This window comes from Neolamprologus multifasciatus, chromosome 15 (genome assembly GCF_963576455.1).
Source record: "Neolamprologus multifasciatus chromosome 15, fNeoMul1.2, whole genome shotgun sequence".
In the NCBI taxonomy this organism is placed as follows: domain Eukaryota; kingdom Metazoa; phylum Chordata; class Actinopteri; order Cichliformes; family Cichlidae; genus Neolamprologus; species Neolamprologus multifasciatus.
The window spans coordinates 11677753-11795526 of NC_140453.1; the positions used below are offsets into that span (position 1 = coordinate 11677753).

General features: G+C 40.5%; 1 protein-coding gene across 3 annotated transcripts; it reads right to left on the minus strand.

The window, feature by feature from the left end:
- Nucleotides 1-1252: 1252 nt before the first annotated feature.
- Nucleotides 1253-108683, minus strand: stxbp5a (syntaxin binding protein 5a (tomosyn)). 3 transcript variants are annotated; one of them, XM_085132187.1, is made up of 28 exons: nt 108371-108683; nt 108105-108249; nt 105841-105938; nt 68501-68582; nt 65918-66018; nt 50080-50214; nt 41533-41596; nt 40036-40119; nt 31083-31206; nt 28536-28614; nt 27745-27899; nt 25558-25630; nt 25144-25291; nt 22737-22804; nt 20350-20390; nt 19856-20076; nt 16642-16814; nt 16240-16365; nt 15715-15866; nt 14576-14638; nt 12550-12603; nt 10192-10242; nt 8831-9112; nt 7413-7782; nt 5585-5750; nt 4213-4324; nt 3895-4115; nt 1253-3368 (listed from the first exon to the last, which is right to left on the minus strand). In XM_085132187.1, exons 2-28 carry the CDS (start codon nt 108240-108242, stop codon nt 3327-3329), a joined length of 3423 nt encoding a protein of 1140 aa, XP_084988313.1. In that variant the 5' UTR covers nt 108243-108249; nt 108371-108683; the 3' UTR covers nt 1253-3326. The 3 variants fall into 3 exon arrangements, with proteins under 3 accessions (XP_084988313.1, XP_084988314.1, XP_084988315.1); XM_085132188.1 differs by lacking the exon at nt 12550-12603 and having other exon boundaries at nt 108105-108683; XM_085132189.1 differs by lacking the exons at nt 10192-10242; nt 12550-12603 and having other exon boundaries at nt 8831-9070; nt 108105-108683.
- Nucleotides 108684-117774: the final 9091 nt, after the last annotated feature.

Sequence of the window (117774 nt, forward strand, 5' to 3'; positions counted from 1 at the left end):
ATTTACAGTAAATATTAGTGGACGTCTCCCTGTGTGAGATAAAACATTTAACAGAAGTCAGAGTTGGGGTGACTTCCTGTACATTACCCCAAGATGAATATATAAATAAATAAAGAAACCCTCCTTGTCTGCATCACAAGTGAGCACATGTGGGAATCTGCTGTGTTCAGTACAGGACAATGATGTTTGAGGAAATAGAGCCTTGGAGTATAAATAAAAAACTAATAAACAAGGAAAACTACTATATAACTTCATTACTACTATGTAGCTTTGGTAGTTTTCTGCTTCACTGATAAATATATTATTTTGTTTTAGTAAAAAATAATTTTTTATTTGCATGCTGTCAAACATTAAACCTGCTAATAATAACTAGTAGGATCGCCCTTTCACTGTTTGCATTTTTCCTATTTAGTCAATATTGCTTGTTGAGGCAACCATGTGTATTTACTGCCATCTAATGTTGGGATAAAACTGTGATGAAACCAGTTTCCCATGATCTAACTGTATTTCACTGAATATGCAGTGTGCCTGCATGTCGTTGAGATACTCCAACATTTTATTCCTCTTTCTGCTAAACAGAAACCGTTTAATAACCGAAGACAAAAATCCATTGTCGACTTTTATTTTCCATTGCACAGTAATCTCTATCTACAGAATTTCTAAATTTTTGTGGCAGCAGATAAAGTCATAAACATCCATGTGAAAGTTGCATAAAACTGTACAAGAAAATTGGCTACAATGAGAAAAATACTGCAACCCACTGATAACTGTTGAATCGAGGACAGAAGATGGCATATGGCAGATAGACAGGACTCCCTCTTATTGAGTGTGGATCATATCAGGTAGGAATACTGCATACTGTAGTACATGGGCTGAAAAATCAAATTCAGTCAAAGATGGGAAAACAAGTATAACATTCAAAGAAATAACAGCTGGATTAAAGGGAAAGACATCAAACGGATATTGGTGGGGGGGCTGACTTGTAGCTAAAACAGCTATTTTTCCTGAAGTACTTCGTTTTGTCTCTCTTTTTAAGCTTAGGGGCGAAAGATAGACCAACCAGCCAACATTCACACCACAATGCTTACTGGAAACACAGGAGGCCACATCTGTAGCAGCGCAACCAACGGAGAGAATACAGAGAACAAGTGAAGGACTTTTAAATTAAACCAAAATTTAGAGGTCATCCTCACATATTATCTCACATTATCTTATCCTTGTCCTCTTTTTTTCTTTTTTACTTTATTGGTGGTTTGAGTTTGTCCACACTTACCTGAACTAGGACATCACCAGCAATGAGTAAACAACCGGAACAAAATATAATAAATCATATCACTTCATTTACATGAACATAACCTTACATACAGACAGAGAAGAACAAATACACCCATTCACACAGATGAATACCATAAACATCATTTGAGGTGTGGTGGAATGATAGTGATTTTTATGATCCATCGTGTTATAAATGGCCGAGTTCCTTTGCGACCTTCCATTTCCTGAACCCTGAAAAGTGACAAGGGTGATGTATCTAAACTGGATAACACATATTCACATGTACCGTGCGGTTTCCAGACTCGCGGCCAAATGCTATGGGACAACGCAATGGGAAAGGTAAAGCAATTCTTTGGCGTCAGAAAAAAATATGGCCTGTCTCCTCTTTTGTTGCCTGAGCAACTTCGGCATTTACTTTCCACTTAGATTGTCAAACTATTTACTTATATACAAATAAAGGTTAAAAGCCCGGCAGACAGATACATCACATTTGAGTTCGACTGCAACCATGGAAAATAGAAACAGGATAATAATGAAGGTAACACCAAACACAGCTGTCTCCTCCACCTCAGTAAGTAAATATTAAAAGGAATCACACGTACAGACAAGTGTGAGCAAAACACAGAAAATAACAAAAAATAAATAAAAATACACGAAAAAAGTTTCAAATATGTCCCTTTGAAAGATTACTCAGCCATTTTCTTGTTTTTATCCCACCTGTATGATTACTGTTAGGATTTATGCTTGCAATGTATGTAATCCAATACTGATACTTGGCTATTTGTGTATTTAACGCTGATTTCATCAAACCACCGAGCTCGTGACATCGGAGACAGAGCGAGCAAGTGGGAGGCAGCTCACATTGCATCTGCTAAGTGATTAAATGACATTTTCAGTAAAGGAATAAATGTGTGTGGCTCATACATGCTCTCTTTTAGAATAAAAAAAAAAAAGCTGATGTCACCATGTTACTGAGTCCCAAATATGCCTTTTATATCCTTGCCCTCCTTATAGATTCCAGCCCTTTTCATAAGGAGAAATTAATTTCAGTTGTTAGACAACAGTCACAAAATGTATTTTCTTTTTCAACAAATTAAATATCATCCACTTTCACAACAATAGAAAAATAAGAGATTTTCCAATAATATTACTACTAATAATAATGAGCATAATACAGACGGAGCAAATAACCCAACAAATAACAAATAGAGGAATGGTGAGAAAAGAAATTCACGCACGCACATACGTTCTCACGCACGCACCCACACACATGGTAACGATTTGAAAGTTTGTCAAATACAGAGGTGAGTCTAGAGATTGAGCAAGATGATGAAATATCCAGTGTACTTCCGAATGAGTTATCCCTGCGACCCTCTGCATAGAGGAGACATCGCTATCGCAGCACTTCTTATACCTCTCCAATGGTGCCTCCTTCGGCCCTCGCGCCCCGCTTCCATCTCCCCGATGAGTTATCCCTTTGTTTTGTACTTGTCACTTGGAAGTGGATACAGCATTGCACATTTATTAGATCTATGTATATATAATGATGTATTTACTTTTTTTTTTGTACATTTTAATGACTTTTTGAAGTCTTTGCTTCTTCATTACACATTTGTCTTTTTTTTTTAAAGCCAGTTTGAATATTGGCCACGAGGGTACAGAGTAGAGACAACAGTAAAGAACATTTTGGCAAATGAGAGTGAAGAATCTTCAGGTGCATGGGCCAGTCAGCTACCTCAGAGGAGAGGCTGAACAGAGATAAACAATGAGACAAGAACATAAAAAGAAGACACCATTTATTAAGTTATTCCTTCTGAGGTCGTCTTCCTCTCCTGTCTACCCCTCAGTTCCACCCCAAGACTGAGGTAAGTACAGTGTTTCATCATTGTGCTAGGGAAGAAAATCCCCAAGTGTCTCAGTGAAGAAGGCTTGGAGGGACGGATGAAGGGACAGACAGATGGGTAGGGGTCACGGTGAGTCCAGATGAGCCAGATGAGGGAGGTCAATCAGACAATGGTGTCCACAGAGCTCTACTCCACCCCTTCCACCAATCAGAACTGGTACCACTTTTTGTCTTTGCACTTCAGCATCATCTGGAAACAAAGAACACGTAGTCATGGGAACATGGTCCAAATGATCGGGCAGTACCACAAAACCATCACGTCTCTCTCTAAAACCACTTCCATTTGCTGTTGATAAAGTTAATTTTATGTAAGAATGTATATGAATTTGCTTTGATTTTGAATTTTGTTTACTTGGTCAGTGAAACACTGTAAAGAACAGGGGCCCTCACATAATTTTAGAAACCGTTTCCATTCTGAAAACAATCTACAATTTGAGTAAGTGTCTAAGTTACAGTACAGTGAATGTTTCATGGTTACATACTGCCCTCTACTGGTTAAATAGTGTCAGGTATTATGTGCAATATTTCACAGTAACTGCTTTGCTGTGTAAAATATTTTATGGCGGATCAAGACTGATCACAAGCATTTAATTTCATTGTTTATTGTTTGTCAGTAGCACTAACGTACAGCGAGCATTCGTGATTTCACATCGTCGTTCTGTTAATTGTGGGTATGAGTTTTCAAGCTCGACGTCCTTCTTGACACTTTTGCTCACCTCGTGGGCGTGTTTGGAAAAAGAGTCTGCACTGGCCATCATGGCGGCCGTCCTCTCCTCCAGTTCACCCAGTTTCTGGCCTCTTTCATCTAGTGCTATCCGGGCACGTGCCAGATCACCAACCACACCAGAGGCAGCTCCCTTCATCCCCTCAATGCCACCTGGGCCAGGCATGTGCTGGGCCAGACTTCGCGATGCCCTTCCAGCTGTTACTTCACCAACTGATCGAAGGAAGAAAAGACAGATAAGCATGAAGTGATGGTACATATAGGACAGAAATATAGTGCATGTATATCATCAGATACATATTCGGCATACATAGTTCCTCTCTGTCCAGCGACTGTGCACCGCCACCAAACAGGCCTTTGAAGAACCCTCTGTTGGGGGCCTCCGGTGTCTCCACTGGTGTGAAAAGTTCACCCAGCATCTCCTGAAATATTAACACATTTTATAAATACATATATAAAATGTATAAATATAGATAAAGATATATATACCAGACATATCCCCCAACAATACAAGTCCCTAGCTTGTGAGACACACTGCAGTAAAATCTGGACACGGTTATAAATAGAATAGTTCTCACCATGGATGACTCAGTTCCCCATAGTTATTTCAGGCCAAGCAACTTATGTGAGACAAGTTTCAAACTACTTAGGCTTACTTTGGATTAACTCCATTCCTTGCATTCATTGCAATGTTTTGTGTTCATTAGCTATGACACAGGCAGTAAGTGAGTGTATGACAATATAAAGGTTTCTCCTGGTCCAGGCTTAGGCGTCAGAGCTTTGTGTGCCCGCTGGATATTCAGAGCAGGGTCTGGTGGGAGAAAGAGCTCAGCTCTCAACAAGTGTTCCACAAACTGCAGCACAGAGTTTCCTTCAGAACCTTCTATTAGGCCTATTGATCCATTGATAATATACATTATTCTAGAGCAGCCAGTTTTGTTATAGTGACTGAATTAATGCATCTTTTGTGGCCATGTTCCAACTTTCCATCTCTTCCAAGTGTTTTGCAGCTTCTTTGAGTCTTGTCTTATAGCTAGCTACCTCACCTATTGTTTCTGTCATTTTTATATTAATGTCTGGAATTCTTCCTTCATTTCTTGTTTAATGTCTTTGTTCAGTGGGGCAAAATCAGTTCTGAACTTTGCTTTAAGTGAGTGAATTTCTTTAATGATGTCCTGGAAGCCTGAGTGGAGGTGGCTAGCCCCTTCTCCTTCCACATGCTCACCTTGCATGCTGTTTTCCGGCTGTCTCCTCTAGCCGGCTGTCTTCTTGACCTTCTCCCACCGTTCATGACATTTATTCCACAGTTTAATGATTAAAAACACTTCAGGGCTTTTATTTGTGAGTTTTTACCAGGAGCTGCAAACTTATGCTGCCATCCTCTCAGCATCCCCCTAGTGAATTTTAATTAGATAGAGGGAGTTTGGCGAGAGTTTTTCAAAATCTAATTCTGGCATGACTATAGAAATATAGGGTTATGGTATTTCAAAATTCTTCCTGTCTGTTACCCATAGAGACAAGATTAATTTGAATACGTGAATATTTCTTATAGGTATAAAAAACCCAAAACAAAATAGCCTAGGTACTTAGTTGGCTAATGTGTGTCTCCAAGCCATGCAGAGATTTTAAACTGTTTTGCAATAGTAACACATAGTAGTGCTGTATATAGAAGGCTAATTCACCTGTAGGTTTTCACAAGTGTCCTGACTGTAAGTGATCCTCTGGATCTCAGTGGGGGAGCAGAGGTACATGGCCTGACCCAGGTTAGTAAAGCAGAAAGTCCTGGCTATCCGCATGTCTGTCAAAGGTAGGTAGTTCACATCCATGAGCGGTCTCAGTCCCGGCACACTGTATGGGAGGCACAGAAACAATATCAATAAAGTTTTTGACCTACTCTGAACTCTAATTATTTACACTCAACATCCATTTTGTTAGGTATACTATTTTGTTAAGGCAAATAACTCATCAGCCAAGATGTGCAGCAAATCCATAGACAGTCAACATGACCTGCTGAAGTACAATCTGAGCATCAGAAATGGAAAAAAGGTGTCAGATTGGCTGGTCTGAATATTTCAGAAACTGCAGATCTAGTGAGATTTTGCCACACAACCATATCTAGGCTTTACAGACAAAACTAGACAATAACCCAAGATCAGCAGTCGTCTGAGTTGACAGGAAGGAAAGAGTAACTTGCAAAAACAAAAAAACGCAAACTCTGGTTATAAACAAGTTATGCAGAGAAAGATCTCTGAATTTACAACACGCTGAACTTGAAGCAGATGAGTTACAGTAGCAGAAGACCACACTGGATGTCAATCCTGTCAGCTAAGAACAAGAAACCAAGGCTATATTTTATAGCCCAAAACTGAACAATAAAAGACTGGAAATTGTTGCCTGGTCTGACGAGTCATGATTTCTGCTGCGACATTCGGATGGTAGGATCAGGTGTTGGCATAAACAACATGAATGCACGGATCCATCGTGCTTTATATCAATGTTTCAGACTGATGGTGGTGGCGTAATAGTGTGGGGATATTACGCCACCACCACACTTTTGACCCCTAAGTACCAACTGAGCATTACTGAAATGCTACAGCCTGCCTGACTATTGCTGCTGACCATGTTCATCTCTTTATGAACACAGTGTAACCATCTTCTGTTGTTTCCTTCCAGCAGAATTACACACCCTGTCACAAAGCTCAAGTCATCAGACTAGTTTCTTGAACATGACAATGAGCGGTGTAATGAGAGATTCACGTCATAAATGTGTAGCCGACAAATCTGGTCAAACTGTGCGATGCTATTTCCAATATGGACCAAAACCAAAACCTCTTAAGATGGAATGTTTCCAGCATCTTGCTGAATCTAGGACATGAATAATTAAGGAAGTTCTGAAGGCAAACGCTTTTCCAAACCAGCAAAATTAAAGTGTACCTAATAAAGTGTCCAGCATTGCCTGGTGTTTGGCACTTTTTCCTTGCTTTTAACAAAGTCCAGAAAGAGCCTGTATTATGACACAAAGTCTGAATTCTAAAAATTAAGTCCAAAGTGTGAAAAAAAGTGAGAATGCTGAGATTAAAGTTCGAATTCTGAAAATTCAGTCTGGAAAAAAATGTTATTTCTAAAATCGAAGTCCAGATTCTAAGTAAAAAATCTAAACTTTAAAATTAAAGTCTGTATACTATAAAAAAACCCCTCTGGATTTCGATGAACAGGTGCAAATTATGACCAAATTAAATTATGACCCCAATTTTTGTGTGTACCTGTCCTCTTTCTTACCATATGGCAGCTTTCGCTGTACACAGTTTACGGATTTTGTGTGGAGTGTCTTTGCAACAAGGACAAATATGAGCAAAATGATTTGCTCTCCTGCTTCTTTTGTTAAGTCAATTCCAGTTCATGTATATAAATATATAGACATGCCATGCATGATAGAGGGGAGAGCAAACATTCTTAATTCTAACTGCATGTATTGGTTGAAACATTGCCTGACCTCAGATGTAGCCTTACCTGAGGGTCATGATGTGGCCGTTGGCACAGAAACAAGCCACGCACATGCCTTGGTTCATCTGCACCACATCTGCCCGTAAGATGAAGGAGGTCTCTGTGATACTGTGTTTATAGATGCAGGTCTGAGAAGGAAGGGCAATGACTTTGGCCTGTTTCTCTGAACACACTACAGCATACTGGCTCTCATTGAGGTCCTGGGAGGTGGAAGGGGACACTGAGACGGGCCGGCGCTTACGGACTTTTTCTCTTTCTTCGCCGTCTGCTGTGACGTTGGGTTCATACCAAGGCTCATATGCAGATGGCAGCTGAGAACCCGTGGAGTCTATAAAGGCCATCCGCAAGATGCTTCCCTTCAGCCGTACCAACATACCTGGTGAACAGGAGGAAAAAAATCTGTTGGAACATTATATTTCCAGAGTACTGCTGCATTTTGGAAATGCTTAGTGTGTTCTGGTGAAAAATGACTCCAAAGTTCAGTGATGGACGCCGAGATAATGCCATTCAAAATAAGTATCAGGTTAGACACTGTCTGCCTGAGATTTTTAAATACAAAAACGAAAGTTTTGACTGAATATATCGATAGGAAATTACAAGTTATCAAGGCCTTCATGTTCTTTATATCTTTAAGACACTCCTGCAGTTTAGTAGAGGACAAGTAGAGGACAAAAGAAGAAGAAGAGGCAGGCCTAAAAACTTACACACAGAAGTAGAACAATATATGAAATTCGTTTCTTTGAGAAACAGGAAAAATCTAAACTATACACATGATAAAAAGTATAATCCAATGATCTGCATATGATCACACAGTATATTTAAAACAACTATTTTAAGAACTTTTGGAATTAGTCATAAGGTCAGTAATTAGTAAATAAATGACTACTACTTTAAAGTAATGGTTTGATTAAAGCCACCTCAAAAGCCTCTGGTATGTAGCCTATTAGCAGAGATAAATTGGTCATATTGTATTTATATGTACCATTTTTGGTCCATTTTCACTTAAACATGAGGGTATTTAAAAATCATTGTCTACTGTTTCTCCTTAAAATTTACAGAGTGGGTTGCCAAATGATAGTTTGGTCTTTCTTAACTTTTTATTTTGTACTTTTTCCAATTTTATAGTACATGCAAACAAAAACACGAAAAAAAGAACACAAAAAAAATAAATAAATAAAAATAAAATAAAAAAATAAAGGACACCCAATCTGTGGAAGAGGGGAAAAGGGAGAAAAAAAAAACAAAAAACAAAAAACAAAAAACAACAACAACGAGGAGAGGTCCCTGCCCTATGGGGCTGAGTGAGTCTTATAAGCTATCCATTTTGTTGATAGTTTGGTCTTTATTGCCGTTAAAACAAACAAACAAAACCTCTCACACTCTAATTTCCATCCCTCGCTCCCATCTGAGATTGCTTTACCCACCGGCAGGTGAAAGGATAACTGGCTGCAGTTGCCGTTGCTCTCCAGCAGGTGGCAATGTGAGAGCCAGAACCAGGACAGTTCCGAGGGAGGTGCCCACATACAGGCAGGGTGTCAAAGTGCTGTCCCCCTTCCGAGCGAAAGTCTCACAGAAGTGGAATGAGCTGATGGCCTCTCGTGCTTCCTTATCGATGCTGGTGACACTGGACGAGCGTGAGCGGCTGAAAGAGTTGTCCCGGTGGTCTAATGGGTTGGCACCCCGCGGCGGGCATACAGACAGGAGGACAGTAAGGAGAAAAAACAGAGAGGTAAAGCACCTGCAAAAAAGTATTATTGCAAGACAGACAATGGAGAAGTTGGCACAAAATCTGCTAAAAAAAAATAAATAATGAAAAAAATAGAAACATAACAATCACTAGCTTCTTAATGCCTTAAAAGAAAGAGTTTGGACGTTAAATGCAATTGTATTTACACTTTTCAAAGCAAATTCAAGGCATACCAGTAATAGCATTTTTATTTGTTTATAAATGATTGATTTTAGTACTGATAATGTAGATACTGGAAACTGAGAGAAAGAAAGTCGACTCGCACTTTTAACAGCTAGTGACAAAATAAAAGTAAACAGTTGGTGGTCTTGTCTTTCTAGGAAAAACAGATCTCATAAGTTTAATTGCCTTTTTTAACAGAGCAGCATCATTTAAGACCTATTTGTTGATGATTTAACATCACTGCAGTTCCCTTACATTATACAAGAGCCATCAATTTAACACAATTTTATTACTATAAAATAACCCAGCTGTTTGGCACATTACGGAAAGTTAAATGTGCATAACACTGAGATCATTAAACAAGAATACAGGTGAATATCTTATTTTAAACCCATGAAACCTAACAATATTCCATGTTTGGGAAGAAGGTTGTACAGAAAAAAAGTTGTATTGATATTATTATTTTTATTTTTATTTTTTGAAGGACCAATCAGACAGAGAAAAGAAAGACATGAAAAACACACAAGAGAAAAGAAAAGCTGCAAAAGTTACACAAAGCTTTAGAGTGAGATGGGGTGTAAAAAGTTTAGCTTAGCACCACTGACCTCTGCTTTAACCCCCACCATGGTCAAAAGAAGTGTGAGCAAGGGTTCATTTCCAACAATTTGATTGAGTTCAATCATTTTAATTCAGTTCAGATCAGTGCTACTTTTGATGCATGCAAACTAAAGAGAACAGTTGCACAGCTTGCCAATTTTGAGACTAATAACCAGAAAAAAAAAACTGGACTAATGTAAAGTGATGGAGTCCAGTCAGAGTGAGAAAAGTATATTGCATTTCATACAAATTGTTTGGAGACACGAAGTCAAGGCTTACCCAAGTCTGGCTTTAGCTCAGTAGGCAAGCTTAATTTCCGTGACATCTTTGCTGGAAAAAAGAGAACATCCCTCTTTACAAACACATGTCTAAGCTAACACACGATGCCATGCAAAGCTAGTTAATCTAGCATTGGACTAGGACTGTGCACACACCTGAAATACACCAAAATGACAGAAGACTGTTGAACAAGTGCCAAGGGATTGTTTTATAGAATAGGAGAGCCAAAATGCTTTAGACAGGAGGAGACACTGCATAAGGATTAAGAGACGACCCTCTGTATCACAGAGGCATGCTGTTACAGACTAAACAAAAGAGGTGACGTCTGTTTGCACAATGCCCTGAAAGACAGGACAGGTAAGACACACGTCAAAACTGCACGGCCATTCAGGACCTTCATGCCAAAGGAGCATGCAGCAAGAAGAAGGAAGTAACAAGAAACAAAAAATGAACCAGAGATGGAAGAAAACATAGTGAAAAGGATGGTTCAACCTGCTGCTGGTTATATACTTTCAATACTAGTTTGTAAAGCATTCCATCTTTCAGAAAAGTGAATATAAATAGCAGTGAATGAAAGTCCTAAATATTATTTTCTCTGTCTGTAGGAAAAAGAAGGAGAAGGACGATAAAATGAGACATTCAGGTAATAGAGTTATGACTGTCTTGCAATTTAAACTGCCAGAAACCATACATAAAGAAATCCATACAAGTTCCTTTAAAAAAAACTGCAACATTCGTAATACCTTCAAGCTCAAACTGGGTTGTGTTGAATTTGATTATTTTGGCTTTTTTTTCATTAATGTACATGCTTCTGTTTTATTTTTTAAGGTAAGTGGAGAACATATAAAATCTTGCTGTTGCCCGTCTATGGTACTTATGAAGGTGTAGACAAACTTTTAGAGCCCTAAATTAGCATATGCTATCCATACATGCATGATTTATCCAGATGATTTGATTTCTGTTTAGTACAGTATGCTGGAAATTGGGGGAATTTTATTGACTTTATCAAGATTTTTTTAAGCTAAACTAAAATACTGAACTCACATATGTGGGTTTTGGGGATATTGTAAAAATATTGCACTTTGAATAATCAGGTGTTAAAAGGACTCAGGAGGACAACATCAGTTTCCGGACCAGGCTAAGCGAAGACAAAAAATCCAGCACAAACAAAGCAGCCACAACATTAAAACCATTTTACGAGAGAAGTTGTTAACAACAATTATCTTGTACTCTGAAAAGCTGGCTCTCAACAGTCACGTGAACGTTACTTTGGCATGGTTCACCCACCTTCACATTGCTAGAGACCAAGTATATTGGACATGACGACCGCAATCCCCAAACTTTGCCTCCTGATGTTCACGTGGACGTTACTTTGGCATGTTTCACCCACCCTACACTTTGCTGGAAATCAAGCGTATTGGACATGGCAACAGTGATCCTGAAAGGCAGAGGCCTCCCCAGAAGTGCAAAACGTGATCAGGAATAGCTCAAGCAACATGTCAATGAGCCCAAGATGTTGAACTCCCAATACCCATGGGATGTGCCTGAGTAAGCCTGATCAACAGAGGGCTCCACTGTCAAAATGTGAGACACTAAAGAGTCAGGGCTGCTATGTCATCACAATGACCAAAAGAAATTTGTGCAGGTGGTTTTAATGCTGTCGCTGATCAGTGTGGATATTGTACTTACTCACTGTCACTTGTATGAGATACTGAATCCTTCCGTTGCTAATCCTCTTTTTTGACTTGCTCACTTAGTTTAAATGTACTTTTACAAAGTTTTATCAACACACACTGAAGTTGGACAAAGACAAAAATCAGACAGACGAGTTGCTCTCTGTTCAATGGTATCATCAAACTTCGTACAATCAGTTGGGACAAGTATCAGATGCAGGCACATGTACAATATGACACTCGTGCTACATACATGTAGCATGCAATATGTACAGTATATTTGACAAGTAAGGTGTCTCAAGAAAACTGCAGTCCCACCGTCCTTCCAGGTAAGCTTTTGCTTCACAAGCTCTGAATCCTTAGAATATAGTTTTCTTATATTACTCTTCTGTGCTCAAATATCAAATATGAGCATCTTGTCATTTCAAACGAAGAATACTCATTTATGTTAAAATACAAAGTGGCTTCAAAGATAGTTGAATAGAAGCTAACCCAGGAGTATAGAGGAACGTCAGCTCTCTGTTCTCTACTTTAGTTCCTCCCACTGTGGTGAGTATGGACAAAGGAAGACAGAGACACTTTCTCCACAAAAAGAAAAAAAGGGAAACAAAACAGGGGCACCAAATCTAGACCACGTTTCTTCCTGCCTAAACAGCCTCTGATAGACATTTTTGCCCAATCTTACCTCCTCTACCACCTCCATTGTAGAATTGGTGTAGATTGCTGTTTGACATCAAGACTTTTGAGGGTGTTGGGGAGGAGGGAGGAGTAAAATAGAGTAAATGCGCAGTTAGAAAAACACCCATTTTTACCCCATTACCCCAGTGCGTGTGTGTATTAGCACAAAAACTGAGTAAATATTTATTTGGTCAACTATTTCTTTGTTGTAACAATGCTTCTTGGCAATAAATCTTGGAGAGGCAGTTTTTTTTTTACCTTTAATTGATGCCACATTTGTAAGGAAAATGCATTTGGAAATCCCCTAATATGGATGTTGGCCTTCAATTTGGAGATTGTACTAAGGCTCACCCAAAATGGTTTTATGGAACACCAACTTAAAGTTGCCCTGTGGCTCTATCCAGATCAGTCAAATGTGGCACCACCCATACTCTGCTGCTCAACCCACAAATGCATTTTCCTTACAAATGTGGCACCAATTAAGGGGAAATAAACAGGCTTTCCGAGATTTACTGCCAAGCATAGTTAAAACAAAGAAATAATCAACCAAACACAGATGTGCTTACTTGTTCTGAGCAGAAAATGGCTTGTAATGTCAATGGCACCTTTCTTTTTGAAGGAACACTGATTTCACTAAGACATCCTGTCTTCTGATGTAAATTATTCACGTCCAATGTAAAGAACTGGGAAATAAATCAAGCCAGGCCTTCCACATTTATACTGTATTTAAGTCTAAAACAAGCCATACTACAAACGTTACATTATTCCTCTGCAGAATTCATACCAAAAATACTCAGAGAGACAGAGAGAGAAAATAAACAAAAATCTAAAACAAACTCGCTCACACTTAAAACCTAGATTACAAAGAGAGTTTTGTAGGAAAGCGCTCCTTATCTCTCCCTGTCCCATGAGTATAGCAAAGCAGACAGATGTATCACATCACAGTCTGGTGGCACCAGACACAGAGACTGGGACAGCCATCATACCTGGAAACAGCAGCAAGCAGACTCTGTGATTTGTTTTCTGTCTGACCTTTTTAAAAAAGCTCCTTATTTTCATCGTGGTAATGCCAAGTTACCCATAATGAGATAAACCTAGGCTGTTCTCTCTTCAAGCACCTTCAGATGAAATACTAATGACGCAGATTAAGATGGAAGCAAGTAAAAGAGCAGCAGGGAATCTTGTTCCTGCATATCACAAAGCAGTAGATCATCAAAAGGCTGAATATTTAAAATCAGAGGTGGGATAGTGCAGCATAAAGTGGATTATGTTTTCCTTCTAGTACATTCTATTGGGTTTGCTGTCTAAATGTCATATACACACAAAAACTGCTTAATTTGGCAATACATTTAGACGAATCTGCTTCGATACACTGCATCCAGACACAGGGAAATGTTGAAAGAAGCACCCTAATCAAAATCCAAGTTAAAAATAATCAGAATCTTGGCATGCAATATATTTGTGAGTATCAAAAAGCATGGAATTTCAGTGCTACGGAATATGTGAAGCCCCTTTTTCCTACTAATATTCATGTAAATGAATGGGTTTCTCTACCAGAATGCAGAGTTTGGTTTTCCCATAATTTCGAGCAGCGTCAGTGAATTACCATCAGTCCCCGGATCCATTTACAGTCTATGTAACCCAGTTTTTCAGAATACAGAGTGAGATTATAAATGACGTATTCCCCTTTTTTCAACTCTGCAAAGTGGTAAAAAAAAAAAAGCATGGACATATGTTATAAATCCATAAATGTGCAATATTTAACTGAAACAGTGCATTTTTAAAGAAAGAGGTTGAATGAAGCCAGACACGTGAGTGACTCAAAAAAGAAGAAACTTCTGGAGTTCAAGTTTGATGAGCAACAACTTCATTACAACAGTAATAACCGTAAAGGCTATTTTGAAACATTAATCTTCCTCCCAGCACACATAAGTAGTTTTCTAGGTATATTTCTGACTGGTTTACTGTTTGGCCGTTATTTCTGCTATATTCGCCACTCCTCTCTTTCAATGACAAGCTGAAAGATATGTTACCTGAAGTAGGCGACTTGCAGCGGTCCTCCGATGTAGCCGAGCCTTCATTAATGTCACAAAGACCTGTATGAGAGATCACATAATTAAAACAAAAATCAGGTGGATTTTCAAAGAAAATATTGGCTGTTCGCTCTGCGTATGCATAAAAAATATGTTTCTTTAACTTTATATTTTAGTGTCGCCTTGGCTAGGATCTATGTGCAGTCTCATCCGCCATCTGTCAGAGACTATCAAGGAGGTCTCTAGTTTTCTTTATCCAGTTTTAAATGCTACTTCCTCCCTTTCCCGCATGCATGTTTGAGTATAAGTGTGTTTATTTGTGTGTGACATTGTTCTGTGAGGCAGAAAGCCAAGCAGACAGAAGTCCCTATTGGCAGAGCAACACAGCTGGATGCCTGATTACTGCTCACACTTGCCAAGCACTGACAAGTGCCAGCCCACTGCTCACCAGTTAGTGACACCAGATGCTCGGCGAGTATTTAATGTGAGCCTTTTTGTGAACATTCGGGTGTTTACACATACAGTACTTTGAGTCTGTACTTGCATGTGTAGTTGCTTTGCATACATAAAACACATAAAAAATCTCTCAACCCACATGGACACACTTTGCTAAATTCATTAATCAAACTTTTGCTCAAGTACGGACAGGAAAGTGTCGTGACGTTGCGGCAGTATCAAAACATGCACTGCTGTTTTCTGACACGTGGTGGCAGTGTGTCCTTACTGGAAAGGATACCGTTCGCTGTCCGTGGTAGACAATAGTAAAAAGGAAGGGATGCGTGGAAAAGGGATGGGCTGCGAGAGAGTGGGTATGTGAATGAGAGGCAAAGAGAAAGAGAGAGGCGGATAAACGAAGAGAGAAAGTCAATCGAAGCACAAGGAGAGAGCGAGTATTTGGTCGTCATCGCTCAATCATGCGTCAGCATTGTAGACTAAGGAAGAAAGAGAGCATCATTGTGGATTCAAAGCGTGTCGTCACTTTATTCATTCTCATATTTGCATCAGTTTACAGTTTAGAACGGGAACTAAAGAACTGTGTGATGAGCTGTTCTGGCAAAAAAGAAAAAAAAAGCTGTCATGCTCAGAAAAATGAATAAAATGTTTTTCTTTCTAGCTTCCATCTTCTCTCTTTTCATTACCTCCAGAAGGCTGCCGCGTCTTTCTCGGCGACCGGGGCTGTCTCTGGTAGGGGTCATTAGAGCCATAAAGCTCAACCGTCCCCAAGTTGAGGACTACTGTCTTCTGGATGTAGTCCACCACTGCCAGACCGTTACTGTTGCCAAATACCACTCTGGGGATTGGTGACAAAGTAAAGAAGAAGTGGGAAGAAAAGGAGAGGTGAAAGTTTTTAAAACAAGAATAACGGAAAGTTACAGTTAGGAGATTTGATTTCGTTTTGGAATACGTAAACATTGTAGTTGAAGCCCAAAATCAGGTGGAATCTCTTAAATTCCCGTAGCTGCTGAACTGTGTCGACAGGACTTGAGCAGTAACTTCTTGAACAGCACCGGTATCTGTGACGATTTTGCCTGCAATTTGATTTGCGCTAACTTTGCTAATGTTGCTTTTTACCTTCAGATTAAGCGTCTTAACATAAATAGCATAAATCCCAGCAAAGTCCCAGAAAATACTTCTAGTTTCAGCTAAGGCTTGCGTGTACTTACAGGCCGTAGGAGGAATTGACGGCCAGACTTGTGATCTGCTGAGGAGGCTCTCCACTCACCCACACTAACTGGACCACCAAATCTACCTGGTAACCCGGAGACTGCTTCAATGGAGTACTGCGCACTCTGTGGATGAAAGGAGGCGATAGACAAAAAAAAAAGGTTTCATAAAAAGAATGACGAGGGGTGCAGCTGTGGTCGTGAAGCTGTTGTGTATTGAGTGGCTGCAGGGGAATGTTGGGGAGGCTGTGGCTGAGAATGCTTCGAGTGTGCTTGAAGCAAAAGCCAAGACTCTTGTGTGCATGAGTATGTGTGCAAGTGATCCTGCAGCTTATGAGAGTTTATGCGAGTGCTTCTCTCTCCCTCTCCAAATAGTTATATATGTGTGTATGTGTTTCATACTTGAGGCAGGGTATGTTGCCTCCATCAGAGTTGTTGCTGCTGGTGGAAGGGTGTGAAGGTGGGCCGCTTGTCTGAGGAGAGGCACCGGGCGTCGGGAGCGCTGATGTCTGTTCACCCCCGCCATCTGGAGACTCTATGTCATTCAGCTCGTACTGCATTCGCACCTCTAGTAACTGGATGAGAGGACATACACACATATTAACATACACATTATAAACGAGGAACATCACGAAACTTCCTCTTCTACATTCTTGTAAACAATAATTCCTCAAGAGATGATGACTGTGTCGCTAAATGGCTTTCATATGCGATCGCAGAGTCACTTTGATGATAAGGAGGTGTTTGATGTTTGTGTGGGAAGATTGAGAGTCTTAGAGGTCCTCCAATACAGCGATGTTTCATTCCTTCTGAGTCCTCCTTCAGGCTACCCCTTTGCAACCCGCGCCTTCGCAGAGACACGCATGTACACAATCCTAGATTCACACAACACCGATACACACGCAAACTCATCAGCTCCTCTCTTTTGCATTCTGTCAGTCTCATTAGCCCCACTGACATGTGGGAGTGAAGAGTGATCGGTGCCCTTGTTCAGAGACTACCTTCATTTCTGCGAGGTTATTTAGAGGTGTTTGACCTTGTTCGAACACGGGCTGTTTCGCCTAATTACAGCTCGCCATTGCTGCATGTAGCGTTCTGATCCACATTACAGCATGTGGCGTTTAGGACAAAGAGCTCTAACGTTTCTCTTCTGCGTGCATCAATGCTTACTGTCATTCACCCACAGAAAACTGCAAAGCTTTTAAACATGAACGTAGCTGATTTTTAATCTCTTCCAACAGCAACGAGGCTCTTAAGCAAGGCACTTGAAGTCTATAAATTCATAATTGCTTCTCGCTGTTTGTTTGAAAGAACAAAACATTTGGGCATTTAGGACAAACAGTGCTGAACACAAAAAGGGCATCAGCTAAACGCGCCACAGTGCCGCCCACATGCTTTGATTGACAAGTGAACACTGCGAAGTCTGCTGCAACAACACCTCAGCAATGACTGTTCACAAGAAATATGTTGCCAGGACTAGAAAGATAATCTCATGCTAGACACTATTTTATTGCTTTGCTACCACAACCAACAGCAAAGCGTATATGCACAGTTTCATGCTAATACAGAAGCTGCGAGCATACGCGGAGATAATAACGGCATTTCTCTTTATTTCATTAAGCGCCCGCTCACATCACACCACCATTAGCGTTTACATCGCTATCAAAGCAGGTCATAATGATGGTCTAGCTTTGCTTGTTCACTGCTCTGTCTGTTGGCATGGTAACCATACTGCCTTTGACTAGGCAGATCTTTGAGTTCATGTGGTTGTGCATATGCCTCAACATCTGATGCTTAATTTATAATACCGCAGTTGTGTCCGTTTGCTTACGGAGAGGGGTTTTGGAGCGACGCAACCAGCCACTGCCAGACGAATGTGGATGACACTGCGCATCGGTCAAATGCAGATTGGTTGACGAGTGGGCTGATGTCATGCCAGAAAGTGATTGCCTTCATTTGTAGTGTTGTAAATGACTTTTGGCCGATAATTTGTCAGACATATTATGAACGATGAAATCATTTTGAGCCAGAAAGAACATTTCTGTCAAGCTGTAAAGACACACTTATATATCCTTTATTTATCCAGGTAAGAATAATCATAGATGTCAAAGGAGCTTGCAAAGAAAAGCGTCTGGACTTCTTTAAGTTACTTGAAGACGTTTCACCTCTCATCCGAGAAGCTTCTTCAGTTCTAAGGTCAAATGGTGGAGAGTCCCAGATATAAACCTAGTGGGAGTGTCCCCCCACAGAGGGACAAAAGGACCCCCTGATGATCCTCTAATCGCCTGAGCCAAGGTGTGGAACTGGGTGTGGGTCCCAATCAGCCAGAGTTTCGGGTGAGTTCATTGTGAAACCTGGCCCCACCTTATCGTGCGAATTCCTGAGGTCAGATGGCCCAGGGTGTGAGTGGGCATTAAGGCGTCTGGGAAGGGATCTCAAAACTGGATTATAGATGGCAGAGAGGTGGTGTCGTAAACCACCGCCTCTGTTCAAAGATGGTCGCTCACAGTGGACATAGATGGCTTCTTTCACTCCTCTTTCAAACCATCTGTCCTGTCTGTCCAAAATGTGAACTTGACATCCTCGAAAGAGTGTCCTTTATCCTTAAGATGCAGATGGACAGCTGAGTCTTGTCCTTGTTGAGCGACCATCTTTGAACAGAGGCGGTGGTTTACGACACCACCTCTCTGGCATCTATAATCCAGTTTTGAGATCCCTTCCCAGACGCCTTAACGCCCACTCACACCCTGGGCCATCTGACCTCAGGAATTCGCACGATAAGGTGGGGCCAGGTTTCACAATGAACTCACCCGAAACGTCTTCAAGTAACTTAAAGAAGTCCAGATGCTTTTCTTTGCAAGCTCCTTTGACTACGATGACCTGGATGACTGAGAACCTTCACAGACAATAATCATAGATATTGAAAATGTCCTTTTTAACCAAAATCTGGAGAAAAAGGCAGCAGAAACTACAACAAATATGTCGTGAAAGTTCTATAAAGATACACTAAGTGGTCAAAAAGGACAAGATTGATTATAATATTACATTATAATGTAAAAAACTGAGTAGGTACAATAACGCAGAGTTATAAAAATCCTTGCAAAACAGGTAATTTCTTATTTTTATCTCCAGTGCTTTGTAAATCCTGTTGACTACGGCCTATTTACCAATTTTAAGAAATAATATGAAACATAAAAAACATCTGCAATCACTTTTTTGCAGATAATCTTGTTTTTGACATAAGAACAGGGAAGGGAGTGTGAAAAGCACAAACAGTGGCTGCGGTGGACACTTCATTGTTTTTAACACTCGGTTTCACTTCAGCTCTTTGTATCTCATGACTTAGTTCTCCTCCGAGGCAAACTGATGGACCAAAAACAAAACAAATAGTAGCCCACAGCTCTACAACATATTTCTGACAATGCACCCAGTGAACAACAGGCATTTATTGCAGGCAGTCGGGCAGTCCATCTCTGCTTTTCACCCTTAAAATGAGTGGTTAGGGCATTTCATGTAAATCCCTTTTTTTGTGTATTAGGAAGCGACGTATTACAAAAGACGATTAGGAAAAACATGAAATTCCTGAAAGTTCATACTGACTGAGACTGATACCCACCTGAACCACCTCAGTAGTTACTTCCAGCTTACTGAAGCGGTAGATGATAACATTGGCTGACACACCGGCCACACACAGCATCCGGCTCTCAGGGCACCAGGCCATGATCTGAATGGCAAAGGGGTCTTCATCTGACACCTCAGTGCTGCCCTTGTCCTCCTTAGACCTGTTCCTGTCAAATATCTTGGCTGTTTTGAGTTTATAGAGCACCTGGAGCATTACTAGAAAGAAAGGAGGAAAGAAATAACATCAGGAGGAGCAGCTATATTGAAGCCTATGCTAAAGGAGACGCTCTTACAGGCTTAAATGAATGAGTAAAAAACAAAGTGTCATTTAAATTTTCAAAGTCATTCTGTTTTCTTTCTTTCTTGACTTCCCTCCTTTTGCTTCCAAGTTAAATTGAAACTCAAAGTGTCCTTTGTCTTTTTCTGTTTAAAAGCTAATGAAATAGTCAATAAAATAAACTATATTTGTAATTTATGAGCTTAACCTACTTGCAGAGGCATCCCAGAACTTCACAGTTCCATCAGCGTGCCTGGAAATGCATGGGAGTGAAACGAGACACAAATGAAGGACCGTGTCAGTTATAACTTTTGACTTTTTATGTGAGCAAACAACACTAGCCAATTTGTAACATTTGCAGGGAAAGAAAACAATATCAGCCCTGGTAACAAAAATGTGTCAGAATTTGCCATAGTAAAGCTTTTACAATCAAATCTCATGAGAAGTGAGAAAATCAAAATACACTTAGAGGGTAAAATGACTGAAAGGGAAGTTATTTATCCCTTAAAAACCCTTTACATCAGCCACGCGTCTCTTCTTTGAAACCAACAAGCTGATTCCCAAAGAGCTATTACCCGAAAACTTGGTGTGCGGTGCGTTCTTGAAAAATCTGAGGAAACTGGACAAGTGGAGGGCAAATGAAGAAGTGACAAGCCTAAACAAAAACTGGTGAAGGCTATGTCGTGGTTTGATCCACCATGCAATACAGTGCCACCTCCAAAGCATCAATAGATTGATCTGAAGGTCAAAGTGATTATTTAAAACCATGTTTTAACCAACCATATTTTGTATTGATAACATCAAGGTATTCTTTGGGCCTCTGACATCTTCTTAAAGATCAAATAAGTCAAAACTTTTATAAAATGTCTTTTATCTTTAAAACTGTGCCTAAATTTCTTTTGCCTTTTTTTGTATTGGCAGCATTTAGGAAATAGTAGTGGGGATTCTAAACATCACATTAAAGATTGCATCCAAATATCATGTCACATTTGACCTTTGACTACAAGGTCAACTGTTTGATCTGAAAGTCAAAGTGATTATAATGCTATATAGAGATATTTAAAACTGTGTTTCTCACTGTCAGCGATTATATTCACAACATATAGACATATATGGAATATATGGGGATTCTAAATATGACGTTTCTTTGTACTTGTGACCTTTTCTTCAAAGTCAAATAAGGTTAAACTTTAATAAAATGTCTTCTACTGTTAAAAGGATGCTTACATTTCTTCTTCTTCTGTTTGTATAGTGAACATTTATATGTATAGTGAATGATACTGGTATCTGGGTATTCTTTCAAGTTGTTCCCAAAACGCATTATATTTTTAAAGAAGGTATAGTCAACATAAAGAGAATGAGCTATTTCTAATTAGTTAGAAATATACTGTAATAAGCTCTCGTTACTAAAGTAGTAACATTTAGAATCCCCATATGTCATTTCATATATGCCTACATGCTGTCAATACAAACAATGACTTAAGAAACTGTTTTAAATAGTTCTATATTGCATTTTTATCACTCTGACCTTCAGACCCATCTTTTGACCTTCAAGGAGAGGCGAAACGTAGCATAGCTTCATACAGTAGTTTCTATTTGTTAATAATACACACTTGTAAGAAAAATAGTTTCAAAGTTTTAAGGCTTTTTTGTCAATTTTTGACAAATAAATCACTAAGTTAACCTTAAAGACCTCGGTGGATATGGAGCAAATCTTAACAGATTGTTCACATGACCCCACTCTACACCCCTACAAAGTTATTCAAAACTTCTCAAGCTGTCATATTTAGAGACAGAACGATACACATGCATGTAAACACTAGCAAAAACATAACCTCGTTGGCAGAGGTAATTAGAGACAACTCAAGCCTTTTGCGCGGCGCTGTCATTTGTGATTTTTTTTTTATAACTATAACAATAAGAAATAAATATATAGCCAGAAGTATTCGGGCATCTGAACAGCTCCAAAGCAATATCAACATAATTCAGATAACAAGACGTCCTAATGATATAACGAGGAGATATATTCTAGACATACACGGGTTCCCAACTCACTAACAAACATTAGAAGAAGAAAACATTCAATAATCCATTAATATCCAAGCGCTTCTAGACAAAAATAAAGGCGTAACATCAATATGTGTTATAAAAGAATGCTTTCGTATTGATAACTGACAGATTTTCTATTTGGTGTCACAAAAAAATGCATGTCATTTGGCTGTTTTTCTTCTTTGTTTTGTTGGCAATTCAGCTAAGTGGAGAGGGAGAGAAATACTGTGCAGGCTGTGGCAGGAAAAAAAACCTGGGCAGAATAATAATGTGGCACATGGGGGAGAAGAGACAAGGAGGAAGGAGAGGAGCAAGAGCCTCCTACTGCCTAACCCATACCTCAATGTCACTCCTTTCCTGCGTGTGTTCTGTTAAAAACACCCACCCCAAGTCCCCCTTGTTGACAGCTTTGAGAGGGATAATAAGCATCAAATGGGAGCAAAGTGCACATGATGGGAATATATAAAAACTTGGTGACCTGACAGTGCAGGAGAGGGGAAAGCAATTGTGCAGGATAATAAAGATAACACTAATGAAATTAGTGTCTTACCCAGTGATGATGATCTCTGGGTAGCTCTGTATGCCTTGACCCCAGTTTCCACCACTAATGGGCCATTCCTGCATAGACAGCAGACAACACACGCGTTACCTTAGTAAATGAGATCGTACAGGAATCACTATCTCAGTAAACAAGGTGTCAATGAACACACTGATTGTGCAAATAGATGACATGATAAACCAGCGCAAGTGTGAGTGCACGCAGGAAAACAAGCGCGAGTCCTTGGTGTACGTCTCTCAGCGTGTCTTGCGATTATGGTGTGCGTCTCCATGTGTGTTAGCAGGGGTTTGGCTATGAACACGTTGACACATACAAAGGTCAACGGGATGACTCACGGTGATCTTTATGTGAGAGTACCCTCCCGCAGCTCAGTAGGGCTTGTGCTTAACAGGAAAAAAAAAAAGGAAGAAGCTAGGCTGCCAGTTTGGGTCAGTGCATGCTGACATTTCAGACAGAAAGCCAGAACAAGGCAACAGAGAAAAGAACATAAGCATACATAATGGCTGAAAAAGCAGGGGGTCTGTCTTAAATGATACAGAGATGTGAGAAGAGAATGAGAGGAGAGAGGAGGTGTACTGAGGACAGGAGTATCATTAAGTAATACGGCACTATTATATAGTCCATTTGGCTTCTTGGAAACATTAAAAAATATGTTTCCAAGGACTAAGACAAATTCACCTATTATGCAGAGCGAGGTATTAATGTACCCTTCATCCTGTGACCTTCTTGTTCTTTATGTATGTAGGCGCATTGTGGGAATTTCTGTTTCTTCGTTCATCACATCAAAAATCTGTGATGGCAACTGAATTATTTCATGAGTTACTGCAATTAATTTGATATCAAAATATTTCAAAACGTGCCTCATTCAATAATGTGGAGCAGCAGTTAGTTGTTTGTAGTCTCAGACTTCTAATTACAGTTCAGTAACTTCCTAATAATTTGTGTTTTCTGTGACGTTTCCCCAAAATACTCATTTGACACCAGTAACAGCTGTGATAGCAGCTCTCTGAGACACAGTCATGCTTCGATTTCATTTCTAACAACAGCATGCTATGCTGACAAAGCGGCAATATAAATATAGGGATGTTTAGCATGTGGTGTCTACCCGAGGCCTGTACTCAGAAGCTGGATTTCAAACGTAACCTGCTCTGGACCTTGCTGCGAAAATATTGAGGTGTCTAGTTGATCACTGAAAGCTTTTTGTGTTTCCCAAATGACCACTGATAATATAGATTTTTAGACGCAACTTTATTCCTTGTTTTTCTGCTACGAGCAATTTAAAACCCGTTATTGTTATATAGTTTTAATACAGCAACATAAAAAAAGGGCATGTGAGTCTTGTGCTTTCCGAGCTTATATGCAACTAAGCGTAGTTACTGGTTTGATATTGTTTTTTATATATATTTTTCTTTTATTGCTCTCAAACCTTTTTTACTGCCTGGTTTGCCGCTGAGGGACCTGCTAAAATTGTCTTACACACTATAGGTATGCCTTTATTTATTCATTATTGTGCAATGAGAGCAACATGTCTATGAATTTACAGTGTTTTTTCCCCCTATCATTGCTTTCTTGCTTTAAAAACATTTTAAGTAGCACCTTTTTCATCTTACTTACCGCTCACACACATGCAGCACTTTTTATTACAACACTTACTTTACAGCAGTTTCCTTCTCACGCAGACTCACATACCACCTTGACTAAAGCAGCTGTATTTCATTTCATTTTAAGTATATGCTTCTTTCTTTTTATTTGTTTTATTACATCGAAAATATCGCAAAAAGCAACAAGTAATGCCACGATCTAAATAACCTCAAGAACAGATCAAAAAACAGAGTCACTGACGTCAATCAGTCTGGAAAAGGTTACAAAGATATTTCTAAAGCTTTGGGACTCCTGTAAAAAAACAAGCTAGGAGTGGCCAACTCATCCAGGAGGTCACAAAAAAACCCAGAACAACATCTAAAGAACTGCAGGCCTCAGGTAAGGTCAGAGTTCATGATTCAGCAATAAGAAAAAGACTTGTGGTATAAAAATGGTATCCATGAGAGAGACCCAAGGAGAAAATCTGTGCTGACCAAAAAGAACACAAAAGCTTGTCTCACATCTTGATAATCTCCAAGATTTTAGGGGGAAATATGTGTAACATAAGTGTAATATAAGTGTAACAAAACACAAACATATATGGTGGATGCACTACTTTTAGTCTTCTCAGAATAAATGAATATTTTCAACCATGCAAAACTGCAAATCTGAAAAAAAAAAGAGGCTTTGCCCTTTGAGTCTATGTCTTAATCCAAAGTCTCTTCTTCACCCACGATATGTTATACAAGTGATTTTCTATTAAGATGTCAGAGGAAGAAGGACACATAATGGCATCTAATGATAAAACGTGCACTACCTTTTTGCTGTAGCCCTGTCGTTTCTGCCGTGAGCCAACAGAGTAAAGTGCAGGTATGAGGTCCACAGAGCAGTCGGCAAAGTACTCGCAGCAGGTCACAGGAGACTCATGGATAGTCAGAGGATAGGGGTTCTCAAATATTGGATAACTGTTAAAGACAGCCCGCACATACTCAAGTGATAAGTCAGTCTAAATAAAAATAATATGATGTTTGCCGGTGTCAGTCGCACTGGTCAAACACAGTGTTGCATACCTGCAATCTGCAATTCAACAAATGTCAGACATTGACTAAAAATGTTTAGTAAAGAAAGTTATAATAAACAACAGTGACAAGCTGTACTACTGGGCCAAGTAGCAGTTTACCCCATGGTTAAGAAACAAAAGTCAAGATAATGAACCATTTTTTGAACCTACCCATTTTGTGCAAGGTCGATCACCACTAAATCCTTTTCTAGAAGGACGACCACAGCGTAGGGTTCCTGAAAATCTGCAAACCGCACAAAGATTCAGAACATCACACTTTTATCAGTCTTGTAATTCCATGAGAAAAGAGCTCCCCTAAAATATTCAAACCACATGGGAAGAATTTCCCACTCTTTATACAGCAAATTATATCTATGCCCTCAAGATGTGAGGGCAGGAATGCTCAACGCTAGAATTTTATTATACTATGTAATTTATAACTGTAGGGGATATTGCTCAAGTTGAATATTTGTATCAGTCTGATTTGAGAGTAAAATGTCATATTCCATTTTAAGATTAGTGCTTCATAATAGATTTTAACTGTGGTAATGAATAAATTCATTTTATTTTACTTGCCACTGCATAATCTGCAGAGGCTCGGTATATATTGTAACCTGCAGTGCAAAAATTACTTCAGTTTCATACATTTGCAATAATCAACGTGCCAAGTGGAGCGTTTCCCAAATCTGGTTGTTATTAACAGCCCATTGACAAAAGCAGACTGGAGTTATAAAGCCCCACTTAATTTATGGGAGAGGGCAAACATGCAAAACCCACTCTGGAGCTTGCTGCCCTAAAGGTTTGTCCAGATCCAGCTGTCACACAACACAAGGGTTGTTTCCGATCATATCGTCCATGATAATGTAAAGTAAAAATTCTAACGTGCCATAAAATGTCATATGGTGATATAAAATGTTTATGTTTCCTAGTGCGTCCCACCATGAGACAAGCCCAGGCATGTCTGAGAACAAGAACTGTGGCTTAACCCTCGATGACAAGCATCAATAAAACACAGTTTCTCTTATATCGTCAGAAATATCATCATTGCAGATTTTCTTGACATATTGTTAAATTACTTTAAGTCCAAAGACATGTAGTTAGTGGGGATAGGTTATTTGGAAACTCTAAATTGCCCATAGGTTTGAATGTGAGTGTGAATGGTTGTCTGCGCCTATGTGTTAGCCCTGCGACAGACTGCCGACGTGTCCAGGGTGTACCCTGCCTCTCGCCCTAAGACAGCTGAGATAGGCTCCAGCCCCCCCACCATGGCAACCCTGAAAAGGATAAGCGGCAGAGAATGGATTCATGGACGGCATTTTAAAGCTATATCACACACCTTACTTTGTGTTATGTTTGGACAGTAACAACATGTCCCAATTCCTTTAGGATCTTTGATTTGAAAATAAAAATCACAGCTTGTAGCTCCAACTACTACATCTTAAGCTAGTAAGATTCCTTGGCATTGATATTTTGTAATCTTTCTCCCGGAGAGTTACAGTGATGGATATGGACCTTCCTATCAACGCATCTGTTGACCACTTACTCCCTATAAATGGGGACATGGCAAACCAAAACAACATCATTTCCCCTCACTGAAGTATAAAGCATTTAGGCATTTTCTTTCATTTGTCTCCTATATGTCTGTACACCTTAAAAAATTCTTCGATTTCCAACACTACCGTTTGTCAGTGTTTGGATTTCTATCATTTCGTTGTCTGTCTTAAGAAATCCTAGTTTGTCTGTTTAGTTTATCATTCATCCAAAATATTCAACTTTGTATCAACAAATATAGTTTATACATGATATTTAGGGATACCGTCTCATCCGCTATGTGGACAAACATTCATTGTGGAATCCAAAGACCCAGTAATGTCCATTACCAGATGATTTCAGTGAGCAGTGACATCAGATTGTCAGTGACATAATGAAGTCGCCATTCTAACATAATTCGCTAATCCGTCCTGTAGCTGTATACGTGCCAGATAAAACAGCAGCAGAGATTACATCCTGGATCACATACATACAGGCCATACTGGTAAGCTCCAGCTGTTGGCTCCTCAATACCATAAATAAAATAATAATTAAATTTAGATTGAAGGGCATTGTGCACAGCGGGATGAAATGAAAATGTAATAGCCTATGTGTCAGTTAATAAAACTGAAAAGTAGCATCCTTTCCCTTGGGAAATTTCTGATTTATTACAGAAACACACTCGCACACACAGACAGGCTGTCCAACATAATTAAAAACCAGAAAGTTGTGTGCATATTTCCGCAGGTGTTAGTGCAAAAGAAGAGTAAATTAACAATGTCCATAATTCTCAGACGTTCTCATTCAGACCAAAATACGCACACTTACCATTAGGATATGGTGTCTCACATAGCGTGAGGAAGTCTACTATAGGATAGTCCATCTCCAGCACAGCAGTACTCTTCCCATGCATCACTGTTAGACAAGGCCTCCGGCCCACCGTGTCGTAGGACAGACCACCAGAAAAGATTATGAATGGGTCTCTGGAATGAGTTGCATTCGTGCAATTATTTACTTAAATGGGTTTTTAAAATATTAGGCATTTTATATGGTGGGGCTTTATTTAATAATGTGCGTTCACACTCTTAATATTTTATTTAGCCAGCAGGAAATCATTGTGGCATTATGAGCCTTGGTACAACTTAAAGCATGAGTCAATCTGACTACAAATGAAAAAATCAGTACAGTGAGCTTAATTTTTCAGGAACTGTTGCATGTATATTAATGTATGTATACCATGGTATACTGTAAGTAACATGTCATCATGCATACAAAATAACATCAGGGTTGGAGTTAAAACAAAAGACTTTGATTTAAAGAGGACTGGGCTGTCTTGTCTTTAGTATCCACAACTCTGAGTTTATGCTTTATATAACAAAATAGCTGATTAAGAAAAGCTGATACTACAAAATATACAGTTTTAAATGATTGGCTTAAGTTACAAGCATGAGGAGTATCCGTATGTAAGTAAAATGCAACTTGAGCTGCTTTGTGGGGGCTTTTGTCAAGGCTCTGCATGCATTAAACACATGCATGTCTATAAATATGCTCAAGTGAATGTGCATGGGCACAAGTGTATAACAGTATATGTGTACGCGTGTGAGACTGAGGGACCATACCCAATTCTAGTTGTTTTGTACTCCACTTTAAGAATGGGCTTACAAGACTCTGGCTTCTTCCCGTCCTTGGGCTGTTTTCCTAAAATAGAACAAACAGAAGTTACTTTGGTTTGCAGTTCACTCCTTCTTCACCCAGTCTCTTCTGTCATCTTGAGTTTTTTTTCCCCCAGAAGCAGCGTTGTAAAATGCAGAAACCTATTCATCAGAGAGAAGAAAGACAAATTCAAGGACGGGGACATGCAAAGAAAGATGTAAAGATCCGGGATGATTTACAGAATCCATCTTTTCAAACCTCAAGGGGTGTCAGTGTGGAATAAAATTACACATCCATCACATGCATGCCTATGTGTGCGCATTTCTGTATCACAAAGTACAGTGAGTAGTTGAATTTATATGAAAAGTCTTACTGAAGAGCGAAAGTGACCCCAAATGCAGGTTATGCAAGGCAGGTCTGTATAATGAAGAACACTTTTTAATAACTACCATTTAATAATGGATATCTAAAAAGACAATTAAAAGAGGACTTATAAGCCTTACTTAAACATGTCAAAGGAATTTGCATAATTGCCCATTAAATACCAAACTAATTATGCACGCAGCAGTGGGAGAAACAACTAATTAAAAAGCCCATGCGGTGAAATCTTTTCTGCAACCCCCGACACATAAAATCAGCTTGAAAAACCGATTCAAAGTTGTTGTAATTTTTTTAAAACTTTGATTTAATTTCTTTTCTTGTTCCCTTTTCTGACTCTCTTGCTTTCTCTGCCCAGTTGCCGTTGCCTATTTTTCTTCCAGGTGCTTCATCTGTGTGAACTAAGTGGGGTGAGTCAGTGTGTTGGGGGACAGAAGAGTATGGATTAAATGCATCTTCAAAAGAGCAGACTTGCTTTCCGCACGAAGTAAACAGAGGACGCACATGCACACACAAAGTAAGGAAAACAGAGGCAGGAAATAATTGAACCGACAATAATCCTCTGCCTGAAATGAGGAAACAATGATTGAGCCATGTGTAGGCAGACACTTGAGAGATGGCTACAGCGAGAGTGGCTACAGAGGGAACAACATAATCAACACTACAAGACCGTGAAGTCATCAGACCATAGGCAATCAGTGTTTTTATGTAACAATTAAAAAATAAAGTTACAATCACACTCTATATGGATGTTTGTTCCAAAGCTATATTCAGACAGGTGGCGCCCAACTTTTTTGTTTAGATCCTCTAAAGCAAAGTCTACTTGCAACCCATTAATTCTCCAGCCTAATAAACATCTCACACCCTTTAGATTTATCTCAACACTCTCCATGGAGGTCTTGATCCCTTCACCGGAAGTTTCTTCACTGTCCTCAGTCAACTAGATTTTGAGACAATATAAATTAACTCCCTATGCACTGCATGTCAAATTTCAATAATGGTGATTGTTATACAGAAACGATGTGCGCTAAAGATTATAGAAATGTTGAATCTTGAGAGGAAAAATCAGTGAGAGTTCAACTATAGTTGATTAATGACTTATGAAGTGTAAGGGCTATTAACTTCTTATTAGTGATCGTGATTGACAACAACTGGCAGTTTCTCTTTGGATGTATAAAAATAATTGTTTTGATCTCAGAACAATGAGAAAGTCCTAAATGGTGGTCGTTATGAGCTATTTCTAAGTAACTTAAGACACCAAGATCACTTCAAACAGTTGTCTAGTTTACATCAATTTGATGTGTCATTTGCCACGGTCTGGAAGTAGACCCAAACTGTCATCTTCAAATCAGAGAAAACTTACTAGGACAACACAGGAACCACCAAGGCTCAAGCCTGCCATGAACTACAAACAGGTGGAACTTCAATATAACTGCCCATAGTGAAATGAATTTTACATCACCATGGACTGAGAGGGTGCCAACCAAAAAAGAAGCCCCTACTCCACTGACACCTTTAAGCTTGACTGAAGGTTTCGGCTGCCCACAGAGGTAACCCAAATGCCTTGTGAGGTAAAGTTTTATGGTCATATGTGACAAAGATTGAGCTATTTGGTCATAATGACAAAGGTGTGTTTAGAAGAGTAAAGGTAAAGCTTATAAAGCTAACATTGTACCAACTGTACCAACTGACAAGGTGGTAGCATTGAGCTCTGCAGCTGTTTCGCTACCAGTGGTACTGGTATATTGCACAAAGTGGATGAAATAATGAAGAAAAACTCCAAATTCCCCAGGAAACCAACCAATTTAAATGAATTGTATCAATGAGAGGTGAATTATCCAGCAAGAATTATGCCAAAAGCTTTTTAATACCTACCAAAGGCATAGAAACTAGCTAAGGGACATTTAACCTATCAGTGAGTGTATGGTGTATGTAAATATTTAAGGTAGCACGTATACCTTTGACCCTGTCTGGATTAAAGGAAAGACAAAATAAAGTCAAACTTCTTCACCCAGTTCTAGTCATTAAAAATGTAGGAACCCTGGAAAAAGAACAGTTCAAGGAAATCATTACAAGCCAAAAAAATTACTGTGACACTGTATGTATAAAGTGTGTGTGTGTTTTTACTTCCTTACCGTGTGGTGTGATTGTCTGTATGGGCTTGCCCTGGCCTCTGATGTTCCATATGGTCAGAGTTCCATCTGAGTGACTGCAGATGAACTGCTTGCCCTCGTGATGCCAGGCAACTGAGTGGATAGCCTAAGAAATGACAGGCAGGAAGGCAGGGGTTGGGGGCAGTGGTTTAGTTGAATGAAACCTTATGTGCCAGCATGCAACTTGCACACTACAAGTTTGTTGCATTACCACGGCCATATGGTACATGATTTTCATACGTGGCTTAAATGGCCGTGGCTTTGCACACTTGCACAGATGGTTGAAGTGAGATAAAAGAGCTCCCTGGCTTTAGAAAATTTCCTGTGGCACAAATGCATATATTAAAAGCTTTCATAGGAACCATTTGTTGAATGTGAAATAAAGCAAAAAGAAACCCCAACTAGATGGTTCCATTAGCAATATTATTAACTTAGGAGTCATATTTCATAAAGATACAGCATTACTCTGACAAATGTGTCCATAATATTCAATATAATTGGAAAACCGCTAATACTTCAATCAAGACCATATGGTTTAGCATGAATTGCTGTGAAATTAAGAAAAAAAGTATTTCGCATTGATTCTAGTCCATCATCATTGAGAGCTAGAGAAACAATACAAGCTTCAGATATAAACGTTTTTAAAAGGTTAAAAACTACTTGCATATTTAGAAAAGGAAATACAGTTAATCACAAGCTTAATATCAACTACAACAGTTACAGAAAAGGCTGCAAAAGGGGAAGTTTAAGAGGTGACCTTTAGTTAGGGCTTCAAAACCGAGAAGAGGGCACAAGTGAAGAAAATAAGGACCAAATGGAGATACAGATCTCTGATTCACAGACAAGCTAACAGATAAAGAGAATAATGGGGAAAGACAGACAAGATTTAGAGAGCTGGTGCCCTCTCTGTCCTCTCATCTGAACAGTCCTGCTGCTGTTGTAAGCCTGGCTTGGGATGATTTATGTACTAGCAACAAAACACAAACACATCAAAACCAAAGTATATCTGCAAAGGCCAAGCTTGCCCTTTTGTTGTCGTATTCAATGCTGATAATTAAAACCAGCAAACATTTTGACATTTGACATCAAACCATATGTTGGCTGCACGATGTGTGAAGCCGACAACAGCCACCCACGTCAACCCTTTAATATTTAGGGCCTTTTGTCTGAAAATCCCCTCGTTTAAGTGCAAACTTGTCACTGGTCCCACTCGCTTTGTGTCCTCGGCGCTGCTGCTTGTCTCACATCGCTCATCTGGAATGAATGACTGCCTCTCTGTCAGAGCTGATGCGAGTGCACGGTCAGGTTAAGTCAATCTCTTCCAATTGCAGCTGCCATTTATTTAGGTGTATATCAATTTTGCCTTGAGTGTGTAATTAATCATAAGCAGTGCTATATGTCAGGCTCACCAAATCTGCTGAGTTTTAAGAAAAAAGCTGCATGAAAGGGAATAGCATCAGTCAGCGCTCTTATGGCACGCTCTGAGCGGTGTACCTGTTTTGTGTGCTCCAAAGTGAACAGTATCATACTTTTGCTGCACAGTCTCTCCTGGCACGTTTCATGAAATCATAAAGACTGAATCACCTTTATGATCACACTGCTTGGTTTTAACAAATTAAAGACCAATCAGAGACTGAGATCAGTCTGCTATAGAGCGTAAAATACTCCCCCCCCCCCCTCCCCCCCCCCCCTCCATGTGCTCTTGGTTCTGAGGTTTTCTCATGGAGATTTCGTCTTCCTGAGGATTGTTAGAAATAAATAGACATGATGACTAACGGCTTCTGTGTCTCTTTAAACTGGGGCGGCGGTGTGGAGAACATGGTGGGGATGGTTGGATGCAGCAGCCCAGAAGGAGAGACAGTTTGACAGCACCAGAAGTGATTCAGTGGCAGGTGGTGTGGATGTAGTTATTGCAGGTGTCTCGAATACAATGTAAACACATCTCTAATTTTGTCAAATGTTTAGCATCCCACACTGTGGAAATGAAATCAATGTTCCAAGTTTTACTTTCAGTTATAAGTGCAGACTATTCTCCTGGGGATCTAAATTCTGCTGTCAGCACTAAAAGTATACTTTTATTTATATTTTTATTTATGGATAGATGATATCTAATAATGGATACTGGTCTAAACTGTCTATGATTTTCCCTCGATGCAGTCCAGTCCACTTTTGAATTTTCCTCCCTGGAAAATTCGCCCATTCTGTGTTACCCTGACACTAACAGACTTCTAGAAATCTATCAGTGCATTGTTCATCACGCCAGTCCCAAGAGGCAACAGTGCCCTGTGCTTAATTGGAAATGAGCAGGATAATTGAAACACATGGCACTCATCAAATCAAACAATACCAATTAAAAAGGCTAATTTCATGATTTATCACATTAGGTCAGTTTTTCACAGATTGGTCTTTGGGGGCTGAGAGGATCCTGTCTACATTCATCACAGTTACACAAGACCTCGTCACACAGACACACAAATACACACTCGCGACAAAGACGCTAACAAGCATAGAAAACAGAGGAAAACAAACACAGAAGTTTTGTGTCACGGTATGACCCGAAACAGCCCTGAAATAGAATTGGCTAACCCTAAATGACACTTTACCTTACAGCAAGACTTTACACAGAGTACTCAACATACTGCTGTACCTGTTTGTGTGCACGTAAAAACACGTACACACACAAAGCAGTCACATACACACAGCAAAAGTAATGCGAGTCAAGCAACACAACCAGCTTAATCTGAACAAACAAGGCATTTGGGGGCAAAACGTCAGCAGTGATTTGCAATGAGCAATCCATTTTTGTTCGGTTATTTTAAATCCACATTTTCTGCTTTTGTGTTGCAAGATGCTCGTTACATAAGTCTTGAAAGAAACAAGCCCCAGTGAGCCTCTTATTTACACATTTAGATTTTTCTCTGTATTGTGAAGATGATTCACCATCACTGTTTCTGACTGAATAAACAACTTTGGAAGTACAATTTACTGTCAATCTCTACATAACCAGCATAATCAGACACTCCAAGTATGATGGCAAGGTGGCAGTGTGTAAATACCCATCTGAACAAAAAGCTTTTTTTCTGTTCAGAGGATCAACAGGTCGAATTTCTTATTCTGCAAAACTCAAACTGGATCTTCTTGAGATCTTTTATAAGTTTTTAAAGAATTCTAAAAGGAGTAAACAGTCAGTGTCCAACATGAAAGCGTGGATCCATCCTGCTTTGTATCAAAGGGTCAGGCTGCTGGTTGGGGTGTAATTGCTTAACTGCCACAGCCTGCCTGAATTTTGTTGCTGGCATGTCCTTTTCTTTATGACAACAGTGCACAAACAGTTAAGGCAGTTCTGAAGGCGAAAGGGGGACCAACCCAATATTTCCAAGGTGTACCTAAGGTGAGTGGTGGCCAGTTGAAAATCGGTGTCAGATAACATGCTAATGGTAAAAATAAACTCCAAGTGGAGTCTCACAGAGCTGTTGGCATGGCTGTGCGGTTTACTTGTAAACAGGGTGTTGTGGTTTTTTGTTTTAAATGAGTAAAAATTACCAAATCAGTGAGATATGTTACATGTTCTTACGTGCTTTTCTGATAGTCTGAGCAGTTGATGACTATTCTACAGAGAGTAAGACTCATCCAAATGGTTGGGATACCACCCTGAAACCTCACAGCTGGGATGATTATGTGACTGTGTAATAAACAGCGGCTCGTAAACATCTCTAAAACAACTTCAGGGTGGGAATAAGCATTAGAAAACCAAATTCACCAGCAAACCAAATGCATGGGAAGTCTTGTTACGACATTACACTTATGCATTAGCATCCACTTTATCCTGATGGATGGACTCCCTAAGAGACTGACCATCGTGTAAAGAGTGATACTCTCACCACTAATGGGTATTATGCAAGCCTTGCCAAATCACCCATGAGCTCTGTACAGTTAAGTTGTCTGTCTGAAATCTCAACAGGTCTTAGGGGGAAAGAAAACACTTCCTAATGAAGCCACACTTGTGTCAGATAGTTTGCAGATCATTTTGTAGCATTTGTTTTTAATCTTAAGGGATAAGCAGATGGGAGGGATTCACTGCGAGAGGACACATTAAATTAAGATAGCGGAGCTGCCCATCACAGAGAATGCCACAGGAAATGTGTGGAAGTCTTATCTGCCTGGTGGATTTTTTTTCTTGTCGAGAATCTCACCCATCCGGTTAGAACAGTGCCGGTCTGATTCAACAGTATTAAAAATACTGGCAGGCTGTTTACAAAATGAATGCTGGAATAAAATATGTTAATAATGCAAATTTGTCCACAACCGGAGCAGGTTATTGTTATGTTTTATTTAAATTCAAATAATTAATGCTTCGTGGTTGAGGGGAATATGTTTTCCAATTTTATTGTTGTTGTTGCCCTTTATTAGTAGCTGCGAGAATTATGACCTGCTCCTGCACAAATCCCTGCAAACATTTTGTCCCCAAAGTTTTTCTGGTGTGTTTGTGGACTTTTCTTCAGATCGTGGCGTAGGTGCTAAGTTTGGGCGCGCTTTGTGTTTGCGCATCCTGGTTATCGTAGTCGCAGTCAAAGTAACCAATTTCTTATTTGTCCATTTGTGAAAAGAAATAGAAAGGAAAAGAGGAATGGGGAGAACAAAAGGAAGGGAAAATAGGGAAAATAGAGTGCCTTATCTGTGCAGCTTTGGCTGGACATCTGTGACAAAAGCCTGAACAGGTCGTGCCTTTGCAGCTATAGAGACTGACTGCCAGATGCACTCCGAAGTTGAAATCAATAAAAATAAACTGCAAGCTGCAAAAGTAATGTTTTTTTCCCAGGGATACTAAAGATGTTTACTTGAATTCTACGCTAAATTCTTGTGAATAATGGCAGGTGCTGTGCTCATTACTATATAACACTGTATGGCATCTATACACCAAAATACTACTAATTTTCTTTACTGTAAATGCACATGTATGCGTGCAGAAAGGAATGTTCATCTTTCTTAAAAACTCCTTTCCTTCATTCCTTTCTGCACACAGTGTAAGAAGGCTGTTGAATAAATTAGTGCAACTAAACAATGGGCTTATTGAAGGGAAAAAAAGGATTACAAATTACATCCATGCATTCAGTGTGCGCCACCAGGACACAAACACAGAGGGCGGAGGGAAGAACTAACTCAGATTTGGCTGCAATATTAACCATTCATCAGGTGTTGAGTCAGATGGAGAAGAGCGAGGCAGGGTCACAGTGACAGATGCTCTCTGGCTAGCACTCACTGGAAACCCATACTGCTGATCCACAGCTAATAATAGACAATCCACTGAAAGACACAGAGCTGAAGTCGTGCTCTCTCAGCTATTTAGGAGCTTGTAAAAACAAGTTTATTGCCTTTGTTTGCCTGAACTCTGCTGGAAAGTGTCAAAGTTTTTTCTTTGCGATACAGGATAAGTTTGCTAATTTGCTAACTGTTCTTCAGTTTGTCAGCATCTGTAATTTTCAAATGCTGCCTTCATATATTTTTTTCCATTTCCTCTACTTGCACAAATTATACAAAAACGTTAGCAAGAATTGTTAAAAAATGTGGCAGGAAAACAGGAAGTGGCATTGCTCATTATCTCTATCTTTTGAAATCAAAGACCACAGACTGCCTTTCAGCTGTTTAAACATTCGCAAATTTCCATCAAGAGTAAAATACGCTTTAAGATGTCTGTGCATTTTCTAAAGTCTGAATCCATCACCGCGCGGTCTGCTGGCTTACTCTGCTGTTGAAAAGGAGAAGACGAAAAGCTTCCTTGTTCATTTCAGTCGACAACTTTGATACTTGGCAGGAAGCTTCTAGGCAAATAGGGTTTGAATGAAAGCACGCTGGAGAAAAAAAGCACGCGCGGCAGGAAGACTATAGCTTGGAGAGGATGTGAGAGCTGGAAAAGAGTTACTTCACAGTATTGTTTGAAGAAGCTATGTGGAGTTTGCATAGAGTCATGATGCCAGTAAATCACAGCCAGCAAATATAACATCGCCTGCAAATCCATGCATTATCAGTGGCTTACAATTAATGTTAATAGTTTAGTTTATATTGAGGTTAACAAATGGATGCTAATTCTATTTATGCTTATTATTAAGGTTACAATGGGTGGCAGGAATGCTCTGGACTTTAAAATATAGACAGAAAATATAAAGAAATTAACTGCAGTGAAGTCCACTTTAAAGATACCTGACCCCGGAAAACATTTAGATTTAGTAGCCAGAGGAGTAACTTCACCACATATCAAATGAGATGAAAGAACAGTTGCATGTTGCGGGCCCTTTTTTTAAGTCAGCCCCGCCCACCCTCTAGCTCAATACCCTGTCCCTCAGTTCCCACCCAATCTAACCTCCCCTGGGGAGGTGTATCTGCGAGGGTTTGGAGAGAGGAGATGAGCTCCTCTGGGAGATTCAATACTAGGATCTGTAATGCCCAGGAGCAGTGGGAGGATATTAGCTTATCTGAGAAAAGGATGTAGGGAGAGCAAAGGCAGAGAGGCAGACAGAGTAAGAAGGAGAGCTTCATACATACTGAACATACAAAATCTCCACCTCTTTTTTTTTGTATTTGTATCTTACAGCAGTGCCAACAAGGTGAGCATCTACGTGAGTGATACGATAATCTCATTATTTTAAACAGACTAGCCCTTTGTAAGGCCGCAGACACAGCTGCATGGCCGTGTACATGCTGAGTCAGCATGTGTGTCTATGTGTGTTCTTACAGCCATTCAGCTGACTTAAGCCTCAGTAACAAAATTATGAATGAGAGGTCCTATTCATAGAGATGTTTCGCTCCTACTAGGAAGTCTAAATCATGGACTGTAGGAGTTCAGACTATAATCAGATTGAAGAGGAACAGCTACGTTGATGTAAAAAGGCAGATATTTCTTTTACCGACTAATAGCATTAAATTAGTCAAATTTAACTCATACATTAGTAGAATTTATGTTATTTTTTAATTGCAAATCAATAAATTAGTAGAGTTTAGAAAGCAGAGTAAGCGATACAGTGCATGGCTAATATCAGCGTTATTAGCCATGTACTGCTTATAAGATGAAAGCAGTGAACATGAGTCTAAATCTTAGTTTAAAACAAGATTTCATCACAATGCTGTTTAACTTGCAAGACCCAATCTCAGTCAGATAAATGCTAGGTCCAGAGAGAGTCGAAGCAGCTCTGACACCATCTCTATTTAATTGTCATGTTTTCTGTTATTTACAGAAATACACTGTTACCTTATAAAGCCAAATAATCCATTATTTTAAAAAAAAATGTATCTGTTTTTATACAAAAAAACCACTGTGCTGCTTTACAATTGGACATGAGCACATGGCACTCTACTGTGTGAATCATAACCGTGGTAAAATATGTATTTAACAAAGTCTTCTTCTTTGTAAATGACACAACACATCTTCTGCAGTGCTACCCAGAGATGCTTTTAAAGCTTTTAGAAACTACTAAAGTTTTACATACTTAAAATTCCTAAATATCGGCCCGTGCCAGCACTTCATTTGTAATTTTACACCCTCTCATACTGTTTGGGTGAAATTTGGCCCGTTTTGATATTTGACAGCAGCAAAAAATACCCTAAATTGACCCAGAATACAAATGAAAAGTGAAAATATGTTAACATTTTGTACTATTTCCTTGTACATTTAGGCTGTTCTGGGTCAAACTGAACCTGTATCTATTTTAAATGGATTTTAGAGCCACCAGTGTGAGTAATACCAAGGGAAATGGTGGTTTTAGGAAATCTTGAAATTGTATTTTCTTACGGGACAGTGGTGACAGAATCTAAGGGGGATTTTGACACTGTAACAAGAACTGTCTGTGTTAGCCTGAGCTCCTGCCGAGACGGGCACCTGCTGGTCTTTGAAGGATAATGGGCGAACCTTGAAACAGCGAAATAGTAAAACAGCACAGAATACGGTGCACATAAGGGGTCAGACAGAGGTTAGAGAATTTCTTGAGAGATGGTTCCTGCGATGCAGTGGTTATCACTCTCACCTCACAGCAAGAAGGTTCAGCTTGATGTATATCGACTAAAGTGCTGCATGGATGCATATCTCAGGTGGCTAGTAAAACTATAAAAGCTCTACGTGAATGTGAGTACATTACATTTGCACCTAGGAGTTCCCACAACGTAACAAAATAATCTGAGATTAAAAAAGAATTCAAAAGAGGGACTGGGTGTTTTGTTTATGATACAGCAGTGAGAACAGAGTTTAACATTTATAGAGGTTATACATGTTTTCCATGATTTATGTAAAACAGGACATAGTACTGCATAAGAGTAGATATTTTCTCAAAGAACAGTAGTAATTAAGGTTTAATTATCCATTAATTGTCCATTTTTAAGTCTAAATTTCCAAATAAACCTGTAGATCAAAACTTATAATGAGAGAATTCTTGGCCTGTGTCAAAATGGACCCAGACCATGCTGTGAAGACATAAAATATGAACAGTGTGTGAGGGATAAAGAGGAAATACTTTATGTCTTTAGCTTGACAACACAAATCTAGTTAGTGATGGCTCATTTAAAAGTTATCCTCTTATTAAGCAAAGTCTGGCTTCATCCTACTATGAAGTCAAACCTGACAGCCCCCCTTTCTTATTGAGGTGAAGCAGAGACTAGAAAGTTTTATCTTTCTTATTTTATCACCCTGCCAGCACTCTTTTTTCCCTCCATTGTGTGGTTTAAAACACAGACAAGAGAAAGGAAACACAGCTGTAGTAAAGTATTTCAAACTCAGGTAGACACACACACACACACACAGACCAATACATACATTCACACAAATATATGCAATTCAATTCAGAATATGTGATTTCACTTCCAGTCCTCGTATTACATTTTCTTAAAATGCAAGTCAAATGAATGCTGGAAATCTATTAGAGAAGAAAAGAAATCTGGGATATTTGCCTACCTCATCATATGTGTAGCGATAGTCTGCCTTCTTTGATTTGAGATCCCACAGGACCACGATCCCAGACTCAAATCCAATTATAAGCTGGAGAGGAAGAGCGACAGGCAGTCAGTGAGATAGGTAGGAGAGATGACAGACAGGGGGATAGAAAAGACCCCATGATGGGCAGAAAAAGAAGTAATACGTTTGACATTCAAGCACAGCGTGAAAGGAAGTCAGGTGTAAGAAGACTACAGCGGCTCAGGAAAAAAAAAACTGCCCACCCTACTTCACAAAAAATGATAGCAGATAATACAAAAAGAGCTGTAGAAAAAGAACATGATGCTTTAAAAAAAAATCTGAGCTTGTTCACAGAAAAATACTTCCCGCACTCCATCTCAAAAATCATCAAAAATCATCTGCATTTGTGTCAAATTCCTCTCATCAATTAAAATAACCAATACAAATATATACAGTAGTTGTCCTCCAGCACCTCCTGGGTGCTGTCTTGTCAACTTATATCCTTATATACTTATCACATGCTGTTTAAAAGGCATGCTGATACATATCTGAAGAGTGGTCAAAGTGGTCAGCACAACCTGCATTCAAATTAAACTATACTCTATATGGGGCTACACTAAAAAACAAAGTAATGCTTTCTCTTGACTCACCCATTGTTTCGTCATATTTTGCATCCTAGGTGCCAGACTTCCTGTAAATTATTTTTAAAAGTGGGCTTCAGCTGTAATTTTCCTGGCTTTCTGAAGCTCTTTCAAAGTTTTTCATTGTGCACTGACTGCTTTTTCACTCATTGGCTTTCAACGAGGCATTCTTAAGGATAGGAAACAGGAAGAAAAGGCCGAGATGTGCCAGTTTACACAAGAACTGACCTGAAAATTAGAGGCAATAGGTCTTATGGTGTGATCAATACCAATTTAAAAACTCTGGTGCAAATTATCATCAGTACGCTGAAAAGTACCCTCAGATGTTGATCCACCATGCAATATCATCTGGAAAGTGTCTGATTGGCAAATTTCAACATGGCAATGATCCCAAATGCACTGCCAATGTAGTTAAAACATACCTGGACAGATTAAATCCAACCACAGAACATTATCAGTCATGGCCTCAACAAAGTCTGGACCTGGACACTGTTAAAGTACTGTGGGATCATGTTAACAGAGTCCTTTAGGAAGCCTGGAGAACTATTCCTAAAAGTTACTAAAAGAAATTACAAGAAGTGTTGCCTAATAGAGTTAAGGTAGTTTTAAAGAATAAAGGTAGTCACATCAAATATTGACTTTCTAGCTTGTTAAAATTTTATAAACTCCTCTGTTTGCTTTATATACTGTGCAATCCCTGTATGTTTCCATGTTTTAATAACTTGCTGCACATTTATCCAATTTCTTAGAAAAACATAAAGAATTGTGGGGTAATTCAAGACTTTTGCACAGACTTTTGACCAATGTAAGCTTTGCAAGATATTGCGATTGGGTGCAGAAAGCCGCTGATTCTTACCTTTCCTTCATCCATGGGGTTATCACTTATGTGAACAACTGGTCCAGGATGAGCCTTAGAGGACCTTGTAAGAAAGATCAAAAAGACAGACAGTTTTTTTCCCTTTAAGCCAGGATGGAGTAGACAGGCATCATGTAAGATTTACTAATATGACATGGTCAAAGGCCTCATCTTAACCCATAGTGAGGGTTAAGATGAAGACCGAGTGTCTTTGGACTTGTCGAAGAGGTCTGCTGGGAGGACAGAGCTGTCAATCATTCCAAGGCTCTAAAAGGCTGTACAAAGAAATAAGCTTTCTGAAGGTTGTGATGGATGACTCTGTCAGGCCAGGAAGTCCCCAGTGGCTATGTGTATGTGCATCCACGTGCTGATATGTGTGTCCATTTGCATGTCAGTGGAGAAGATAGAGCAAAAAATGCTCGACTGCCTCTCCTCTCCCCCTGCTGTCTGTGCTTTACCCTCCAGACAGTCTTATGTCAAAACTCCTCTTTCTGTGAGCCACATGGGAGCCAAATGTACCTAACCTGCCCTGCCTTAAAGAGATGATGTGGACAGAGGATTGCCAGGCAAGGTCACTGCTGAAAAAAGTAGTGACTGTTGGAGCCTGAAACATATCCCCAGCACTGTGAAGCAAGGGCAGGGATGCCTGACAAAGAAGGAGAGGAAGGAGCTGCAGCCAAATGTAAGTAATGCAAAAATGAGGCAAGGCAAAGTCGTTGTTTTGACCTATGCCTTAGCATATTTTTGACAGCGGAGGACACGCTGATGACAATATCAAAAATGTAAAAAGATGTACATATTTCACTGGGAACATATTTTGGATGGAAATCAATTAGCAAGGGATGAATGTTAACTCTGCTCATTCGATTTAGCTTAGCAGATTTCCATGAATCTATGAATATAACCAAAGGGCAATAGAAGGGAAGAAGAATAGACAACAATGTGTTTGTGTGTGTGCTTGTGTGTGTGTGTGTGTGTGTGTGTGTTAGAAGGTAGCAGTTAGTGGGCAGGCAAGCAGTCATTCAGTCATCTCTATATTTAGCCCGTTAGTGCTGGAGCCTTATTACCTAAGCTCTGCTGCAGCCAGAGTTGTTGATTTATCTAATCCCCCCTTCACTGCCTGTGTCTCAGCGAACAGGAGTCAACACCCGCGCACACATTTGTGTGTCAGTGCAATTAAGACACATCTTAACATCTACCCCATCTGTAAACAATCCCCCTCAATGCCACAGCAAAATAGTACTCTGTTGCCAAATTACAAACTGCAAGTTCCCCTCCGTCCCACGTGGTTTACTTGGGGTTTTAGGGTTTTATATATAATGTTCTCCGCACTTCCCTTGAGACCTCACAGCAAATCTATTTTGTTAAAACCTGTTGTCGTACAGTAAATAAACCAGAAGTGAACATATTTACAAAGTTCACAAAAAAAAACCCCAACACATTCAGGTTTGGAGATAAAGGAATCACCATAGCAACAGAGGCAGGATGGGCAGAGCGCGAGCAGGCTCCCAAAAATCATCCACAGGCAAACACGCACATGCACACACACACACACACACAGATGGTGAGATGCTATACTGTGCATGTATGCCACTGTATTTGTCTCAATATATGCTTGTGTGCACAGAGTATGCTTGTATTCTCGTAGTATGTTTGCATTTATCACATTCTTGTCTTTCAAAAACTAACTGAAGGTTTTATATGTCACACAGACAGACATGCACACACACACACACACACACACACATGCAGAACCAACAGCAAGAGTAAAACTAAATACCTCGTGGCAAATATGATGCTTGTTCAGAACGTCATAAAATCTTGCAACCCCCCACCCCGATACCTTCAGCCAGTCATCTGTTATAAAGCCTTACTGCACCAAATCCTTCTCTGTATATCAAACATTCTCCCTACCCAGCAATGCCTTTAGCGCATTAAAGAAAATGGGCTATTACAATACATATGTTGCATGCATGCGCACGTGCACCGTAAAGCAATTGTCTTTGCGTGTATAATGCGGGGGTGAGCGGGTATTTAAGCACTTGTAAAGGTAACACCTCATTGAATTTAAAAGCATCTCCTCGGCGCTGACACACCCACATTTCCTCATTCACACACGCAGAGAATATAGCAGTAAGTGATCTCTCACAGGACGGTATAATTTCAGATATTATGCATTTAGAAATGAAAGCACAAAAAAATCATCGAGCATACCTATTCAACAGCTTAACTCCAACACTGACACATGCCCACACAGTGAAGTCCTGAACATCTGGTGTCATCATGGGTGACAATCTCTCAGGCAGCAGAGGCGCAGTCAGCATGGCAGTGCCTCTGCGGCAACATGGCTTGAATAGCCTATTCGCGGCCTGCTGATTTCTTATGTGGCCTAATGTGACCTCAACAGACCACGCGTGTTGTATGTGTGTATGTGTGTGTCTACTATAGCGTCATTTTGTGTGATTCTTTATGTAAGCATTCATGACAGCTACATATTTTTCCAGCATAGGATCATGTTCCAGACATCAGTCCTGGCTTAGCTATACTAATTCTGCGTAGAGAGCTGCTTCCTCATTAAGACTGTAGCCTCCTGAAAGAGACCAAAATCAGAAGAGGCAGCCATGAAATGGTAATTGTTGTATTATTGGAACAGATTTACTTTTTTTGGAGACGTGCTGTCATTCATCTTTTTGCTACAGTTTGGAAAATAGGTGACACATCTCGCATCCGTTTCTTAAAAATGAAGCTACCACTAGACATCGATTGGCTTAGCTGAGCACAGCTACACAATATCTGCCAGAACTTGCTCATAATCCCAACATCCGATGGCATAAAGCCCTATAAAAAGGTAACATGTTGTTTTTAGAGAAAGAAAAAATGAAATTTTAATTAGTGACATTTAGCGTTACTGCTAGGCTTGGTTTAAGACAGGGTAGCTGTTTTCTGCTGCTTTCTGTCTCTATGTTAAGCAAGTCTTTTTAGTCATATTTAACATACAGAAATAGAGTCTTCACCTTCTTCATCTTTCCTAATGTCTTCACCCTCTAGCAGGCCACAAGGCCACGAGTTCCCTCCATTTAAGTTGTCCCCTGAGCTTGCCCTCAGGTGTGGTCCATCTCCTGTAGGTCTGACACAACAGTTCTCTTCCAGATGATTCAGGGTCTGCTTGGTTTGTTTTGGGTTTTTTTTCCCCAGGTGAAGTCCAATTAATGACCCAACCATTTAAAACGTTCCAGTTTTACTTTACTGCAACGAGAGTCTTCCACTCTAACTTTCAAAAACACCAAATACAGGTATTATAAAAAAATCTTGATGTTTTACGACCAAAAATCTATTTCTTTGGTATTGAAAAAAGATTAGAACAAGAACCAGACTATAAATATGTGTACGAACCAAACAAAATGAACCTGTGAAGTGACTTATTTCTACCCTTAATTAAACAGAATATCAAAAGGATATGTACAACAACAAAAGATCACTGTACCGGGTCTACAACCGGCAGCACAGCATTCCTGGAGCCCCAGTACATGGCTTGGGGGATACTCCCAGCCATAAATCTTCTCTAATCTATTTTAGTACCAGCTGAGGATTTCACACATGCATATAAACAAAGTGTGCAGGAAGCATTCATGTAAGAAAATCTTTTAAAAAATTCAACCAAGTATTTATACTAGCTGCAGGGTTCGAGTGGGGGAACGGGAGGAAATGAAAGTGGACAGAACAGGAGATGCCTCAGGTCAACATGTTCACGTGAACTATGTGTCATAGTAGGCTGTTAACATTTGCTCCAGTCCCACTTCTCCTTGTCTCTCTGCAGCCAGTGACTGTTTAGCTGATTTAACACACACCAGCACACACATAGTCACTGCTAGATACATACATAACAGCTTCAAACTGTATATTCAAGTTAGATGAAAGGATACGTTGAACACTTAAACATTCAATAACTGCATACCCTCCTACACAACTAGACAAGAAAAAGGAGCTGTGTTAATGTCAGAACAGTTAACAGCCACTGAAAAGGATATAATAACTCAATCTGAAATCATGGAGAGATGTATTACAAGTACGGGGTACTTAAAGAATATGCCTTTTTTCAGAAATTGTTAACTTGGTTATTTATTTATTTTTCCTGTCTTTTTAATAATTCACTATTTTGGGATGGGAATGTAATGCCACTGGGAACGTAGCAGTGGAGTGATGAGAATGTAGGGGATCCTAATGGAGTTAAGTCTTTGATAGGGATGCTTAGTAGAGTACAATGGTACACATTTTGCATGTATAAAGTTTGTGTATGCTTATTTATGATTAATATACTGCAGTCAAGTATGTCATATATGAAGGATTAGCCTAATTCTATTTAACCTCCTAATATCCTGACTTTTTAATAGCATGCATTTTTAATTTCTCTTTGCTATTTGGGGTGATTAGGACCTGATGAATGCAAAAACAAAGAATTACGTGACTTTTTTTTTTTTTTAAGAGGTCAAACGGCGATTTTTGTTTCTGAGAAAAAATTAGATCCGCATATGAAGACATTTGCTTCAAATTTCGATAGAACAGTGGCAGTATAATGTCCTCATAAGTGGATAGCAGGCCGTTGTAGAGCAAAATTTAGGATTTTGGTCTAGACAACCCAAAAATGTGATGTTGACATATGTGGACGCCGGGTCCTAGGAGGTTAATTTGCTTTCTAGTAATGTTGTAAGAAGAGCTTTAACCAATACAGAATTATTTAAGACCAATACTAATACTGATATTCCAATACACTGGCTATTTTCTTTCCTTTCAGACACACCCAAAAAAAGATTTCCCTGATATTTATTATATTTGCTTGTTTAAGCTCTTTTCAGATCAGCTGGATGTTATGTTTGGGGCATTCAAAAACACGTGTGTGGCTAACAAGGAAGTTGGAGAGAGCTACGTCCACACGTACACGGGTATTTTTGAAAATGGAGATTTTCCGTTTTCGTTTTTAAAAAAAAAAATCCCGTCCACACGTAAAAGCCAAAACAAAGGAAAACGCTGCAAGGAACATACCAAAGCAGCAGGTGGCAATATATTCCTAACCGTGTAGAAATGTTGGCCAATCAGAAGTCTAGAAGCCTGGGTGGGAAAGAGTAAACAAAGATGGTGCGTAAAAGCGGAACTGAGTCCCATGTGTGGAGGGACAGTAACTGTGTGTGTATATGTAAGCATTTAAACACTGCAGAGAGTAAAATTAACAGTAACGGCATTTTGTCTAAGTCCGCCATTGTAGAAATTCATTTCACTGAGACAATAACTTGGCGCACAGTGTGTGACGTCAAAAAAGGCGCACACCGTTGACGCTGCGTTTTCTCAGTTTTCCTCATCCACACATAAACGCAAAAACTGAGTTTTCGAAAATCTCCACCCTGGCAGGAGTTTTTAAAAATCTCCATTTTCAGTGACCAAAAACGCCATTTACGTGTGGACGAAAGCTGCAAACGCACAGAAAAATCTGCGTTTCCAAAAATACCCGGGTACGTGTGGACGTAACCCTAAGTCTGTAACATCAACACTCATAACATGATTAAAGGGTTTTCTTGCAGTTTTTTTTTATTTTTTTTATTAGTTTTCATTTAAAAGGCTCTTATAAATGCTAATACCAAGAAAAATGGCTAACATCGGCTGACAATATCGGCCCGCCCATAAATCGGTCAAGTTCTAACAGTAAGTTTGTTGTGTTGTTATTTAAAGTATATAATATATCAATTCATTTGGAATCAGAATCCTTTTGTTGTCATTAAACATCAGATGTTCAACGATATTAAAGACAGTTTCCTGGTAGCAGCATTTAGACTAAATAAAAAAAGTAATAAAAAGCTAGCAATAAAACAAACCTAATAATGTCAACTGTACGAACTAATGTGCAAGTTTGCTCTGAAGTATTGCACTTTTCTTGTGGTGTGGTGATGTGTATGAGATATCATGTCTATTGAGATATCAAAATTATTTCTATGATTGTTTTAAAAAAGAAAAAACGTGCATGTCAACAAACTCAGATTCATATGTTGACGTAGCAGCCTTCATGCCTGTAGCGCTCAGTCAACAACAGCGCTGTGCAGACGGCGTAGGATGTTAGTTGGTCTAATAGTCCAGTACAATTTCTAACACAGTAGCTTGGGAACAGAGGTGTGAGTCATCCAAATACTCGGAGCACTCGGCCTGGGGCTACTGGCACAGCAACTGCACAATTTGTCTCCAAATAGCAGGGCCCAAAGGATGATGACCCCTGTACACACTGCATCTTATCCTCATTAGAGCAGTCACAGCTGCACTAAGGTGTACTAGGCAGGGCTCGAAATACAATGTTTAGATTATATTTTCCATAATACAGCATGCAGATAACAGCAAGAACATTTTGGATATTCATGTCTAATGGAGATTTGTTTCATCAGAAAGCTGCCCAAGGTGACACCTTCCTTTTTTCCCCTCTTAAAAAAAGGCAAATTTTCGAATTTCATACTTGAAACCAGCAGGTGTTGTTTGATAAACGAGACAAACAATTAATCACTTTGCTGATTGGATATCTATCGCACAACCAGTCACTGCAGATGTAAGTGGAGTGACTGTGATTTTGACAGAGCACTATCTTGGTCTGATGAGAACAACAGAAGAGGCTCAGACGCTTTTGTATCTGGAAAGTGACGCTACTAACGCCACAGCTGGCTGAGGCTCAAGAGACAACAAGAGAATCACCTCACACCTCTCTGATGTTCATGAAAGCAAACAACCGCCACACACTCATACATTTAAACAGATATGCAAACTGAATGCATCCGCATCAAGTCGGAGAACCGATTCCTGACGATGCTGACATCTTATGCCGTCGATCGAGGCTTGAACCGGAGATATGTCCTGAGACTCACACCGCAGGTTGGGACAAAAACAGCAATATGTGAAATAATATTTTGTAACTTTATTTTCTACAAACCTGAATGACTTAATGTCGTGTGAGATGATGCCTGATAGGGAACAAGATTCATCTTCGGCTCGAGGTAATGAAATGAAAGGTGAAAGCAGATATACTGTAGGGATTTAGATGTGAATGTGGAAATCTGAGGAAGGTATGGAAGCCACACAGGTCAATACACATCAAGAATGTTTAAAGAGATCTAGCATGAGCAAAATGAGCAAAGACAAGTACGGCACGCTATTCTAATAATATTTGGTTTTAATACTAGAAATAGAAGGACTTTTTATTATTTCCAACATGGACGTTTTTGCGACATCAAAATGGGAAATTGAGTAATTTTTGAGATTACTACTTTGAATTTGGGAGTAAAAGAGAAAGCGCTATTTCCATGAAGTCAATTTTAACATATACACATGCAGTATTAACTCAACTGGCTGTACATGCAGCTGATGCCCAATAAACTGCTATTTAAATATTCTTCCAGAGATGAATACATTTATCATAGTGCAAAAGTCTTTACTCTTTCATTTCCCACCGGACAAATATTGAAATAGAAGTCACTGAAACAATTTTTGGCTGGCAGAGAATGCCAAGGGAAGGTGAAAAGACATTATGAAGGTGAAGGGGAACAGCGTGGAAGTTATTGTTTGTCCTTTAGTCAAAAGGCACCCCGGTATCTACCTCACCATCATCCATATCTACTCTCCATCACACATTATTACCTCTTGCTTTCCCCCTTTGCCCTTTTTTCTTTAATTGGAAAACTTTTTCATCTGCCACTCTGACTTATCCGTGCAACTTCATTCTTCTGGGCGATCATTCCCTGCCCTCTCTTACCTGCATTTATCCTTCTGTCCTACTCCATTCCTATATCACTCTTCATCTCTACATGTCCTTTCCCTCAGGCAAAAGCCCTGTGTCATCCTTTCCACTCTTCTCCCCTCCTCTTCTTTCTCTCCCTCTCTCTCTCTCCCAACACTCGCTCTCGCCTTTTTCCTCCCTGCAGCCCTGTCGACGAGACGAGACGTCTGTGTGTACCATACACTGATCTCGGCAGACACCTGTTCCACCCCCTCTCTCCCTCCTACTCTTTTCACTCCGTCTCCACACACACACAGTAGGAGATGAGGGGAAAGCATGAAGCAAAATGCTCCAGTGAATAATTTAAGTCTATACAGCAGGGAACCAAAATGGAGCCTGTCAAGCTGACAGATCCATTCAAACAGCAAAGAGACAGGTCCCTTACTAGCTTGAATCTGATACTGGGAGTGGAAATGATACAGTGACTAATGATTCTTTCTTATCTCCTTACATTTGGAATACAATAACCTTTTGACCGGTAAAACGTCAAACGGCGTTCTTCTGCTTTCAAGGTGAGTTCCAAGACCCCAAGGTCGTCATTGGAGTGTCGCTGATATGAGTTCAACTCTAACAAAATCTATATATTGATCCACTTATCGGTGATTCTCTTTGGATAAGACACCCCGCCATGTGAGACAAAACCTATGAAGGTTTTTAAGTATAAGACAAAAGCAAAGCTTTCAGGACACAATCTGGAAGAGAGCATCAGAGGGTAAAAAATAAAAAAAATCACGGGGGCCACTCACAGTTCAATGGCTTTGTTCCACATGATGACGTAGCCTGAGAGCATGAAGGACTCCACGTTGACAATGTGGATGTTCCCTCGTTCTGTGCCGATGTACAACCATTTACTCTGGAAGGGCAGGTGGCAGAAAGTTATTCTGTGGACAGAAGGAGAGGAGTGTTAGAAACAGAGGAAAGGGAGGAAAAGAAAATGTGGACAAAACCTCAGAGGAAGACAGAAAGCCAAAAGTAAGAAGCTTCTTGAAAATCACTCAGTCTTATTCTAATTATGCAAAACTATGAGAGGATTATTTACCACTCCACCAGGTCGAAGCAGTCAAGATGAGAGTGGCAAACCAAAGAGATTTCTGAGTCATTCAATCAGACCCTTTTCCTCTACACCCACAGGATACATGAGGGCAAAGAGGCAGCCATCATTTTCTTCATTTTTTTTTCATTATCACCCACATCTCCTCCTTTTATCCATCAATCAGACTCAAGTTTAATGAGAGGTTATAAACCCTTCCCTCCTTATCCATTCATCTTCTCATCCCTTTTTCATCCTTTTGTTCTTTCACCCATTCTCCAATTCAACTTTCAATCCATCTGAGGAATAGTAATGTACAACCTTGCTAATCCGGCTTGCTAATACTTCAAGGTTATTCGGCTCCTCCAGCGATCCTTTTGATTCTGCACGGTGGTTTGAGCCACACCTGTGGTGCTGAGAAGCTTGTATCTATAGGACAAAGCCCATAAGTTTCATCAGCTGAGAAAGCCATCCCATGCAGGAGGAGAAATAAAGCTGCACTTCTTGTTCAGTATTTCTAACAATGGTACAGCGACGTACTTCCTCCTCAGCGCTGACGGGTTTGCTCAAGTTTAACAGCAAAGTCACTTGGCACAATTGCTGTCAATTTGCTGCTATCAAAGACAGATTAAGTGGAGGCAGTGTGTCAACAAAATGCTTTGAGATAAAACAGAATATGGTTTACATTTATCTTGGTACCTTGGCAGGGTTGAATTAATAAAAAACTGAACTTAAAATCAGGCTCTGTACTATATCATGAAGGATTAAATTAACCATACGCAACTAGGGCTGCCACGATTAGTCGACTAGTCACGATTATGTCGACTATCAAAATCGTCGACGGCAAATTTAATAGTCGACGCGTCGTTTAAAGTCTTGTAAAATCCTGAAAGACGCAGGAATAAGTAGTAGGATTTAAGAGTGTAATAACGGACTGAAACAGAAGATGGCAGCACTGCATGTACAAGGATGCCAGCTGCCGTTAAACCCCGAAGAAGAAGAAGCAACTCCTATATCGTAGCTGTGTCCAAATTCAGGGGCCGCATCCTTCAGAGGCCGCATTTGAAGGCCGATTACGTTACAGCGACGTGACGAAGGCTTTCCGAATTCGAAGCCTTCTGCAAATGCAGCCGACAACCTATCCCAGAATTCATAGCTCAGCCAATTCGAGTTTCAAACAATGGTGAATGTAGCTGTGTAAACTTCAAATATCTGCTCGGTTTATCAAGACATCACATATTTGCAAAAGTGCTCTGATGTTTTCGGAGACGTCTGTTACCCACCAGCTCGATAGTTAGCCGGGGGCAAGGCTCACTAGAGCCGGTGAGAACCGCGGTCTTTCGCTACTCAGGTTAAACATGATATATAAGTCACTTAGATAACTTAAAACTGTTACTGTTTGGCTTTTTTTCAGTGTTTTATTTGTTCCTGAGTAAATCGGTTTGGCTGATATGAAAGTTACAGTTTTCACACAGCTGGATAAATGTCAAGCAGAAAACTGATTATCAGAAGCGTGAGATGGTCGAGAATTTACTCCAGTGTCCTGTCATATTTTAGATAGCAAGGAGCAGACGGTTGAGTTTATTAAACTCCACTGAAACAATCTGCAAATTTTATTAAAAGTTTAATAAACTATGATCTTGTCTTTATTTTTAGTTAGCACATACCTTAAACACTTCAAGCTATAAGCTAATGATAGTTATATAAGCGCAGATGCATGCTGATGCAATAAGCTGTAAGTTTTACGTCTAATGGATACATAATCTGATTAGTCGACTAATCGCAAAAATAATCGGTGACTAGTCGACTATCAAAATAATCGTTTGTGGCAGCCCTATACGCAATATTAAAACAATTCCTTATAATTATAAAAATATGCAATCCCATTTTCTGCACGATTCAATGATGATTCAATTGAGCATAACTAATGTGCAAAAACATTTTAGAGATACAACTAAATAATAGAAACTATGTAAAGACTGTGATCTTGGTTATACATATGCAGACAAAAAATACCCTGTTGAAGCATGACGGGTAACTCGATCTCTAGTTATCAGGATTTGTGTCTCCATGTGCAGCATATGGATGTTGCCAGTGAACATTAGTAATTGCATCTCCTCCAAAACTTACTTAGCAAAGCCGTTCGGTAGCTTAAAGCATTTTAAACTTTTCATTCACTCTGGGAGTCGATCTCACACTGTTGCTCCGGGGCTGTACTGAGATCAGCAGCAGCTCTTACTATAACACACGCTCTTCCCCTCTCTGCCTCCATGCTCTGCTTTAACAAATAAATATATTCATACTTTTGGAGAGGCAGCAGGCTGCATCACATACCAAGCCTCCAAAATAACACATGCAAAGAGACACATAAAACAACATTTAACTCATATTTTGTATGACCACCTTTATTCTTCAACAGAGGCTGAACCTTCTTGAGCGATTTTTCTTGTGATTTCTTTAAGTAGTCTTCAGGAATAGTTCTAGGCTTCTTGAAGGACATTTAAAACTCTTTTTGGATGTTGACTGCTTTTTGTTTTGCTCTTAATGTTCCCAGTGTGTTTGGGATCACTGTCACGCTGACAAATGAAACTGTTGCCAATCCAGTGATTTCCACATGGTAAATCTGAAAAATCTGATGGTACTTTTTGATGTTCTTTATTTCATCATATTTTGAGAAGATCCCCACCACCACTGGCTGAAATTCACCCTAAACCATGACAGAGCCTCCACCATGTTATACAGATGGCTGTGGATATTCATTGTTGTACCTCTCTCCTTATACAGTTGATGATTTGAACCACAACTTTCATAGATTTATCAGTCCATAAGACCTGTTGCCACTGATTTTCAGTCCAGAACTTGTGTAATTTGGCATTTTGCCTCCCTTTCCCATTTAATACCGCGGAAGCACTAGCTGGTAGTCGGGCCGTACGCGTGTCTTAGTGCAGTTGAACATAATCCACAAAGTCCGCTTGTAGTCGAAAAACAAACAGGCAAACATTTATTTCCACAGTGATCCACAAATACAGTGATCCGTTTGAATGTTCATGTACTTGCTTTGAACTTTTACACTCGTTCATCTGCCTTGCCACTTCTTCCAAAGAAATGTTTGCAAATTCTTTAGAGACACATGCATCATGCCTAGATACACCAGGTTTCCAGCTAATAGCTCTTTGGGAATCACTTTTTTTGGTGCAAAAATGATATTTTATGCCTGTCAAAATGTGTTATGTTTAGCATTTTTTGTAAATTCAGCTAAAGAAATGGAACAACTTTGAGTTTTTGCAACAAAATGCTAGTAACATTGTGTCTACAATTAAAAATTGGTTATCTGTTATGTGTAAACATAACAGTGGTTCATCCCTTGGGCTAGATGGCTCTTTTGCGCTTGAATGGTTCATAACTCAAAGGTTCACAAAGCCAAGGACATTTTAAAAACTAAAGAATGAATGGTTCCCCAGAAGCAAAGTATAGAGGAGTGAGGTGTGACTCAAGGCCTTTGGACAGTCTTGTACTATTATAAAGTGGAAGAGCTTTGCTTTCATCCTACTAGGTTCATGACAAAATCAAAGTTTTAGCATATTGTGGAAAGTACTTTGCAGTGACTGACCTTTTGAAATCTTCAAAACATTAATGTATGCCAGATTTTTCACATCCATGTGTAAGATGCATCTACGCAAAGCAGGGACATGATAAGGCTTAAAGGTTGCTGATTTGATTTCGTGTGTTTACCAATCTCAACCGTTTCCATATATGTCTTTCTTCAGCAATAGTGTTATATACACTTCAAAATCTCTTAGGAAAAAAACGAACCATATACCGGATACCATAGTTGAAACCACTAAAAACTTGATTTTTAGTGGCTTACTCGCATGTGGACAGATTATCAGAGAGATGCATATGTTTGTACAGATGCACTTAACCAGAGGAAATGTAACAGCAACACGGATATTCATGATAACTTGTGGGATCCTTTTATCTAGCAGACGGTCCACTGCACAAGCAGATGTGCCTCATCTATGCATGTGAGGGCTTGCATGTGAGCATGCGTCGATTTCATGAGCGATGGTTTTGTAAAATGCAAACATATTGTAGTTGTTACTGCATTTATGCTTACTGTCTGTCTGTCTGTATATGTGAGTGCAAATGGGTGTGTGTGTGTGTGTGTGGTTATTACGTGCTCCCCAGCTGTTAATATGAATTAATGTAATTGCACATGTATTGTGTGCAAATGTATGTTGTGTATAAATAGGTTTGATCCATGAGCATATACAAGTCAACTGCCAGAATATAAGGGCCAACTGTGAAGCATAATTATACAAATTATCCTTGCAGTTTGTTAGTGTGTTACTGTGTGTGCGTGTGTCCATTTCTCTGTGCGTGTGTGCAAACACGCACTCAGTTGTTTGTGCAGTTGTCATTACGTGTGTGTCACTGTGTTCACACTTGTTGTGCATGCACGCGTCTCCTGGTGAAACCTCCAGCTTCAAGTGGTCACGACACAGCTGCTGGTTGCAGGCTCGGAGCCAAGCACACTGCCTCAGACATGAAAGACACCTGCTGCACAACACAACTCTGACACTAACTGCAATGCGAGCTAGACGTATGACAGTACGGTTCGCTGTGAATTAATTGTGGAGAGGGGACACTCCAGAAAGTCATCTTTTATAAAGCCTGGTTTTATGTGGCGTTCCTATCAGTGAGGATCATCCCGTAATCTGCTCGCGCCCGTAATTAGAAATCACCAGTTACAATACTTTGATCTACGCTGCCTTGATCTTGTGACACTTTTCTTTTTTCTGAACAACATTTTACCATGCTATCTTTCAGCACAGACCACAGGGTGCAGAATGGCTAAATAGACGGTAATATGAAACAAATTTGTTTCCAGTGAAGCTGTCCTGTGTGGTTTTATATTAATTCACATTCCTGTTTGCAAATACACTCACTGGCCACTTCATTGGTTACACTTTTTCAACTGCTCCTTAATGCAAATACCTTATCAGCCAATCACATGGCAGCGATTCAAAACATTTAGAAATGCAGACAAGTCAGCCTGCTGAATTTTTCCCTGCATAAACATCTATAAGATTTACAGAGAATGATAAAAGGAAGAAAAAGAAAATATGCAGTGAGCAGCAGTTTTGTGGGTGAAAATTCTTTGTTGACACCAGAGGTCCAAAGACACTGTTTCAGGCTGATAGGAGGCCAACAGTAATTCAAATAACCACTTGTTACAGCCAGTTTATACAGAAGGGCACATAATACATAAAATCGAAACTGCAGCAGATGGGCTACAACAGCAGAAGACCACACTAGGTGCTGGATTAGTCCACAATTCACCTGCACTAATCAAACTCTGATAACAGAAGACTAGAAAAATGTTGCCTGGTCTGACGGGTGTCAAATTCTGTCGCAACATTCAAATGGGAGGGTTAGAATTTGGTGTAATCAACAGGAAAGCATGAATCCATCCTGCTTTATATCAACGAGTCAGGCTGCTATTGGTGGTGTTATGGTGTGTGGGGGAAATTTTAGTACCTTCATGCCAACTGAGCATCATTTAAACACCACAGCCTACTTGAGTATTATCCATCTTCTGATGGATGCTTCCAGCAGGATAGTGCACCATGTCACAAAGCTCAAATCATCTCAAAGTGGTTTCTTGAACATAACAATTAGTTGACTATATTCAAATGGCATCCACAGTCGGATCTCGATCCAAAAGAGCACTTTAGGGATTTGATGGAACAGGAGATTTGCATCATGGATGCGAAGCTTTGCAGCAACTGTGTAATGCTATCATTTCAATATAGAGCAAAATCTCTGAGGAATGTTTCTAGCGCATTGTTGAATCAATGCCATGAAGAATTAAGGCCATTCTGAAGGCAAAAGAAGGTCCAACACGAGCAAGCTGCAACTAATGAAGGGGTGAGTGTATTAACAGGGGTGATCATGAACATAAATGTATATTGTTTATAAATATGTTTGATCTGTAAACAATGGGAGGAGAGGATGAAGACAAAGTTAATCATTGTTTCATTTTAATCACTGCGTTTCTTGCCAATATTCTCTTTCAAAAGCTATTCAAAGTCTGAAATTTTACAATAGTTTGGATTTCTTTGGTATTATTTGGATTAAATTGGATTATTTGGATTAGAGTGATTCAGACACAGACAGCGAACAAAAAAGAAATCTCCATAAAAATGACATCACCATTGTCAAGCAGTTACAGCAGCCAAAAAAAGTCGCGTAAGAGTTGAACAGTCTTTAAACATAGCAAATTATCCATGAGAATGAAAGCTTCTAATGCCCCAAAGCGGTTAGGGGATTTTAATCTAAGGTGCCAATGCTCAAAGACATGCACATACTTTTTCACCTTTGCATGTTTCAATGCATGTGTGCAAGGTTAGAAGCTGGGGAGTGTTAGAAAGTTGTGGAGTGAATCAAATCGAAATCATCAGCCCTGCAGCAGCTTTAATCAGCCAAATATCTCTGAGCAAAGTCTGCTGAACTGAATAATTCATTTTTCGAGCATTTTTAAGACATTTGATTGACACACTCCCAATGTCAGCAAACTCCTAAATACAAAAACAATCTGTGATAGCAGGCTGTGACTTTAGGCTTATTATTAAGTCACCTTGATTGACTGTCAGACAGCTTCACTGAAGTATAAGAGGAATACAATGAGGTAGTATTTATAAAACAGACTTTCCTTAATCTTACCACGGAGAACATAAAATATTAGGTGTCACTTTTTTTGCAAGCACACACTCCCACCATTATCTCGTATCATATCGCCCTATTTTGACGATAACATCCACATCTGCAATGCATTCCTGTGAGGCCAGGAGGTGACGAGAGCATCCTACGCCAGAATGACTCGGCAGGATTTCTTTTTCCCCCCACGCTCCTTCCCACAGACTGACTCACTGCTCTCTGGCTGAGGCCCAGTCTGTCTCAGCTCATCCTCTCTTCCTTTCTCTCATCTCCTCCAGTCCCTGTTGCCTAATGTGTATGGATACTGATGCTCGAGGGGCTTTCTGCAACACTGCTCTCAATCATCAACTCAAATTCTGATCAGGGCTCAATTAGGGAGGAATGAAAGATCTGTTTAGAGCACTTGCACGGGCCTAAAGATGATAGGAAGTGGGCTGCGGTGGCTCAACAGTCATATTTCTATCATTGCAGAGCCCACACTCTGACCCCAGCTATCAAACAACTTGGCATACACGGAGAAACAAAATTTCCCAGCATGCCTACTAACCAAACTACATTTTTCGCCATTAATCACCAAATATAGTTCGCTTTCTTTAGCTTCTCCACATTTTACAGCCTTATCAATAGTAAAAGTGAAGTTACCGTTTTAAAGATAGCAGTCATAAAGACTGATCTGCTGGCGAGAAAGCTGTCGAAAGCGAGTGCCGTCCAAAACCAAAACATCCATTAAAGGAATAGTGCAACATTTTGGGCGACACGTTTGCAGTAATTGCTTTCTTACTGAGAGATACTGCAGCTGGCTAAATCAATAGCACCCTCATGTCTGTGCATTAAATACAGAGCCTGAGCCAAGAGGCATTTAGCTTAGCAGGAAGAAACAGCAAGCCCAGCTCTCTCCAAAGTTAAATAATCTGTCTACTGGCACCTCTATCCCTCTCATTAATTAACGCGCTTTATCGTGTTTCGATAATCACGGAAAGAAAGAAACAATTTGTGGCTTTGTGGTAAACCCTGGAACTTTCCAGACGTGTCACAGATTTGTCATCAACAAGAGATTAAGCAATAACCACTGACTGCAGCGAAGCGCAGAGCCAAAGGAATTTTGTTCATTACGCCAAGTTAAGTCCATCTACAACCACAAGCTGTCATAATATTTGTTTTGAATGTTGTCTTAACTTTACTATGACTTAACATTATTTTTATTATTTTTATTACTATGGTGGAGTATTTTTCACCCTGTTAAGAAGCTGCTGTCACAGTTCTGGATGGGTGAGTCGGTGCTTTTCTTGATGGAGTTCGCAGCTGCTCTGTCCTCTGGCAAGTTCAAGTCAAGCTTTGAACAAAGTGTCAGAGAGGGCAAGAAGGAAAAAAAAGATGGGATTGGATTGCAGTGGGTGACCGAGATCTTGGCCTTACAAATAATTGAAAGTTTTCTGGCTTTACTAGAACACTCACTCTTAACTTCAGATGACACTTCAAGGTGTGATATCTATTGGGAAACATGACCTCATGGTATTTCTTTCTTTTGACAGCTACAGAAAGCATGATCGGGGTGCACACTTAAAAAAACGCACACACACAAACATAAACAAAGAAAGAATTACAGATATCTGTAGCTTCTTTTTAACGGTGTGACAGAAAAGCTGAAGGTGCAAGAGGTCCAACAAAATCTAAGTAATTCCAAAGATCAGTTGTTTTAATAAAAATACCTACGGGAGGTATCAACATATAATAGTAAGCTGATTTCTAATACTGTTAAAGTTTAAACCCATTAGCTTCCACACACCTATTATTGTATGTTTAGTCCAAAGAAGTCATCCAAAAAGCCTTATCAACTTCACCTTATCTGGTATATTATATGTAAGCCCAAATCAACTGATGTACATTTCTATAGGCCTGTAATGTACACAGCTACACTAAGGTTTCTATAGTATTACCACTTGTCTATAGTGAAGCACCAATTTTTATCTACAGTATAAGTTGGATGAGTATAGCCCAGCTAAAGACAGCTGATTCAATTTGTTTCAGTTTTATTTATATAGCGCCAAATCACAATAACAGTGAAGTAACGTCAAGACCCCACAATAGTATGAGAAAACCCCGACATTCAGATAAACCCGATGAGCAAGGTGACAGTGGGAAGCGAAAATTTACTTTTAACAGGAAGAAACCTCCAGCAGAACCAGGGTCAATCCCTCACTGCAAAATAGTTGGGGGTGAGGATACTGTCTGCTGTGTCAGATGACACAGTGGACTTTAACACCTACAACCAACCATTTTCTTCTGTTCATTTAATTCAGAATCAAGGTGCATTTTAAGCCTATCCTAGCGGTCAAAGGTTGAGATGCGATGTATATCCTGAGCAGGTCATTTTGAATTTTCTCCAACTTGTTACATGTTGTGTATTGATTTCAACTGAATGGGGCTGAGAACATGAATGAATTAAATGGATGCTCCATTCTCCTGCTCCTACCTTATAACCTTCTTTGGTAATCTCTAGCTTTCTTTTCTTGTTCTATTTCCGTCTCAAATTCGTTAACTGTTCTAAGCTTCTTCCTAAGATTTTTTTCAGTTGCTCCCGTTGCATTAGTTTAACGGTCTTCTCTAATTTTTCCATTTCAAACGTGTCAAGTGACTTTGCAGCTTCTTTTTCCCGTCTTGACGTCTCTTAAGATGCGGTAACTCTGCTCTTCTCTGATGCTGTGTCTTGAGGTCATTCGGCTGGGCGGCAATGTTTACTAAATGTCAGAGGCAGTCAAGCGCCTCCACAAGAACACAATCCGCCCTAAAAGCTGCTGCTGGCCACCTGTCCATCACATCATCGCCATCTCAGATCATTTGTTCTGAGGTTTAACCCTTTCACCGCTTTCCACAGTGACAGATCGCGGGCCAGTGATATGATTGGCTCTGATGGGTGTACACTAACTTCCTGGAGGTGAGGTGATTCTGTACTTGTGTCTCAGAACTTAAACTGCATTAAAAAAAATGCAGTATTCAGACAGTATGACTTAGAATTTTGCCAGTATGTGCACCATTCCCTCTGTCCTTTAGATGCAACCCTGAGAAGATGTCTATCCTGGCACCTTTATTATCATAACAATACACAATACAATTACAGGCAAAAAACAGTGTTGATTCTTCAGAGATTTACATCACAATCTAATGTTAGGAAGTGGTTTACTGGCGAGCAATAATATAATAATAATGTACCGTATTTTTCAGACCATAACGCGCACCGGATTATAAGGCACACTATCAAGGAACGGGTCTGTTTTCACACCAGATTATAAGGCGCTTTAATTGAAACAAAACAGTTAGATAAGTCAAACTTTACTCAACTCATTCTTCTTGCTTTCTCCACTTCCGTACCATTGATTCATTAAGGTTGAATTCTCTTGCAGCTGCTCTATTCCCATGTTGTTGCAGTATATTAATGATTAACCTCATATTGTGGATTAATTATCTCAGTTGTTCTCCTGACTGAAGTTTGGTCCGTTTACAGCATCCTTGTAGTTGTCCCTAACCATCGGGAACCCTCACGTTAACTTTTACCGAGTGGAAAAAGTTCATCCTCCAGCTTCACTGTGTTTGTTATGCTAACATAGCGGTGTCGCTAGCGATCACGTAGCATGTCATTATATACCAGCTAGCCCAACTTCAGTCACCCTACAAAAGTCACTGCTGTTTAGTTTTCTATCTTCATTTATGTTGGAAGTGATAGCAGAGCTGTACGTTTTTAATTTTTTCAGAAATCTATTAGTCAGAACATGCTATATCATGTTTAGGTGGAAACTAGCGAGCTAACTTCCTGCTAACTTCTAACACCATTAAATTGAATAAATCCTGTTTTCATGGATGCCTGGATGTTAAACTTAATTGTTGCACCTGGTAAAGCAGCAACGCTGATCATTTTATTAAAGATGAAAGAATTTAGACAGGTTTTAACTGCTCGTTTAACTTTGGGACCTGAAGCAGACTGAGTTTTGGACCCAGATTACTCGTTGACAGTGTTGCCAACTCCTCAGTAAGGAAAATCGCTATTGGCTGTCCTAAAAGTCGCTAGAAGTCGCTAAATGACGTCATCACCTAATTTGCATAATTGGTCATGCTAATGTAATTGTAATCTATGTTGTTGGAGAGAGAAATAACATCGTGGAAGAGACATAAAGTGAGTAAAAAACGTCCTAAATGCATTTAGAATTTATTTAGAACTACAAATTAAATTTATTTTAGCAATTATTGTTTTTTTAATGTCACAATTCCAACCCTGCTCCTTTACCCGGCCTTGGACCGGCAAAAGTGACCCGAAATAGGCACTCTGGTGGAGTTACTTTGTGTGTGTGTGTTTATAAGTAGTTTTAAACCTTGTGATCCACAAAATAGCATAAGAGTAAAAGAGTAAAAGAAAGTCTATGATTCTTAAATCTAGAGGAAGATGGTATGAACATGGAGAAAAAGCATCTAAAATTTTAGCACATCAGCTTCGTAAATCAGAAGCAACTCGTATAATCCCTGAAATTAGGACTAAATCTGGACATGTCACCACTACTCCACAAAAAATAAATGAGAGTTTCAGAATATTCTATTCCAGTCTCTATGATTCTGAATCTTTAAACACGCCTGAATTGTTTGAGGCTTTTTTTCATGGAATGACAGTTCCGACTTTGACCTCGGCATTCAGAGACCAATTGGAAGAGCAAATTACAGTGGAAGAAATTAAATTGGCGATTAGCTCAATGCAGAATGGCAAATCCCCGGGTCCGGATGAGTATCCGGTTGAATTTTTCAAGACCTTTAAAGACAGTTTATCACCTCTATTACGGGACATGTTCATTGAGTCACTGGTTTCAAAATGTCTTCCCCTAACGCTTCGACAAGCAACCATCTCACTCCTATTGAAGCCAAATAAGGATCCATCAGAGTGTTCATCATATCGTCCTATATCACTCTTAAATGTAGATTTAAAAATACTGTCAAAAACACTTGCTCTCAGGCTAGAGCAATATCTACCATTGTTAGTTTCTCCAGATCAGACAGGTTTTGTGAAGGGTAGGCATGGTTTTTTCAACCTGCGCAGGTTTTTAAACATATTACACACCAAGTCAACTACGACCCCTGAAATTGCCTTATTACTCGATGCTGAGAAGGCATTTGACCGGGTGGAGTGGGATTATCTGTTTTATACTCTACATAAATTTGGATTTGGCCCTAATTTCATTTCATGGATTCGGTTACTTTACTCCTCACCTATGGCACGTGTTAGAACAAATTCGTTATTCTCTTCTTATTTCCCACTTCTCCGTGGTACGAGACAAGGTTGTCCCTTATCCCCTCTTCTTTTTGCATTATCAATTGAACCATTGGCGATTAAACTGCGGGCTGACAGTTGCATTAAGGGCATCTTCAGAGGTGACCAGGAGCACAAAATATCCTTATATGCTGACGACCTCCTGCTGTATATGTCAGAGCCTTTATGCTCTCTTCCCCGTGCTCTTGCCATTCTTGAATGTTTTGGTAATATTTCGGGTTACAAGTTGAACCTACATAAAAGTGAACTTCTCCGTGTCAACTCTATAGCCAGGAAGATTTCATTTTCAGATTTTCAATTTAACGTTAAATCAGGGTATGTGACCTATCTGGGGGTTAAGGTTACCCACTCATACAAAGGTCTTTATGAAAGAAACTTTGTCCCGCTGCTTAAGAATACTGAGACAGATCTTCAGAGATGGAACAATTTACCACTGTCATTAATTGGCCGCATCAATTCTATCAAAATGAACATACTACCCAAGTTCCTTTATTTATTTCAATGTATCCCATGCTACTTACCCAATAAGTATTTTATAACACTGAATAAGCATATCTCTGCATTTATTTGGAATGGCAAAAGTCCACGAATTCGCAAAGATTTCATGCAGAGGACTAGACCAATGGGTGGATTAGCCTTGCCAAACTTTCAGTCTTATTATTGGGCAGCAAATATTCGAAATATGCTGTACTGGATGAGTAATTTTACTACAGAGACTCCAGCTTGGCTCCAAATTGAGTCATCCAATTGTGGCAAAATTTGTCTATCAGCGTTGTTGAGTTCAGCTCTCCCATTAGAACTATACACCCATAAACGTAACCCTTTGTTGTATGACTCACTCAGAATCTGGGTGCAATGTAGGAAAAGGTTGGGGTTACACTTAATGTCAATTAAAGCACCTATCTGCTCAAATCATATGTTCCCACCCTCCATGATGGATTCTGCCTTTAAAATATGGGAAAGTAATGGCCTTAGAAATATCAAAGACCTTTTTGTAGATGGGATTTTTGCCTCATTCACGCAGCTCCTGAAGCAGTTTAATGTTCCTCGGCAACATTTTTTCCACTATCTACAAATTCGCCACTTTGTAAAGAGTCGATTTCCTTCGTTTCCGGAACTACCTGAGGAAACTTCTTTGGATAAAATTATTAATATAAACGTTCATAAGAGAGGGGCGATTAAAGAAATCTATGCTATATTATTAGATCTTCAATCTCCTTCTCTCTCCATCCTTAAAGCACAGTGGGAGAAAGACCTTGGGATGACTATAACAGATGAACTCTGGCAATCTTTTCTCCGGAGGGTACACTCTTCTTCGATATGTGCCAGGCATGGGCTCCTTCAATTCAAGGTCCTACACCGATTACATATCTCCAAGGAAAAGTTAGCCAAGTTCTATCCAGGAGCTGACCCTCTGTGTAACAGATGTAAAGCAGAAACAGGTTCGCTCCTTCATACCTTTTGGACATGCCCCAATCTTCATAACTATTGGGTGTCTATATTTAACACTCTGTCAGAGATGTATAACGTTAAATATGATCCCTCTGTTCTAACGGCTATCTTTGGGGTGATACCTCAAGACATCACTTTGCCAAAATACTATTCGAATTCTATTGCCTTTGCTTCACTTATCGCAAGGCGCCTTATACTTTTAAGATGGAAGCAGGAAGCTCCTCCCACACATGAACAGTGGCTTGCAGAGCTCATGAGGTTTTTACATTTAGAAAAGATGAGATATACACTGGCAGGTTCAACCACCAAATTTCTTAAGGCATGGCAGCCATTCCTGATGTACATGGAAACGTTTAAAATGACCACCTTATCATGACCAGATGCCATATCTCTATATCACTATCATAGTTAACTGTACACTGAATGTCCCTTATATATTTTATTTTTATATTTGTTTGTTGTTGTTTGTTTGTTGTTTTGTAGGGGTTTCTTTGGTTTGTTTGTTTGTTTTCCTTTTCTATTTCTGTTATCTTTTGGGGTATTGTAAATACTGAACAGCAAACTACTTTATGTTCAATGTTTTGTTATTAACATGCTGCTGTGACTGAAAATAAAATTTATAAAAAAAAAAAAAAAAGAGTAAAAGAAGAACTGACTGCGTTACAGCACCCGCTGCTTGGTGAGAGTAAAAGCCATATGCGCTTTCACGTCTTTTTTTAGCGACTTTTTTAGAAAAAAAGTCGCTAGGGGGTCTGAAAACTCGCTAAATATAGCGACAAAGTCGCTAAGTTGGCAACACTGCTCGTTGAGGCTCCTGACCACGGTAGCTGTAATGCTCAAACAGTCCATTAAGCGGTGCAGCTTCGTAGCTTACCAAAGTCGTACTAAAGCATTTTTTGCCAGATTTTTGAGCGCCGTGTAGCACATATAATCAGTTCAAGGTCAGTAAGCATAACCAGAACTCATACATAAGGCGCCCTGGATTATAAGGGGAACTGTCATTTTTGAGAAAATTAGTATTTTAAGTATTTTCACGGTGGCACGGTGGTTAGCACTGTTGCCGCACAGCAAGAAGGTCCTGAGTTCAATTCCACCATCAGGCCGGGGTCTTTCTGTGTGGAGTTTGCATGTTCTCCCCGTGTTTATGTGGTTTCCCTCCGGGTACTCTGGCTTCCTCCCACCGTCCAAAGACATGCAGCTTGTGGGGATAGGTTAATTGAATAATCCAAATTGCCACTAGGTGTGAATGTGAGTGCGAATGGTTGTCTCTCCCTGTGTGTTGGCCCTGCGACAGACTGGTGACCTGTCCAGGGTGTACCCCGCCTCTCGCCCTATGACAGCTGGGATAGGCTCCAGTGCCCCCTGCGACCCTGAAAAAGGATAAGCGGAAGCGAATGGATGGATGGATAGTATTTTAAGTGTGCCTTATAGTGTGGAAAATACGGTAATAATTTCGATTGAAACATGCAAAGTGGCCGAACAAATATGTATAGACTGCTTTTCTTCTTCAGGGTAACAATAGGGTAGATTTGTCCAGTGGAGAAAAGGTTTACATCACCATACCTGATCAACTACTTAAAAAAAAATCACTCACATTACTTCTGTTTTATATTCATGACATGTTTGTGTCTCTGCGTGGTGTAAACTGGTATAAACCTTCAGGTGTTTGGGTAGGTTTCACACCTGTGCCCCAGTGATGGGAAAAACCTCAAAGGCAAAGCAAGTGACCCAAATACCAAGTGTTTAGTTGGAGACCAACAGAGAGAGAAAACGAGAGTATCAGACTCTCTGTCACTTCCAGTGCTCTGTGCACATTTTTGCAAGCGCACAGACAAATGTGCCAAATGAAATACCATCTGTTTGCATATTGTATGACTGCAAAAACAGCTGAAACAGGCAGCAAACTGACACTAACCCTACTCAGAAAATCACGGTTCATGTTGCACCAGACCAGGTGTGGGGTCTAACTGAGCATGCAGAGAAACAACTGAGAGAAAAACTGGAAAGCAAGTGGACTCAATTTAGTATGCGGTGATTCTGACCAGCTGCAGCTTTTAATGCGTGACCCGCTTACCTCTCTCTGTTGAACTTGAGGGAGTGGAGGATGGCTGGTCTCTTCTGTCTCAGGTTCCATAGGTGGACGCTGTCATCTGCCAAAGCGCTCACCAGCGCCCCCTGTCATAACAGAGGCATTGAGTTTCCTTTTTTGAAGGTGACAAAGGAAAAGCATTCACACAAACACGGGTAGCGTCATTAACTACATACTACTGAAGCTTCCATGAACACGTCTGCACATTTTGTCTGCGAGCATGACATGTATTAGTCAGACTGCATTCCCTAGAAACTCAGGGAACTGAGTTTAAATCAGGCAGCTTTCTCCCAGGTAACGATGATGATTCATAAGATGTATATGAGTGTATGTCTGTGTGTGTGTGTGTGTGGGAGGCACAAAAAAATCATCTCGATCTCCCTAAGGGTTCGTTTGAGCTGCTGAGTCACAGCCACACAGAAGCTAACACACACAAGCACACATACCGGAAACACTAAGTATAAAATACTGCACTGGTCATAAGTGATAAAAATCTGAAAAGGTATTAAAAAATGTTTTTGTCTGGCCTGTACAGTACTGTGCAAAAGTCTTGAGTCTTGAAATAAATAGCAAGGCTCGCAAAATTTCAAAATCTCTGGTAGCCCTTTGGGCAGGCATTCTTCAGTTTTTGGTAGCCCAAAATAAATTTAAGTAGCCCGAATAAAAAAATAAAGCAATTTTTTTTATGTTTTGTTTCCATTACAATATTATACATTAAAGTATAATATTGTAATGGAAACAAAAATTAATCAAAAAAAATTGTTACAATAAAAATTACAACAACTGTATAAAAATTACAATCATCAACTCAAATACTTGGTTCAAATTGAACAGAAATTTCTATGAACTTGTAAGAACTGTGTAGAACATGAATCAGTCTGTGTCAGATCCTGAATCTGAAATTTCCACTGAAGTCACGGGTAAGAGGCAAGTGGAACCAAGATCTAGGCCATTTGCTTTTTGAAGTTTGCAAAGACTGCTAAATTTTGCCAATTGTAGTTCACTCTTTGCAACATAGCACGCTGTTCTAAACAGATTTTTCAGGAGTTCTTGTTGTGCTTGGTTTATTTTTAGTATGTTTTTTGCAATTGCTGTTTGTTCTGGGAAAGATACTGCAGACTGGGCAATAATGCATTTCTTGCATTTCTCATGGGTTCTGACGGGGTCTTTCTTAAAATTACTGGTCCCAGTAACAAAGGCGCTTGTCGACTCAGAAATCAAATGAAACTCACAACACACCTGGCAGAACATCATGTTATTTAGCTCGTCATATTCCAGCCACAGAAATTATTTTGTCCATGAAACCAAAAAAGCTGCGCTTTCTTTTTGCCTCATAGTCTGATTTGTCATAACTTTTCCGTTTTGTGGTAAGCTTTTCTTTGGCTGCCCCTTCTTCACCCTGACCTGTCTTATTTGGCTCAGCAGAACTAAAATACCAGCGTAAATCCTGCTGCTTTTACACACGTACTTACATAATGGTCAGCGATTCTTTGCGCACTCAACCTCTCACATGTTTAAGCTTGCTGCAAGAGATTTCACTTGTCATGTTTGAATAGTAAGCTAATGAGTGATAAGACAAAGTCAGAGGAATTGGTGCGCAATTAATCGTCACTTACCAATCAGTGCTGCTGCTCTCTACACACCGTTCGCGCGATGGCAAAATGAAAGTGAAAGCAAAAAAAACAAGCGCAAATTCAAACGCGATTTCAATATGTCACATATTGACAGTGGTTCATCGATGCCAATAACATAATTACTCAGCTACATTGGCGAAAGAATGCAAAAGCATAGACATATATTTTCCTTCCTATGATAGCCCGACGGGCAGGGCTGAGTTAGATTTTGGTAGCCCGACTGGAAAAATCGCTAGCCCCGGGACGTCGGGCTAGCGATTTTGCGAGCCCTGAATAGTATTTTTTAATCAAAGAACCGTTGACATATCTCAGCATGCTGTGCAGTGATTTGAGAAAACTGGACAACAACAAGAAAAGTGTCGTAAAATTTTGAACCATCGTGCAATACCATATGATCTCAAACACACTGTCAATGCAGTAAAAGTGTACCTTTATAGAAAAGACATCAGAGTCCAGACATCAACATTGTTGAAGCACTGTACAATGATTTTAACCGAGCTACTTTTGCACAGTATTGTAGCTTAAAATTATATAAGAGGTTTTCTGGTGCAGAATAATGTTTGGGTAAGTTGTGCTGTGACTGTGTTGTGTTATTAAAAGGAACAAGCCAAAAAACAGTTAAACTGCCACAGGATGTAAAACAACTTCATGTTATATTGTTTTTTAAATCAATACAGCACAATAAACTTTCAACGCATCAGTATAGTTCAAACACAAGCAGCCATATTGTTCTAAACTGGAAAAAGCTCAATTTTACCTGATAAGATCAACGACGAAACAAACAAGGTTGGAGAAAATCGTGGCATGGCTGTTGATTGCTAAACTTCAAGACTAAACAGCAAAATCAGCCTAGTAGCTGCAATCAGTTATCAAGCGGGTACTAGAAGTAACCACAAGTAAAAATGGGAGTAATTTCTCTGTTTTCGTAACCTACCTCATTGATGAGAAACTGTAGCTGGATGACAGCCGCTCCACTCTCATGCTGACAGTAACACTCCACACCAGGACGCCCGAACCTGAAAGGCTCTCAGTCAAGGAACGTACAGTTCCAGCAAAGAGATCATCAAAGCAATAGCGCATGTTTCTGTTTGTGCAGAGAAAGCCGGTGTGTTCTGTGTCTGCATGAGAGAAGGAAAAAAAAATGGCAAAAAAGAACAAGTGCCTCAGCATTTGAAAGCTCGAGGGTCACGACACCTGATTTAAATGTCATGACATGTGTTCCTGGGTAATTGTTAGGAAGGAAATCGAAACATCCACAGTGACGTAAATTTTATGGTCTGGTAACAGAGATTCAGCCCATTCCTTACCTCCAACAAAACTCTTTACAGTGCAAGACTTCCTCCTTACACACATTTCATTTAAAATATTAGCTCATTATGTACCTTACAGATAAAAATCACAGGGATCAGTTTCACTAAGGAGCATTTCATTTTAACCGTACGCTCTCAGTATGTATGCACTGCAAACATAACTCAGGAAACAGTAAGCCAATTACAGTAGACGACTGCAGTTCTGTAGAAATAGCAATAAATATACAGAATCAACACAAAACAGACCTACAGTAAGGAACAGACACAGACAGATTGACAGCGAGAAAATGGAAATGTGGGGTCATGAATTCAAGTATAGAGAATATGAATCAGCAGAGAGGAGGTGGATATTATGTGACCAGCTGAGCAAATAAGAGCAGGAAGTAAAAAAAAAAGAAAAAGAAGAAGAGAAAGGGCACATTTGGATATACTGTACACTGACAATTCTAACAACAGACGCAGAGAGAGAAAATAGACACAACGATGGAAGTTTTTTCCTTTCTTTAAAAAAATAAATAAATAAAGGGGGGGAAAGAAAGGAAAGAGCACGAGTCTAGCAAAGAATAGCAAGTTTCCTTTCTCGAGGAGAGTGAGTGGGTGAGCTTACTGATTATTTTTATTCTTCCCATGAGTATCAGCACTAAGGCAGGGGGTGTCAATTTTCATATGGGGGCACATGAAGACACCGCACTCTGGGGATGACACTATCGCTCATCATTGATATGCGAGGGGAGGGAGTTGTGTGTTTTGGCATGTGGCCAGCTACAGTAAATTTCCTGAAGAGCTCAATATTTCTCTTGAATCTACATAGACACAAGAAGCAGGATGATTCAAAGGCAGAGAGCGAAATGTTGGTTCAACAGTGGTAGCGGCAGCAACAACAAACAAGAAGAAGCTTATCTCACCTGAACACAAACACCAATAATCAAGTCCCACTCAACACAGTGCGCCATGTGCCATAAGCCCTAAACATAGGTATATTTTATCAAAGTATTTTACAGGTGATCATAACACCTATGAAGCCTTCAACGCAGCTAGCATTCACCCAGCTATGTGAGGCTTTTCGTTTCCTCCACATTTATTCTTCTTTTGGCCTCAATACACAGGAAGGTATATATAAATACACGCACTACAGTATAAATATTAGGGGTGCAACGATACACAAAATTCACGGTTCGGTTCGATACTTTGGTGTCACGGTTCAATATTTTTTCGATACAAAAAAAATGTTCATGCCTTTTTAATTTGTCATTTATTAAAATTATAAATATATATTCTAACTCAAAAGTACAGTTTTTAAATTTAATATTGCTGAAACAACAATGTAATAAAAAAATAAATCTATCTGATCGAGAAATCACTCATCTTTGGAAAAGAGAGTTTATTACAGAGAAATGTGTTGAGTATTGCAGCATCGACAGCGATCAACTCGAAGGAAAATGACGACGGAGGCAAAAATGTCCTTAACATTTTGGGAACTTTATTCCACATCAACACGCGGCAAAACTTTCCACATGGGTGCCATTTTCGTTATGGTATACTTTTCTTTTTTTTCTTAGGGGCGTGATGACGCAGCATCCGTGCTCTTACAATGAAACAGTGCCTCCTTGTGGTGACAACTAAAATACTGTCTCTGTTAAACCACAGTAACCATAATGCAGTTAAACACTGTACAACATGAGTACACACAATGAATATCTTAACACCCCCTCTTGTACTCAGGTTGCTGGAATCTAAAGAAAAGTTGTACAATAAACAGTTGTACAATCTCTACCACAGTTCCTTTTTTTTCCTTTCTTTTTCTCTCTCTTTTTTCTTCTTTTAAGCACCAAACATAACGTAAGCAAACTTAGCAAGTTTTAGCTTAGAAACAGGTTTGGTCATAACATCTGCAACCATTTCTTCAGTGGTGCAATATAACAGACACATTTTCTCTTCATTTACAATGGACCTTACAAAATGATATTTAATGTCCACATGTTTGCACCTCTGTCGACTCACAGGGTTTTTAGCCAGGGCAATTGTTCCCTGGTTGTCCTCGTACACTATTGTTTGTGTGTATCTGTAGTCATCTATACCTTTCAAAAGCTGTTCTAAATATATACACTCTTGCATTGTGGAAGCCAGAGCCATATACTCTGCTTCACAGGTAGAGAGCGCCACCGTGGGCTGTTTCTTGGTCTTCCATGAAACTAAAGAACTGTTGTTACATAGATGTACACAGTAACCACTAGTGCTGCGTCTGTCGGCGGTGTCCCCTGCCCAGTCAGCATCACTGTAGGCCACTAGACCCAAATTTTCATCCGTGTTTCTCCTAAAACACAACTTCTTATCTTTGGACCCTTTGAGATATCTCAACACATGTTTCACAGTTCCCCATTGTTCTTCTGTAGGCTCATGGAAATGTTGTGATAACTTGCTTACCACAAAACTCAGGTCAGGACGGGTACCTGATGCGAGGTATATAAGACTGCCCACCGCCTCTCTATACATCCTCACACCTCTCATCTTAGTAGCATCTTCTGTGTAACACAACTTCTGATCACAGGGAGTTTCTCTGGGTTTACAGTTCTGCATGTTAAACCTCATCAGTATCTTGTTGACATATGTTTCTTGTGACATTGTTACACATCCATCAGACTGAGTGAAATCAATACCCAGAAAATGCTTAAGTCTGCCCAAGTCTTTCATCTTAAATTTGACTGAAAGCATTTCTTTCGCATCCTTCATTACCTTTTCATTGCCAGCAGCAATTATCAGGTCGTCCACCCAGATTATCATAATCACCATGCCATTTTTTGTCTCTTTGGTATAAACACAGTGGTCTGCTGGGTTTTGCCTGAAACTGTTCGCTGTTAGGTATTCATGCAAGATCCTATTCCAGTTACGACCAGATTGTTTTAACCCATACAAGGATTTTTGTAATCTACAGACTAGCCCTTCTCCCTCTTCATAACCTTCTGGCTGATCAATGTAGATTTCATAATCAATGGGAGCGTGTAAATACGCTGTCTTCACATCCATTTGATGGAGTAACAGGTTCTCCTGCGCTGCTTTCTGTAACAAAACTCTTATGCTGGTTAAGTTGGCTGTTGGTGAGAATGTCTCTCCATAATCTATCCCCAACTGTTGGCTGTAACCCTTGGCTACGAACCTTGCCTTGTATCTGTCGTTTCCCTCAATGTCACTCTTAACGGAATAAACCCACTTCCCCCCCACAGTTTTCTTTCCCTTTGGCAAAGTGGTTAGGGTGAAAGTGTCATTTTCCCGTAACGAGTGAATTTCTTCATCCATGGCTTTGATCCAGTTCTTTGAGTTAGCTGATTCTATGGCTTCCTTAAATGTGTTTGGGACACCACACACTGCTCTGTAGCAGTAGTCTATGGTAGTGTGGATCCCATCGCTGCCACTGTTGGCAGCTACAAAGTCATTTAAATGTCCCGGTTTTCTTCTCTCCCTAATAGGATACCTTTTGTTGTCAGATCCATCACTTGCCACACTTGACTCTTTTTGTTCACGCTCATCAGGTATACCACTTTGTGGACTTTTGTCTGTCACAATAGGTTCTGGAACCTCCTCATTGTCCTTGTCACCTTTCTCTGAAGGTCTGTTAGCCATAGGCTGTCTTACTCTGCTACAGTCACCATTTAGTTCCCCCTCATCTGTCTGTGTTTGTCTTTCTACATTTACTTTGCTCACAAACTTAACAAGTCTATGTTTCTGAACTTTCTCAGTTTCTGGGTGGTAAACTAAGTAGGCGGGACTGTTCTTATCATAACCTACAAAGAAACCTTGGTCACATTTTGAATCAAGTTTCCCCTTGTCCTGTTTGTATGCATAGCACACAGACCCAAATTTCTGCATCTTTGACAAGTCTGGCTTTTTACCAGTCAGCATTTGGTAGGGTGTTTTCCCTGTTCGCTTATTAAAGCATCTGTTCCGTGTTACAGCAGCAGTTTGAATGGCATAGTTCCATAGGCATTTTGGTAGCTGACTCTCAATTAGCATGCACTTGCCCATCTCGAAAAGAGTACGCCACCCCCTCTCGGCTGTACCGTTCTGATGGGGTGAGTACGGGGCTGATGTCTCATGCTTGATGCCATTTTTTCTTAACAGGGTTTGGAAATCTCTACATGTGAACTCTGTCCCATTGTCTGATCTGATGCATTTTACTTTGCCATATGGTGCAACATCCGCTAGAAATTTCTCTGTTGCCTGCACTGTATCAGTTTTCGTCTTCAGGAAATATACAAACACTGAGTTTGAATAATCATCAGTGAATGACTGCACATATTTGTACCCATCAATAGATTCAGTGGCTATCGGACCTGCTAAATCTGTGTGTACCATTTGTAAAGGAGCCTTTGCTCTTGTATCAGGATCTCTGTTTCGGGTTTGTGCAAACTTTCCCTGGATACACACTTCACATTCCTGGTCAGGTCTGTCGGTTCTCCCCTTAATCGGCATACCGTTAACCACACCTTGCAATCTTACTACATCTTCATAGTTGCAATGACCTAATATCTCATGCCATGCCTGTATGTCATGACAGGTGTTACACTTATCATTACCCTCAACTTCAGTCTGCAAATAGTACAACTTGCCATACACATGAATGTTAAAGTTAGTACCGTCTTTGTGGGTCAACATGTCTTGCCCTTGTTTAAAGGTGACTGTTGCTCCTAATGCGGTGGCTGACTTTACAGAGAATATGTTCTGGGGGTATGATGGAATAAACAGTGCATCTTTCAGCGTTGCTTTGCGTCGCTGGCCTGTATTGTCAATCAGGAACACCTCTGCGTCCCCCCTCTGTTGGGCGATGCCTCTGCACTGGGTACCGTCTGCCAGTTCCACGCTGTGTGACTCCGGTCTGAACGCGTTGTCGAAGCTCTTGAACTTGGCGATGTTGTTAATGATGTGTGAGGTAGCCCCAGTGTCTACCAACAGGCCTTTCTCCTCAATGCTGTATGCTGACTGCTGGACTTTGATGTCTACACCCTCAATCCTGAAGGCATAATCCGGCGTTTCTGCTTTGGATCCGTTGCCGCTCTCATCTGCGACCTTCCGCGCGCCATCTTGTTTGTATTTATGTCTACATGTGGTATCACTGTGTGTGCTGCTTTTGCAATGACTGCACCACGTCCTCCGTCTGCACACTTTTGCTCGGTGGCCTTTTAGTCCACACTTGAAACACACAATGTCCACATCGCTCTTGTATCTGCATTGTGCGCTGGATCTCGTGTGCTCATGCCCGGTTCTTCCTCCTGTTTTCATTACGTTGTCGCTACACTCCGATGCGCTTGACTTTTCAGTGTCTTCGAAACTCCATAGCTTTGTTTTAAACTCAGCAAATGTCATATCGTCTTTATCGTGAGTAACGTGTATTGCAAATGGCTTAAAACTTTCAGGTAGTCCTTTTAAAACCATAGCAATCAATAATCCATCACCTAAAGTCTCACCCGCATTGCGCAGTGCTGTAATGGCGGCCTCTGCTCTGATGACATAGTCTGTGACAGTCTCTTCCCTCTTTTTCTGAAGCGATGTCAGCGTGGTGTACAGGTTGATAATTCGGGGCTTCCCCTTTCCAGCGTAGTAGTCCCTCAATATTTTTAATGCTCTTCTCCCATTATCAGGGGCATCTCTCATAATCAGTGAGAGGCTTTTATCGTCCAAAAATTGGATTAACTCGGCGTAAGCATCAGCGTTCTTCTTACCGTCTGCTGCTACTTCAGCCTCACTGTTCGGTTCCTTCAGAACAGTGTCTTTTAATCCCAACAATTGCAAATATCCTAGCACCTTAGTTTCCCAAAGTTCATATCTGGTCTCATCTCCGTCAAACATGAGTCGAGGCAGCCTGCTTGCTCCTCGTTGATCCATGTTGCTATTTAGCCGTTAGCCTGCTATCCGTTGTGGCTCCGGATCTTCATGAGAAAAAACTCTTCTTCGAGTCTGCCCTGGGCCCATAACCTGTTGAGTATTGCAGCATCGACAGCGATCAACTCGAAGGAAAATGACGTCGGAGGCAAAAATGTCCTTAACATTTTGGGAACTTTATTCCACATCAACACGCGGCAAAACTTTCCACATGGGTGCCATTTTCGTTATGGTATACTTTTTTTTTTTTTTCTTAGGGGCGTGATGACGCAGCATCCGTGCTCTTACAATGAAACAGTGCCTCCTTGTGGTGACAACTAAAATACTGTCTCTGTTAAACCACAGTAACCATAATGCAGTTAAACACTGTACAACATGAGTACACACAATGAATATCTTAACAAAATGTCTCTTTCCAAAATAAAAGCTATACTATAAGCTTCTTCTGGGCTATATTCTCAGCAGCATATTAAACATATTAGGTCCCCATAAGGAGAATCATGTGCTAACGGCTGTCTAAATGACTCGGGTAAAGTTTGTAGCATGAGTGCTTGTTGTTTTTATCTGCTTCCACTTATCTTTGCACTAGGATGATGTCGGTGTAAATGTGCAGTCATATTCGTTGTGTTCCCACTAGTACTGTCAGCGTTAATCTCGTTGAAATGACGTTAACGCCACAACACGGCAAATCTCCGTTAACGAGCTACCGCGGACCGCCCCGTATGAGGGGCTGGAAGGCCAACACGTTAACGAGCAAACTGCGCTAACGCACTAGTTCCCACCAATGTAATTGAGCATTGCTGGCACATCCAACATACTGTTTTACTTTAGTCCATGACGCCCTTACCTTCAGGGTCATATGTCACATGAAAACCAAAATAGTTCCAAACGCCAGATCTGAATGAGGGTGGGGGAGGTTCAATTTGCCATGTTGCAATGAGAGCTTAACTTCTGTCTCACTAGCTTGCCCTGCGCTCAGTGAATCTGCATTCGACTACTCCGCCTAGGCTGCACTGTCGAGCGCAGATCCACTGAGTGCTCAACACAGACAGCACCGTCAGAAGAAAAGTTGATAAAATAAATTAAACATTTTGTATTGTTCGATACATATGCCTACCGAACCGAAAGCACTGTATCAAACGGTTCAATATCGATACGAGTATTGTTGCACCCCTACTATATATATATATTTATCTGAACTCTATTCGTATTTTTGGTCATTTAGTTCTTTGTATTTAGTCATCGGTAGCTATGTTGACAACAAGGTGTTGTCTGATAGCATGGACAAGGCTATGCCTAAACCAGCTCGAGTCAGTATGTTTTATATTAATCTTATTATTATGTGTAAATCACAAGGTTCGCTCATAGCAAAGAATCCACAGAGAACTGCTGCATCATTAACCATGGAGCTCTCATTAGGCAGCAGCAGGTAGCCAGTTTTAGCTTTTAGCAACTCAATAACTGGATATTTTCATCAAGAGCTGGTTGAATCTGTATGGGACGGTGAAGAATTTCCACTCATTTGAATCCCTGTTTTACCCTGAACAGGATTATGTCTAAGGTAATAAAACTCCTAGGGCCCTTTGACAGTTTTTCTAAATATTCTATCAGGAAATTTAGGGTGACTTTTAATTCAACGTTTACTTAGGTGGCTCATGTTGAATGGTTTTGCACACTGTCCTTCTATGGACCCAGTGACACCTCTTTTTCAATAATGTTTTTGTTGTAAAGCACTTTGTGATATTTATCTTGGACGGTGCTACAGAAAGAAAAAATATTGGGGCAAAGTCTCAACAAATACCTGACAGGGAATTCACCTGTTAAAACAGGTTGTTATAGAACAGAGTTTTAATTGCTGAAAGGGGTTTTTGTTTGGTTTAATCCAAATCCAGTTGTAACCTCAATGTCTGTACTGAATAATTTTACTTTTACATCTAGAATTTTTTTTATACCTGGTGTTGTTACTCAACATAATCTGTAATTTAAAAACTGCATTCTTCTTCTTGAGTTTGCCAAATTGGTTTGATATGAAAAAACGACATACCAGCAGCTAGCTCTCTGTTTCTTAAGGAGTAGCAAAGTGACTGAAGACTACACACACGTAAGCTAACCTATTTATTTAGAAATACAATGTGATACAATGTTTACAATGTGGTTTATCATTTGCAGTGTTGGGAGCAACACATTCCATTTAATCACATTACATTTCTCAGTGATGCAGCAGCATACCACGCCACAGTGATTACATTACATTTACAATTATGCTATCACTTGCGTTACAAAGGTTCAAACAAACAATTTTTTTCTTCTTTTTGTGCATTTGTGCTACAATCGGCTGATTTTACAAAATAGTGGGGCAATCTACCGCTTTTCAGAAGTGGACACATGTGCACTGGGTTTATTTTTATTGCACAAAGAGACAAAACCACAATGGCACAAACTGCCCCCAAGCCAGAAATATCTACATTGCACTGCTAGCACAACGTTAGCTCTTTGTAAGCGTCTGCACAAAAAGCCATAAGCTAGCCAAGAACCCAAAATGATGTTAAAGCTGAGTGCCAACCCCAGCCCAGGACCTAGAGCCTGAACTTCAACAGGTAGTAAAGGCAGTGATGAGCAGTCAGGCTTGTAGCACTGTAGCGTCCATTTTGACATTTACATGTTTTTACAGTAAAATGCTGTGAAATGGGATGTTGCATAAAACCTTTGTGGTTTTATGGAGAAATGTGGTGCATGTCTACCACTGTGATGGCATTTGTGTGTGGTTACAAAAATGTTCTTGACAAATTTTTAAAAACCACAAACAGAGGACATAAAGAAGAAGTTTAGTGACTGCAAAACTCCTCAGACAGTGTTGAGTTTGGGTGTAGTTACAAATGAAGAAATAAAAAAGAGAATACTGAATATAACAGAGGGCCAAAGAGCTCATCAGCATGCACCAAACCTTTTACATTCAGTGGATGAGAATCTCAGTGCTCTCCCCACTTGACCTAGTGTGCCTCCTTTCCCCCAGCATACTGCTACTAGCTAAACTGTCACAGGGTAATGTAAGCCAAATGGGCAAGTAAGGGGGGAGAAAATGATTATAAATATATAAATGTTGTGTTCATATTATATAAGTGTTTTTTACATTACACATCACCCAACCTTTTTTGGAACTGAGGCAGTACTTTGCACGGCTAATGTAGCTAATGTCACCATTAGTTTTGATCGTGTGTACAGTTTAGTCCAACTTGTTTTAAAAGGACAATAATTTAGAAATTGTGCCTCAACTTTGAGAATTTCCATGCAACCTCAATTCTGCTATTTGTTTGTTTGTTTTTCCATCATTTCCTGCTGGAATACATTTTCGAAAATCGAATACGATTGCGTTGTATGGCATAGCAACTGCAGTCTCTCTACTTCTAGGTCTGATTCTGACCTAGAACATTCAAAAATACAATAAATAGTACAGTCCACAATAAACAGCACAGTTGAAATAAAAGGGGCTTACACTATGAAGTAGTGCGGGAATTTATATATCTACAACAGTGATAAAAACAAAGCAAAGTAAAAAAGGAAGTTAGTTAAAAGTAGTAAAAGTAAGACTGAAGACTGACATTGTGGAAGACAGAAGTGCAAATTTCATTAATAAATATTAGATCAGAGCAGACTAGGCTTAGAAAAGGCTTGACAGGACAAGGGCAAAAACAGAATATTTCAAACAGAGAAAAAAAGATGTGCCGCTCAGTTTTTTTTTTATATTTAAGCATGTAAAACAATCCTAGCAGACTTCTAAAATAAAAAAAGAAAATGATGTTATTGGCCTGTAAATGATAACAAGGATTTTTTTTTCAACAAAACTCAAAGTAAACGGCAGTACATATGTTCTTAACCATCAGGTCACAAAGTGGAGCTAAATCAGCCTGCATGACATCACCTTATGAAATCACTCTTTTTTTGGGGGGGGGGGGGGGGGGGGGGGGGGGGGAAGGGAGGTTAAAGAACCATTTTTGGATAATTAGTGCAAAAGTGGCCCTTGTACACATTTTGTCTTTCATCTCTTTGCAGAAAGCTGCCGAGCAAACAGGCAGAAGGGCCAGCTTGCTGTTAGTTAAGATGGTTTGGACCCAGCGACAGTGCAGACCATCTAAGTCAAAGTGGCTTAATTGAAAACTCTGTCTGAATGTTGCCTGGCAACCAAATCTTCCTCTCTGTAAAAGAGAGGAAAGGATTTAAGGTTGTGCTTTTTAAACTGCTCTTATTGCTTTCTCTCTGAGGGAAGGCAGCCATCCCACATGTACAATATCATGAAGCGAACACACACACACACACACGTGCGCCTGGGGATGTGATCAGGAAAACATCCTGCCGCAAAATATGTTGAAAACACTGGCTTTTTAAAAATTGTTTCAGTGAGTGTCGCTCACTTTTGGTTATAACCTCAACAAGAGGGTATGACCAAAAGAAACTCGCCATAGACTGAATTTCCTCATGTGTAGTTCAGTTTGAGTTTATCTCTGCTCTGTGTTTCTCAATTGACATGCACCAATTCCCTCGGCATCCAATCAAGAGTAACCAAAACTGTCAAAAGTGCCCTGGTTTTGCTCTTTTATGTGTTATATTGTTGTTGTTGTTGTTGTGTCTCTTCAGGCAAATAGAGGAACTGCAGGACAAAAATCAACATTTTCTTTTTACCATTTGCTGACATTTCAAAGAACTAATGATTAATTAAGGAACAACAAAAGTCAACAAATCACTAAACAGGCCAACAAGCAATTCATTAAACAAAAGCAACTATATAAAAATGTTTTGTATTGAATGCCCTTTCTGCTGATCTCAATATCTGATTAAATCTTTATCCAGTAAAAGAAAGCTTCTAGTTGTGTTTTTGTAAACCTCTGGCACCGAGTAAACGTTTTCTTATGCTTTGTCAAAATGATTTTCCTATAAAAATACAAATTCCCTCTGGCAGTGTGTTTGTGCTGCAATTTCATGGCAGGGTGGGAAAAAAAAAAACAACAACACAGTTTTCAATTCCTGTGGATTGTTTTCACGTCACTGACTTTTAACGTGTTATAACAACACTGACCGAATATTTTAGCAGATGAAGAATGAGGAAGACAAATTAGAGACAAAGACAAAGTTTCTATAATGACCATGCTTTTCTGTATCGCTTGATGTACGACCACGATTCCAACAAAGTGCAAACACTGTAAAAAGAAAATAAAAGCAACAGAACATAGAAAACGCATCAAGTGCTTGAACTGATGTGAAGATGGCACAGGTTCACCAATTGGGGGAAAGAACTGCATCTACAAACTGTGAAACGATTTCTGAACAATGTTCCTCAACATAAAATTGCGAAGACTTTGAATATGACTGTGCCATCCACAAATGCAGGTTAACATTTATCATCCAAAGAAGAAACCATATGTGACATGATTTAAAAATAGTGGCATCTTCTGCTGGCTGAAGCTCATTAACATGGACTAGCCCAGGACTGTTGAGCAGCTAGAGTCCTGTATCAGACAGCGAGGAAGCAACGTCCCCGTCCCAAAAGCCCAGCAGCTGATCTCCACAATCCCTGCCCGACTGTTGTTAAAAGAAAAGCTACACAGTGGTAAATACAGCCTGTGTTGCCGTCGTCAAGTTTAAAATGGGCTAATATTTTTCATTAAATAGTAAAATGTCATCGTTTAAACATTTAATTTGCTTTCTATGTTCTATAGTAAATAAACTTGGTTGTATGAGATTTACAAATGGTCGCATTCTGTGTTTATTTACATTTTGCACAATGTTCCAACTTTTTAGAAACTGGGTTAGTACACGGAATAAAGCGAATGGATTTTACCTCTAATATTTTCTCAGAGGGAAGCATTTTAGTTACTCGCAGTCCAGTACTGGTTGCATTACTGAAAATAGAATAAGAATATTACATAACCACAATGATATTCACCACTTTGCAAATAAAAAGTCCGGGACAAGTCAGTTGTATGTTTTTTTAAAACAAACATGCTCGAAGCTGTCTCAGCTCGATGCACATGGGACAGGCTCAGTAGGAGCCGTGTCGCAGTTGTCGACAAGAGCGGTCCTCATTCATTTTTACTCGAGCGAGCTCTATCTCAGTTTACGTCCCACCCACTGCACCGACTCTAAAAGTGGACAGACTGACCTCAGGCAGTGATAGCAGCGAGACAAGTCAGGAAGACAGAGAGCAAAAGCAGAAAGTGGGTCAGCGTCCCGTCTTGTCAAGCCTAATGAAAGTTTCCTGAGCTATTCTCGAAGTCAAAGATGACTGACAATTCGCTTTTTTATTGCTCTTCTTATATTTATCTTTGTCAAAGCCACGGGCAATTTTTCTGACAAATAAAGGTGAGTCAGTGGGAATTTGGTAAAGGAAAAACGGTCATAAGGAGGACTGGCTGTGGGAAACAGACTATGGTATGGAGCTCAGCTTATCTTGATAAGTGGAACTGAACAGGGATGAGCCTGTGTGTCATACAAGACAGTAATCTTTGTTAGCCTTTCTGCTCACATCAAACATGAACTCACTGTGCATGGTGTGTTTTTGAGAGGAATAGCAAGCCACATCAAGGGGGTGCAGCTTCTGATGAGAACAGAATAAAGAGGGTGGACAAAGAGAGAGCGAGAGACTGTAACATGAATCAGAGTGATGCAAAATAATGAAAAGGCATGATAAAGAAATGAATTTGCAAAACGTGAAACATTAAAAAATGTGACCATATCAGAGGAGTATACAGTGAAAGCGAAAGATGAAAAAAAAAAAAAGGCGATTAATGGAGGATACAGAGGAAAAGGAATGAGGGAGAGGCAGTGAAAGAAAGCACCAGAAAGAGCAAGCCTGGGAGCACTGAGTTGCTGTGACGTTGGGCCTGAAGTGACGTCAAAGCTAGCCACTCATACATCACCCTGCCAAAGAAGAGGCGGGGCCACGGGGCACAGCACTGCTCTGCACTGGACCCAGTGACAGGGATGAGGTGATGGAAGTTGGGAGGCAGAAAATGCAAGGAACAGGGTGAAGGCGAAGCGAAAACAGTGGGGAAAAAAATGAAAGACAAACAGATATAAAAGAATAAGGAGGATAGATGCAGGGGAAATAATACCATAGCAACAGCAAACCAAAGAAACAAACTGAAACAGACAAAAATGTTGCAGAGAAACCCGCCCCGCGGACAAAGGACTCGGCTGCCTCTCCTCACATCATTGGCTCTCATTTAAAGGCAAAATCCTACTGATCGTACATAACGTCGCAGCAGACCTTCATCTCAGTCTGCTAGATCCCGTGTCACTTATCTCTTGCCCTTCCTCTGGCTGCCCACTGTTGTTAACATCCAATTTAAAAGCTGCTAAAGGAAGCTGTATCTCCTTTTTCTCCATCATGAACAAGCCCTGCGCTGCTATTACCAGACACCTTTGTTAAGTCAACCCATATTGCTTCATGCTGATTTGGCACATCTACAGATATCCTCATGCATTTTTGATAAAGATTATGATTGCATTTAATGGGCACTAAATGCATTTCAATGTATGAGTTAATCAATTAATTATTTTGGCATAGTCTAGAGTCCACAGTATATCTTGCAGGGTTAACACATTTTCATGTGCCTTTATAGCACTGTAGCACATTCTGTGTGTTCACAAGGACCCTGCTTTATAGTGTTGACATGGTTTTATTAATTTAGGTTTAAAAAAAAACATGCAATGGGTAGAGAGAGCAGGGCTGGATTTTATTTATTTGCGGAGCAGCACAATGCTCGGTAGAACTTAATAGCATCTCAGCTGTAGAGCACACTGCAAGCTACAACAAGTTTCTGGGCACAGGTCTTCACACTGAGCTTTAGAGGTAGAATATTTTAGTACCAAAGAGCCCCCATTGACTTATTTGTGTTCATTTGTTTTCCTTCCGACTTCCTCTGACACGGCAGTCAGGCACAGGACACACCAGTGACAGAGAGAGTGCAAAGATGCTCCGGAAATCACTCTTTTTCACGACTTTCAGTGTCACGCGTGCAAAACAGACCCACAAGTTGCGTCTTACAGTTATACCGAAACACAGGCAAAAAGCACAAATGCAAAAATCGTGTGCAAGCAGCATGCGTGTAAAAAATAAATAAATAAATATGCAGAGTTGAGAAAACCGGTGATTTATTTGTTTAACACGCTCCTTGTATAAATAATCCCCCCCTGACACATTTGATTTATTACGTAGTCAAACAATTAAACAGTGTTCAGCCACAGTATTTTCCACTGCCTCAGCTCCCACACACACACGTGCATATATATATATATATAACACCCCTTATGTCTATCGAGATGACATTCCTGTCAATGGCTATTTGCTGAAGAGCACAGCAACATGGCAGTAATCGCCCTCCAGGTTAAAAAAAGAGGCCTGTTTTAGGAATTTAAAGATAGGTAGCTTATTAGGAGCAGTAAGCTGCAGAATGAGTGGTGCACTGGCAGGTCCATTGTGTTTAGAAAAATCATAATTTACCAAGAGTTATAAAACAATGGGCAAAGAAGAATTACCAGCATTCCAGAAAAGATCACTTTTGACTTCTTTTTTTTAGGACTTGTGTATTGTGTGTTGCACTGAATTAATCTGGCCACCATGCTACTATGCTCATGTGAGCCTTTGGTCTCCTTGAGTGACTTATGAATGCAATGCAATGATGCAGAGGCAAAAATGTTTGTGTCCAATTGTACCAGAATCTCTGTTCCGTTAAGAAATATTAGTCTGGGTCTGAGCCAGTAGGCGATGCAGCCACAGTTGTGATTCACAGTAAAAATGCTGTAGGGATAATAGGGATTGTTGGGCTCTGGAGTATGGAGTATGGCCAGTTCTGCCCAGTATTAGGGTGTTAATAACCAAGAGTCTCATCTATACCAAGACAAGTCAGTGGTTAGCTACTGTGAATCCACTCAAGAGAAGCACGAGAAAGAGAGTGAAGAAGAGGAGAAGGAATGAAATTAATCCACTGGCTGTAGAGATTGAAGGTGGGAAAGCGTAAGGGAGGGTGGGAGCGGAGAATCGGCAAGGCCAGAAAGGAAGCAGAGAGCGAAGGGGGTAAACTATGAGAGAATAAACGTTGAGTCAGCGGAACAGCTTGTGGCCGATTGCTGCTGCAAGAACATGCAAAGCAAAAGGGAGAAAACAAGAGATGTGAATGAAGGAGGAAGAGATGAGGTGAGATCGAAAGAGACAGGAGAGGAGAAGGGAAATAAAAGAGTGCGACAGAAGAAAGAGGTAAGTGGATGAACAGGAATAGAAATACAGGGATATTTAGTTGTATGACAAGATCAGCTTTTCCTATTCCCTGAGCATTTTGGAAAGAAAGGAAAGATTTTTTTAGGTATGCTACTGCAACCGCCAAAAAGTCTAAAAGTCTCATTTAGATGACTCTGACAGCCTGCAGCTTAACAGAAGTCATGAGTTCTGCTGTTGTGATTGCAATGCAAAGCCAGTTAAAGGATTACGCTCCAACAGGCAATGGAGCTCAACACAACAGGGAGTGTGTGTGGATATTGGCACTGATTCCTTCTGATTTGGAGCCCCTTAGTGCTAAATTGATTACATTTAACTAGATCTGGGTTTTAATTTGATTCATTTACATTTTTGGTGTTTTCAGTTATGCCACACAAAGTGGGATAAAGCAGTTTTACTATGCATGAACTGTCAGAACCAGATGTTTCTGAATATTCGCTTTAAGGACAAATATGACAGAAACTGAAGGGCTGAGGACTCGTCCACCTGCAATGTCTGTGCTGTCTATATTCTGTATAACGGTGGGGTTTAAAATGTAATAGTAATGCCAGCGAGTAACATCAGAATAGAAAGAGTCATATTTTCAGTGTATTTCATAGCCATCAGACAATCCCACAATTTGCCATATGATCGGATTTCACAGGAATGCCAATCGCATCATAAAGTAAATAACACCATTGTATAACCTTTCCAGCGCAACATGAACCGTGTGATTAGTTGTAACAACACCAAAATGCATTTTTAAGGTCACAGACGTTTGTAATCGGAAAACAGGATGGCGGACTGACATCCCGAAAGAACCATCAAAGTCGTCAAGCAAGCACCTTCACAGCTAATGTCATGTGACCACGTGGGCTTGATCATTCGCGATTATAGCCCAAAGGATGGTCTCATCTTTCGGCCAGATTGCGCACCGCTAGCAACAAGCAGTGGACAAGAAAAATTAAGTTTAGTGTACAATTTAAATCAGATGGAGATCACCAAGAATTCACATGCCTCCTATGAGATCCCTCCCTGAGCCTGGTTCTGCCGGAGGTTTCTTCCTGTTAAAAGGGAGTTTTTCCTTCCCACTGTCGCCAAATTGCTTGCTCATAGGGGGTCATATGATTGTATGACTGTGCAATATAAAGCGCCTTGAGGCGACTGCTGTTGTGATTTGGCGCTAGATAAATAAAATTGAATTGAATTGAATATGAGATGTATTATTTACTATATGACATTCTGGAACTTATGATAACCACACTGTAATGCCTCGATTTCCAAGAAAAGGACATTTTGCATATTCCACATCATTTAGCTCTAAATGAACCATTTACAAAATATTCAGTGGGTACACAAGGCTAGTATTTGATGCAAATACATGTTCACTCAAAAAGGTGCTGAGACTGAAAAGGTTTGTATCTTTAAATAAAAATTGTAATAATTAAAAATGTATTGTTTTTGTTTAGACCTAAAGAAATGCAGTCAGATTGCTGTGCAGAATAAAGAGGTTCCTGCAAAAAGAACCTTTTAGATTCTTGTCCAGTTCTGGTTCACGTTCTGTAAAATGTTTAAGAGAGATCATTGGCTTTGGCAGAGGATTGTGCTCTTCAGATACCCTTCTTATTTCATATGTGACAAGAGAAATATTTGATAAAAATTAAAAATGAATCACACAACCCCCCTTATCTCCAAAGGGATACTTGCAATTCCTTTGCACACAGAGCTTATTTCTATTTCTTCTGCCACACATTCGGTATACCGTGGTCAATGAATTGCACAAAATGAGCATTATCAATATGAAAACTGTGTTCAGTTCATAAGCTCATATCAGATAGGCCACCCAATTGGGTATTGAATTCAGGAAGGGCTGTGGAGAAGAGGAGGAATAAAAAATCTCCTTAACATCTGAGCAATTTTACCCAGTAAACATAAGGTTTCACAAAAAAACACGATTGTTATTGAATATAGTGAATGAAGAGAGCGAGGAGGCATCGAAAAGGCAGATCCAGTTGAAATGCTTAAAGTGTGTGAATAAGATACACGTGTAATAATTTTCTCTCTGTCACACAGCTGAGAGATTGAAGACTGGGAAAAAAAGACAGAGGGGAAATAAAAGTGGCTTTTAAAGACAAAACCTCGAGTGGAGCTTGAGAAAGGCACCGGGGAGAATTATTTAAGGAAAAAACACGGCTGGACCGTATAAAGATAGAAAGGAAGGAGAAAGAGAGGGAAAGGGAGAAGAGGAGGAAGACACAAACATCTGCAGGACTAACTCGGTGACTGGTTTTTCCTGCTGTCTATGAATAATGGATGTGGCGAAAAGGAGCCAGTATATGCATTTAGATAGCCTCATGTATTATCCTTTCAGAGTAGTTGGGAAGAAAATGTTTTATTAGAATTTAAATCAATGCCAAATTAACCTTAAACACATTCACATGGCAACATCGGGATACAAGTTTCAACAGCAATAAAATGCACCTGGAGACCTTGTTTATTCTGCTCTGAACGGGACTGCGTGGAGGGGAAAGTGTGCTGTGCTGTTTTCTGCTGTATTAACTCGGATAAAAACTAGCCACTAATTTCAAGCCAGGTTTGGGTGTGGGTGGTTGTCACGAACAAATACAGATAAGCTAAGGAAGAAATATAATATATAATGCAAGCCCTTTTACAAAATCCAGTATTTCTGTCCACTGAAATTTTTAAAAAATGCTTAAGTTTCTTACTTCCCCACATTGTTTTTTTTAGCTGCTTTTCGAGCTATGGTATGTGAAGCTCCTTGGACTTTTCAAAGCTAATGTGTTCAAAGATGGTGCTTAGTTTTCAACTAATCACAGATAGCTAGAAGACACTGGAGAGCTTAGTACTCGAGATGTTAAGGTGAGAGGCAAGACAGCTTGTCGCAGTGAGAGTCTCACATCCACAACTACAGTTAATTTAGATTTTTGTGTAACAACCACATTTTTGGACTGTGGGAAGAAATCACTGCAACTGCACCAACCACAGCACGCCCCTGCAATAACCTTACAGGGCAAATGATGCCTCTGATATCATCCTGCTTCAAATAAAGGTCTGTTACATGCTGCGGTTGAGGCATGCACTCCCCCCGGCACTGATATCAAGCAAATCTTTCAAAGGTAGGATCATGGGAGATTAGTAAAGATTGGCCACTAATGTGTTTCTGTGTGCCAACCGATGCAGAGACAGATTGTGCTCTCAAGGTCATGGACCTATGAGCTGCAAGTAAAGCAAAAATCGCTGTATTGCTAGACACGCAGCAGTATCTGATTGATAATATATACACATGCACACCTCAGCAATTATATATGTAAAGAATTGATCATTAAAAAGAAAACTATGAAGAAGAAATTAGGTTATCATCATCGGTTTGATGACTGAAATGACGAGAATGGAATCCATAGATTTACTCGGGCTGATGAATCGAGGTATTCGTACCACACTCCCTGCTGGCAATAATTCTGTTGTGTCTGGTTTAGGACTAATTAGGCATCGTTGGTACACTGTATGGTTGTCAGTTTGCCCGTAGCACAGCGGAGAAGGGCATCTTGCCAAGTGTCACGCAGCATATAAAATATTAATCTGAGTGCTGTCCTTTGCTCTTTGATTAATGCGAGACAGAAGGCCAAGTATTCCCAGCACTTAACCGGAGACTACCGGTGAACTTGCACGCATGCACACATACACTGAGGCAGCAGGGTGCCACAGCCGGTAATGAAGGTGTCCTTCAACTTGAGGACAAAGGTTTAAGGTTTCCGATGTGAGCAGCCATCTGCCCTGTTGAAGTATCGTTGAGCAAAAAGCTGAATTCTTCACTTCTCTGCGGTACTATTCAGCAAAGACAAAGACATGCAAAGGAGGTTAAATGGTGATTGTAGTTTGGATCTAGGTGTGAACGTGAGTATGATTGTCTATCTCTGTGTTAGCCCTGGCAATCTGACCAAGCGTCCCCTGCTTCTCGCCCTGTTTAAGCTAGGACACCGCTTAAGGAGACTGCTGTTGTGATCTCAGAAAGGCAACCCACTCTCTCTCTCTCTCTGGGTGTCCATGCTGCCTCGGTAGTGCCGGGGATGTGCTGGTTTTGTTTCCGCGTCTTCCGGTGGTGCATTCTTTTTAACCATTTGTTATTTACTTTATTTTTTATATTATTCAAGGCATTTTCTAAGGAAACAAAATGTATTTACAAGGTTAGTCCACCACATTTGGTATGGCAACTAATATAATAGAGAGGTTCACTGGTATCATGATGATTTCTGGGCACCTTTATCAATGTGAATAAGATCAACTATATTTGTATAAAATTTAAAAAACAATAAAGTTTCAATTTAAGCTTTAATTCACACTGCTAGCTGACCAAAACAGCCTAAACGCTTTGAAATCCCTGACCAGGCAAAGCTGTTATAAAATGCACTGATGGATGGATGAGTGTACATTTTAATACCTGTAAGTGCAGCTGTGGATTAATTCAGGAGATGCATTCAATTGGATTAAGCAATTCGGGGCACCGAAAAGGAAGATATTCTCACTGAATGACCGGATTAAAAAGAGAAGAATGCATATTCACACAGGCAAATGCGCCATGCACTTAATTAAACAGCAGCGCTTTGATGACTCACATGTCCATCTGTGCAATATAAAAATATGTGCCTCCGACTGCAGCACAAACACTACAGTACATGTTTGTGTGCCATCTCCTTCATGCAGCGCAGTTATAGTCTCCCTGAGCTTCTTCCAGGGATTATAACAGGCAGGTTAGGGGGAAAAAACGGAGAGAGTCAGGCGAACACAGTGACATCACACAGCACATACAGGCTTTCAGGGATGGATTTGAAGTGAGTGCATGGTACAACAAAGACAGCTGCATAAGTCGACAGAATCGTTGCTGTTTATGAATGTGCGCGTGTCGGTGGGCGTTTATAGACATGTGCCGCGCTTTGTGGAAGGCGCCCAGGCCGTGACATTTCCCGTTTCGCCACTGAGTTTTGGGCAAAGTGTATACAGCATGGGAAAGACAGGAAAAAGAGCAACACAGTGAGAGCACAAGAAAAGAAAGCACGTCTTCCTCGCTCTGCTGCTAATCCCCTCTGTCGCCTCTCCGCCTCTCTTGCTGGTACCATTGCTGTCATTTTTATCTCTATCGCCTTTCCGTCTGATGTGTCTTTCAACTTACTCCCCCCCTCTCTCCTATTCCAATACTTCTCCAAGTTGCCCATAGCCCAACTAGAACATGCATTTGCACACACAAGCTGTGATGTGTTGTGTTTTGAAACTAGGACAATGGATGTCTGTGTGAATGTGTAATGCATGCGTGTCTGTTTGCACATATTTTACCAGAGCGTCTGTCTCTCTCTTATGCAGTTTTTCGAATCCTAGAACTCCCAAGTACAGCTGTAGATGCACCGACCAGGCAAAGCATGTTAAAAATAAATAAAATAACCTTTTATGAAGTCTAGTATAATCCGTTATTTGAACAGATTTTTGTTCTTCAGGTTCCTCAACTTACTATTTATGTTTGAAACTAAATTAATCTCAAGTAGGTGCTTTTTTAGACTTTGAGTCAAGATTGGGTTTCAACACACACACACACACGTTGCATTGTATACAATAGGCATCGGCACAAAATACTGCAAGTGCAAGAATACTACCATCATCGCCTGCTCGTGGTTTCTCCCTGCATTTAGTGCCTTCTTTACAAAGCCAAACGCTGCTGTTTGGATCAAGGTCAAATAACTGACTCAGCTAGTCAAGGATTCCCTGCTTATTCACCTTGAACAGCTCTTTGGTTGCTTTATTACAAGTTTTTTTTAGCTGTTCCTTTTGTTTCTCCATTATACTGACAGATTTACACTCGATCTTATATTCTTCGGGTTTTGGTGATTCTTAGTTTTTAAGGATCATTTGTGTCTAGCTTCTTTGTATATTAACATGGCCGTAGGTTTCTATTGGCATTTATTATACTCTATCTGTAGTTAGTTTATATTCTAGTTAATCTTTTAGGTGATATGTATTGATTATTGTTTGTGGTCCCTGTCTGTCTACACTCTCTGTGCCTTGTCTCTGTAGTTGTCTGGTTTTCCTGTTGTGTAAAGTGAGTCTTGTTCTCTCTTTTTGTAACGTCTCTGCGTTTACTTCTTCCCTGCGTCAGGTTTGTATGTCTTAAGTCTAGGTCTCCGTCTCACCGTTTCCTGTTTTACTTTGATAGTCCCTTGTCTTATGTGTGCTATGTTCAGTTTTGCTTCCCTAGGTTTATTAATTGGATTCAACTTCCTGGGTGTTTTGTATTTTTGTTTGTTTGTGAGTATTAGGAACAAAGCTACCCTTTAAGTTTATGTTTAGTTGTGTGTGAACAGTGCAGATTTAATACTAAGCTGGAGTAAATCTTCATTATTCAGAATAGCTGGTGGAAAATATGAGACACAAGGGGAAAAAATGGTGGTTTGAATGTTTGTGAGAAAGTTAATGTACAGACAATATAAAGTCAAACTAAATATATGAGTCGAGGCATCATCGTACGTCTAACTAGTCTTTGACTGTGATTTCAGCACAGTCCAGGTGTGGTACCGGCATTTCATGAAACAAGATCTCATGTCTCATTTTGTGTGTATTCTAACGGTTCTAGCGAACATTAAAATAAAATGATTTAAAAAAAATGGGAAATTCTTTGTAAAATATCCGGTTGCAGGTTGTTTGTTTCCACTTTTATTTTGGATCGTCATTTTAAAGGCTTGCCAAATCCTCAAATTAATTTTGGAAGAAGCGCAGGCATGAGGAAAGCATTATTGGAGAGACCTCTGGGAATCTGAGCCCAATAGAGCTTATTCAAAAATGATTCAGGGACTCTGTCTGAAGCCCAGAGCTGCTGCATCACATTAGTCCCACTGTTAGCTGGTACACAAGCAGAAATGCAGACACTCATATACTAACTCACACATGCTATATGCTGAAAGACCCTTACACACACACACACACTGAACCAGCAGTTCTCCTTATAATGGCAGTAAAGACACCTCATGCATGCAGAATGCACCAGCTGTACACACACCCATGAACTCTCACAAAGGACAGGCATTTACATACATTAAATGTATATACTTAAAGAGCACAGTCTAATACAATGGCCTCAGCCATTAAAAATGCATAATACTGCAGCAACAGTTTCTAAAAATGACCACCTGGGCCAGCTGCTGATCGGTGAACAAGGACCAGCCTGAGAGTGAGATGAAACCTAACAATACTCTTCTTTAAAGGATTCCGTTTTGTTTGCATTTAAACCGGTGATGTAAGCGTCAGTGAAGTAGTTAACTGCATTCATTATCTGTCTGGATGCTAATATTTTGAGGTCTGTCGCAAAGGTTAATGCACTCACCATTGTTACCCCCCGCCTCATCGTGTTATTGGCAATCATCAACGCCCACTTTTAATGTGAAAGCAAAAGCACTGCCAAGCGCCAGACAGGAGGAGAAATAAGGCCAACAGACCCCAGTCGAGGCTTAATGGGGGCCTAGCGGCGTGGCTTACTGAGACCTCTCCTACCGCTTGTTCATCGCTCACACCTGCTGGTCGTCTGAGAGACGGAGGGGGCTTCTGGCTTATCAAACAAATTAGCTGCTTCATCACAGGGATGAAAGTGGCGATACACAAGCTGTGAAGCTGTCCTTTTCTTCCACGGGCAGTCCTTGCTCGAAAACAGTCAAACAGAGAAACGATGCTCTGTTTGACGGAGGCCGGCGGATCTACAGTGCGCTGTGTGGTGAGTAAAAAGCGATGGGTCTCCCAGGCCTCTAGGGGTCTGACACTTCAACCTGCTGTCACAGCAGACAAATGGCCAAAGTGCGGTGGCTTCTGCTTGGACAGAGGTCTGATTACAGTTAGATCAGAAGCCAATTTTTTGCCCTTCCAATCTCTGCAAACCCCACCCACACAGCACCACAGTTCTGAGTCACAGAGCTCAATGGCTGCAACCACTATGGCTAGCGTCCATATGCATACACTCCTACAGTACACTTTATCTCCCTCTAATTTCTCATCCTCCTCTTCACTTTTCTAAACTTAGATGCAACTTCGTCAATCTGCAGTGAGATCATCCCTCTGCTCTTCCTGTTGATTGTCATCTTGTCTCCTATAGCTGTAGGGCTTCCAGCCTGCTTGCGCTGCACTGAATGACAATCCAAGGACACATCTGCACCACTTTTAGGTATTTATGTCTTGACAGCTTTGCGTCATGTTGATGTTATTCCAGAAGTCTCCATGCTTATGAAAAACAAAAAGAATCCCACTATACGTCTCCTCATATGGAGTTTGCCAACTCCCAGCTGGATGATGCTACAGCAGACAGACACATAGACATATAGCTCTTGGTCTCTGGACAAACACGTCTAGAATTTTGTCCTTATTTACCCCGCCAGCCCTCCTCCACATACATCCCCTCGGGTCCTGAGATGTGCATCTCAACATCCTTGCCCAACCACCCCCCACCATTTCCACATTTTATAGGACAATATCTTCCACGCTGTGCACATATCAGACAAAAGTGCAGCCCGACGGCCAGTCACGTGCCACAGAGAGACAAACATCTTGGTCGTTAGCATACTCTTATGGACTTAAATATAGGCCTGTCACACTTAGCAACAGGCTGAGAGCTGAGTGGGGAGGGGGGCCTGTGCACATGCCAGCCATGTGGCAGAGCATTAAAGCCTGAGTCATCGCGTCATGTGACATGCGTGTCTTGCCTGGAGGCACTCGGCAGGACTGCATACTAAAGAGCAGCCTAGAGAGAAGCAACAGGGGGATAAATACCATTGCAGCTACCAGCGGAGGAAGGCGAACGTCGGGATTTGCGGAGCTCTTATTGACAGACAAAGACTGTGCCAAGTCCAGGCTCGCAGTCTCAGTCGGCTAAAGTTTAGGACATTGGCTTTACTCAAGCAAACTCCATTACAAAATGCCATTTATTTAGGCTGGTAGCAGTGAGGCTTAAGTCACTGATCGGACATTTAGAGCCTTTTCTCTCGAGCTGGGGAAAATTTCAAACATTGTTTGCAATGTCACTGTCAGCATAAGGAAAAGACACAGAAGCCATCCAGTGCTCTCAGTTGAGGGAGGTGAAATAAATCAATATCCCAGTGCATGAATCTGCAATCAAACTAAGTTTGGCCAGTTCGTATGGAATAGATTATAATGTAAATGTAGGGCAAGCACAGCAAAATAAAACACAGAGCTCACTTAAGCAGGGCATGGGCACCGACAATAATATCTTCCTCCCAAATAGGAAAGCTAGACTCAGGGCTAAAAGGTGGATTTAAATTCAGGGTGGGGCTTTTGAAATGTTAGCAACAGCAATGACAGGCACTCCAAGCGCTGTGAAAGGCCTATACCAGTCAAATGACCTAAAAGTGAGAGGCCACATATATCACAGCCTCCTACACTCAACTGCAATTTCCACTGTTGCAAAAGCAGCCGTGGAAATCCGAAAGATTTGAAATTCATATTGTTTAAATCGAGAGTAAATAGGATTTGTTTGTCTACTTGGATGCTTTCAGACAGACTGAAGACCTTGGTGACACATTACTGAAGTCAGTGGCAACGGCAAGCTGTAAGAGTGCACTTTCTGCTTTTATAAATGTACATGGTTATGTTTTAACTTTTCCATCGCTGCTCCCTTTGTGACCATGGAAACCACAGAAGCTGCAGGACAATACAGGGACTCATTTTGCAGATGGGCTAATGAAGCCTTTTCTCATATAAAAGTAAAACATTTGAGGGGTTTTTTTTTTTCTTTCCTTTTTTCCCCCGTTTTTGTAGATGCTATTACACTCTGTCCTATCAGGAGATATTAACAACATTAAGTCATGATTCAGCAAAAAAAAGCAAGCAAAATACAACCTGTTTGTTTGTTCTAACATCATCTTTCCCCAGACACTGCCCACCAGCTACACTTTATTTTATGTCAAATACTTTCTCTTTGACAAATAATGCACAGTGACAGCCATACAAGTGCTGCTATTTTGTTATTGTGGCACAGCTGCCCCTAGTGTGTTTCTTTACTAAGTTTCTAACATGTTACATATACACAAAACCACATACAATTCTAATTTATGTGTGTAAGGCCAGTGCAGGAGCAGAGCTCTTAAAAAAAAGAACACTTGAGAGGTCGTTCCAGCGTGGTGAGAAATTTTTCTGTTGGACATAGCCATGAGCAGCTTCTGTGCAAAGTATTATCTTAAGGTAAGTGTCATACACACTTTGTTCAGCTGGTTTACACGGCTTAACACTGACTGTGCAAGGCGGAGCATGTGCTACAAGTAGCACCAGATTTATCCTGCTCGAAGGTTTTTGCGGCAGTTAAACGACAAATATCTTAGTTGCAGTTAGTTATATCTTCCATAATGTGCTTATGAGCAACATAACCCACATGTCCACACTGGCAGTCTAGCTTTGTTAGCTAGAGCTGACAGAGACGCTAATATTCTACAGCTGGAGCTGATTTAGTTGACTATGTGGAAATTAGCCTTTAGCAAAGAAGATAAAAAGCATGACATAGAAGACTCAGACTCAAATTGCATAATCATACGTCTTGGACCTAAGCTGTGAAGCAATAAAACTATAGGAAACTTTGTGTGTCTGTCATAACAGATGGTTCACTTGTGTGAACGTTAAGGCCTTGCTGGGGTTAACTACACATAAATATAGAAAAGGCAAGGCAAGGACACCTACCTACTGTATGCATGCAGCTCTGTCTCTGTCTACAAGAGTCTTTATCACACACATACACCCACATCTCAGCGCATAAAAATGCAGTGACAGGCAATTCCTCAAGTTCTGGCGCCTTGGGAACCTTTCTGTCTTTCTTCCTTTGCACACTCGCGAAAGGTTCAAATCTGGTTTTAGCCCTCAGGTTTTGGTTGATTTGCAGCTTTACATGTTTTATGTATTCATGCTTACAGAATCATCAGCTGGCCTCACATTATCTGCAAGCGCCCTTTTGATATCAGGATTTCTTTTTAGTCAGTGACTCGAGCTGCCCGTTCTCTGAGGCAGCAAGGCAACCTCAAACTATAACATTCCCAACACCATGATTTGCACTTAAAAACTGCCTTCAGCCCATGCCAAACATTTCTACTGTTTATGTCGCCAATTCTGTATATATCTTTGACGTGTCACTCCAAAACACTTTATTCCAAAAGACCTGATTAATCATTTTCATTGGCAAACTGTAGTTTTGTTCTTTCTGGACAACAAAAACTCTTCTTGCCACGCTTCCCATTCAGATCGAATGTGTGGTATTTTCTGATTTTTTGAACAACAACAGTTGCAAGAGTTACTTTAAGATCCTCTGACTACATGTTGGGTTGTTTTAGACTTCTTTTAAATCAAGTGACGTGCTATTACGATGAATTTGCTGGAACAGTCTGTCCTGGACACATTTGAAATCTATACCACTTGTTTGAGTGATTTTCCTTACAGGGGAACGATTACTCTCAAGTCATTTGGAAACCTTTTCAAAAATCTTTTCCCTGGCTCACAGCCATCCAGAAGCCTTTTTGTCAGGGCCTTGGAGAGTTCTTGAGGACGTGAGGGTAAAAGAAAGCAAAGCAAAAACCCTAGAAGGACGAGGTTTAAACAAGACTGGGGCTACCTGCCACTCCTAATGGAGATTTTAATCCCTGATATCTAATCTGGAATTTGTGATTCTGATTTTATGATTTTGAAGAGGTGATAAATGTAGCTATGTACTTACTTTTTTGCGCAAAAGGAAGTCACTACAAATTGTCATTATGTTTAGTTTACCTGTAGGCTGTATTTTAAAGATCAATTTTTTTAAACGTGTGAAAAACACTGGTAATTTTCATGTAATTTAATTAGATTTACATAATAAAACATCATTAACTAACAATCTGTCTGTTTCTGGAGTTTGGCATAATGTCCTTTTTACATTTTGCTTTTTAATTATGCTTAATTGGTCAAAACCGTTGTGTTGGGGAAACAAAGCACATGTGGCGAACATTAACATGCGCGTCACCTCTCGCAAGATAAGCTCCATGGATGTCTGGGTAAAGCGATTGGAAGAGGAGAGTGTTCCGAAGCCAAATCATAAGGAAACATATGAAACATTAATGCGGAGGCAGCAGCGGCCCTTGAGACAGAGTGGAAGACTGCCTACAGTGGTTGAGCAGAAATAATTGGATGCAGAGAATAAATAGCAAAATCAGGAGCTTAGATAAAATAAAATACATTTTAAAAGCACAACGCATAACAGAAGAAAATGTAGAAAAGAGTGAGACAAATACTTCACAGTCATTTCAGAGTTGTGGCCCTATGGAGACCCGGAGGTCACGTCAAGGGCAGGGAGAAAAGCAAGATGACAAAATCTTTGTGCTTCACAGCGTTCTGTAAGCCAGTCCCCCTACAAGCACCACAGGGACTGTGCCAACCTGACAGCATAAGTTTGACTCACCCCCACCACAGTTCCACACATTAACAACAATGTCAAGCAAAACCACCGAGTCTCAACCGCTCACGTCATATTGAAACAAGCACCTGAACAAACACTCGGGTTTTGTTTTTTTTTTTGTTTATTTTTAGCTCATCAAATGAAGCGTTTTTATCCACTCGAGGAGAAGCCTTTAATTCAGTCCAGTCATTTTGACAGCAAAGCATGTGCGGGACAGTTATGCAGTTACGATTTCTTGCACAAGCTGCTTCTTGCTTTGTGTTATCAGTTCTTTACCGTAGAGAGCAGGCCACAAAGCCATGCTCAGGACACATGTTCACCCTCCCAGACATGAGGATAAACATGTGTTTACACACCAGAACAATCCCCTGGCACACACTGTGTGTACTGACGGTAATCGAAGGACATCGCATTCTCATTCAACCTCAAAAATGCCTTTAAATTAATCCCATTCTGCGTGTTCTTTGTTGACGTCATGTATGATTTGTTAGATGACAGTGATATTTCAGCGAGACGCCGGATTTCCAGCATGTATGATGAAGTGATATTTATATCCCTTGACAGGGGAGCGCTATCAGCAAACGCCAAAACCTTCTCTTGGAAAGTTGCAAACAACAGCTTGTACTTAACCTACCAAATAATCGGCTATTTATAGGCAAAGGGCAATCTGGAGCTTTTTTTTTTAGCTTTGAAAGGAAAGAAACGAACGGTTTACATGATTTCTGAAGCACCAGCATTTAGTCCTCGGGGAGTCAACCAAAGTGCCACGATAATGAAAGCGACAGACTCACAAATGAAATCAATAGGAAGCATAGGGTTACCACAAGTATCGTCACTTAATCGGAAGCCATTCACAATGACACCAAACAATCTATTAGAGTGTGCAGGGTATTTACTTTTAATGACTCTTGACGACAAGGGACCTGCTGTTGTAAAGCAACCGGACAGTGGTCAAAGCTTTTGGTTGCAAGGATGCCGTTACATTAAGAGAAGAATATTGACCAGGACTTACACGAGTGCAAATCAATACAATAGAAACATGATCCTCACAAGTGGCCCAGCCAATGCTGAACATGCAGCTGTGTGAAATAGATCTTGCCGTAAATCACAACATTCTGACAGAGCTGCGCGCTCTGACTGTCACTCACTCGCTAGGCCGAACAGCACAGCGGCGAGTATGTTATCAAGAGTACTGCTCGTGGCGTGGTTAAAATGGAGCTCACGTCTCAGATCAAAGATTATCAGTATGTTACAAAATGGGTGATATTTTCACAGTTTTGGCCACTGCTTTGGTTATAATAGAACTACACTCACGGAGAATATTGCTAAGACATAGGATGAAAGCAACAATGAAGTTAAATGAAGCGATAAATGAGCAGCAAATTGATTAGACAGCTAAAAAGGGAAAGTGTGAGGGCCCGAAATGCCTTTCTTAATATCTCACTGAACATGAAAACTGTGTAACTGTTGGTAAATACTCACATGCTTCCACGCCCTTAAAATTCCTACATACATCTCTAATTTATACAGCAACTCACATGGACTGGCACTGATATAGCTCTTTTCTACTCCAACAGTCCATCGACTGAGCACTCAAAGCACTTTTTAGGAAAACCTATATTCGTCCACTCATTCCTAGAGCAGTATTTCTTTCTATGTCACGTACACATACTTCAACATGTGAACTGCAGCCCAGGATCAAACCATCAATCTTTCAATTGGTAGATGACCCGCTCTACCTTCAGTGTTGTGTTGTTGTGCTGATGGATGTTTACACCTTTCATCTCAATTAGATGTCTGTGAAGGTTCTCAGTCATTCAGGTCATCGTAGTCTAAGGAGCTTGGAAAGAAAGGTGTCTTTAAGTTGCTTGAAGACATTTCGCCTCTCATCAAAGAAGCTTTTTCAGTTCTAGGGTCAAATGGTGGGGAGCCAAACAGCCACTTCACAAGCGTATGGCACAACATAGAAGAGCCACCTCCACAGGACAAGACTCGGCTGTCCATCTGCATCTAAAGGACAAAGGTCACTCTTTCGAGGATACCAGTGTTCACATTTCAGACAGATAAGACAGATGGTTTGAAAGAGAAGTAAAAGAAGCCATCTATGTCCACTGTGAACGGCCATCTTTGAACAGAGGCGGTGGTTTACGACACCAACTGTCTGCCATCTATAATCCAGTTTTTGGTTTCCCTTCCCAGACGCCTTAAAGCCCACTCACATCCTGGGCCATCTGACCTCAGGAATTCGCATGATAGGGTGGGGCCAGGTTTCACAATGAGCTCACCCGAAACCTCGGCTGATTGTGACCTACACCCGTTTTCACATATTGGCTCGTGTGATTAGGTAGAGGATCATTAGGGGATCCATTGTACCTCTTGGGGGGACACTCCCACAGGGCTTAAATCTGGGACTCCCCACCATTTGACCTTAGAACTGTAGAAGCTTCTCGGATGAGAGGTGAAATATCTTCAAGCAACTTAAAGAAGTCCAGACGCTTTTCTTTACAAGGTCCTTAGACCACATCAATTAGAGTTTTGCAGGCAGGATTAAAAATGTCAATCCAAACTTCCTACTGCGTTTGCTCCACTGTCCTGGAAAATGTTAGCTAACCTTATAACTAAGGTTCCTTCAGGCTAACATAGGGATTTGCTTAGTACCACTAAGATCACCTTAGTATGACTTTCTACCCATGTTAAAGTGGTCAGAGAGAAAATCAATCTTTTCATGGTTACTTACAGTTAATAATTACAGCTAACACAGACAGTGTAGCTTCACCTGTCCACAAGCAGTCAGAATAAAGCCGGTCAACATCCAGTACAATAGGTGTATCCAGTACCCAGTGCATGTGTTCAAATATAAACCTATTTATTCTCTCCAGCCCACGTGACACTGTGTATTTACATTGAGCCACTCAAGCGTCGTCTCCCGTCTGTTGGGAATAATTAGTGCACAGGTTGGTGACCTCTCAGGCATTGCTACTCTGCATCAAACAGTCAGTACATGTGCATTACTTATAGCTTGGTTTCTTTTCATGCAGTGTACAGACAAAAGAATGAAAAAGTGCACATGCATTAACAATCAGCAGATGTAAAATGTGCCTTTGGTCAAAAGCTTCTAGACAACACTTATTAAGCAGTCTTTCAAGTTCCCACCTTAAATGTGATGAGTCATGGTAAGTAGGAAGGCCTGTGTGTCTGGATGAACTTTACTTTTCTTTTACATGTGCATTTTTCCATTAGTTAACTGGTCAAACGGTTTAAACCATCAAAGCCACATGCCTCCCTTTAATGCGCAGACATACACACACTCATCATCCCTGACAAGGCAGGAGTCAACAGAGCAGAGAGACAAGGAGCAAGAGGAGTAAGAGCTGGAGATAAATGTACACTAAATTATTGAGGAGAAGCAACATGGCAGCACAACTTTAATCACCCTAAACCCGGATCCCATTTGGTGCCTGTCAAGGCTAAAGGACTTAAGCAGAACACGCTGTCAGGATATTGGACAGGGGGAAGCAGCAAAAACACTGTTGCGGTACTGATGCAGCAAAATTTGTTTTCCATTTCTAAGAACCGATAGAACAGAGGACGCTGAGTGCTTTGGGAGGGCATGAAAGATTCAAACCTGGTACATAAGGGGTCTTTGATTAACAGCACTTCAATACAGCGCACAGCCACAAACACATGCCCTCTTTGTTCCGGTAATAGTGTAAAGTTGATAAGCACAGAACTGACATGAAAGCCACATCTTGGAAGTTCCCTTGTGACCTTACCACGGGCTAAACTTTCAAGACCTTTTTTTTTTTTTTTGGACTATATCACACGGTTATATCGACTGGCAGTTTTGAGACTTAATTTCAACAGATTTTCTCTTCTTTCTCTCCCCCAGTCCTTGTTCTACTTGTTTGAAAAGTAAAATGAGGTCCTCTGGGATGAGATACTAATCCCTCTTTATATTCTGTGATACCAAACCACTTTAACAATCCTTCATCCCCCATATGCTACTGCCAGCTCTCCAGCTAGCCACTGAGGAAACAAACTATACATTTGTCAATTTTGTAGACCTTTCCACCAGAGCAGATTATATGAAATGTGAAGAAATACATACACTGATGTTTAAGTCACCAATATATAAAATATGCATTTCCCTTCTACACTCAGTTGCTTGCAATTAAGAACCTAAATCACACCACAAAAAAAGAAAAGAAAAGAAAGTTTTAACAAAACAGATAAAAGACCTAACAACTGAATAAATGGCCTATGACCTGAAAACAAGCTTTAGCTTTCCCTCCATCTCTAAAGATAGTGCAGCTATGCAGAGAAAAGTAGCCAGAGGGTCACTGTAATTATTTGTTAAGGTCGACCTGTACTATGAAAGCAATAATAATAATAACCCAAAACTTATATCACTGGAATCCTCCAAGAGAGTCTCACATATATTGAAATACACGGAAATATTAATAACGTTTAATCGCGAATTTAATCAAAATAAGAACTTCCCTCGCGTACATATGATGAAGCGCATATAGAGATTGTGAGCTACAACTGAACACTTCCTTTGGTGCATATTATAGCAATTAAATTCACGCTTGTATTGCTAAGTAAAAACAATCTGTGTCATTAAGATCACGTCTCAGCAAGATTTTCAAGTGACTGCGGGCAAAAGTTGAAGGGTAGCACACTCACTCATTGAATCAGAATCTGCATGCGTGCATGCGTGCATGCGTGCACGCGCCGTTTCTGCATCCACCAGCGTCTGCTCGCATATACAAATGTTTGCCCTTTTGTGCACGTCACACATTATTTGAATCCGCATCCATTAACATCTGTACAACTCATCTATCATCGTGCGTGTGCATATGTGCAGAGGCACAACTGCATGTTACCTCAGCCACCTCCGGACAGCTATTCTGAAATAATAATTCTGGGGATGAGCGCACGCGCTTCTGTGTGTGCGCCTGTGTGCCTCCATTTGGACGTGTGAGGCCTATGATGTCCTGCGTTTGTCGATGAGATAATCTGGTGGAGCATGGACTGACAATTTGATCTATTGATCTGCGTCTTGCTGGCTCACAGGGAGTCTCTGAGTTATAGCGCTGCCATTTTTCCTGGCCACCATTAGTAAAGAGCGATCTCTCTGGGGAGGTGATGCTGCCACAGTGTTAAACACATTTGCTGCAGACCACCCAGAAATTGAAATACATACAGATGACTCCGGCTCCAGTGTTATAACATTCCAAAACTGTCCATGTTTTCTGTCAGCCAGTCACAAAATCTACTATCTGCACTGGTCTGCACACTGTTAGGACACTCAGTTTCTATATACTGTTGCTTTAATGTGCAAAAACAATGTCCGATTAAAATCATGTTCGGTATTACACGTTCTTGCTGACACAGCATAGAAAATATCAGACCAAAAATGAGCAAAAGATTTTCACAGTTGTTGACAGTTTGACACATTCTAGATTGTACTTGATTACTCCAATATACTGAAGTTGGAGATCCTAAACTACAGGTAACTGATTCATATGTTGATGTCACTTGTCCCATACTTATCATACGCCTGCAATCTCATATATCGACTACTTCTCTCACCCCAACCGGTCGGAGCAGATGGTCCCGCCCCTCCCTGACCCTGGTTCTGCCGGAGGTTTCTTCCTGTTAAAAGGGAGTTTTTCCTTCCCACTGTCGCCAAAGTGCTTGCTCATAGGGGGTCATATGATTGTTGTGTTTTTTCTCTGTATGTTTTTTTGTAGGGTCTACATTACAATATAAAGCGCCTTGAGGCGACTGCTGTTGTGATTTGGCGCTATATAAATAAAATTGAATTGGAACTGAATTAGCGGTGGCACGGTGGTTAGCACTGTTGCCGCACAGCAAGAAGGTCCTGAGTTCAATTCCACCATCAGGCCGGGGTCTTTCTGTCTGGAGTTTGCATGTTCTCCCTGTGTTTGAGTGGGTTCCCTCCGGGTACTCCGGCTTCCTCCCACTGTCCAAAGACATGCAGCTTGTGGGGATAGGTTAATTGATGATCCAAAATAGCCACTAGGTGTGAATGTGAGTGCGAATGGTTGTCTGTCCCTGTGTGTGTACCCCGCCTCTTGCCTTATGACAGCTGGGATAGGCTCCAGCGCCCCCCGCGACCCTGAAAAGGATAAGCGGAAGCAAATGGATGGATGGAACTGAATTATTATGCAGGATATAGCACTTTTTAATGTAAAGACTTTAATGGGTTAAGCAGTGGTCTGTGTTTGAATCCGCTCCAAAGCCCTGCCCTGGTCCTTCTCCCAGTTTTCCTGTCTACAACTGTTCTATTACAATAAAGGCTAACAGCTTCTAAGAGAAGTATAGCAGGTATTAACTGCACGCTTGGTTAGTGTCAGTTTTGTCTTTGGTATGCCAAAGTATCCTGATGATAGTGAACAAGTTACTGAAGCCCAAGTTGCTCCTGAGTGTGAATGTTATAGAGCACTTAGACATATAAAAAAAGTCCTTGTGCGAATGTGTGTGTGGATGGCTGAATGAGACATGCTGTATAAAGTTCTTTGAGTATTCAAGTAGAGCAGAAAAGCGCTATACAAGACTCGTATGATGGAGCTCGGCTGGCACATGCGGTTTGATTAAGGCAAAAACTAGCATTACTCTCAGTACTGAGACTACTGTTATTTAACACAGTCCTCTTTTTACTTTTACCCTTCATGTTGATCCACAGCATCACATTAAAAAGAGGTGTGGAGGAAGAAGCAAGAGCATCATTGCAGAATGGTTTCAAGCTAAATGCTTGTTTTATCTTTTAATCTTTTCTTTTTTATGAATGCTGGAAGCCACAGTGTTTTTTGTTAGTCCGGTGAAAAGCTAATCTTCTCATCTTTTTGTCTTATGTTGATGGCCTTGTGGTTAACCTCCTGGTAAACACTAAAAGGGCCTCTGCAGTGTTCACTGAAAAGTAGCGTCATCAGAAAGTATTTGGCCAAGAAATAAAGGGCATAGGAAACAAGGAAGCTTTTTTTTTTTTTTGCTCCTCCACCTTCATCAGAAACACTGTCTCATCACTAAAACCACTAAAAAAAACCTGCTTTATTAATTCAGCATTTTGCAATCCTGCTTATTTTTGAAAATACACAGCTAATCCAAAGAATAGCTAATGTGGGGTGACTGCTTGCACAGCAAATCCCGTTGTTTTTTTAAATGCTCATGACTTCTTTTTGCTGTTGAGATACTGTGCAGAAAACAATTGAGTGTGCGTCTCTGTGTGTGCACTTGGGCATATCTGTCTCACTGCATTACCACACACAGATCAATAAGGATTCTATTCTTGGCCATTAGATCTTGAAAAAAAGGGATAGCCTGCCTCTCTCACTCTTCCCTAGCTATTCCCCCTCTCTCTCTGCTCTTCCTGGTTTATTGGCCTGTTCTTTCCACGGGCTCACCAGCCAAGCTCTTTCTCTATTTCCCGTCTTTCCCTCCTCCAGATAACACCAAAGGGACATTGTCATCTTCCCAGGTGGACGCTGAAGCCAGAGGCAGAGTGAGTGGTGAGCAGCCAATACGAGGCAGTTTTGGGGGACCACAGAAATGATTGGCTTTATGTCTACAGGGATGAGACATATCCTCAGAGAACACAAACACCGACATGTATCGCACATGTGTACACATCAGTGCACGCCTCCTGTTTGTGCTGTAATTTTCAGTGCTTTGCCACGCTGCCGGGCTGAGGCCCTTGATCTGCCACTTCCTGTAATCCTTCATGGAAGAGGGGTGCAGCCAAATGTCCTGGCAGGCCAACCAGGCAAACAAACACACATATACACACACACACACACACACACACACAGACATCGATATCCATGAGAAGCCTTTCATGGCCCGCCAGGGCGTAGATGTGACCATGTGTATCAGCACAGGGAATCCCTGGATGCCTTTCCAAAACCTGCAAACAGCCAAAACTTCAACGAAATCACAACCTGCCACAAGACCCACATCCGGCAGCTCAGCACTGCACAACTTATGAATCGCGAAAGCTCGAACTACACCGCCTGCATCTGCGCCACAGTGGTGTCGCTGTCATCAGATAAAGAGACAGGGCTGACTAAACAGTAAAATAACAGGGGAGGAGAACCAACACCAAGGAGCAGATAGATGACTCCCAATTCACCTTCCACTGACTCTGATAAGACTCTATCTGATCCACATCACTCAAACACAAAAGAGATCCCTCTGTTCATTCAGTTTCAAAGTGACCAATTACAGCCAGCAGGAAACATCTGACAAGATCATTCGATCAAAGTCGCTATAGTCTTAGTATAGGCTGACTCGCTATAAACTTCTTCTTCCGACTTTGGAAGTAATGGGTAATGTACCAGAAAGCAAGACACAAGCCCTATTGAGCTTATCCACCTTAACATAGTTCACCTACCAAAGCAGGAATTTCTACTTGTATCTACTAATACAAGTGATCGAATTTGCTCTAGTCCAGTTAAGGTTCATTTTGAATCTGTAAAGCTTTAGGAACATATAGTTATCGCTTTAAAATGTGGTGTTCCTACCATCTCACTCAGTCTGTCTTAAAACATTTAAAAGGTACACAGGCTGCCCATCTTTAAAAAAAAAAAAATCTGGCAAACACGGTTCAGTAGACTCTCATGCTCATCATCATCCTCCCTTTTTTCCAGTGCAAGGTGAACGAGACTGAGTCACAACCATACCTGCCAGCAGGTGGGAAAGAGGGACAGCCAGGCGGACCGCTCTTCATCACACCGTAATGAGCTGGCAAGGTTGTCGGACCAGGCAGGAGAACACACATAGGACCTGTAAAAGCGGCCTCACACAGGCAAGTTCGCGGGCGTTCTCTGAAGCTATATGACTCCCCGTGGTGCCATTTCATCGCAAGCTGTTGTCCCTGTTTGTGTTAACGTCCTCATATTGCAAGAAAGCCAATGCGAGCTAACACTTGTGCCGAACGGCAACACGTATTTCAATATGTGGGGTCTGTGCGGGCTTTGCTTTGATTTAGCATTCGGCACAAGGGTGCAAGAATGTAGCACGGTCAAGGTCTAAAAAACAGCTAAGCTGTGAAATTCAGTGAAGGTAAATGTGGTCTATATTTTATGCATCATCTCGCCTTGGGTTAATATCTGGATGTTGGACTTTAAGTTGAAGAGAAATCAAACACTGAAGCTCGCAAACCCAAGAAACCCACCTTTCCAAAATCCCTCTAAGATACTGAAAACCAGCCAACATACAGGAGCGTCTGACAACAGCAGCTGGGGGGACTGTTCACTTACCTGCTGCTGCCTCACAGGGATGCACCTACCCAAAGGAGCTGCCACGGGCCACAGCAGCTCATAGAGGCTCAGCGGCAAGTAAAAGGATACAATCTGAGAGCTCCACTCTGGGTGCCAACGGCCAATATCTTCTGCACAGGGTCAAAAGCCATGGACGACGGCTGATAGGGGAAGCCATGACGGACAGTCTGGTGCGATACGTAGAAAAATGAAGAAGAAAAAAGAAGGAAAAAAAAGAAAATGTGTTAGAGAATATCAATTTGCATTTCACAGCAGGGGTGTTGTTTTGTCGGTGGATGCCACACACCTGACTTTGATAAACAAATGGCCCAGATGGATGCGAAGAGTGTTATGACAGAAATATAAAAACTGAAATTGTGCAGACAAGGGAAAATTTAAAAAAAAAAAAAAAAAAGATGGAACAAATGCTCTTTCTGTGCACGGATATCCTTTTCTTAATGATAGGTATAATATTTGGACTCGCTTTTTAGGTTCCTTTTATAATCACTGGCCTAATTTGAGATTTCATCTCTCTCTCATTTCCCTCTTTTTATGTTGTTTTCCTTCTCTCGCTGCCTCCCACGTGAAGTCGTGATAACACTTAAAGTCTGGAAATAAAATACATGGAGAAAAAAAAAAACATGGATGAGGAGGAATCAGGTTATGATTAGCTTTTGTTTCTTCTTTACGGTATGCGACGCATTATAAGGTGTTCCTGGTTCACTCTGTGCATTTCTGTGACGGTAGTTTTATGGCATCAGTCAGCCGGCGGTGGGCTGTTGGATTTGTTTGCTTAGTGACAGAAGGCTAAAGTACATTACATAAGAAGCACTCGGTGCAGCAGAGACACCTGCCTTCCTTGTAGAGAGACATTACAGAGAGATCCTGTCCAGACAGACAGCAAAGGTGCAAGAGTGAGCCTGAAGTCTTGTTCAAAGGCACTTCAATCAGATGTCTTGCTGTTGACAGACATATTTAGGCTGCCGTGGCTATAAAACCTGCAGTCTTTGAGCTGGTCTGTCTAGTCACCAAACCCCAACGTCCCCAAAGCCCTCGGGTATGTTGACATGATTCTAGATTATTTTCCCGTGTTTACTTCACACGCTCTCAACGTAACACTTCTTACTGATGTTAATCTCCCTGGATTTGCACCTCTGTTATGTGACTACTAAATACACGAGGACAAAAAGTCTTTTAAACACACAAAAAAAACAGACTTCATCGTGCAAATATGCTAAAGCAAATCAATGGCAGTGTCATTTTTTTCCAGCAACCAGACGTAACGAGGATATCACACATAGATGATTTCAAATATGTAAAAAAAAACATTAGGTGGAATAAGCAAAAAATCTTCACAAGCACACAATTTAAATATGTTGGGAAATCAATGAGAAGCACACAGTGGGGTCTATTAAAGGGCAATTAGAAAAGCTGCATGAGGAAACTCTGAATTGACTTAACAGTAGCATGCATGTCATGTAAACTGGACGGGTATTATCCCAATTATCCCAGCTACTACTGTGGTCATACAGACAGAGGAGGGCGAGCCTTTTTTTAATCTCCCAAGCAGGCCTGCACTCACTTCAGGCGCCATCAGTCCCCAATGATCTGGGGATAAAGTGGTCTGTGTTTAGGTGTGGATGAGGGAGACCGAACGGAGGGGGGGTGCAGGGATGTGTGAAAGAGAAAAGACGAGGGAGAAGAAGGGAATAGAGAGACACTGCGTGGAAAAGACAACACGCACACTGCCACACGCTCGCTTACACACGCACATCAATCACAAACCAGTGTTTTACTAATCCAAACCAACAGATTACGCAAGAGGGGATCAGTTCAGCCCAACCCCTCGATATGACAGTTCATGCCATGCGCACATGCAGAAAACTCCTGGATTTTCACAGAGTACACTGGCGCAACCCTAACCCTACCATACCCCGTGTTGTTCGATGATTTTAAAAAAGCTCGAAGTAAATCACTTAACAAAAACATAAACAATCGAATAGAAACTTGCAGCTGGTCGGTGCAGCGCACTCGCCAAACAGCATGCGCATCGTACCTGCCTATGTTGCACTGTTTATGCGCATAGGATGTGATCTTTCTGAAACGGACAGGCTGCTCGACAAATGTTCATTAAATCTTTAATGAGCACGTGCTTGTTGTAGTTTAGAAGAAGACTGCAGTGTAAAACGCTTTGCGGCTAATAAATAATTCCGTGGAGCTCCACTTGCACCATCCGTGTTCTGAGATGGGATAAGTGCAAAACATTGCCTGCAATAAATATCATTAGCGCTAAAAGCCAATACGCAAACAGCTGTATGATTGGGGAAAAAAGAAAAATCTCCAGTCTCGCCCACCTTGCAGAGCTGGAAATGCTCGGACTGGAGGGTCTCCTGGATGAGATGGTTCTCTTGTGGCCCCACTTGGACAGACGGCGTGGAGGAGGACACCTCTTTTAAACCGTCCAGCACCTTCCTGATGTTGAACTTCTTCATTTTCAGACTGCAGAACACAGAATTGAAATCACCCGCAATAATAATGATTTTAAAAAAAGATAAAGGGAATGGCCACTTTATTTCTCTCACACACACGCGTGCGCTCTGTTCCCCCCTGTGGCTCTCACATTTTAGTGCTTATTATTTATCGCAGTCTCCATGCTGGAAAGCTCAACGCGCGCACCGCACAGGTCAGGTCGCCGCTTGAGGTGTTTCTGGAGAGGGGGCGGTGGGGGTGCTGGTGCGTCGGTGTAATTTGCTCCTTGGAGTCCGTGCTGTGCCCCACTGCGTCTCCGTTCTTCCTCTCGGCGTCCCTCCCCTCCCCTCTCGACTGTGTGCGCCGCTCAGCCAAGGCGGAAACGCAGCGCAGCGGCGGCGGCGGTGGTGATGGTGGTGATGGTGCTGCTGCTGCTGACGCTCTTGCGCATGTCTGACAGAACAGGCTTCAACACAAAATCCCGCCACCTTGCCAACCCCCTCTCTCTCTCTCGCTCTCTCCCTCTTGTTTCATCGGCCCCAGCGACAACGCCCCCTCCCTCCCCTCCCTGTCACGCACGTATAGTAGGGTTTGCTCCACTGCACCTGGTGATGCTGGTGAGCCTGGGATGCAGCAGCGTTGAGAGAGTCTGTGTGGAGACAGACGAGCAAACAAACCGGGGCTCAGTGCCATTATTTCCAATACACCCTTGCCTTAACCTCTCCGCCTCTTTTTATGTGCTTGCGTGGAAGATTCGCCATATTAAGGGTCACGCACAACAGATGATGGATGTGGAAATCAGTTGTTGTTTTTTTTAAACTAAAGAAAAGGTTGTGCCAGGCTCAGCAATAAAATACAGTCACAACAATAATAGAGCTGCATTTTGAACAGTTTTTGGGGGGGCTTGGGGAAAAATTATAACATGAAGGACAAAATCATCCACTTTCAATCAATATTTAATTTTTTTAGGATTTCTTATTCCTTCTTTTTAAAGACGTTATTGCGCTCCCTGTGCGGTTTAATTTCATTATTTATTTATTTTTGGCGAATGCTGCAAGGAGCGTTTGCAGAGAGGGAGCCACGTTAAGTAGCCCAACAGCTGAGCAAGCAAATGCGTCTATCAGTATCCATAGCAATGACTGTGTCCATCCTAGTGGAAGTTTACGCCCTCAACCAAGCTCCACGGCTACAACACAAGAGCAAGACTTCACAGTCCAAAGCTGATGAAGAGGAAGGAGTTTGGAAATGTCTGGAACCGTGTGACATGTATGTCTCTCAAGACAATAAATCTAATCTTTATCATTCTGTTTAAGATTAGATGTTGAACAAATACAAATGTTTAATCCTACTTCTTTTAAAGGAATTAACACTAATGTGTGTTTGCTGTCTTTATAGATTTGAGACTAACATTCACATGAGTCAGCAACAAAAGAGGGGCTCTGACTTTAGCTGTTCCACACACCTTTTCTGAAAGAACTTTCATATTTGCCATCTAGTGGATATGTGGAGGGATAGCATGCCAGACTGTTGAAAGCTTTGAACTACGGAGGGTGTATGTCCCACCACCAAAGCATGGCCATGCTCCAAAGATTTAAGATATGCAGAGTCCGTGACATATGATTGTTAATACCTTGTGTGTATCAGACTGGTGATAGACTGGTGAGTATTGAAGAGCTGGACTCTGACCCTTCAAATCTACCAGTACAAAAAGATTTGTGCAAACAGCATTTAGATAGTCAATCCAATTCAGTTTTATTTCAATAGCACCAAATCAAAACATAAGTCACCTCAAAGTGCTTTATGTTGTAAGATAAAAACCCTACAGTAATACAGAGAAAACAGCAACAATCAAGTGCCCCCCTTTGAGCAAGCAGTTGGTGACAGTGGGAAGGGAAAACTCCCTTTTAACAGGAAGAAACTTCTAGCAGAACAAAGCTAAGGGAAGGGCGGCTATCTGCTGCGACCAGTTGGGGGTGAAGGGAAGAAGACAGGATAAAAAAAATACTGTTTTTATACACTTCTGTAAACCTTTTTTCACCTCACACTTAGATTAGCCAAGGCTTGATTCATGAGCTCACAGTTGCCCTTAAAGAGTAATAACATATAAAATATGTCTCCACATAAACACAGTCACTTCACAGAATCCCGTGATCACACCTATTCGGTAGCTTGTGCAGTCTGTAGTCTACCAGGAGCAGCTGCTATCGAGATCTAGCACTCACACAACTTTAGCACCAGGTACGATTCTCCTGAGCACTGAAGTGAGTTGAGCGCAGCACCCTGGTACAGCTGTGTATGTAAGGTCACAGATGAAGCACGAGCCTTGACAAGCTCATGCTTGAGTGACACAAATGTTGCCACCTGTTTGGGTTGTTTGCTAACACTGTCATCTTAGACAGGTGCCCTCGAGCAGCATGTGTGCAGCAGTGGAAGTAATAGCTGTGTGTCTGAACCCGCTAGCACCTGATGCCATTTCTGTCTTAAAGTGGAGAAAGTGAGGGGGGGATGCATTTCTGCGACTCCTGCAACAGCATATTGTAATCAAAGCTGATATAATGAGCTGGTCTATATGTGCTTTTATGTAAGCAGTCCTTTGAGTGAGCTCGGTTTGATGTAAAGGATGCATCGAGGAAATGAAGGCGCTGTTGAACAAGACGAATCAAAAACATCTGAAGAGGACCAAAGGGAGAGGGAGCAAATTATGAAATCAGCAATCATACCAAGTTGGCTCGAGAACAATTGTTGCCACGCTGATTTGCATAATGAACTGAAATTGACCGTGCAGACCTTCCAACCCCAAACGATATCTCCTGATCCAGAATACATTATGCCGCCAAACAAAGAGGTCCTTATTAGGTGATGCTTGCATGCGTGTGAGTGTGTGTTGTTGGGCTCACATGGTGACACTGACATCAGTGATTTAATTTGGCACCATTGTGTTGTAGCCTGGCCATTCATCTGGCTACGCCATGTGTGTTTGTGTGCGTGTTGTATTTAAAGTGCTTTGTACGGTGGCCCTGAGAGGCCAAAAGCGCTGCAAAAAGAAAAACACTTGCAAAAACAAAAAGCGCTGCAAAAAGAAAAACACTTGCAAAAACAAAAAGCGCTGCAAAAAGAAAAACACTTGCAAAAACAAAAAGCGCTGCAAAAAGAAAAACACTTGCAAAAACAAAAAGCGCTGCAAAAAGAAAAACACTTGCAAAATAAAAACACTTGCAAAAACAAAAAGCGCTGCAAAAAGAAAAACACTTGCAAAAACAAAAAGCGCTGCAAAAAGAAAAACACTTGCAAAAACAAAAAGCGCTGCAAAAAGAAAAATACTTGCAAAAACAAAAAGCGCTGCAAAAAGAAAAACCCTTGCAAAAGAAAAGCGCTGCAAAAGAAAAGCGCTGCAAAAGCACACACAACACAACGGAAATAGGAAAAAACACAACGGAAATGTTTCTGGGGAGACAATAACCGGACGGACCAGTTGACCAAAACATGCTAACAAGTGCACTGGGACTGGGAGACACTTCAACGAAGTGGAAGCAGAGCGGCCAAAGAGTAAACTTCCAAAAGTAAGTTCTGAATATTATGTCACTTATTTATGTGCAAATGTTTAATAACGAGGAACATTAAAACATTACTGTTGGCCACATGCCGGCAAAGTTATGTGACATTAGCGATGTTTGTACTTTCAGCGTTTACTTTGTTTTAAAGTCTTTACTTTATACTCCGTTAGATAGTCGACCTTAATCTTACAGAGAATGTGATGATTTTGTGGATAATTAAAGTCAGTCATATATCCACAAACACAACAGGCTGAAAGTCAGTGATGCTGCTCGGTTTGCAGTCCTGAATACCACGGCACAAGCAGGATTCACTGCACTGTTAATGTTAATTATGTTATATTGCTGCCTCTGTTCGGTGGTGTTGAGCCAAACGGACTTTAACGTGTGTTTGAACGAGCTGACTGTTCACTCATTGTAGCGACTTCCACAGTCGCTAGAGCCCGGGGATGGAGCCCGCCTATTTGCCTGACGCGCTGTCAACTTTAGCAATAATGCGAGAGGTGGAATTGTTTGCTTGTTTATTAAAGTGTTTACAGAGTAATGTCATCTCAAGATTTGGACTCTTACAACGTCACAGGCTCTAATGTAACAAGACGAAACATGTTGTGCAGCGGTCAACAAAAACTACGGCTACCCAGCCCTCCTCTCTGTCAAAATCAAAACCAGTGAATGACAGACTGACAACGCCCTCTTAATGTCGCCGCTAGCACCCACGTGACTCCCATTACACATCACCATAGCAACCAAACAAATGAAAACCCAGTGATCATCAAAAAATTCAATACATTTAATTATGGTTCCTACACTCATTAAGCTGAAAGAAAGATGCTTTAATCACAGCAGTCACACATGTGTCCACTGTACCAGCTGGGAACTCTTCTTGTTCAGCACTCGTAATAACACTAAATCCTCCTGTTTGTAGCAGTGTGTACACCTGAGACTGTCACCTGTCTGTCTGTCCTGCACTCTGTCTCTGTTTCTTTCTCTCTGATTGTGGAATAAAAGTATGAACATGTATTTATAAGTTACACTTGTGTTTGAATCCTGCAGCTTATCACACATTTGATTTCCATGTGTGACGACTGCAAGTGTCCAGAGTGAGGACAGACTGAGGGACCCACTGCTGCACATCATCTGTGAGGCTTTGCACCCCAATGATCCACCAGGAGAAACTCAGCAGTGTGTGAGGAAGAGGAGGAGGAAGAGCCAGCAGCAGCTGACAGATGGAGAGAATAGACAGACTGTTCCCTGTTTGTGAAGGACTGCTAGGAAAGTTTAACATAACTAACTGTCTGTCCTGAATCAGTCTTATTAGGTAATGTTCAAATAATGTTATCATCCAGTGTTTTCAGTGTGGGAGAAAGTACTCTGGGCCTTCAAGTTACACACTATGAAAGGCAGCAACAAGTTTAATATTCAGAAACCTAAAGTATGTATCAGCAGCTGAATGGAGCTAAAAATAATTGTTTGTTTCAGTTCTATGAAGCTTTGAGTATTTTGGATCAGTAGCACTGCTGTGTTTGTTGCATCATATCGCTGTAATTGTTTATATGCTTTATATATTCTGAGGTAAGTTGATCTATAGTGTTACATCATATTCTATAAGGATGTTATGTGTTTGTAGACTTTCTGCCCAGTTTGACCCATTTAGCAGAAGTCAGCCTTTTTAAGGCTCTGATATCTATTCTGTATGACTTAAAGCAGTTATGACATGGTCTGATTTTCTCACCCAATAAAGGAATATTCAATATATCAGTCTACTCTTCATTCTATCAGAAACAGTTATCACAGCTCGTACATTTGCTTCTTCCACACATATATGTAAGCATTGAGCCAAATTTAGTAATAATGCCAACATATTAAAAGAACAATATTCGTCTCTTATATATAATACATCTATATATACACTGTCACAGATACTTGAGTGTCTTTAAGGGAAGATTTAAGGTGATAGGAAATATAAATAAATGCAACTTGAATCTTTACTGAAGCTCAGTGTTTGACACAGAGTTCACTCACATGTGCTGTACCAGTGTACCTGCACATGTGATGTGACAATAGAAGTGATTTGATTTAGGAGTTCAAACTCACTGCTGTAATAACTGATAATGATTAATATAATAACTATAATATTGGCCATCTCATATTTACACTGACTTTAGTCTCATGAACAACATTAGCTAATTGTTATTTACTAGCTAATCTTATATGACTGTTCAGTACAGATATGAAGCCCAACAATCATGTTTTACAGTCCTGTGGTCTCAGCCTCAGATACTTATTAAATCACACAAAGCTCGTGTAGAAACAAACAAACGAACAAAATATGTTCTCCTTCATTTCTGTCAACCACACGTTTCCCGCTATCATGGTTGCTAGGCAACCTGGGCAGCGCGACGGAGGCTAGACCGTCCCATTTCAGACCCTGAATTGGGAAACAGTCCCTGAATTGCTGTATCCCAATTCAGAATCTGCAGCCTTAAAGTACGCAGCCTCAACGGTCCTCAAGGGCCGCGTACTCAAAGACCGCTAAGGCCGGAAGTGTGAGGCTTGTGAAATGGGACTGTCTAGCCTCCGTCGCGCTGCCCAGGTTGCCTAGCAACCATGATAGCGGGAAACGTATTATAGTTATTATATTAATCATTATCAGTTATTACAGCAGTGAGTTTGAACTCTCAAATCAAATCACTTCTATTGTCACATCACATGTGCAGGTACACTGGTACAGCACATGTGAGTGAACTCAGTGTCAAACACTGAGCTTCAGTAAAGATTCAAGTTGCATTTATTTATATTTCCTATCACCTTAAATCTTCCCTTAAAGACACTCAAGTATCTGTGACAGTGTATATATAGATGTATTATATATAAGAGACGAATATTGTTCTTTTAATATGTTGGCATTATTACTAAATTTGGCTCAATGCTTACATATATGTGTGGAAGAAGCAAATGTACGAGCTGTGATAACTGTTTCTGATAGAATGAAGAGTAGACTGATATATTGAATATTCCTTTATTGGGTGAGAAAATCAGACCATGTCATAACTGCTTTAAGTCATACAGAATAGATATCAGAGCCTTAAAAAGGCTGACTTCTGCTAAATGGGTCAAACTGGGCAGAAAGTCTACAAACACATAACATCCTTATAGAATATGATGTAACACTATAGATCAACTTACCTCAGAATATATAAAGCATATAAACAATTACAGCGATATGATGCAACAAACACAGCAGTGCTACTGATCCAAAATACTCAAAGCTTCATAGAACTGAAACAAACAATTATTTTTAGCTCCATTCAGCTGCTGATACATACTTTAGGTTTCTGAATATTAAACTTGTTGCTGCCTTTCATAGTGTGTAACTTGAAGGCCCTGAGTACTTTCTCCCACACTGAAAACACTGGATGATAACATTATTTGAACATTACCTAATAAGACTGATTCAGGACAGACAGTTAGTTATGTTAAACTTTCCTAGCAGTCCTTCACAAACAGGGAACAGTCTGTCTATTCTCTCCATCTGTCAGCTGCTGCTGGCTCTTCCTCCTCCTCTTCCTCACACACTGCTGAGTTTCTCCTGGTGGATCATTGGGGGTGCAAAGCCTCACAGATGATGTGCAGCAGTGGGTCCCTCAGTCTGTCCTCACTCTGGACACTTGCAGTCGTCACACATGGAAATCAAATGTGTGATAAGCTGCAGGATTCAAACACAAGTGTAACTTATAAATACATGTTCATACTTTTATTCCACAATCAGAGAGAAAGAAACAGAGACAGAGTGCAGGACAGACAGACAGGTGACAGTCTCAGGTGTACACACTGCTACAAACAGGAGGATTTAGTGTTATTACGAGTGCTGAACAAGAAGAGTTCCCAGCTGGTACAGTGGACACATGTGTGACTGCTGTGATTAAAGCATCTTTCTTTCAGCTTAATGAGTGTAGGAACCATAATTAAATGTATTGAATTTTTTGATGATCACTGGGTTTTCATTTGTTTGGTTGCTATGGTGATGTGTAATGGGAGTCACGTGGGTGCTAGCGGCGACATTAAGAGGGCGTTGTCAGTCTGTCATTCACTGGTTTTGATTTTGACAGATAGGAGGGCTGGGTAGCCGTAGTTTTTGTTGACCGCTGCACAACATGTTTCGTCTTGTTACATTAGAGCCTGTGACGTTGTAAGAGTCCAAATCTTGAGATGACATTACTCTGTAAACACTTTAATAAACAAGCAAACAATTCTACCTCTCGCATTATTGCTAAAGTTGACAGCGCGTCAGGCAAATAGGCGGGCTCCATCCCCGGGCTCTAGCGACTGTGGAAGTCGCTACAATGAGTGAACAGTCAGCTCGTTCAAACACACGTTAAAGTCCGTTTGGCTCAACACCACCGAACAGAGGCAGCAATATGACATAATTAACATTAACAGTGCAGTGAATCCTGCTTGTGCCGTGATATTCAGGACTGCAAACCGAGCAGCATCACTGACTTTCAGCCTGTTGTGTTTGTGGATATATGACTGACTTTAATTATCCACAAAATTATCACATTCTCTGTAAGATTAAGGTCGACTATCTAACGGCGTATAAAGTAAAGACTTTAAAACAAAGTAAACGCTGAAAGTACAAACATCGCTAATGTCACATAACTTTGCCGGCATGTGGCCAACAGTAATGTTTTAATGTTCCTCGTTATTAAACATTTGCACATAAATAAGTGACATAATATTCAGAACTTACTTTTGGAAGTTTACTCTTTGGCCGCTCTGCTTCCACTTCGTTGAAGTGTCTCCCAGTCCCAGTGCACTTGTTAGCATGTTTTGGTCAACTGGTCCGTCCGGTTATTGTCTCCCCAGAAACATTTCCGTTGTGTTTTTTCCTATTTCCGTTGTGTTGTGTGTGCTTTTGCAGCGCTTTTCTTTTTGCAGCGCTTTTCTTTTTGCAAGGGTTTTTCTTTTTGCAGCGCTTTTTGTTTTTGCAAGTGTTTTTCTTTTTGCAGCGCTTTTTGTTTTTGCAAGTGTTTTTTCTTTTTGCAGCGCTTTTTGTTTTTGCAAGTGTTTTTCTTTTTGCAGCGCTTTTCTTTTTGCAAGTGTTTTTCTTTTTGCAGTGCTTTTGGCCTCTCAGGGCCACCGTAGGGGGGCTTTGTGCTCTTTGTTAAGGCTACCGAGGCAGCGCAGTGTGCGAGGACTTTTTAGGAGTCAAAATGTAAATAAAGCAGGATTCACGGGATTTATAATCCCATGTAACATCTAAGATATACAGTAATAGTTCCTAATATGGTTTTTCTTGATGATTTCTTTTGATTTCTGCAAAATCTGAAACAGGTTTTCCTACTATGTGCATTCTTTTGGGCCATTAAGGACTTCTTACCTTAAGAACTTCCTGTAAGACCAGAGGTGAATAGGGTACACAGTCATTAATTTGCAGGAAAAGAATGTTTCAAAGTTTATTTAACCTCTTAGGATCTGGCGTCCACATATGTGGACATCACATTTTGGGTTATTTAGACCAAAATACTCAATTTTGCTCTCCTAGGGCCTGATATCCACTTACGAGGACATTATACTACTTCTGTTCTATCAATATTTTAAACAAATATCCTCATATGTGGCTCTTATTTTTCATAAAAACTAAAATAAGGTAAAAAAAATTCATTTAAAAAATCTGGTAATTCTTTGTATTTACATTCATCGGGCCCCAATATGCCCAAATATCAAAGAGAAATTAAAAATGCATGCCGTGGAAGAGTTCGGGTCTTAGGAAGTTAATGTAAATTAAAAAGAATTAAAAAATAAGTGTACACGTCACATTTTTGTTTTAGACATGCATGTACCAGCCAATCATGGTTCTCTACTAGGCACTTGCCACTACTTGTTATCAACGTATTGAAATGTCCCCATATTTGAAATATTTTTTCCTAGAACTGTATCATGAAGAAACATAGAGGCGTAGTAAAAAAAAAAAAAAAGTGAAAAAAAAGTAATGCCAAGAAAG

What these genes read in the sequence shown, in the direction of transcription:
- stxbp5a (XM_085132187.1), bottom strand. Translation starts at nt 108,242, where the DNA reads ATGAAGAAGTTCAACATCAGGAAGGTGCTGGACGGTTTAAAAGAGGTG. An exon ending in AGCATTTCCAGCTCTGCAAG is followed by an intron (nt 105,939 to 108,104) that starts GTGGGCGAGACT and finishes GTATCGCACCAG; the next exon opens with ACTGTCCGTCATGGCTTCCC. An exon ending in TGAGACACCATATCCTAATG is followed by an intron (nt 25,631 to 27,744) that starts GTAAGTGTGCGT and finishes TGCGGTTTGCAG; the next exon opens with ATTTTCAGGAACCCTACGCT.